This window comes from Hesperophylax consimilis, chromosome 27 (assembly GCF_061612785.1).
Source record: "Hesperophylax consimilis isolate HC1 chromosome 27, BYU_Hcon_1.0, whole genome shotgun sequence".
Classification (NCBI taxonomy): Eukaryota; Metazoa; Arthropoda; class Insecta; order Trichoptera; family Limnephilidae; genus Hesperophylax; species Hesperophylax consimilis.
Window position 1 is genome coordinate 28,619,241 of NC_142862.1, and position 144,179 is coordinate 28,763,419.

General features: G+C 36.8%; 3 protein-coding genes and 1 non-coding gene across 5 annotated transcripts; 1 reads left to right on the top strand and 3 right to left on the bottom strand.

Moving 5' to 3' along the window:
• Positions 1–18,176: 18,176 nt before the first annotated feature.
• Cdk4 (Cyclin-dependent kinase 4) lies at positions 18,177–30,532 on the bottom strand. The gene is made up of 7 exons (XM_089648370.1): positions 30,227–30,532; positions 28,502–28,670; positions 28,232–28,373; positions 23,673–23,840; positions 22,694–22,854; positions 22,040–22,175; positions 18,177–21,066 (listed from the first exon to the last, which is right to left on the bottom strand). Exons 1-7 carry the CDS (start codon positions 30,345–30,347, stop codon positions 20,980–20,982), a joined length of 984 nt encoding a protein of 327 aa, XP_089504496.1. The 5' UTR covers positions 30,348–30,532; the 3' UTR covers positions 18,177–20,979.
• Positions 30,533–32,473: 1,941 nt separating this feature from the next.
• Positions 32,474–32,545, bottom strand: TRNAP-CGG (transfer RNA proline (anticodon CGG)). Its single transcript has one exon. It is a non-coding gene; the product is annotated as a tRNA-Pro (tRNA).
• A 1,762-nt stretch (positions 32,546–34,307) lies between these two features.
• Positions 34,308–87,677, top strand: Start1 (Steroidogenic acute regulatory protein-like). 2 transcript variants are annotated; one of them, XM_089648293.1, is made up of 12 exons: positions 34,308–34,518; positions 35,462–35,544; positions 36,252–36,397; positions 45,534–45,692; positions 47,722–47,775; positions 47,876–48,002; positions 48,897–49,039; positions 72,419–72,574; positions 78,682–78,786; positions 78,855–79,030; positions 79,112–79,200; positions 79,908–87,677. In XM_089648293.1, exons 2-12 carry the CDS (start codon positions 35,463–35,465, stop codon positions 80,015–80,017), a joined length of 1,347 nt encoding a protein of 448 aa, XP_089504419.1. In that variant the 5' UTR covers positions 34,308–34,518; position 35,462; the 3' UTR covers positions 80,018–87,677. The 2 variants fall into 2 exon arrangements, with proteins under 2 accessions (XP_089504419.1, XP_089504420.1); XM_089648294.1 differs by having other exon boundaries at positions 36,255–36,397.
• Positions 87,678–89,720: 2,043 nt separating this feature from the next.
• On the bottom strand, positions 89,721–96,959 carry LOC149410903 (uncharacterized). The gene is made up of 10 exons (XM_089648419.1): positions 96,741–96,959; positions 96,389–96,621; positions 95,161–95,362; positions 93,594–93,878; positions 93,239–93,511; positions 93,064–93,155; positions 92,751–92,864; positions 92,379–92,550; positions 92,039–92,287; positions 89,721–91,958 (listed from the first exon to the last, which is right to left on the bottom strand). Exons 1-10 carry the CDS (start codon positions 96,876–96,878, stop codon positions 91,803–91,805), a joined length of 1,914 nt encoding a protein of 637 aa, XP_089504545.1. The 5' UTR covers positions 96,879–96,959; the 3' UTR covers positions 89,721–91,802.
• Between the last annotated feature and the right edge of the window lie 47,220 nt (positions 96,960–144,179).

Consider the following 144,179-nt stretch of genomic DNA (forward strand, 5'->3'; position numbering starts at 1 on the left):
TCCACTTCCGAAGTTATTAATTCATCATCTAGAAAAATAAAATCTGGTACTTACCGCTAAGTCCGCTAACTTTATAGTTATACACGGGTTATAAAGTTTTAAAATCGTTGAACGTAAAATATATTAATTGCAAGGTATTGTTTTATTAATCTAAAATATAAATAACTTTCATCCCTCGTGCGGCATAATTTTATTTTTTTTAAATTCAATTATAATTTCGCCGAAATAAATTAAAATGTTAGCCTTGGGCAAAACCTCGATGAACGAGGTTGTGTCTCGCCTTAAGAATTGCTTTAGGAAAAATAGGAAGGCTGGTAATTCGCGCGGGCGCGTTAGACCGTGGTATATTTATGGTTAGACCTGTCCAGACCTGTCAAAAAACTTCCGAAAGAATAAGTTCTGTAACTTACTAAAATTACGTTAAGTGACTTTTGGTGTCGTTTACATTGGGAATTTGGCTAAACTCGCCTTCAAGAGCGATTTACAGGAAAAAAACTTACGAGTCTAACCCCAGCCTTAGAACATTAACAAATAACATTTGAGTTTAAACACACATACACTGGCATAATGAAGAAACTGATTAGATTACTTACCATTTCTTGTAATGAATTGAATTTGCAGCAACAATTTTTAAGAACACTATTACTTATATTGGAACTTATTTTTTTAAACTTAGTAAACAAATAAAAGTAAACACTTTATTAATAAAGTTTAGTCGTTCCGATTGAGGTTTGGTTTTGCTAGACGCTAGACTCTAGTCGAAACAAAGCGCGCGCAAGCGTCACACGTGGTTACACGAAATGTGTCATAATAATATGAAAGGTGGCGGCCGAAGCGCGCGCCGGTGGCGGTGCGCGGTGACGCGGTAACATTCGAATTTTCGATGCGTTCGTTCCCGAATAATGCGTTTGCCGTCAAACAAAGTATTATATTAAATTAATTAAATATTGAAAGTACTTAAATAAAATTTATATTGTGACAAAAAATATATAAAAACATTATGTTTAACAATTTTAATTAGTGGTCCACCTAGGTCCTGGATGGGCCCAGGACCTAGGTAGTCATGACCCCCCCTGGGCTGGGGCCCAGGGGGGGGGTCATGACCACCGTGACCCCCCCCCTGGATCCGCCACTGCCTGTATGTATATATATGTCCAGTTTCCAGAAATGTTGATAATGCGTAACTATTATATTATCAAAGACAAAGGCAAAATGAATAATTATTGCGTTTGGAACCATGTTACAGCCTGTGATCGGAAAAATTACTTTAGAAAGGAGGAAGACAATTTTATATTCACTTTCAACGATGAAGTCCATCCTTTTTATTTGCAAGCTCACTGGTTTTTTTTACTATTGAATTTTTTTGGATACATACGTGGATAGTTACATAAAATATTGAAAACTGTATGAAAAATGTTGTAATAAATGTAACCCACCAAGCCGAAGCCTGAGTGTGGGTATTATATGTATTTTTATCTTATTTCTATGGTTTAAGTGGAGATACAATATCAAATATAAATTTATTTTAAAAGAGTTACCGTACAGATGCAATACAAAAAACTAAAGCATGAAATATGTGAGAGTTTTAAAATAACACAAAATATAAGGTAACTACTAGTTTTTAAAGAAGACATCTTAAAAAGTAAATATATCTGCTGTTGTTACAAATGTATGTGAAATAATAAAAAATAATCTGTCTATGGATATGAATGTAATAGATGGCTTTGCTAAAACTTATAAGAAAAAATATCTAGTTCAGTGTTTTTTAGCCAAGATTTGATGTGGTTTTTAAAAAATTGAAGGTTTACACACTTGACCCTTTTAAAGGTTGTACATAAAAAATTATACATTTTTGGAGCAATAAAACTAATATGCCTTTGGGCCAACCTATATTCACAAGCGCCATGTGAATATAGGCTGGCACGATTTGAATTTTTAATATATGTATATAGGTATGTCTGCTGCTATATACACATGTGTGCTTGCATGCACACATATTAAAAATTATATATATAATTATGTACATTTTTACAATCTAATGCTAATTTACTTATTTCTCCTTTCTAATTTCTATCTTCTACTTTTTATTACAATTTTTCCAAAATTTTAGCTTCATCTACAGTTACTTATTTCATATGTTTACACTAGATTTCATATTTCATACAAAGTAATTACACTCAATTGGTCACCATGAAACAGGCAGCCGCCTAGTATGGTGATTCATTATATCTACTTTATGTAAATTTCGAAACAATGTAACATGTATTAAATAAATAAATAAAAATAATGTTTTTTGGTCGCGTGAAAATAAATTTCAGACATTAACCACTATAGGTCTGCTTAAGGTGCAAAATTTCAGTTTCTTGGAACAATTGTTTAGAGGGATAGGTTTTAGTTTTTTGGTACATTATCTTAATAATTGATTTTTGGGCAATTTCTAGTGGTTTTACATGATTGTTGAAAGTTCCGCCCCGGCCAATTATTCCATAGGAAAGAGATAAATGAACTAGTGAGTCATAAACTAGTTTCATGGTTTTTTATATTTACTATATTACTCATTCTTTTAAAAGTATATTTTAGGTATCTCAAATTGTTAACAGTTTTTTTTCTATAGGCTGGTCCATTTAAGTTGACAATATATAGTTTTTTTTTTTTTTTTTTTTAGTTTTTTTTTTATTAGTAAAAAAAGATACACGAATTACATAATATAACAATTACATAATATAATTACACAATATAGTAGGTTATTAATTACATAATATAAGTATTCGATGTACCCCCATAAATAAGCAGGGCCTAAATACTTAATAAGTTTTCCAGATTTCATCTCCTCACAGCTACAGAATGTGTTTGGGTTACAATTTACGTTATTAAACTTCAAATTAAGATTAGTTTTAGGAGCCGACTTCTGTGAGTTATAGAAAGAAATACAAATAATTTAGGGTAAGTAGGTTTCTATCTAGCCACTCGTTGACAATAGTAATACATTTGTTACTTTTATTAGTAGTATATTCCCATGATTATCCTCGGGTTGTTATTGCAGTATCGTCAGCAAATGAGAAAATTTTACCCGGTATATTAAAATTACACAAGTCATTTACAAATATAAGAAAGAGTAGCAGCCACAATACAGTTCCTTGTGGTACACTATGTTTTACTGAATCAAAATTGCTCAAATATGTTCCAATTTTTGTGCATTGTTGTTGATTCAATACATAATTTTGTACATTTATGTTTAATTCCAATGTTGGATATTTTCCATGGTTGACTGTGTCAGAGGTTTTCTTTAAATCTAAAAAAAAGGTTAGAGTTTTTGTAACGGACGTAGTTGACCACATTATTTAATTTCATAAAATTTGTTTTACTTTTATAAAATGTGCCTACCCCACGCCACTGGCAAAATCACCACTCCCCGCCACTGGCCATTTTGTTCCCGGCCATTTCATTCATTTTCATTTTCTAGATTCTTATATTCCATGAAGTGGTGAATCATTTAAATTTACTGAATTTAAAGTTAATGTTCTTTATACAAATAGAACGGCGTCATATGCGCCTCACAATTTTTACCTCATATGGGTTTATTCAAATATTACCTGGCTTTTATAGACTTAGAGGCCTTGTATTTTCTCGGTAGGGAAAAAATTTGTTACCTAAAAACCCTACTAAAATTGCATGTATCATCATCCAGCATCAGCACCAGCAGCGACCTACAGCGGCCATATACTACATACGTGTCTGTTTGTGTTGTGTTGGGAATAGGGGGAGGAAATTTTGGCTGCGCCCTTTTGTTGGAATCCTTCCGCATTTGCCGTTGGGAGTAAGGAAAATCGCAGAAAACCTTACCCAGGAAGGAGCGGCCGAACGTCAACTTGAAACGTTTGCGGCCTTCAGTAACATCGGTATATGATGTCCTGCATTTTTGAGATGTGTGTGTGTGTGTCTGTTTTTATGTTAATATATACTTATGGGAAGATAGAAAATAAACATACATATACATACAAATTATAAAATATTATATAAATATATAAATAGATATATAAACATTATATATTTGGGAAGAAGTTCGGGAGTTTAGGAAATACCTACTGCTCGCTATTCGTCCGCGTCTAGTTCTGGTATGTGCCATATGTGGTCATGGTCCATGAGGATGTGTTTAGGTAGTCTATGTGTGTATCTGAATGTCAGGTCGCTCGGAGCATTGTATTGTCCTATGTCTCGTATTAGTTGATTTTTACTAAGTGTGAGTGATTTGTAAAAGCGTTCAGTCAGTCTGTGTGTGAATTCGTATAGAGTTGGAATTTGTTCTCGTTCGTGTAATCTCTTCAAGTTTGTTCTGAGTCTCGTGTTGTATGTGATTTTAATGCAGAGATTTTGAAGTGTCTGTAGATTCTTGTGGTCAGTGTGTGAGATGCTGCTCCATACGGGAATCGCATAAGAGAGTACTGGACGGATGAGCGAGTAGTAGACGAGGAGTTTGGTTTTGGGAAGTAGCGGACTCCGTCTATTGAAAATTGGCTTCATCATGCCGATCGCTTGTCGCGTGCGCGTGTGTATCTTCGCTTGGTGAGATTTCCAGTTGAGGCGGGAGTCCATGGTCAGGCCCAGATATGTCACTTCATCTTTCCATTCTATGCTGTGTCCTCCCATTTCGATGTTAAAGTCAGGTGTTCTGTTTACACGTTTTCTCGTGAACATGATGGCTTCAGTTTTCGCCTCGTTCAGTTTCAGGCGCCATTTTTTGTAGTATTCTACGAGCGCGTCGAGCGCCCTCTGTAGGTAAATAGCGGCCATATTCGCTTTCAGCGAGGAAACGTATAGTTTGACGTCATCAGCGTAGATAGACAGATTGCATCTCTCGTCTCGGGGGATGTCGAAGGTAAACAGAATGAAGAGAAATGGTCCAAGTAAGCTTCCTTGCGGCACGCCTTTTGGAATCTCACGCATTGAAGATAGCACGTTCCTTATGAACACTCTGAACGATCTATTCTTTAGGTATTCCTGTATCAGTCTCGTTAGGTATATGGGCGTGTTAGTGCGGTGCAGTTTATGCACGAGCCCGTCTATCCATACGGTGTCGAATGCCTTCTCTAGGTCGATGAGCGCAGCGGCGGTGAAGCGATGTTCGTTAAATTTTCTTGCGATGTATTCCGCTACTCTGGTGAGTTGATGGGTCGTGGAGTGCCTCTTTCTGAAGCCGAACTGCTCGTCTGGCAACGTTTTGTTGTCGTCGTGGTGCGGTACAAGCCTGTTGAGTATAATTTGTTCAAATACCTTGCTCAGCGTAGATAATAGGCTAATCGGCCGGTAACTTGTCGGCTGCGTTCTATCTTTATTCGGCTTTGCGAAAGGCAGCACGGTCGCCGATTTCCAAATCTGGGGGAAATGCCCGGTCATGAGGCAGGCATTGAACAATTTTGTTGTGTAGATGATGGCTTTTTGGGGGAGATGTTTGAGTAAAATGTTGTGAATTTGATCGCTTCCCGGCGCCTTGTTTGTTCTCAATCGCCTGATTGTGACAGCAATCTCGCTTGGCGTAGCAAAGTGAATATCTTCAGCGTTTGTCTGCTCCGCTTCCCTCAAGTCTCGTAGAGAGTCAGCTACGATCCGGTCCGTAGCCGGGTCGGAAAGGACGTCTGTAGCGGCGTAGGCTCTCTCGAATCCGTCGGCGAGTGTTTCAGCTTTTTCTTGTAGCGAAAGCGCCGTCCCGGGGCCGTTCAATTTCTGTAGCGGGGGGATTGTGAAGTCTTTATGTCGCAGCGCGCTTGCCATTTTCCATAGGGAATTATCCTTCGGCGTGAGTGATGCGACTTTTTTGTCCCAAAGTTTGCGCTTGAGTTCTGCGATTTCGGTCTTGATTTCCCTCTGCAGGCAGTTATACGCTGTCTTGAAATATTCGTCGCGTGTGCGGTGAAACATGCGTCGCAGGCGATTTTTCTCCTTGATGAGCGATAAAACGTACTCGGGAAGCTTGATCGTGTATGGGTGTATTTCTTTGAGAGGAATGTGTGTATCTTGTGCTGTTTGAAGAATCTCTGTGAGAGTGCTTGTAGCTGCGTCGATTTCTTGTGGCGAGCGCAGAGTTCCCGAAGTGAGATGAATTCGTTCGTTGATTTCTTTTTTGAATCCTTCCCAGTTCGCATCCTTGTAATTGCGCTGTTTTCTGGGGGTCCTTGAAGTTGTGCCGCCTATAGTAAAGCTCACGGGCAGGTGGTCCGAAGACAGTTCGTCTAGTGTGCGCAGTGGAGATATTGTCTTGACATTTTTCTCGAGTACTATGTCCAGTGTACTCGGATATCTAGATCGTTGCGAGTAGTACGTAGGTCTGTCGGGCGCCATTATCGAATAGGTATTTGTCTGCATGTGTGTAAAGAGCGTATTTCCGTTCGCATTTCCTCTGTAGTTATTCCAATAGTTGTGTTTGGCGTTCAAATCGCCTCCCATCACAACAATCGGTCCCAGATTGAGCAATTTATTGAGATCTTCTCTCACTAGGTTACGTTGGGTGCAGTATACGGAGATGATGGTGTGCGCTCTACCCTCTATGGTGACTTCGATAATCGTGGCTTCGGCGTACTTCAACTTCGGAGTGGGGATTCTTGTGGACGTCATAGATTGCCGAACGAATATTGCGGTTCCTCCGCCTGATCTTCCTTGTCGGTCGTCACGATAAATCTCGAAACCTTGCACTCTCAGCGGTACGCTTGGATTCAAGTGAGATTCTGATAGGAGAATAATGTCGGTGTGTAATTCGTTTGCCAAAGCGAGCAGTTCGTCTGTCTTGTTGCGCACGCTAAATGCGTTCCATACGAGGACTTTCACCGTCTCGGTATTAGGCATCGAGGGTGTCTAGGAGCTCAATCAGGATGACGAGCTTGTCTGCTCTTGTTGCGCAGCGGGCGAGCTGTGATCGCATCCTCAGGAGGCCTTGGAGCAGGGCCATCAAGTCCAGGTTGTCTTCTGAAGAGGTGGACGCGCGCGCGGGCTCCTGCTGCGGGCGGGGCTGGGGGCGTGGCTGTGGGGGCGGTGCGGTCTCGCGCTGCTCTTGGGCGGGGGCGGTGCCTCTGGCTACGTTGGCCCATGTGCGTCCATCCGTCCTCGGCTGAGGAGGTGGCCTGCTCGGGTTCTGTTCTGCCGGCGGTCGTTGGGCCCTTCTGGCAGGTCGCTGCTGTATTGAGGCGACGTACGCTACCCGCTTGGGGCAGCCTCTGTAGTTGGCGGGATGCGGGCCTGAGCAGTTGCAGCATGCGGCGGGCTCATCTCTTGTCTTCTTGGGGCATTCTGCTGAAGCATGCTCCAGTAAGCATTTTACGCACCTTGCTGTGTGCGAGCAGTTTCGGGACCCATGCCCGAAGTCTTGGCACCTGTAGCACTGGGTGCCGTGCTGTAAATGGTTGCTCCTGTGCTTCTGGAGGCGAATGCGGCAGTGGCACAGATATTTGACGGCCGCACGCAGCTGTCCCATGTTGACTTCCTTATTGAAGTGCGCTAAGTATAGGGGATACTCAATTGAGGCGGTCATCTTGACCACCTTCACTGCTGGGAATCCTTGTGATTCCAGATCTGCCTTTATTTCTTCCACTTCGACGAGCGGCAGGCCCTTGATGACGGCCTTTTTCATCTTTTCCGCTTCGGCCGTGAACGTGTGGAAGCCGCGAGCCTCCGCTCGCAGCCCGTTGGTAAGGGCGCGGTGGTCCTCCATCGTGCGCACGAAGATGTTAGCCGTGCCGCCCCTGTTGTACCTGAAAGTGAAGAGCTTACCAGCCCCCAGATGTCCTTGCACCGCAGCTGTGATCTGCGCGTGTGTCATGTTCCCCAGGGTCATCACAACCGGGGGAACGCGGTCTCTCCTGCCGGTACCTGCGGGAGAGAAAGATGTATTAGTATTGGCACGCTTTATACGCGGCGCGCCAGCGCCTTCGCTTACCTCGGGCAACTCTTCAAAACGGTTGCCACACTGGAGCGGTTGTGGTCCCCGTGGGGACATGGGCCTCTTCACGGGGTTGGACGGCCTCGTCCAGCCTCCATCCTGGGGGGCAGCCGTCTCCATCGGCTGCTGCGGTCTCGGGGGCGCCACGTAGGCCGAAGCTGGGCCTATCGGGGGGCGCGTGGGGGCAGAACTGGGTCCTGCTGCCCAAGAGGGGCCTGCTGCGGGCTCCGTCATCTCGGTGGCGTCGGGCGTCGTGGGAGCCGTGGTGGTGGATGGTCTCCGGGTCCTTGGGTCCTCGGGGCGGGGTTGTGGTGCGGGGACCGTAAGGCGCACGGTCCCGGTCTTGGTGCGATGCGTAATTTGGTGAGCGCCGGGCGGTACCACGACCGGGGAGTCCTCGTGGTCAGCGGGGAGCATCCTCGTCGGGAACATCTTGACTTGTGGAAGTCGGTGCCTCCTCTTAAAAAGGGAGCACTTCTCGGGTGCTTGCGGGCGGTTTGTGGGGGCCAGCGTAAATCTGCGTAGTATTGAGTGTTTGCGCTAAAAAAGCTTTGCCTTAAAAAAGGCAGTTGGGGGCGCGAGCGCCTGCTCAGGGGGCCGGCGGGATTCCTCCGGCCGGCAAAAGTAGCGGGGCCTGGCTGAGTACACAAGCCAGACAAAAACGCTTCTGTGGTTGTATCACAAACCACAAAAACGTCAAATCTCCTATCTATCTATCTATATCTCTATCAATCAATCTCAATCTATCAATCTTGTTCCCGGCCGCTTGAAAAACTTTGTCTACGAACGGCATCGATACCGCGTCGCCGGCTTACCTGCCGCGTGGATCGATGTCCAGCATTTTTTCTATGTAAAATTTACTAGGAAAAATCAATTTTTAAATATTGCAAATGTTTATATTTTACTTGTTCATCCCCTCGGCGGTAGTCAAATAAACACTATTTTCGATATACTACCGCTGAGGAGATATTAAAAAAGCTGTTTTTCACACATATGTATAACCAATTTTGAACAATATTTTTTTACCTTTTTTGCGTGTACAAAAATCCAGGAACCTCGTAGCATAGTGAATCTTATCTCTTTCTGAGCGCTATGTTACGGGGGACCTGGGAAAAATACTAACTTAACATGTTTTACAAATTTGATCGCATTGAGAATCTTTTTACACATTTATTTACAAACATTTCTTATTTTTTGTCGTATCTTGACAAACAAAAAATCTAGTTGTCAAGATACACATTCCTATAACTACTATGCATTTAAACTATGTAATTGTTATTCATGTAAGCGTTCAAAATCTTTTCTAACTCGCAAATTTAAGCGACTACTATCACCAGTGCTGCCGACAAAATGAATATGCAACATTTTGTCGGAGCCTATAAACTCATTGTTGGCGCGGGTACAACCCCCCACCACTTTTGGGCTCCTAGCCCAATGTCGGACGCGAGTCAGGCTAATTAAATATAAGCAGCCACATAATTAAAAATAAATCAGTTCATCTTTACCACCGAAACCAAGCGTTTTATTATCTACAAGTGACTCCTGCCCAACATCTGCCTCACCTCGCCAAGTCTTCTGCTCCAAGATCTTCTGGTGTTACCTCTTCAAGACAAGCCGGCCCTCCTCTGGAAAACCGCCAACACCAGAAGCGAGCAGAGACGACAGCACACCCAGTGCCCACTATTCACCAAGCCTGGGTGCGGGAGGCAGATTTCATCAAATATACTACTATCATCATCATCATCGGCCGTAAAGGAGCATTCTCATCGGTTGAAGACACGGTTTGGACCCGGCGCCTAAATCTACAGTCTTGTGCGGACTCCCGTCCAGTACAGTTTTAATATTTGAGTCTAGGTTAGAATAAATGCTTTTGGTTAAATTAAATATAGCATCATCAGTACCTAGTTTAATTCTAAAGCCATATTGGTTAGGTGATAGGAGTGAGTTTGATTTCAGAAAATCGACGATACGTTTTTTTTATTTATTTTTTATTTAATATTAGAAAAAATATTTTTTACACAGATAAATACAGGATATTAACAAGATATAAAACAATAGAAATTATAGCCTTTCCTCACCATAAAGAGACAATGCTAATGAGACGTTTTTTTATGCATTTTTCTAATATCTTAGACAATTGAGAAGTTAATGTGATTGGTCTGTGGTTGTCTGTTTTATATCGAGGTCCTGATTTGTGTATTGGGATGATGTTAGCCAGTTTGAATTTATTCAGAAAAATACTATCTCTGATGCATGCGTTAAATATATGGTGTCATGTTTTGATTATATGTTTTTTTATAGATTTAATTGTACGGTTACTTAAGTAGTCAGGGCCATTTGCAGATTGAGAGTTTAGATTGTCAATGTGGTTCTCGATTTCAAGTTCAGTTATTTCAGTAAATTCGGAGGTAGAATTTTTAGTCTTCAGACAATTTATTATTGACAATTGAAACTGTGTCACCCACTTTATTTTATTATATTGGGTACTAGTAGATAAAAACCGTTGATAGCCTTCGTCTAATTTAGTGGAGTTCCCTGATCGTAGACTTTTGTCCCTTTGTACTTCGTTCATTTGAAATTCACTTGACGAATGAAAACTTATTTCTACGGACCACTCGCTTACCCCACATTTTAACAAAATAGGGATTCAAAGAAACAATAAATTTCATTCATATTCAAAAATTTCTTAACCAATCGCCAAATCCAGGTAAAAATGTCATATCAGACAAAATAAGAACAATAAACCAGGAGTTCCACAGGGGTCAATTTTAGGATCAACACTGCATATATTATCTCTTATGAAAATAACGTTTTCCTTTGTGCTATGTATTTGGTGACTTGTCTATTTCCCATAAAAAAATATTTAATAAGAATTTATTACTTTTAGTTTTTCAATCTGATGTAGACAGTAAATTTCTTCTTATTTTGAATGTCAAATGTTCAAAATTTCACCAAGAACTAACAACGTCCTTCTTTAAGGGGTGGGGAAAGGGGAGGGGGTTATTTTCAAAATCTTACGTAGACATTGACCTTCCTCAAGTGTCAAGTGTGCAAAATATCATCAAATCTCGAAATAAAACTAGATTTGTATTCAAAATCAAACTCACGTCGCCCGTCCGCCACAAAAACTCTTCTTTATATAAATAGATAGAATTATAGATTTATTGGTATTCTTATTATTGCGCTGCTATCTGATGACTGTTTAATATAATATGGTTGAATTACGCTCCTGCCGACAAGCTACTTACATTCGGGTACAAATTCTCAGTGTCGAAAATAATGTTGTTTGAAATAAAAAAAAACTCAATCAGAACTCAAAAAAACTGTGTATTTTGACATAAAATTTGAGTTTCTCCCCCCATTTTTGACGGATTGAGAGCTCTAAAATTTCAAAATTACCATTTACTATTTACAAAATATTTACATGGGCACGTTTCGATTCCAAAAATAGCTGGTTCGTTGGAAAAATAATATCAGGCAATCCAGAGATCTAGTAGTTCTGATTAGTATAGTAACCTTGCCGTCTGAAAGGTGGGGTACCTTGCGTTAGATTTAGTAGTTCTGATTAGTATAGTAACCTTGTCGCCTGAAAGGGGGAGTACCTTACGTCAAATCTTTTAGTTTTGATTAGTACAGAAACCTTGTCGCCGGAAAGGGGGGGTACCTTGAGTCAGATCTAGTAGTTCTGATTAGTGCAGTAACCTTGCCGTCTGAAAGGTGGGGTACCTTGCGTTAGATCTAGTAGTTCTGATTAGTATAGTAACCTTGTCGCCTGAAAGGGGGAGTACCTTACGTCAAATCTTTTAGTTTTGATTAGTACAGAAACCTTGTCGCCGGAAAGGGGGGGTACCTTGCGTCAGATCTAGTAGTTCTGATTAGTACATTAACCTTGTTTACTGAAAGTGGGGGGTACCTTGGGTCAGATCTAGTAGTTCTGATTAGTACAGTAACCTTGTCGCCTGAAAGGGGGGATACCTTGCGTCTGATATAGTAGTTCTGATTAGTACAGTAACCTTGCCGGCTGAAAGGTGGGGTACCTTGCGATAGATCTAGTAGTTCTGATTAGTACAGTAACCTTGTCGCCTGAAAGTGGGGGTACCTTGCGTCAGATCTTGTAGTTCTGATTAGTACAGTAACCTTGCCGGCTGAAAGGTGGGGTACCTTGCGTCAGATCTAGCAGTTCTGATTAGTACAGTAACCTTGTCGCCTAAAAGTGGGGGGTACCTTGCGTCAGCTCTAGTAGTTCTGATTAGTACAGTAACCTTGTTTCCTTAAAGTGGGGGGTACCTTGCATCAGATCTTGTAGATCTGATTAGTACAGTAACCTTGTCGCCTGAAAGTGGGGGGTACCTTGCGTCAGCTCTAGTAGTTCTGATTAGTACAGTAACCTTGTTTCCTTAAAGTGGGGGGTACCTTGCATCAGATCTTGTAGATCTGATTAGTACAGTAACCTTGTCGCCTGAAAGTGGGGGGTACCTTGCGTCAGCTCTAGTAGTTCTGATTAGTACAGTAACCTTGTTTCCTTAAAGTGGGGGGTACCTTGCGTCAGATCTGATAGTTCTGATTAGTACAGTAACCTTGTCGCCTGAAAGGTGGGGTACCTTGCGTCAGATCTAGTACAGTAACCTTGCCGGCTGAAAGGTGGGGTACCTTGCGTTAGATCTAGTAGTTCTGATTAGTACAGTAACCTTGCCGGCTGAAAGGTGGGGTACCTTGCGTCAGATCTAGTCGTTCTGATTAGTACAGTAACCTTGTTTCCTGAAAGTTGGGGGTACCTTGCGTCAGATCTAGTAGTTCTGATTAGTACAGTAACCTTGCCGGCTGAAAGGTGGGGTACCTTGCGTTAGATCTAGTAGTTCTGATTTGTACAGTAACCTTGTCGCCTGAAAATGGGGGTACCTTGCGTCAGATCTTGTAGTTCTGATTAGTACAGTAACCTTGCCGGCTGAAAGGTGGGGTACCTTGCGTCAGATCTAGCAGTTCTGATTAGTACAGTAACCTTGTCGCCTAAAAGTGGGGGGTACCTTGCGTCAGCTCTAGTAGTTCTGATTAGTACAGTAACCTTGTTTCCTTAAAGTGGGGGGTACCTTGCATCAGATCTTGTAGATCTGATTAGTACAGTAACCTTGTCGCCTGAAAGTGGGGGGTACCTTGCGTCAGCTCTAGTAGTTCTGATTAGTACAGTAACCTTGTTTCCTTAAAGTGGGGGGTACCTTGCATCAGATCTTGTAGATCTGATTAGTACAGTAACCTTGTCGCCTGAAAGTGGGGGGTACCTTGCGTCAGCTCTAGTAGTTCTGATTAGTACAGTAACCTTGTTTCCTTAAAGTGGGGGGTACCTTGCGTCAGATCTAATAGTTCTGATTAGTACAGTAACCTTGTCGCCTGAAAGGTGGGGTACCTTGCGTCAGATCTAGTACAGTAACCTTGCCGGCTGAAAGGTGGGGTACCTTGCGTTAGATCTAGTAGTTCTGATTAGTACAGTAACCTTGCCGGCTGAAAGGTGGGGTACCTTGCGTCAGATCTAGTCGTTCTGATTAGTACAGTAACCTTGTTTCCTGAAAGTTGGGGGTACCTTGCGTCAGATCTAGTAGTTCTGATTAGTACAGTAACCTTGCCGGCTGAAAGGTGGGGTACCTTGCGTTAGATCTAGTAGTTCTGATTAGTACAGTAACCTTGTTTCCTTAAAGTGGGGGGTACCTTGCATCAGATCTTGTAGATCTGATTAGTACAGTAACCTTGTCGCCTGAAAGTGGGGGGTACCTTGCGTCAGCTCTAGTAGTTCTGATTAGTACAGTAACCTTGTTTCCTTAAAGTGGGGGGTACCTTGCGTCAGATCTAATAGTTCTGATTAGTACAGTAACCTTGTCGCCTGAAAGGTGGGGTACCTTGCGTCAGATCTAGTACAGTAACCTTGCCGGCTGAAAGGTGGGGTACCTTGCGTTAGATCTAGTAGTTCTGATTAGTACAGTAACCTTGCCGGCTGAAAGGTGGGGTACCTTGCGTCAGATCTAGTAGTTCTGATTAGTACAGTAACCTTGTTTCCTGAAAGTTGGGGGTACCTTGCGTCAGATCTAGTAGTTCTGATTAGTACAGTAACCTTGTCGCCTGAAAGGTGGGGTACCTTGCGTCAGATCTAGTACAGTAACCTTGCCGGCTGAAAGGTGGGGTACCTTGCGTTAGATCTAGTAGTTCTGATTAGTACAGTAACCTTGCCGGCTGAAAGGTGGGGTACCTTGCGTCAGATCTAGTAGTTCTGATTAGTACAGTAACCTTGTTTCCTGAAAGTTGGGGGTACCTTGCGTCAGATCTAGTAGTTCTGATTAGTACAGTAACCTTGTCGCCTGAAAGGTGGAGTACCTTGCGTCAGATCTAGTAGTTCTGATTAGTACAGTAACCTTGTCGCTTGAAAGGGGGAGTACCTTACGTCAAATCTTCTAGTTCTGATTAGTACAGTAACCTTGTCGCTTGAAAGGGGGAGTACCTTACGTCAAATCTTCTAGATCTGATTAGTACAGTAACCTTGTCGCCTGAAAGTGGGGGGTACCTTGCGTCAGCTCTAGTAGTTCTGATTAGTACAGTAACCTTGTTTCCTTAAAGTGGGGGGTACCTTGCGTCAGATCTAATAGTTCTGATTAGTACAGTAACCTTGTCGCCTGAAAGGTGGGGTACCTTGCGTCAGATCTAGTACAGTAACCTTGCCGGCTGAAAGGTGGGGTACCTTGCGTTAGATCTAGTAGTTCTGATTAGTACAGTAACCTTGCCGGCTGAAAGGTGGGGTACCTTGCGTCAGATCTAGTAGTTCTGATTAGTACAGTAACCTTGTTTCCTGAAAGTTGGGGGTACCTTGCGTCAGATCTAGTAGTTCTGATTAGTACAGTAACCTTGTCGCCTGAAAGGTGGAGTACCTTGCGTCAGATCTAGTAGTTCTGATTAGTACAGTAACCTTGTCGCTTGAAAGGGGGAGTACCTTACGTCAAATCTTCTAGTTCTGATTAGTACAGTAACCTTGTCGCTTGAAAGGGGGAGTACCTTACGTCAAATCTTCTAGATCTGATTAGTACAGTAACCTTGTCGCCTGAAAGGAGGAGGGTAACTTGCATATCAGATTCGTGTATTTCCTTGGTGGCGACAATTAACATTTATTTTATTGTATAGGTTAACCCAAAATATTGTTTTAAATCGTTTTTTTTTGCTAAATATAAAGAAGAATATTATTACTGTCTTCGTCGCTTGACATAATATTAATTCAATGGCTGCACAGAAAGTCAGCTTTAAAAAGTAGCTTATCTACTCGTGGGTAGCGTAGCGTGGAAGCTAGTAGAAGCCTACAAAGCAAATATAACAGAAGCACATTAGTCCAGTAACCATTTACAACAGACTTTGCGTCAGATCTGCTAGTTCTGATTTTTTGGTGAGTTGTTTATGATGTTAGCCCAATAATTAATACAAGTTTCCGACCTCGAGCGCAGATTGCAACATTATCAAAAATCAAAAAACTACGAAATTTTCTACCTTTCTTCAATTAGATTTTAAGGTCTGATGTACATGGTTACTGGACTATATGTGAAGTTTGTAAATTTTCCATAGTGGGAAATTTTTATTATTCTGAAAAAAATTCTTTTATTGATAAATTTTTGCTCTTGAGGTTGGTTGGAAATTGTCTTTCAAACTGAGAATTTCCAAATTTGAAACATCTCACCAGGGATGCTTTTTGAAAAATTCAACATTTCTTTTTGAAGACACCAGCGCGGGTGCCACTTTGGTTTATCTATCAATTCCGTTTATTCCGTCAGTCCTAATCTGTGCAGTCATTAAGTTAATAATCGGATCATTCATTGTTGGTGTTCGGAAACTAGTGCTACAAGAGGTAAACTGGTGAATCTACATTACATTTGGAGTCCATTTCGTAGTTTCTATGGCATCGCGTTCGGGTCTCACCCGGTGACCCAGTAGCCGTGAGTTCAATTCCTCTGCTGGGCTGGCTAAGTCCTCCATCATGACACAACCTACATTTTCCGCTTACTGTTATGGCAGTAAGACATTTTCAAATATTGTCAGATTATTCGTAACGGTTTTGTCTTTCCTTAAAAAAAATAATAAAATCACCTACAGTTGAAAAAACTCTTTCCCAGCTCTTTGTAAATTACTATCTAATTTATTAATGTTTTTTATTAACTTACATTGACATTGTTCAGTGAAATGAAACCTGTAATTTTAATTAACAATTTATTGTGTAATTTGTGAAAAAAAAATGTAATGATACCTTTTTAAGCTAAATAACCTAACCTGTTAACCTAGTTTATTACAACAGCAGTTGTGAAATAAACATGTTGCTTATGCATAAACTCCATTCTCTAAATATTGGGTCTACAGTGCTACTATGTTTACACATAAATGGATGCATTAAATTAGTGATCCCAATAATGGGGGCGATATCGCCCCATGGGGCATTGGTGGTGTCCTCGAGGGCAAATGGGAGGCGGTGAAAGAAATCCTTAAAATAATGTTTAAGGGTCATTCCCCCGAGCTGGTTAAAAAGTTTTTTTATGTTAAATATGTATATACTATATTATTAGCACGGGTAGTTTTAAGAGGAAGCTACAAGCCAAAAATGTGTATATTCTTGGTATACCTTAAATTGTAGGTAATAGGCAATAAAATCGCTTGACAAACGGAGTCTAGAAACGTTCGATTTCAAGCACAAAACAGGTTTTTATTTATTTTGTAAATAATTTTTTAAGAAAGCAAAAAAGTTAATCAAGTGAAACTGTCACAGATAATCTTAGCTATAATACTGTATTTTTTTTAAAGTTATTTCCTTTACACATTCATACATTTCTATTGAAAACAATTTTTTTTTAGTGGTTTACATTTATATTTTTTATTGAGTAATTTATTTTTTTATTATTGTATTCTACTCAAGCGAAACAATACGAAAACCTTCAATTTATCTAAAGCATATTTTTTGGTATTCATAATGTGCACCAATTCGTTATAAAGATTAATCAAAATAGTGATTTATCATTAAGCTTCGCCTTAAATTATTAAAGAATTAACCAAGTTTCATTTGAAAATATTTAAAACTTTCCCAAAATAATCAATATTTTGTGGTCCATATTTTGTTGTGTCAATATGTACTGATTATTTGGGAAAGTTGTAGTAAAGATTTTCAAATGAAACTTTAAAATTAGTTAGTTCTTCAGCAATGCCACAACTTAAAGCCACTTGTGATAGTAATATACTAAATATTTAACATGAAAATCAAGCAAACACTTTTTGACCTGCTCGGGGGAGTGACCCATACCTAGAGAAAAGGGTTTTTTTTTTAATTTAGAAATATAGCATTTCCGGGTCACAAACCTCAAAATATTGAAAATCCACCCACTTCTATCATACAAGCGGAAAATGTGTTTGTGCAATGATGTATAAATATGAATATGAGTAATTTGCCTGTGTTACAACTGACTGTCTTTGTATTTTATTATTTTGTATTGTAGTAAGTTAAAAGTTATTCTATTGTTTCTTTTTTACATATGGCTCTGTTTTGTGGTTATTTAAGTTCTTATTTAAATTCTTCTGTATCTATTTTAAATATTGTGATTTCTCGCTATTTATATGCTTTGGTAATATATTATGTTAAACTGACCTGCTGACAAACTGCTTGGGCAGTTTAGCGGGTATAAATAATAATAATAATAACAAAAAAATAAAAATGGAGGACTAAACTAGTAGAGGGTCAAAACGTGGGCAGCAAGTCAGATAAGATTGGGAACCTCTGGAATAAATAATACACTACATCCCAGGATGGAATTTAGCTTCCTCCACAAATGCTATCCACTGGCTGCTGTCCATCGTTGCGGCCATCGGCCTCGTCGTCAATCTGTCCGCCTCTTCCTCGATCCAACTCTGGCAACTCATGTGGCATTATTTCAACATGTCCGGCCCTTTGAGACCTACAGAATCTTATCTTAATTGTACTGTCTTACCAGGTAATGTGTTCCCCAGGACAGCCAAATGATATTCAGAGAAATGATATTTTCTCTGATGAAAATATTATTGAATTATATTTTACATAAAGCTAAATAAGTGATTTTGACAATAACTGAGGGCGAGTTGAAGAATGCCACAAAGTAGTAACTTTGATATTATTATTAAATGGCTGCTGATTTAGTACTTGAAAAGCGTGAACTCACAGCTAAAAGTCAGGTGTTAGGTCGCGGGAGCTCGGTGTTCCAAAGGTCAATTAATTTTCGAGGCCATGGTTCATTTTAATTTAATAAAAAATCGTTATTATCGATCATACAACGCAACAATCACAAATATATATCAGTGGAGTGCACAACCATTTATTTACAAATACACACGATACAAATAATGACGTTCAGACATTAGAGCAATTGGGTGTAAAATTATATACATACACAACATATACATACACAATTGGCTGTTGGTTTGAGTGTGTACAGTTCAACAGTTTTAGGATTGGACAGAACCATTACATCCAATATCCCTCCAGTATTAATGCACATTTTGTAATAAGATAACTTTTATACATACTATGGATTGTATTATTAATTATTACATTTTATTTGTAGCATATTATTTACATGGCGTGTTGGCAAACCACCGATAGATTCATTGAAACCTCTCTCTCCGTCTTCCTCATTAACAAAGCATGTGACAGAAAGAGAGGATACAATGGAGTTTTCAGTAGCAGGACTATTTATGTCTTACATTACACCACATTCCAATATACAGGATGTAACAAAACTTACCCAAAAGACTTTAACCAGCGATTCCTGAGCTTATTACATATTTGGAGTCAAAGTTTAGATGCTATTTTGTTCACCGGTAACATTATTTTATTTTTAACTTAAAAATATTTTTTTTAAACCAGTAGAATGAGCGGTTTCTCTGCTGAGTAATAATAGCAATAAATTACTTCATTTTAACCCACCGATAAACAATACAATTAAAGCTTGGAAACTTGTAATAAATAGGAAAATAAAAATTAGTAACTTTATTCAAAAATACTTGAGAAAAGCAAGAAAATTTTAAACATCAACAAATTTTTTTATAACACTCTCGTAACCATAAAATACATGATTATTATTAGTACGGTGGCACCAACTTTTTGGTGCCACTGAATTCTTGGCACTCAGAAGGTTTTAAAAAAATACTGGAGATCAAAATACCATCCACATTTACTACAAGTAAACTCAGGAATTACTGCTTAAATATGTTCTTGTTACACCTGTATATTAACCTCAGAGGTATCTCAAAATTCACAAGAAATTAACATTTTACCTGCGACAGACAGTCATTTGATGATTAGACTGGTATAATATTACATGTAAATATTTAAAAGTTCATCAAATTTTAGCAATTAGTTAACTAAGTAATAATTGTTTGTAACCTTTTTTACAATTCATCCCACATTCGGTTTTACTCTCTTCTGTCATTACAGAGAACACAATCTCAGTTGTGGGCAATTCTTCAACAAAAACCACTAAGCACTTAGCACTGAACATTGTAGCAGCAGACTGGGAAATGGTCACAAAAGATGATAAATTAATACATAAATTACAATACGTTGTTCAAACAGTATTAAAAATAACTCCACAAATTCAATAATATTTCATTATTATCAAACAATTACGAATATTTCATACAAAACACTACAAGCATGGTAAAAAATACTTATAGAAAATAACACAAATCATTATCATTATGTACATACAAATTATTGCCACGCCATTGTTTCTATGCCAGACATAATAATTAAAAGAAGCGCTACAACGATATACGTATATATTCCACAATGTGACAAATAAATTATATATACTTACATATATAATAATACATTCACAGAGAAATCACTCTCATAAGCTCAGAACATCGTATCCATACTTAATCAATATTACCATCTAAATTCATTCCAAATAAATACACTAGAATCTAACTCATTACAAACATTGCAAGGAATAACCAAACCATTTATCTATTTGAATTTCTCCTACTCGCATCATTATACAGTAGAACTCTGTTAAATTGAAATGAACGGGACAACAAAAACCAAATATTCATTTTAGGAAAAAGATTAAAATTGCCGAAAATCGAGTTCCTGGGTCGCCCCTTCAAATTCCCATAGGTATTCAAGGTGAATTCGTAAAAAAAGGCTTTTTACCATAATACATCTATTTTTAAATGTCTTTTTAGTTTTACCGAGGATTATTCTTTCCTATCCAAGAACTGGAGTGGACAACTCGGGTGGACTGACATTTATTTCATTTGTTAACTGCTGTAATGTCATCCGTTTAGGAGAAATACATGTATATCCGTGTGTGTGTAAGTGATTGCCACTAAATTTTACAGAATGCATTGTCATCGACAACGAGTCTATCTGCGGAAGTTGTTTAAAAATATGACATTTCCCCGCATAAATCAAAATGTAACAGCTGATTTCAGTCATAGACGGCCCTTCAAAATCAGATATTTAAGTTAATTTGTAAATATAGGATGTATTTCCACTTAAATCAAAATCAAAAAAAAATTGTGCGTAACCAAAATAAATTTCTAATAAAAAAAAGATTTTTTTAGACTTCTTTTGGAAATTTTATAAAATTAAGAGTTTTTTTACATTAAAAGGGTTCTACTGTAATGGGAAAATGTTGCCAGCACAACGGATGGAGGAGTCGGCTAGCATTGGCAACCTGATGCTTCAGATCCCTTATTATTTACCAGGAGATTCTGCTGTATTTGTTTGAAATCATTGAAAAGGACATCGGTTTAATTGAATTTAGATGACAGCACTTACAACCTTTTGATGGTTTATACTTGAGATAATTACATACATATTGTTAATCAGAGAACACGGAGATAGAGAACACGGAGACACTTCCATACTGAGCGAGCCTGCCAACCACCCGCCAACTAGCCGTATAAGCTCACGTGCTTTGGGAGGTTCGCTTCCCGTACTGCCGGGACATCTGTCTCCGTTTAGATCATTTCTCACTGATATTGGGAAACGGGGACGTGTCTCCAGTCTCCTATGAAACCAGTTCCTCGGTGAAGTAGGGATGCTGCAGACACATGAGGGCAGAGGGACGCTGGGCGGGGTCGAACGAAAGCATCTCCTAAACAAACAGAGAAGTAGAATCCTAAATGAGAACATATAAAAGCGAGTGTTGCAATCAACAGAGTCCTAAGTATCCAGTAGCCAGTGGGACTATGGCATCCACTATCTTACGGGAGTACCCGGTTGGTGTGTTCTGCTCAGAAATTTGGTATTCAATGACCTGTTGAAATCAGTGGCATGTGTTGTCATGCTATTAGAAATGTTACATATTCTATTTTGTAATATGTCATATTATGTAACATAACTATGTAGTTCGTAATAATATATTATTATTAAAGTCATAATTTAATACATAGCTGTATTGTAGAGTGTCAAGCAGTGTAGCATGTAGCAAATTCTAGTTCTTACAGATGTATCCACGAATAATATAACCAATGGCTTTGATAAAACCAGTTTTGTGAAGCAATGAGACAATAATGATTGATTGGTACGAATTTATGGAATGTAAAGTGGGTTAGTTAATTTTTAACATTTGAATGGTCAGCCAACAAGCAAAACAACATCTTTAATGTTGTGCTTGAAAGCAGACATTTTCATCAAAAGCCGTTCGAGAATTGGGGTTAATGAGTGGTGTTCGATCAAATCATGATCGATCAAGTATGCAATTTTATAGCTGTTGTAAAATGATAAAATCCAAAACACTGAAAAGTGTGAGTACAAATGGAAACTACATGTTGCTCCAAAACTAACAAAAAACAAAGAAAGAGGCCTCTTGCAGCTAGCTCTTAAAAGGTTGATATTTGTCCATCTCTAACATTGACGAGAAATGTAAAAAGGTTGGAAATATATGACACTACATATTTAGATAAACACATTTTTTATTTATGAATGTTTCAACCTGTTGAACGTCTGAGATGGGGAAGTCTTTCCTTTCTGTTTACCAGACAATGTACCTAATTATATATCATGTTTATATCGTAATACATTTCCACAAAATAGCTAGCGTATAGGAGTGAGTGAGGCTTTCTTACGGTGATGAGGTCCTGTGCTTGCGAGGAGATGCGCGGACAGATGTGTGAGAGAGCACGCGGCTGGTGCGGGGGGAAGTTCTCCGATACGATGGAGGAGTTCTCGGGCCACGCTGATGCGACGGGCCGCCCTATCACTCTGGAATTGAAGTTGCAACGTAAGTTGTTAGTCCTTTTCACCTACAATATGAACGTACCACCCAGTCAGGAGCACTTCTGTCTCGGTGCAACCGGTATACCGAGTTTTAAGAATCGGCCGTGCTAAAACTGTGGGTTTGGTACAAACATTGGATAACAACTTTAATGATTTTTATGAATTTATAAAACCTGAAAATATTAAATTACTGGTGAAAAATAGGAGGATTCATTGGTTCTAAACCTCAGTAAGCAGTTTATATGATTCCATATTAATATTCGCAGGAAGATATTTGAAATCTAAAACTGGAAATGTCACACGGAGCAATTTCGTCACTGCTACGTTGCCGCGGCAAGTGATCGCCATTAGTTAAACTAAATTAAAGTAAACTGCGAAGGTAATAAAAGGAAATAGTAGTTCAATTGAATTGCCTACGTTTAAGAGCTCATAATCAAGTTACTGGCAGCTAATACAAAGTGATTTCATTGCTACTACTCGATCGAGCCTTAAATAGTACCTACCTAAATATCCTATCCAGCTGATCCCCCTCCGAGTGGCCGGGGAAGAGGGGGCGCAGGGCGTGCAGTTCATACAGCACGGCGGCCGCACTCCAGATGTCCACGGCCGAGTGGTAGGCGCGGCCCAGCAGCACCTCGGGTGGCCGGTACCATAATGTTACCACCTGGTCACCACAAACAAACAAACCTCATCATTACTTATATTCATTTTTACCCCTCTAATGTGTCGATAGGTGTGCTTTAGGAGACATTATTATTAATGTAGTATTCTGCTGATACGTTCAAATCTATGTTGTGGAAGTTTGTTCCATTTTTCCACTACTCTACTATTTGCAAGGAAGTGTTTCCTAGGATTGGATGCAAAAGGTGTTTTGTTCAGTTTTTTGGAGTGCCCACTGAGATTAATATTTGCGTTAGTGAAGATTTCTTGAATGCCAGGGCACTACAATGAACAGACATAATTTTTCAGTCTCAATCAAGTCACCCCTTCCTCTTCTTTCTTTAATGGTAACGTTAGTTCCTCGAGTATATCTTTAAATTGAATTGACTCTGTACCTCTATTAGATCTGTGTATATCCTTGGTTACATTATTATGTTTGGTAATTGTGATGTATGGTAATAAGGTTGAGTATTTAAGCAATAGATGGCGTCATAAAGCTTACTCCAGAGTCCGTCAGATGTCGCTAGAGTGTAACTAGTACTTGTGAGATGATATTGACAAGGAACAAGCTTCTCGATCCAGAGAATTACCAACCCTCGGGTAATGAACAGTGTAACGTAAATAAACACAATTATAAGTAGAACCTTTTACTTTTTACAAAGAGTTCCCAATACCGAAATCTGCAAAGTAAGGCAGATATAACAGTAATAATGTTTTATATCAGAGTTTCAATCCCATTAACAGTTGTCATCTAATATCCAAAACTAACACAAGAGCCATCTTTAGAATGAAGCCAATGGAAGGTATCTTCTGGTAACTCACCACGCTGGTCAGCTTCATCTCGAAGTCGTAGGTCTTGGCCAGTCCGAAGTCGGCCAGCTTGATGTGACCGCTTGAAGTGACCAAGAGGTTCTGTGGCTTCAGGTCCCGGTGCACCACTCGGTGCGAGTGGAGGAAGTCGATCCCCGACAGGATCTCTAGAGACATGTCCTGGAAACAATGATTAAATACATATATAAAGTTTTTTATTTTTATTAATGCTTATTATGTATTAAAGTGGATGCGGGAGGTTATGCGGTTGCCCTCAGGGCTTACTACATAGTTTAGTTTTATTTAAGAATTGCATATGACTAGCGCAGACCGCTTATGTTAGTCAAACTATTTAGTAGGTAAATAACGCTTTCTTAAAAATGACACTTGAAAAATCATTAATATGACTTTACTTGTCAAAATTGACACTAGGAAATTTAAACAAAATGAATACTTATACCAAATATAGAATTAAAATCATTTTCTGGTAAAAATATACTATATTATAGGTAGAATTCTTGACACATCAGTTCCAATTTTAAAAATGATAATAAAAATAATTTTTTGAAAATATTATATATGTATTGGTACTTTATCGCTTGTCTAAATTCTTGACACATCAGTTCCAATTTTGAAAATTAAAATAATATTCTGAAAATATTTAATTGGTATACTTTATAGCTTCGTCTGAATAATTGACAAAACCACTTCCAATTTTGAAAGTGACACTAAAATTCAAAACAAATCCGAGTTCATTGAACCAGAATTACATTCACTCACAGACTGACCCGATAACTGAATAAATAATTTAATTTTTTTAAAAGAAAAACAAACATTCCCAGGTTACGAATAACCTGACAATATTTGAAAATCTACTACTACCGCTACAGTAATTGGAAAATGTTGCTTGTGTTGTGATGGAGGACTTAGCCAACTGAGGAATTGAACACACTACGCCTGTATGCACACAGCCACCGACCGGTCAAATATGTTATATAAGAATGTTTGATAAGGTTACAAAGATTTAGAAAAATATTCAGGCACTGGAGAAGATTGCGTCAATGAGTAGATTCAATAGAATTTCCCTTTTTAATTTCTCTCCTCACCTACGCTAAATCTGTGCATATCCGAAGAGAAGCATCATCTTGGGGATGCAGTGTGGAGACTTATTAAGGCGAAGTTTCGAGCACAGCGACAGTAGCGTCAATGATGCTGCGTCTGTATCGTCGCGACAGAGTGACAATACGACACGCCATAGAAATGTAGTATGGGAGCATACTCGAACATTCCCATATACACTCCAATACGCTCCCATTAGTATGGGTATATTTCTAATATGTGTCATACTGTCGTGTTGATACTGATGCTACTGTTTCTATGCTTCCGTTCCGAAACTCCACCTTAAGGGAAAGCAAGAATTAAATATTGTAGGAAGGAGGAAACATGAAGCCGGTCAATTACTCCACAGCTGAGCACACAACAACACAGTCAACCATGTACGAATGTAAGACTTGCATTTGGAGTGTCTTCTGGATGTGTGCCGGTGACAGCACAGAGTGTGTTAAGCGCTTCCAGAGGATTAATGCGTTATCCATTAGTGGATTGGATACGAAGCGTGTTTAGCATTGAAACAAGAGATACAAGTTGTGCTGAGTGCTGATCACATCACATCAACATGAATACGATAGCAATAGACAGAGATGTGCTGGGCGCTTCCAGAGGATTAATGCATTATTATTAATGCTGTAGTAATAATTAATGTTGCCACACGATATCGGCGTCCTGGCGACCACTTTCGGAATCAACGGCCCATGCCACTTGCGGCTCGGCGGTTTGCCTCAGCTCACCCCTTCGTAATCCTGCATTCAGCCCAACAACACGTACCCCGAGCGCGTCTCGTGCGGTCCTCAGAAGTTAAAACCAAATTCAAAAGAATGTCCCGACTAACATCTGGATATTCACCCTAAAATCATTACTTTTCGACAAGGAATATTAGTATAAACTCCTGACTGGATTTCTAAGCGAACTTAATCATGCTGATTCTTGTTCCAATATGCTCCCAGCACGTGGCAAAATGGCGGCCTCGCCTTGCATCACCGATAGAAGAAATCCATGTAAGCTTGATCCTTTTTACCCCTTTTCATGTGCTATGGAAAATTCGGTGCCGATTTCGTAATATAAATTCAGAGAGAGAGAGATCGCAATTGGGTAGGAGTATACCATGTACCCGTGGTGTTTACCATGCCCCGTTCGTATAAGTTAATACTATAAGTATAAGTAATACTCTGTGTTGTTCTTCTTTGTGTATTGTTGTATGAAGCCCTGCCATAATATATCGTTGTAAACTATCACTCTTCTGTCATTATTGAACACCTGTCCCGCTCAGAATGAAGTAGCAGAAAATGATAGTCGACCTCCCGGCTTAAGCGAACGAGCTAGCCCGAGGTAGATGTCGGTTGACTGGTATTCAAACCCCGCATCTCGTATTATAATGCAATGCCACCTGTCGTGTACTGCACGAACACGGGGGCCCACTTATAATGTAGCACTATCGCCCAACGCTACTTTCCCAATCATACAGCAATATCTAGATTTAGCTCAAGCCTTTAATTCGATCTGCCACAAAATCATATTAAAAAAATTAGAAAATATGGGTATCAAAGGCAAGGAACTCCGAATAATGAAAAGTTATACGAGTAACAGAACTCAGCAAGCCAAAATTAATCACCATACTAACAAGCCACTGCCGATTACACATGGAGTTCCACAAGGAAGCATACTAGGGCCCGTTTTATTCACTATTTACATAAATGATCTATGCAACATGAAAATAGACAGAGACATTGTTAGTTATGCAGACTGTATCATACGTATCCAGATATCCAGGATTTTTCAAGGAAATTCATATTTACGTAAAACTGCAAGAACACTCAAACCCCGAAACCGCTTGATACCGTGTCGCCGACACAATTAAAAATCTTTACATCACAATTACTCTATCAAATGATATGCTATATGTGATTAATCAAGATAATTACATAGCGATATAGCAGCAGAACCTGAAACACATCTGAAAATAACCATCCACCACCTCACTCGGAGCCACCAATCCACGAAATGACCATCGCTAAGGAACCGACTCAGTATTTACGTTGATCCCCCTCCACTACTAACCAGAGGGAATTCCATGATGGCCGCCGTCTTCAACCAATCACAGCACAGCATATTCCATTGAGATTTTAATCAAACAATGATTACAAATTCAAATGTGACTATTTGTGATAACATCAGACTCAATTTACGGGAAAATGATTGAAAATATAACCAGGGAATAAATATCAACATCAAGAAATGATTATATGCTAACATAATAACATGAAAAATCACACCTAAATATATTTGTTACTCTTTGGTAAATATTCAAACCAAAATATTTAAATATTGAAGACAATATTAGTGATTTCTAAACGAAAATCTGAAACAGAAAAATCAGAAAAGGAAACGGTCACATCTGGGACTCGAACCCAGAAAATGTGCGGTGAAAAAATGAAGACAATGTTAGTAGTTCTTATTAGAAGTATGATACAGTTAAAAATGACCGAGGGGAATAGGGTCCCATTAGCTCAGTTGGTAGAGCACTGTCACGGAAAGACAAGGGTCCTAGGTTCGAGTCCCAGATGTGACCGATTCCTTTTCTGATTTTTCTGTTTCAGATTTTCGTTTAGAAATCACTAATATTGTCTTCAATATTTAAATATTACAATTTGAGGTTTTACTCAATAAAGTCATTCCGAAAAATAAATAAAAATATTTAACTTCACTTCTTCTAACTCAGCAAACTTATTTTGTGGCACCATTTTAATTGAAATTAATAAAATACTTCGTTTTTACCACTTTTATTGTTTATTACCAACATGTTTCATGAGCAACGCTCACTTCTTCAGGGTTTTTAATAAAAGTTTTATTTGATTTGTATAGCACCGCTTTTGTGAGATATCACCTCAGGGGCGCTTTACAGTTGATGCAGGTATTACAAAAAGTATGGTGTACATTTTACTTGAAAAGTTGTTATAAAAACATAATATTGTTCATTTAAATATTAGATTTATTTTTTTGGTAATCATAAGTTTTTATAAATAAATATTATTTCACAATGTTCCAAAATAAAACCGGTGACCGATTTTCGAATTTCAAAGATGGAATAATTCCGCCAATTTGTAATCATGCACTTTGTCATTATCTAGGATTTTTTCCTTTGAATCAAGTATAAATATTCCAAAGGCAATATAAGGAACATCATTTCGTTTACTTTCAGACATAAAAAAATGTTTGGGACCAAATTCAGTTTCCTAATAATTAACGGGTTAATTATGTACATAGTACACGTATCATACACAACCGAACTAATAATTACATACATATTGCTTAGTTTTTATAACTACCTTAATTATTTTATTTATTTACTTTATTTTATTTCTTAATATTGATTTTATAAGTCACATATAATTGTAACTCAGCATGGGAAACCACCCAGTGAGGCTCACAGTAACAAAACCAATAAAAAGTGTTACCCGTATCCTGGTCTGCGGCAGGCCTGATGCGGGGGCCTTGTCCAGGAAGGAGGCGAGGTCCTGCTCCACATGCTCAAACACCAGGAACAACACCAGCTGGCGGCCGCGCTCGCAGCGCTGCCCATGGCACACATCCAGCAATCTGCGACCAAACAACAAACAAACAAACTGGTCACTTACAGGTTACCAGGTACTTCTAATACTCGTGAATGCTGGCTACTGCCTCAGTTGAAGGTGTATGTTAATATGTTGGTTGCATCAGATACACACCTGACTACGTTGGGATGCTGGAAGGTCTGCAGCCGCTTGAGCAGGGTGACCTCGCGCAGGGTGGACAGGGGAACCCCGTCCTCGTTGAGGGCCACTCGCACCTTCTTCAGTGCCACCACCTGTCCGGGGTTCATCAGGTCATTAGCCTTGTACACCGTCCCATAGGCACCTGGAACGCACATTACTGATATTTACTTTGTGTACATTATAAATACATATTACGGAGCAATGACGTGGATTGCGACAGTTTTGGCAAGCTGCAACTTCAAGGAGCTGATTATTATCTTTTGTTAAATTATCCAATTACAGTATAAGATTTCTTATTTTAACATTCTTCACATTTGGGAATACAGTACACAGGTTAAAGAGTCAAATCCGGAGACATCACGTTGGATAACAGCAGACTGAAAGAAATCTGCTTCTCCAATCCTCAAGTCCAGTCCTCTTCCAATACTTATTTCCTTCACTTCTTAATAACAGGCTTGTCTCAAAGTCAGGGTTGATCGATAATAGAGATAAAGACGGAATGGTGGGTCATTTTCCCCGCTTTTCACAGCGATTCGTTAAAACGTATCATCCTTCAGTGAAACAATGATTTTATTCAGGAAGCTTTCCGATTCCGTTCTGCCACTTTCGATCAGCCATACTATAATTAGCTTTTTGAGAGGGTCTGTTTTATGCTTCCTGTATTGCTGATTTGTATCCATTATACACCTAGGAGCTAGGAAGATATGATATATGAAGTATGTGTTATCCAAACGATGTATTCACTCTTAGTTTTGATCTCAGTCTTGTTGTGCAGCTGTGATCTACAAAACTGTGAAGCTTGGAGTTCTTTGTATAGTTAATTCATGTTTTATTCCTTGAATAAGGGTGTCGATAAATACATATAAGGTTTTTACCCATCATTTTTACTACAGCTTTTGGCGCCTTAGCTAACGGATCTAGAATGGTTTTGTGTTGGTTGTAAGAAATAGGATGTACCAATAAGCTGTACGCTTTGTACTTTGTAAATAAAGGTTTTTTAATTTGAATTTGAACATCTGCTCTGCCGTGTGGTATCTTGAACAAGTTGTGGTAACGACTACAGCTAAAGTTTTCCGGCACATATCTAATTATAAATTATAAGACTACATCATCATGAAAAATCCCAAACGTCTCAGATTTACAAAAAAATGATTAACCTGTCAATCGACTCAGTTGGTTCTAGTTACGGCAAATTGACTTATTTTGAAAAGGTATTTTTTTGTAAGTCCACATAACATCAGGTTACCAACTAAACACTAACACTAACCAAAAATGAATAGTTTATTTATCATTTTAATATGAATTTTATTTTTCATCCTTTATGGGACTGCACGTCACTGCTACGGATAATACGTGTAGGTACATCACTAATCATCTAATATAATACTATGAATAACATCAGGGTTGGTATCAGCACTCCATTGTGACTAGCTTCGCTTCTTTGGACAACTTCTAATAAGCGACTACCGCGTTCACTTTATTAAGGAGTTCCCTTAATTCAATTGAAACTTCATCATTATATTAAAATTGAAACTAGGCTTGTATTTTTTATTTATTTATAAGGTTTTATTTTTTTTAAACTAACCGCAGAATTTAGCGATGTAAAAGTTTGACACTTCTTGTTTTAAACTTTTGTTAGGGTTTAAAGTTTTGGTTTGTTTGAAACTTTCAGTTTATGATGGAGGTGAGAGGACTTACCGGTTCCAATGACGTTGATTTCCTGGTAATTCTTTGACTTGGAGATGTTTGTGAAGTCGACATCGTTGCGGGCCGAAATGAAGTCTTGTTCGCGAGCAGCACCGGAGCAACCCTCGGACATTTTATCCAAAACTATTAATCACTTTATTATTAATCTTTTGAATTATCAATTTGTAACTACGCGTTGTAAACTGTTGAAGTTTTCTGACACAAAGGACAAAAATATAGAATATTATTATACCGTATAATATAATATATATCCTCTGAAATTTTACCACTTACCACGATAAAACAACAAACTTTCAAAGAAACAGCCGGCAGTGCTGCCACAACAGAATATCTCATTCGCGGTAATTCCAGTATTGCCAGCATTGCCAGTATGGACAGAACTTTTCCCTAGATGAGCCCTGATCTTGGCAACATTATTTTTGTAACATTTAGGTTGGTTGTAACGTTCAGGTGGTCAAGGATACAAAAAATTTACTATATAAATTTTTTATTTTGGAGGCGCGTTTGGATAACGCCGTGCTGGGAACCATTTATTGAATAACCAACACCTCTGCCATAGGTCACCAAGTGGTTCGCTACGTTTGGTGATTTAGTCCGGGTTCATCGGGTGAGATGTATTCAGGATGTGCCTGCCCACCAGCTGCGTGGCTGCCAGATCTGGAGGGGCTGGTTAGGAGAACCCATTGACCTCTCCAACTGGTTACTCTACCTATCGCCTTACGCCCAAGTGGAAGGAATATATTCATACTTCCGTCACTCCTGGCCCACTGATCCCTAGATTCCTACCCACCCCTCATACCTTTTCCTTTTAAGAACTTCCTCTCCTTCCTTTCTTTAAGTAAAAACCCTCCACACAGCATCCCCAAATATGACAAAGTATAGTTAATAATTTCCCTCGGGGCCTCCTGTGTGGGGTTAATGTAAAAAAAATCTCTAAATAATATTAAACTAACTAACCGTTCACTCCGTTTCCCCGCAGGGGTAGGCAGAGAGGAGGTACCGTCAAACAACTCGGTCTTGGCACACACTCATTGCCTCATTCACATTCACACATCGTTTCATACATACTCTTCTATTATTCTGACTCTTAACATAGTTCGACTCAAGTATCTGATTCACTTGATCTACCTACCATTCACATTTGTGTCATGAATAATATTGATAGCGTAATCGCAAGTACTGAACAAAGTGCAAAGATTGGCTTGTTTGAATTATTAGTTCTAAATGTTGGAAATTATATTTTTGAATTGTTGCGTAATGTAATATCAACAGTAAAGGAGGATAAAATAACAACTGTAAAATCGTACAATTTAAAGTGTTTAAAATTGGAAAGAGCCCAGGAAGTCATATTAATTTTTACAGCGCTCTTGAAGTGATTTTTTTAACGAAAATGGTTATTTAAATCCAGTAACGAAGTAGACAAGAAAGAAAGCATTGGCAACTCATATCTCATCAAGTACGAGCAGACGTACCTTTCATCGAACAGTGTGATTTCATGTGATGATTCAAACAAAGTCGTGATTGTTAGCTAGTTAATTAGATCGTAATATATTCGTTTAAAAATAAATTAATTATCATCAGCAACGTATTTCATATTTTTATGCAATTTTCCCTAATATAGGGATTTTTTCATATGACAGCACCAAAATTTTGTATGAACACCTGTTCACCATCTGCTTCGTAGTTTTTGTACTATAATAACACCGCCATCTTTATTTTAACCTCATGAATGGCACTGGTGATGCTTAAGATCGCACAGATGTCGGTAGTGTATAATATTTAATTAGTTGTAATGTAGCAAAAAAGTAAACGTTCTCAAACGTTGAATATATTATTATTTATTTATTATGCGAGACAACCTCCATCAACTTGTAAAATATTATTTTAATAATGGAAGTAGTGAGAAGTTTGGTACGAAAGGCTCCGACAACGCTACTAAGAAATTACACAGATGTCGGTAGTGTGTATTATTTAATTATTAAAAATAGTAAACGTAAAATAAAGTATAATGTATTATTTTGTTATTGATTTCTCCATAAAATGGGCATTCCTGTAAAATCATTCAAGATCTAGAAGTGGGAGGCTTTTGTTTTGCAGTGATGTTGAAAGGCATCGGATGTTGGTTGGCAATAAAGTTCCATCAAATACTACAATATTATAAAACATAAGAAGCAATGCAGCTTTTAGATGGAAATCGTAAATAATAAATAAATAAAAAACAAAAAAATAATTCCAGGCGGGCTTGTCCGGGATTTGAACCCGGGACCTCTCGCACCCGAAGCGAGAATCATACCCCTAGACCAACAAGCCATATGCCAAGGTTGACAACTTTTTACAATAAATACCTAAACAAATTTTTGGAAAAGAATAATAATAAATAACATACAATTATTTAGGTATAAATTATTAATAAATAATAATCCTAAAAAAATGATGAGTCGAGCGACCGTTCGACGTGATCGGACGTGGTAGAAAAATTATAAAATTTCGTATTTAATAATTATTTTGTTTTCATAAAGATTTATAAATTGCGTTATCTCGTGGGATGTATCTTTTAAATTTTAAAGTAGTGATAACTAATACAATAATATTTTTTTAAATTTACACAATCTTTAATTATATTATCTTACATTTATAGGTTGGTATATAGTTTGGTTAATAGGCATTTATTTTTACTCGTTATATTTTCAATTTGTAGATATTTCAGGCGAGTAATTATTGCTTATAATAATTTGGTAGTAGACAAGTTTAAAAAGGTACTGTGTATTTTCTAATAAGGAATACAGAGTGATCACGACGAGCGGATATTTAACTGCCATCGGTCAACGAAATTAAAGTACTAAAGTAGAAGAAAACTTTTATATAGGTTAAAAATATGTCTATAGGACAAAGTTAGAATTTTCTTAAAATAAATAATTACTTTAATGGCAAGATATCACAGAACTAATGTAAAATAATTATACATTTTAAAGATCGGATTGTCGGCACTTTTTTTTGTTTTGAATTCTCATTGCGTATTTCTAGAAAACAAGATATTATTTATTTTAACGGCAATACAGGTGACTCATTTTACGGGGCGTGGCTATCAAGTAGAATGGTTGTACTCACGGAGGAAAGAAGAGAGTCTCTCTTCCTTCCTCCGTGGTTGTACTGCTAGAGCATCCAACAACCATTTAACTATCTAACCACCAACAAAGTTGAATCGTCTGTAGCGTGGTTGGGCGGTTGAATCAACTATTTAGGCGTCTGCCATACCTACCGAAATTTTGGTAGACCTAAAGATTTCGGAAAAAATCTACCGATATTCGCGGAAAATCTACCGAAATATGTGAAAATCAACCGAAATTTTCCGAAAATCTACCGAAATTTTTGAAAATCTACCGAATTCTTGAAAATCCTCCGAAATTTTTGAAAACTGAATCGAAGTCAGCGAAAAGATTCTGTTTTTTTTTTTTTTTGAAAATCATAAAGTGGGGAATTATGTCTTTCGAAATTCCCTAGCCACCCCCCAATAGATTTTTAAATATTGTGGGGAATAATTTTTTCCCGGTATTCTCTAGCCACTCCCTCCCGACGGATTTTAAAAAGTATTGTGGAGAATCATACGTCGGCATTCTATTTGGAAAATTTGTGGGGAATTATTTTTTTCAGAAATTCTGCGACGAAGTGATGGCATCACTTTGTCGTAGGTTGTGCGTAGTTGTTTGTAAGCGCATATTTAATGAATAAAAATAAATAAAATGACTAGTACTACTGGACTACTATAGCGAATACAATATACTGTATATATGTTCTATTATAAACCATCGCGTCGTCTGTTTGTCTGTACGCAACACTCAACGCTAGACATTCTTCGACATTTGAACCTATTAATAAACCACTCAGGTTGAACCTGGTTGAACCATAAATCAACTGGTTGAACCAATGGAATTGAGTTGGAATGGAATGGGGTTACAAGTAAAAATTATGTCGGGCGTTCCAGTGACAGCAAAGTCACCGGGACAGGAAAATCGAATATCGACCATCTCTATCTCTAAATTGTATTTCTGCGGACACCATGGACACCATTGTTTACTTGTCAGCAGCCATTGTCAGCTGTGCCAATATTATTATATTCCTCCTTCAACAATTATTTTAGTTATGAATATAATATTATCCTTCTTCAATATTTGACATAATCAAATTTTGATCCTGCGAGGGTGACAGTGTCATAAAGAGATGTATCACAAATAACAAACTGTCCATCGTCTCTTCTGCTTCTGCCTCCTTCGGCAATCTTCAAGGTAGGTCTTCGTATGGGTCATTGTTTTTATTATCAATTATTATTATTAATTTTTATCAATTCAGTTAATTATTTCTTAATAACTAATATGCCCTGAATTACCACAATTATGGCTGTAAATATTTAATTTCAAGTCTCCTATATTATAATTAATTCACATTATAAGACATATTTGACATCTGTCAAAAAGCTAGGTTATGAAAATGTCTTTGTGCTAAGGCTGTATTTTTCTTGCCCACTGTATTATTATTTTTTTCTGTACCGTAAATAATTTCCGAAGTCGAGTGAACATTCGTTTCTAAATGAATCATTTGCTGTTGTCAATATTTGATTTGAAAGCTATTTACTTATTCCCAATGCAATGTTGATACAACCGATTGGCAGTAGCAGTGACGATCGACTTGATGCCTGGTTTATGCAGGCATCTTTATCACTTTCACTATAATCGATGAATTCTCCATTCAATTGAAACACCCATTGTGATATTGTTGAATTCTTTACGAATGGTACGGTGAACTTGTGACCCCTGAAAATAAGTTGATTTTCTGGATTTTCTAAATATATTATATCCTTTGTTTCTTCTACATGGAGCGATGTTAATTTGTTATTTATCACAAAATGTTCATCTTAATTATTTAAAAAAGTCAATATAGGCTTGGTTGTGTCCACGGTGTTGGTAAGGCTAAGGTGTTTAATCTACGATATTGCACTAATATGTTAATCTTAATTCTTAAATTTATAACTTTAAATCTGCAGTTTGTAATGTTTAAACTATGTTCCAAATTCGTCATTCAGAAGCAGTGACATCTCTCGGTTCAAATGGCCAACATTCTATATGTGGCTGATAAACAAAAATATGTGATGGAGTTTGACCGTTGTGTGTTGTTGTCTGAATAAGCGATATAGTCATATAGAAAGGTGTTGTTGTTGTGTTGTTGTTGAAGGATGGAGCAGCAGAGAGATTACTATCGCGAGGTGGCTGAGTCTCTGCTGGCGAGCAACTCCTCCTATTCCCGCCACATGCTCAGTAAGTATCACCTCATCACTTACATGCGTACACACATACTACGCACATAATGTGATGTGTAGTGAATTATCGTATTTATTTAAATTGTTATATTGTATGAAACTGTTTTTCAATAAATGCCGCTTTTGAGATTTTGTGTTGCAATGTTTTGATGATTTTTAGTGGCACACTTCAGTAGCCCACTTCTAGAAGTGACACCCATCATCAAAAAGTCTTTCAAAAGACCACAATGTTATTGATTCATGATTTTAGTTGATTTACGTAATGCATATAATATATATGTACCTAATGATAATATAACACTTGTATAGTACAGTTTTGTGCCATTTCATTTGAAGTGCGTTGAGAGAGGGTAAATAAAATTAATTTATCTTGTTTACCTAATTTTTATGTAGTTTTATCGTCATTTTTAAATAAACAGAGAAACAGCAACAAATTGGTGTTCTGAATAAATGATAAATTTAGAAGTTAGCGCATTTAATACATTATTCACCGTACGATGACAGCGAGAATGACATAGGAGTTCCATATCTCAGTTTGATTAAATTATACAAGTGTAGCTAATGAACACAGTGAAACCTTTGTCTATCGTTATCTTATGTACTTGAAGAAATAAATGACAAATGCGGGAAAACAATTGTTCGAGGGATGATCGGTTGAGATTTGATGTATTGTAACTATTTAGTAATAAATATATATATTGTCAGCAGGCCAGTCTCGGGCTAATTTGCTGGAGGATGCGGCGGGTGGGTATCGCAGGGACGGCCGCATGTCCTCCGTGCGTCGCTTCTTCTGCCTCTTCTGCACCTTCGACCTCCTCTTCACTGCTCTCCTCTGGCTCATCTCCGTCATGGTGAGCCCCGACTGCTTCCCTCTAGCACATTATGATGATCAGTCGGCACTCACTAGCACGACCGCCAATTACATTTGATAGTTTATCGAGCCGGTTCGTTCCGTAGATAAAGTTGTCTACAAATCGATAAACAATAAAAATCAAATTTATTGACTGCTTTTTAATGAAATGAGACTGATTTAAACCAGGGGAAATGGAGTTTCATATTTTACTACCAGGATATTGAAAAGTAATCGCCTTTCCTAAACAATTAACACTTACATAAAACCCTACCCAAAACATGAAGCTGTACCATAGAAGTCACTGAAAACCCTCAATCCAAAACCTATTTCCCCTCAGCAGTCTAAGCACAGCATCTTAATTAATGTACTATCAATCGGGTTCTTATTATACAAGTTCAATTTTAATCTAGTATGTAGTACAGCAATTGTGCGTGGTCTCAGAACAATAACAAATGAAATAATAATATCAGTGCTAATATTTTAATAATACACCGAAGTGACCGTGTTTTCATTATCTACCCACTAACAATATTAACAAAATGTCAATCGAGCAGCTGAACGAAAAATTTACTATTACAATGAGCGATTTCGAAAAGAGACTGAACACGGCATTAAATAAACCCGGCAACTCGCAAACTGACTTTAAAAAGATCCATGATGATTTTGCGGCCTTCAAGGTTAAGATTACTGCTGATTTGTGCGCCCTTCAGGAGGATGTGACCAGACTGGAGCTTCGTGTGGATGCAATTGACGCAGCTTCCAGGAACCATGTTCTTCTCCTGCACGGTGTTAAAGAATCACCATCTGAAGACACCCGCTCCCTGATGAGCAATGTGTTGACCGGTCTAGGATGCCCCGACGACGCCATCAAGGGCATCGAGTGCGCCAAGAGACTGGGTCGTGCCTTGCCCAATAAGAGCAGGCCCATCCTGCTTCAGTTCCTGCGCCAGTCCGATCGTCGATCCGTGTGGGAAAGAAAAAAGGGTCTGAAAAACTCTGCTCTCCTCTTAACAGAGTCGCTCACTCCCATACGGCAGAAGTTATTCTCCAAGGTCCGTTCGGTCTTTACACCATTCAAATGCTGGACCAGTGATGGAACCATCGTCATTCTCCTTCCGGATGGCGGCAAGCGCGCCATCAACTCCCAAAAGCAGCTGGATATCGTGACCGCCCTCTTGACGAGGGCCAAGGCTCTTAACCCAGCAGCTCCTCCAGTTAACAAGTCCACCGGCGCCGTGCCCGATTCCGATTCCATTGCTGGTTCTGTTAATGATGACTCCAGACCGATCGGTCTGCGTTCCAGAACCAATAAACATAAATAATAATCTCTTCAAACTTAGCATAAATACCTTGTGGCATCATTATCGGTATTTTTAAAAGTAGGTTACTAAAAATAATAATAAAAAGTGATTTGTTTTTGATAATATAAATAATAATCTCTAAAACTACGTTATTAAAAACATATTTTGCTCGAATGGTGAATAGTTTGAATTATCAACAAGTACGTAGGTACATATATAATATACTTAACTTACATTATCGCATTATAACTTATCCTACATATTATAACTTTATTATTAATCTGCCCACAAACCATAATAACAAACATCTTATGAATACCTATGTAGTACCCGCTCGCCATACAATTAAGTAATTATTATTATTCAATTCAGCCTGCTAAAATATTATACACATTTAGAAACGCCCGTATTATAATACTCGTGCAGGCAAATTATCGCAATACCGCGCATCTTACAGTTGTCGATACCTACTTACAATTAGGCTACTGGCAGCGTGTGTACTTCACGACATTTATTTACAATTTCGACGATATTGTGTGCCTTTATCTCATTGTATACCTATATCTCATGTACCTATGCTCAAAATGCAGTGATACTATTATTACTGTTTATTATTCATGTTTATCTTATGTTTTCCATGTATATCATGTTATTAATACTATAACATTGTATATCTCTCATGTACATATCTATCTACAATGCTACTAAAAGATATTGTCTATATTTCAAGAATGCCTACTAACAATAATCCTGATACTATTGATACGGTCTCTACATTATTTTATTCGTATATTTACAAGCTATAATCAAGCTGTTCATATTATTTCCTGTATTTATAAACATATTTTAAGATCATTCACACGATCTGCATTTTTCTTTTAATTTTAACTTACCGTTGTATATCATGTTAATAATACTATAACGTTGTATATCTTTCATGTACATATCTATCTATAATGCTACTAATAGACATTGTCTATATTTCAAGAATGCCTACTAACAATAATCCTGATACCGTCGATACGGTCTCTACTTTATTTTATTCGTATACTTACAAGCTATAAGCAAGCTGTTCATATTATTTCCTCTATTTATAACCATATTTTAAGATCATTCGCACGATCTGCATTTTTCTTTTAATTTTAACTTACCATTGAATAATGTTATTATTTTTATTTTTATTTTTATCTCTATTTTTATTTTTTTTAAACTTCCGATTTAGTTGTCCGGGTTAAGTCTTCCCCAAAGGAAAAACTTAACCCTTCCACTCACTTTTCCACAAATGATCAGCCAGTCAATCAACACTATGTAAGTGCATTATATAAGTAAAATAAATACAAAACAATACAAGAACAACAACACGTCAAATCACCAGATATCAAATGGGAAAAAAAAATTCACCGTCTCCAGATATTTTCATATCAGAGGGTTCGGCTCGGTAGAACTTCTAACAGGGCCTATAAATCCTACTGATCCCTCAACATAAATATTTAAAAAATCTTTTGTTATCCTACATGTATTCAAAATGACCGACTTTTGCATCTTTATATATAAATTTTTTGATAGATCTAATACGCCTAAATTTTTAATTAGAGAGCTAGGTATAATGCCAGTAGCCGAAATAACGAATGGTAATATTTTTATAGTCTGAGAATGCCAAATTCTTTTTATTTCATTTCCTAAATCTGTGTATTTTCTTATTTTTTCACTAACAGATTTTTGAATATTACAGGAATTTGGAATAGCAACATCAATGATATAAGTTATTTTTTTAATTTTGTCATGTAAAACTATATCGGGTCTATTATGACTAATCGCTCGGTCTGTTAGTATAGTTTTATCATAATATATTTTATAAAATTCGTTTTCTAAAAATGAATTTGGTTCGTATTCATAATATGGTACTACATTACGGCAGTCAATCAAGTTATGTTTAATTACCAAATTTTGGTGAATTATTTTTAAAACTTGATTGTGCCTAAATGTATACTCGGACGGTGCTAATATAGAACATCCCGATATAATATGTTCTATAGTTTCCGGAAAAGCCAAACATTTTCTACACAAATCATCAATTTGATTTGTATCTTTGATTATATGCTTTCTATAATTTTTAGTATTAATGACTCTATCCTGAATTGCAAGCATAAATCCTTCTATTTCTGCGCTCAACTCTCCAATACTCAACCATTTGTTTGACTTAATTTTGTCAACATACGTTTGGTTGAGATAATTGAAGTGTTTTGCGTGTAAAATTTTATTTGACCAGGAATCTAATAATTCCTGGTTGGGATTTATAAAAATGTTGGCATTCTCATCGTATAAATTTAAAGGTGTAATATTTCTATCTGCCTTGCAAATTATTTTGTGCATTTCTGAGCTATGAGCTTTCCTATGGAAAAAAGTTCTTAGCATTTCTACCTGATTATGTTTCAAAGAAGTTATTTTGACTATACCTCTACCTCCTAAATTTCTAGGTAAATTAACTCGTTCTATAGCTGAATTTGGATGATGGCAATTAAACTTTGTTAGCGTAGTTCTAATTAATCTTTCTAAGTTATCTAAATCTGTATTAGACCATTTAATTATGCCAAATGAGTACGTTAATAGAGGTATTGCCCAAGTATTTATTGCTTTTACTAAATTTTTAGCAGATAGATTGCATTTTAAAATTTTCCTTATCCTAGTTTGAAATTTAATCCTAATATCATTTTTAATACTACTATGGTCTAATCTATTTGATTGTGGGTATCCTAAATACTTATAAACCTCATCCCTTTTCATACTAGTAATTTGGAAATTTCTAAATATACTCTCGTCCCCATCTACAATTTTGCCTTTTTCTATATGGATCGTTCTATTATTATTTTTATTTTTATTCTTATTTTTATTTCCTATTTCGTTTATACCTAGTTATCTTATAAATTTTGCTAAAATAGTCTGTTCTGTTTTCAATATTAATTTTTGTATATTTACAATAAGGAATGTATATACTACCCAATATAGAAGATACACTCCTACATTCTCCTTACCCATCTTTATCTCGCTATCCCCCCTCCTCCTGTACTTGATGCTCACTTTTGTACATTATTCTATCAATTTAATATCGTACATGTCATTCATAATACACTACTCTTCAGTTATACTCATATATTATAACCAAATTATACCCAACTATTACTCAACTAAATTAAAATGTTAAATATTATATACCAGAACTGTAGAGGACTACGTACTAAAACTGAGATTTTTCACAATAATATTCTTTTGAATGACGATTGCTTCATTTTCGGTATATCTGAGTCTTGGCTTATTGATTCTATTTTAGATCCGGAACTGGCACCAACTGAATTTTACAGTATTTTTAGACGGGATAGGACAAATAACATTACAATTAATAGCATTAATACCCAATCAGATTCTCGTCGAGGCGGTGGAGTCATGATCATAACTCATAACAATCTTAACGCATACCCTCGCGAAGACTTGGTCTGTAATGCTGAATGCATTTGGGTAACTATTCCCCCGTCTAACTATACTTCAAAACGTACCATTCATGTTTCTTGTCTATACTTACCACAGGGACATGGATATGAAAATGCTCTCAGTTCATTCCTTTGTTTGCTTGCTAACGTCAAAGATCAAAACCCAGATGATATTATTTTCGTAATTGGAGACTTTAATATGCCCACCATAACATGGAAACCACAAGATAAAAATTCACACTTAACACCTGAAAATTTAAATTCAATTACTTCCTTACTTACTGACACAATCCATTACTCTGAACTGAACCAATACAATTCCATCAAAAATGCCAATAAACGTATACTAGATTTAGTTATCTGTAATGAGGAATGCCTTGTATCTCAAGCATACAACCCTCTTGTCAAAGAGGATTTACACCATCCATCGCTCAAAATCATACTACAATTAGACACACTTCCAACTATCAATGCTCCACCAAAAGAAATTTGTCGGTATGATAAAGCTGATTATGATTTAATAAACCAACACCTGTCTAAAACAGACTGGTCTTTTACTCACGATAATGCTGACGTTGACGAAGCAATTTATACTTTTTATGACATTTTAAATAACACCATTAACCAGTTTGTCCCCAAACGTTTCATCAAAAAGAAAAAATTTCCCAACTGGTACTCACCTCTCCTAATCAAAATCATAAATGAGAAACAAAGACTACACAAAAAATGGAAATCAAATAATAATCCAGTTGATTACATAGAGTTCTCTATCAAATGAATACAACAAAAACACTTACAGAAACATTGTTACACCCAATATATAAATTCAGTTGAGTCTAGTATTCCAACTAACAATAAAAGTCTCTGGAATTACGCTAAGAACAAAAATAGGACAAATGGCATACCACAAATCATGAACCTAAAAGACGAGTCAGGCACCGGTGCTCATCAAGTGTGCCAACTGTTCTGTAAACACTTCCAATCTACTTACGTAAGCGATGAGGGCACGGATGATCCCAGTAATATAGATAATTCTACCTGCGTTAATAATGATAACCCGATCGGGGACGTACAAATAAGCAACTCATTGGTCAATAAATACTTGAATGAATTGGATGTTACAAAGGGTGCGGGTAGTGATGGTATCTCGCCATTTTTTATCTCAAAATGTGCCAAAAATCTTGCATTTCCTTTAACTAACTTATTTAACATGTCTTTAAAAAAAGGAATATTTCCTACAAAATTCAAAGAAGCCATTATAATCCCCATCCATAAAACTGGTTCAAAAAGTAACATTGCAAACTATCGCCCAATCTCAATACTCACAGTATTTAGTAAACTCTTTGAGCGTATTGTGTACGATCAAATTTATATAACTATTGTCCGCAGCATACAAAATCAACAACATGGTTTTTTACAAAAAAGGTCAGTAATAACAAACTTAGTCAACTTTACCGAATACTTAACAAGCAATATGGATAATGGACACCAAGTAGATGTTATCTACACAGATTACTCGAAAGCTTTCGATAAAGTTAACCACTCTATCCTCATTAAAAAATTACACCAATTAGGAATCCATGGCGACTTACTTAGATGGCTAACTTCATATCTGCAGAAAAGACTACAGTGCGTATCAGTTGAGGGAACTAAGTCTAGTTTCTTAACTGTGCCCTCTGGTGTACCGCAGGGTTCCCATCTGGGACCATTACTGTTTAATGTATATATATTTGATATTTATAAATGTTTTTTACATGCTAACTACCTTGCATATGCAGATGACAAAAAAATATACTTAGTAATCAAATCTATCAATGACTGCATAAAACTTCAAGAAGACCTAAATCGTCTTTTTGCATTCTGTAAATTAAACAAATTAATCATAAACATTTCTAAGTGCAACAAATTATCTTTTACGCGCAACAAAAATAAAATTTATTTTAATTATAACTTTCATGATACACATATCAATGAAATAGAATCAATCCGTGACCTTGGGGTAGTACTGGATGTAAAACTAAATTTTATCAAACACATTAACGAAGTAATCAACAAAGCCAATAAAATGTTGGGATTTATAATTCGTATATCTAAACCTTTTCGCAATATTAAAACCATGTATTCCCTTTACACCACGTATATCCGCCCCCACTTAGAATACTGCACACTAATTTGGGCACCGTTCTACCAATGCCATATTGACAGAATCGAAAGTGTGCAAAACAAATTTTTTAAACACATAAATTATAAATTTAAATTACTCTTTGCAAATAACACCGAATCCTTAAAATTTCACAACTTTACTCCACTTCAAACACGTAGATTAATATCTGATCAAATATTTTTATACAAAATTCTGAATAACGGCCTGGACTCTCCTGAACTCGTAAATTATTTAAGAATTCACATACCTACAAGGCCAACCAGACAAAACCATTTTTTTCATTTGCCCGCGTGCAGAACCAACCTTAGAAAAAATTCTCCAATCCCCCGTATATGCGCGCAATATAACACGCAATTTAATAATATCGATATTCTTAATAATACTCTTGTGAAATACCGAAACGAAGTCAAGCGCACGACCACAAATATTAATTAAATTAATGCACAGTTATAGAAAAGGTACAACATGAGCGTCTCCTGTCCCCATCCCATCTTCCTCTGCCTCTTGCCCTTTCCTATTCCTTCTTCCTTCTAATATATTTAAATGATTTTTATTTTTTTTGTTAATTTCATTTTCATTTTCAGTTAATGGTTATAACCAATTAAAATCTTGTATTATATCACATTAACCAACATTAGCATAAGAAACTATTTTGGCTTACCTCATATGTAACCTCTTGTATAACTAATCCTGTAAAAAAATGCTGTTTGTTTCTTACAATAAATAAATAAATAAATCTTCCAGTGAGAAGGTCTAAGATAAGAAAAACATTCTACACCACTTGTTCTAATGAATGTCCGTTCCATTAATTTCCCAGTGGGATTGATGGTGTCCACGTCTGACGCCTGAGGACCTACAATGACTCGCAGACCTCCCCAGACAGATATCCCCTTCTGACTCCATCATAGGAAACAAAGAATATAATGATAAAATATTATTCAATAGTGTTGAGTCATTTGTTTTTGTAAAATGCAGTCTTGTAATTTATGAATACTCTTTAAACAATGTAAATTCGTCAGCAGTCGCTCTCGTCAACAGGGAGGGACTTGGGTGTTATATTTGAGGAAAAGTTTATTTTTATTCTGCATGTAAATGAAATAACAAACAAAGGTTTTAAAATTGCTTGGTTTTATATGCAGAACTGCTTGTGACTTCAAGTTTCTAAAATGTTTGAAATACTGTGCACTTCTTTAGTAAGAAGTCAGGTAGGTAGAGTATAATTCGCCTCTAGAGTATAGTCCTCATTATATTAAGTACATTTAACTTTATACTGAATATTCCAATGCAAAGTATTGTGGAAATAGTGGAAGTCAGGCATGGAACTGGCAGAGAAAGGATGAAAGTAGAATGAATGCTGTTGAAATGAAATCCCTGAGGCGTATGTGTGGTAAAACCATGTATGATCGTGTGAGAAATGTGGAGATCCGCTTATGATGCGAATGTGAATGGTAGCAGAAGTCGGGGACGCCCGAGGAAGACATGGCAAGATCAAGTGAATCAGATACTCGAGTCGGGCCATGTCAAGAGTCAGAATAATAGAAGAGTATGTATGAGTCGATGTATGAATGTGAATGAGGCAAGGAGTGTTAGCCAAGACCGAGTTGTTTGGCGGTCTGTCCTCTCTGCCTACCCCTGCAGATAAACGGCGGGATGATTATTTAGTTAGTTAAGTATTAACTATAAACTACTAAATTTGATCACGCTGACGGCTAGGCGGATTATCTCTGACCTTGTTCTATTAAATAAAATTATTAACGATGATATTGACAGCCCTGAAATACTAACCTACCAGAAATACGAGACGAAATCCTACCTTTTTCTGCGACAATTTTAACACAGATTATCAGGATCTCACTCCTGTAAATCAACTGCATAGTTTTGGCAATAGCTTTTGGAATTTTGTAGACTTGTTTAAAAATTCTGTATTAGTGATGAAACGAAATCTTCATAATTACTTTTAATTTAATTTGTTAATCTTACTAATTTCTCAATTTTAATAAGTGAGTTTTTCATATTTTTTCACTTAACTCATGCGTCATGTTTTGTAACTTTGCTTATTTTATAAATCAGTTCTATGCACTTGCTTTTCCATTGTTACTAGGTACAACAAATAATTAACAAACTCACGGGTGCTGGTTGTGGTCTCTCTATAATAAATAATATGTAGTTGTAAATAATGTTTAGCTGACTGGCGAGTCCATCTACGACCTGTGGAGCCACGACGTATTGGGCTACAAGGTGGGCACGTCGCTGCTGGACGTGGTGGGGGTGGCGGGCCTGCGCTTCTCCCTGCTGCTGCTGGCGTACGCCGCCTGCCACGTGGACCACTGGGCTGTAGTGGCGGTAATTACTCTTACTCTCTCTGGTGTCACTAATGCCTCTCAATATCTTGTTATCCAACCATCTGTTCCTATCAACTGTTAACTGTTGTTACGGCAAAAAGTCCACACTCATACGCGGCTGTATCAACAGTTGATACGGAAACTTTGAATGCCGATATTCCAGCGGTCTTTCGACATAAATTTATTTCCCGCTAGCTTGAACATTCGTAGAACTATCACGATGCTGACATCTACAAGAATTTCTCGAAAATAAAATTGTATTTCATTAAAAAACATCGATAATCAAGTGAGCCTCTTTGCGCCTTCGAGTGCTATAGTTTACAATTTTGTCAACGGATGGCGTTAGTCCAATTTTGTTATTATATTATGTGACATAAAATTTAAGTGTTCAGTTTTAGAAAAAGTTTTCATAACTAAAAATGATAAGTGCTCATGGTGTCCCACTTGTGTCTATCAACGCAGTGGCCTAAGTACACACACGCCGAATGAATGGGAACGGGACCACATTCAAAAGATACGGTACGTCTTTGTATGAAATTTTATGTTTTTGTTTTTATAAACATCTAAGAGTGTTGACACACGAGGATTTGTTATCATATTGTGGAGAATAATCGGTTCTGTCTATATAGTCCAATAAATCATGCCAGAATAATTTAATTTGACATTTAATTGCGTGCATAGATATTTGAAAATATGTACCGCGTACGGGTATAGATAAAACGGAGCAAATTAACGTGGTTAAAAGGTTAATAAAACAGAGTAAGTACTTCTGTGTTACACCACTACTTATTTATATAATTTGCTTTGATTAACCCTTGGAATACCATCCTCCTGTGACCTAATACATACTCCTTGATGCGCCGGCTGACACTATTTTCGTAATAACTTGTTTGTTTTTTGCAAAATTATGTTTTTGTAAATTTTACCATATTACCAGATAATGTGTTTATCTTATCTACTTTCCCCGGGATAGCTACTTATATTCAGAGAATTTTTTTGTCTCAATGTTAAAAAAAAGATACATAAATACATGCATATACACATTCAAATTAATAGACCAGCCAATCAGGGAAAGGGGAATAAACCAAGTTGAACCGAGCAAGGGAGGCGATATGTCCGTCCCCCTTTTTGTGTTTTGTCAATAAATAAATCTGACAGCATACAGGCAACTCGCATTGTGAAATCAGCTTTCACCTTTCGAAAAGAAAATTTGCTTACAAATAAGTAATCCTTTTTATAATGGCACGCAAATTGTTGGCTTCTATTATACATACGTACCAAATAACACATTGGTTGACTTTTTTTATATTTTTCAGTTAAATGAGTGTTCTTCAAGATAAAAATTAGTCATACTTTGAGGCTTCCTCGTAAATAAATACTAAAAATTAAATATGTCTTTTGAAAATCGGAATTATGACATTTGACATGGAATTTTGCAACATGCTTTTTCCACATCAGATAAAATAAATATATTTGCAGGTAAAGAAACGATAAACTACAATAGTATTAAGATACTGTAGCAAACTAAAATTAAATATAAAATATGGCATACTAAAATATACAAGCAATTTTTAAGGTTCAAAATACCATAAAGTACGGTGAACTAAATCTATACTCAAATTCATATTCAGATGTGGAATGTAAATTGGACTTATTTTTTGAAAGCCCAGGCAATGCTGGGTGCTTCAACTAGTTCTTTAAGTCGCTACAGTGACATAATGCCAAAAACTTTGCAAATGCAATGGTAAAGGTATCAAAAAATAAGTCGAATTTACGGGTCTCTGTATTCAGAGAACGGGTTGCTCTTCCCACGAGCGAATTCGAGTACAGATTTGTAGAACTAACTTTAATATGTGCTCGAGCTGAGACTCCAACACAACGAGATGCTCAGAGTTCTCTGTATCGGGTTCCAGCTTGTACTACAATATTATGTACTAGTTGGCTATTCACTAGTGACAATGTGTATGTACACGTATTGAATATTAGATGTATGTCTGTAATGTTATAGTATATTATATCTGTTGTTTCAGTTGACCACCAGCGGGACATGTACATTCCTGATAGCCAAGGTGTTCATATTTGATGTGAGTATTTCTCTACCGTAGTAATGGACTCTTTACAGTTGTGTAGATGAACATGCTAGCTGTTTGAAGGAAGTTAATTGGTTTGTTTGTTTGTTTGCAGTGGACCAAGTCTCCGCAGCCGGTGTTCCAGGTGCTTCTGGTGTTGCTCTCCTTCTCGCTGTGTTGGGGCGAGGCCTGGTTCCTGGACTGCAAGGTCCTGCCGCAGGAACACCTCTATTCGGGTCCAGGTCAGTCTACGACCTCACCAGTTCACACCCACAACTCTGTTTGTTCTTAAGGCTAGATGAGAGAACTGTACAAACATTTTGGCTATGATTAGAAGGAAGAACTGTATGCGCATTTAAAAGTTTACCATAAACACTTGCGAACAAAATTGAAATAATTCGATTTTATTTTATTTATTGCATCTCACTATGTATACATAAAACACATTTATTTTCACACAAAAATCAACCTCACCAGGACTAAGCCTGTATCAAGGTTAACAATTTACATTTGAGTGAAGCAAACATAAGAGTAATCACAAACATAAAGTAAATCTACATACAAACACAAAATATTTCAAAATTAAAGAAAAAATATGTATTAGATGTGTTACCAGATGGGTAATTTGACAGTATATTGTAACAATATTTGAACTATAACTAATCATTATTCAAAAGAAGAAACAAAGTAGATAATAAAGACAGATAGGGTGACATTCAGCAAATGCGACTTATATATTTATTTATTTATTTTATTTATTTAGTACAGGTGATGATACAATGACACATGTAGATAAAAAATACTTTGACTGCCCAACTAGGAGGAATTCCCGTTTTAGGACAGTATATGAAACAACATTTAGTATTTGAAAAATATTTGTCAATATTTTCGAATTTTCAATATATAAATATCTTTATACATATATAAACTGCAAATGTATCTGTAATCGAATTTGTGTATTGTGAGAATATTTCCCATGCAACCTGAATTCTGAATAATTACAAAATATAGAGGTTCTAGGGGTTGAATTAGGAGAAGCACATTCCCAAGGTAGCATACAGCACAGGAATGGCAGGTCAGATGACTTTGGGTTCAGGTCAGTAGATTCGTGTAGATAAAGTTGGGTATGTGTTTAGGCCCTGGTGCGCCCCCGTTCCTGTTCCCCGTGGTGCCCGGCGGCCTGGGTCCTAGCGACGTGACCAGCATCGGGGACTTCTACAGCCCCACCGAGTCCCCCGAGGGGAGCCCCCGCCTCGACAGAAGGGGGCACAACAAAAAGGTAGGCTTGGCTACTTACTTATTACCCTTATTCACTTGGGAAACATTCCTTGTCCCCTTGAAAACCAGCAAAAGGTTAAATGAATTTCTTTTGTAAGGAATCCTGCATCTTAACACTATATCTCCACAACTTCTTACACTTTTTTTTTGCCTTAAGTGGGGTCCCCCAAGGTTCCCACCTAGGACCAATTCTTTTCCTACTATTTATTAATGACATTTCACTAATTTTCGATAATATTCACTTTCTTCTATTCGCCGACGATCTAAAGATGTTTAAATCGATCGGTAATTCTTCTGATTGTTTAACTCTACAAATGAACTTAAATAAACTTTATGAATGGTGCATCGTAAACAAATTACATCTTAATATCAACAAATGCCAAACGATCAGTTTCCATAGATCTAAAACCCCTTTATTATTCAATTAACAATGCCAATCTAAAAAGAGTTTTTGAATTCAATGACCTTGGAGTTATCTTTGACTCCAAATTACGCTTCTTGAATCACATTAATAGCATTACCAGTAAGGGATTACAAATGCTTGGATTTATTCTCAGAATCGCTAAAGACTTTAATAACATAAAAACTATAAAATTACTATACACGTCTCTGGTTAGAAGTCAGGTTGAATACAATGCAACCATTTGGTGTCCTCATTTCAACTCTCATTGTTTACAAATTGAAAAAATTCAAAATAAATTTTTACGTTTTATTAATTTCAAAATTGGTATTCCTTTTTATTGAAATCAATTATGTCAATTTACGCAGTAAACTTAACTTATCGAAATTATCTGAAAGGCGAAAAATATTTGATCTCCTTTTATTATATAAAATTGTTCATTCAAGGTTAGACTGCCCTGACACTATAAACTTGCTATTTTTACATATACCTTCAAAATATACTAGACGGAATATTTTATTCTACAACAATAACTTCGCTACGAATTCTGTTTTAGAAAGAATACATAGGTTGGGCAATGAACTAAGTGATGTCGCTGACATATTTAATTTAAACTTCAATACAATGTATGAGAAATCATTATATTTTATTTCAATTTTCTATTCTTTGTTTTATACTGTTGTCAAAAATGAAATTTGTAATTTTTATGTACTTAAAAGCCCAATAGGGCGTCAATAAATAAATTAATAAATTAATTAATAATTAATATTCTTCATCAAACGTCAGTAAGAATATATAAATAATTTGCACATGCAACCCTTCGTTCATACTAGTCTTCAGTTCTTAAATTGTTCTGTTCAATTAAACATTGCTTTGAAGCGTCCATTCCTAAGGCTGTTTCTTACCTAAATCTTCATGCAGGGTTCTCGTTGCTCTCATTCAGCTGATATGTTTAAGGCCTCAGCAATCTCATGCACATGCACTCTGCGATCTTCCAAAATATTTTTCATTTTTATCCGGATTGGAAGATACTCTCAGTATCGCCCTGGTGTGAGACCACCATTCAGAATTGAAAGTTGTCTTGTCCGTGTTTGGTGACCAGATCTAAAAAGTATGCCAAACAGCTTTTAGGGCATACTTGGGGTCAAGGTCAGTTCCGTTTGAAATTAGGTGTGAATAAACTTAAACAGACATCATTTGTTCCCAGTTAGTCTTCACGACAGGTTGCTCGATTTTTTTTCTTAATTTTTTTGAGTGAAAGATGGTTTTATGTTCGAACAAAAGCGATGAAACATCTAAATCGAATAACTGTTTTACATATCACAAGTGAGTATTTGTACTATAGTTTCAGCACGGGCAAGTACCCCACTGGGTTACTAGGCCCATGTTATCACATAATGTTTGAAAATACATTATATAATTATCGAAGAAAGCAAACACTTTGTGGCTTGACATTATACAAAATGAAACAAACACTTAGTTTTAAACCACTTTATTTCGAGTTATATTCGTCTATAGACGACAATATAACTCGAAATAAAGTGGTTTAAAACTAAGTGTTTGTTTCATTTTGTATTTTTTTACATTATATAATGTCAATAAAAAAATGTATTTAATCATTATTACTAGATTATGTTTATTTATTCAAAAAACAGTTTTTAGCATAAAAAAAACATACTCTGCACATCTCACTAGGGCATTCCTGTATCAAGATGTGCAGCTTTACAATTACATCATTTAAAAAAATACATATATGTAAACTTAATATAATAATAACATTAAATTTAAACCCAAAAAAGAAAAGTTAATGACACGGTTGTTTCGAGACCGGTAGACAAAAATAAACAAAAATTTAGTAACAAATGTACGAAAAATAAAACAAAAATGTCAACAAAAGAAGCATTGGGCAGTACGTTTATAGTAAGTTGGCAACAATAATATTCTTCTGTTAACTAAAGTACAAGGTACCTGTGCTGGCTTATCATACACAAGCATAGGGTAACCATACTAACAATTACAACATGGATAGTATGAATAATAAATTATAAGAAAAAATAAAATAACTAGGTAAATAATAACCGATAGGTAAGTATTGAAGGCCTCAGCACGGGCAAGCCACCCAGTGAGGCCAACATTACTGGAAAACTTTGAAATGTAAAAAAATATTGTACCAAATAAAAAAAAATAAAAATAATATTAACACATTGTAGTCGGGCGCTTCAAACAATAGACTCTAGCCTATAGCGTGTGTTTTTCGCGATTAGCGCAAAAATATATCGCTTTCTTAAAATTGATACAATTTCTAAACCAAATAATATTTTCGATTGAAATTTTCAAAGAAATCATATATGACATTTGATCATCAAAAATAAATTATAATTGCTTTGATTACATCATAATTTCACCACATTTCAGAGCTGAATATAAAAACCTGATATTAATTCAGTAAATTAAAAATTAAAAATTCTTGAAAAAATCGTTTACGACCAACTTTACCCGACTATCGCTACAGCAATTACACACAACCAACACGGATTCATGAAAAACCGGTCTATTACATCTAACCTGGTCCTATTTGTCAACTATTTGCACAGCAATATGGACGAAAGGGTACAGGTCGATGCTATGTACACCGATTTTTCAAAGGCGTTCGACCGCGTTATTCACTCAATTCTTTTAAATAAACTTACTCGTCTTGGAATACACGGTGACTTATTTAGATGGATTAAGTCATACATTAGTAATCGAAGTCAAGTTATCTCAATAAATGGTGTCTTACCCAAAATAATCAACGCAACCTCGGGCGTTCCTCAGGGTTCCCATCTTGGTCCGCTTTTCTTTAATATATACTTAAACGACATAGGCTCATGTTTCCAACACTCAAAATTTTTAATGTTTGCAGATGATATGAAAATTTATAAAACGGTCATCTCTCTATCGGACTGTAGAGAGCTACAAAGTGACTTAGATAGGCTCTGCAACTATTGCACAGCTAATTATTTGGACCTCAATGTTTCAAAATGCCACACCATGTCCTTCACCAGAAACAAGCATATAATTAACTTTCCCTATTCACTCCGCGATGAACCCGTGATCTCAAAAAGCGAATGTAAGGACCTTGGAGTCTACGTAGATAGTAAACTTATATTTAATACGCACATTTCTTCAATCACTGCTAGATCTTACAAAATGTTAGGTTTCATACTGCGTCTGAGTAAATTATTTAAAAATCCACGTACGCTAGTAATGCTTTATTCCTCACTAGTCAGAAGTACACTGGAATATGCATCGCCTGTCTGGAATCCCAAATACACTTACTATGTCAATAATACAGGGTGTCCGGAAACTCGTAGTACAAGCGGGAAACTGGTGAATCTACATCACATTTGGAGTCGATTTTGTAGTATATTTTTTTTTTATTTGAGCTTTCGTTATCGAGTAAATCGAGTTTGAAGTTGATTTTTTTTTTTTTTTTTTTAATCAAATTCTTATAAATTATTACTGAAGATCAAAGTACCCAACTAATTAAAACTATTTGAAAGTAAAACAAATGAAGAAACTCGGATTTTAAGCATTATTTTGAAATCACCCTTCATTTAACCCGGTGTAATCATAAAATATTTCTGCTCTGCAGGGTTAAAACATCTGTTATTCAACCCTAAACACCAGAAAAAACTTTAACCCTAAAATAGCCGAAAAATATTTTTTTTTGGTTTTTTTTTTTTTTTTTTGAAAATGCTCAAATCAAAAAACTTTATGTTTTTTTGGGTTCCCCATGTGGTGTAGATTCTCCAGTTTCCCGCTTGTACTACGAGTTTCCGGACACCGTGTATAGAGTGCATACAAAATAAATTTATTAAGTACCGGTCAGTGGTTGAGTGGGCATAGCGCTTGGGTCTCACCCGAGCGTCGCGTGTTCGATTCCTCGGCTGGCTAAGTCCTCCATCACAACACAAGCAACATTTTCGGCTTTCTGTGGTGGTAGTAGGAGATTTTCAAACATTGTTGGGTTATTCGTAACCCGGGAATGTTTGTCTTTCTTTTAAAAAAAAAAAAAAAAAAAAAAAAAAAAAAAAACCTAGGTTATAAATACAACAATAATTATATCTGCACTCTCCAATCCCTGAAATCCAGGCGAGCGGTAGCTGACATGACATTTCTCCATAAAATAATACACAACGAAATAGACTGCTCAGAACTTCTATCCCAAATAAATTTTAACACCCCACCTAAAAGAACTCGACACACCAACCTTTTTTACACAACTAGTAATAATACAAACGCTGCAGCCAATTCCCCTATTTCTAGTGTTGCGCACTTGTTGACATCTTTTGGCAGTAATAGTGTGTATTATATACAACTGCGCCTTATTGTCATAATTTTGCTTTCACTATATAATAACTTTTTTTTTTTTTTTTTCCTTAGGTTTGTCAACAGTGATTCATATCAAAGCTCTCGAAATACAATTACATTAATTAAACTTGGTTGATACTATCACTAATTACAGACAAACACAACATTGATGAATAACTTTGATGGATACATAAAATTTCTCGTATACATTATTTCTAAAACTAATTTTTGCGCAACATTCAAAGGATCTAGGGTAGTCTTGTTACAAGAACCCCAACAGACAACATTATATGAAAGCATTGATTGAACAAGAGCATAATATACAGTTTTTAGTGTAACTTTATCCAATATGTTTCTTAGATTTTTGAAAATGTAGGCTAGCCTTCTTATTTTGTTTCTTAACCTTTCCTCATCTGTGGTGTGTATTTACCACACATTGGTTCTAATAACTTTCATAACTCTATAAATATAATTAATTCTGGGTTCAGATTTAAGGTATTCCTCCGTTATACATTTATGCACTGAATTAAAAAATAATATATTACATATTTTTCAAATTCAATTAAAAATCAGAGTTTTTTTGTTAAACATCGGGAACAAATACACCGATACAATCAACCGTGTGATACTAAATACGCGAAGAGTGTGCGAGGAAATGACACGCTATTGATGTCCCGCTTTAATTCGCTATGCGGGAACATGAGACATCCACACTTCTGCAGTTGTATTTTTGATTTAGACCATCGATACCTACGACCGCACAGCTGTGTCTGTGCCAGCCACCAGCCGCGCCGCTAGGCAGTTGGCAGCGAACCGTCGTTAGATGTGGACCTCTCGCACGTTTCTTTCGCATCTGCCGATGGTTTTTTCATGTTTTCAGCAATTAAATTACAATTATTATCACTTCTGATATAAAATATAATAAACATAATCGATTAGCTATGAATATTCATATTTTTCCGATATTAAATCGCTTATTTTGAGATGTGTATTGACTACACAGCACCGTAACGCGTGTATTTTTTTAGCACAGTAAGGGAAAGGTTAATATAGTAATGTGATTGTTCCATTTTATGCCAATATTTTTGATCGATTTCGCTAACATCGTAAGAGCCAAAAGTACTTGAATTTGAGACAATCATCATGTTTTCATTAAATCTTATTTTACTTAACTAAATAATAATAATATTTGGATGATTTATATAATGCCGCTTTTGTGCAAAATCACCTCACGGGCGCTGTGCAAATATATAATACACTTTTACAATGATCTACTAACTATACCTACATATATGGAGATAATAGAATTTTTAATCCTTTTTTGGTAACTGAATTTATGTGTGAAAGGAAGTTAAATTTGAATAAAAAATCACGCAAAGATCATTAATTTCACTGACAGAGGTGAGGGGAACATTATTGATTTTATATTGGTAGTAAAAAGTTTGAGTTATTCTGAAAAATCTTATTATGTGACATTTATAAACATTATGATAAAGTTTGTTAAGTTTGCACCAATCTTGTAATTTGTTTAAATTTATTTGAATGTGAATACAGTCAATTATTGTTTTTATATTTTTAAATCATCGGCGAAAAGCAACACTTCAACATTATTATCGAAAAAAGTGACAATATTGTTTATAAAAAGTAAAAAAAGTATTGGGCCTAAATGCGACCCTTGGGGTACACCGCTAGTAGCCATGAATTTGTGTGATAAGTTACAGTTGTTTTTTACTTGTAGAATTCTATTAGTTAAGTAGCTCTTTATCGTCTATGAAATGTTGACATTTGTTATATATGTATATAATACATATATACATAAATATTATACATAAGTTTTTAATATAAAATTAATTTACTAAACACAACCTTAGATATTCATAAAAAAAACCTCCTGTAATTTAAGCTCTTTATCTCCTCCGCTATTTTAAACTTAGGAGTTATCTTATGCCGTATTATGGCTCCCAAACCATCTGTCTGACTTTTGTTTATCAATGAGAAATCAGAGTTGGTCACAATGGTACTGGTAATATGTACTTGTAAACAGCTCTAGATAATAATCAATTAGTGTATAAGACTGTATTTCGGTGAATTATGGTCTTATCAGGTAGATGACTAAGTACCTAAGTAACCCGGCAAAGAGGTGAGAACACAACATGACTCGGTGAAGTATTTTTTTTTCTACATTTGCTCCACACAGGAGGCATCTTTGGGGATGCTGTGTGGAGGGTCTTTTTAGGGAAAGTAAGAAGAGGAAGTTCTGGTAAGGAAAAAGGTATGAGGGATGGGTAGGAATCTGACGTGAATCTGAGTGACGTACGTATGAAAACATCATCCACCATAAGGGGCGTGGAGGGGGGGGGGGGGTGAGAAGAAGGTTAATGTTTCAAGCTGGAACTAACCATACACATTCTCAAAATTTCATTGAAATCGGTTTTGCGGTTTCGGAGATTAGCGTGTACAAACAAAGTGACATGTGTTCAATAATAATAATAAGTTTTCGATTTATACAAAATGTCTTATTTTATAAAAAAAATGCCATATACATAAATGTCTTCTTTAAAAAAATTGACTTCATAAATCTAATAATTATTTTTTTTATGATCATTTAATTTATTTTATTTTATAAAATAATAACTATTACCATTCATTATAATATTTTTATCTATATACAGGGTGTATCGGCACTAACCCGATAAACTTTAACCAGCTATTCCTTAGCACATTTGGAGTAAAAAATGTTATGGGCACCTTGCTGTCCGGTAGCATTTTTTTTTCAATTAAAAACAAAAAAATTAAAAATTTCCACACTCCGTCACTGGCATTGCCATTGTTTCTCGTGTTCAACAGCTGTTATAAGCAAGTATGTAGAAAAGTGTCTTCGCTCTTTCGCACACACTAAATAAGAATAGTTAAAAATGAGACGAATGGTGCCGTGCCATTTCGTTGTGATTGTAAAAGCGCGCCAATATAGGTACACACGTACATTATTCAACGGAATTCGAATAAAATATTGCCAGATGGGTTTTCAAACTTTGACAAAGGATAAAACAGTGGTGACATGTGGTGAAAATATTAATAATAAATTTTTTATTAAAAAAAAAAGTTACCGGACAGCAAAATGCACATAAGATTTTTTACTCCAAATATGCTAAGGAATAGCTGGTTAAAGTTTGTCGGGTACGTGCCGATACACCCTGTATACTTATTTTTCTATACTACTTATCTATTTTTAAATTCGTTAATTTACATGATCCTGACGAAGAAGCCATTGACTTTGAAACATTTAGATTATTATTGATTAAAAAGTTGTGTAAACAAACATTTACATACAATCAAAATGACGTCAAAATGCGTAATTTAATTATGTAGTTTAGATTTATATTTTAGAAGACAATTGTTTCCAAGGTTAAGAAGTTAAGTCTGAGTATTGACACAATGAAATCTACTAAATCCAGACAATCAATTAATGAGTTGAACATTTACAAAATAATAATTCACCAATAATCCTTCTGTCACTTGAAATAATTAATCCCATTGTTGTCAGCGACAAATCATAACTAATGAGTTCTGATAGCAAGCATTGTCTAAAATATATGTGTATCAGAAATTAACTCTTTCAATGGCCATGTAATATGCAGGCCTGGACTTACCCATATAATACCTACACATCTATCACGTCTTATATCAATAAAAAAGGTTTTGTTAAATAATGAAAATTCCATCTATTTATCTTACATTATTATTTTTTTGATTTATTTAGTTATAATACATTACAAAATAATAAGAATAATTAATTATTCTTGTTTAAAAAAACTCATTTCGGGAAAGACAACATTGATTAACATTCATAAAATAAAAGGAACTTATTTTTACATAAGAGCACGAACTTAAAAGAGAGTTCAATGAACAGTGTACATAGATTTTAAAACAGATTAGACAGAGTTAACACAGTTAGAATGGAAAATATTTCATAAATACATTAAAGGAAGTAAACACAGAAGTTAGAGAGTTCCAAATAACAAATACATACGAGTATGTCTCCGATTAATAAAACTGCTGAGGAAATAGCTTTTAAGAGCTTTTACCAATGTTTTTTTGGTTACTAGGTAATGCGTTGTATTGCTTATATGCGATGTATTGTAAATATTTAATTTCAATTTTAGTTGTGCAAGTAGATGACAATAAGTTTATTTGATTTTATGATTGTGTTTTGTGCTGGTGTATGTCGCAATTAAAGATTAGTTTAGTGTTGGTGTGTGAGGAGTGTTGAATTTTTTGTAGAATGGCTTTGTGTCTGTGATTATATATATATTTTTTTTTATTTTTTATTATTTTAATATAGATCACAGTTACATTAATACATACATATTTTGCAATATATCATATTTAGGTACATAGTTGGGCATGTATACCTTATCAGAAAAGAGGAGCTCTTGTGCCTGATAAGGGAGCCACGATTCTTACTTAGATTCAATGTTATGTGTAAAATATAAATAAAATATATATATATATATATCTTTGACATGTGTATCACATGGTAGATGGTTATCCAAACTTGTATTTCGGATGTTTGTTTTTTTGGTAATGGTGCCCCAGATACTAACTAGATAACTCAGGTGTGAACGGATCGTATCATGATATGTGACACGCAGAAGAGATAAGATGTTGGGAGCACACCTAGAGTACACCGGTTATCGGAGAAATTTTGTATTTTACATACTCAACATAGGAGTTCCACAAGAGGTTAAAATAAATGAGTAATCCCAAATATTTCGTTACTATGTTGGAGATTTTCATTTCCAAGAATGATATTCATGGACATGTTATCTTTTACCCCGAAAGTAAGAAAAATGTTTTTTTTTTAACATTTAGGCTTAATTTGTTAAATCGCAGCCATTTAGCAAACTTTGCGAGATCTTTATTCATTAGAACTTCAAGTTCCCTCAGATTTTTACAATGAAAGTAAATCACAGTATCATCAGAGTAATGTTGAAGTTTTCCTGAGATGCCACATTTAGTTAAATCATTGATGTATAGTAAGAAAAATAGAGGTCCAAGAATCGAGCCCTGTGGCACTCCACATGTGATTTTTCCAAAGCCGCTTAGGTTCCCTAGGTATAACTTGGGAGCAGATTTAAAGATTTCCCGACTATGCCCAAATGTTCCATTTTCTATTTCATGATCTATCGTATCAAAGGCTTTTTTTTTAAATTTACCTCTCAAAATTGGTCAGAAAATTTTTACAAAAATATTTATCTTTTCGATTTTATTATGTGAAGTTTGGAAATTTTTTTAATGTTAGAAATTTTTTGATCTAGGAAAAATCAATCAGAAAAATTGGAACATGGGAGAAAAATCGTGTTAAAAAGGGTTAGGAAATTGTGTAAAAGTAACGGAAAAAAATGACTTCGCGAATTCCCCATATTTCTGTTTAAAATTTGGATGTTTTAACACGTGCACTGGTTAACCAATACTGGGTCCAGACAATAGTGTGACACACTCACACTCAGATATTAAAAAAGGCTTACCGCGAATGCCGCACATTAGTCCCGATTCCTCAATATGCTGAAGAGTCTGCGGAACTATGACATCCCCAACAAGTGACGATATCAAAGGGATATAACAACTCGGAAAGACACGAATGCGAAGTTCTTTCCATTGTATCCACAATTGGGGTACAAGTGGTGTGGGTGAAGGGAGTAAAATATGAATTATTATTTTCACAAAGAACCGAAAAAGCGCCACAAGTCAAAAATTGTCTAGGTCGGAGAGCATACCAATAAAAAATGCTTTTGATTTTTATTTTTCGGAAAGTCAGTATCAACAATATAAAGATGGAAATCTAGTGTGTAACAATATGGTTTACATATCCTCCGCAATTTGCTCAGAATTATATTTAAATATATTGTTGCATATTTACCTTCTCGTATGTTCTGCCTTCTCACCAATTCGGACCGCTTGGGTGGGAAAAAGGGAGGTGAGTTTAATTATAAAACATCTTATTATTTATGATTCTCGATTTTAATTGGGTTTGTCAAGTTTTAATACTTAATCTAAATTATAATTAGATCTACTTACATCTATAACTTCACTAGTTGTCATATGGTTCGGGTTGCTTCTTCATTATTCACATCGTCATTGTTCACTGTAACTACTACACTGTCGTCACTGAGTTGGTTCTGTGCGTTGGCCTTAGTAAGGCCGAAGTTCTAGGTGGCGGCTTCTGCAGTTCTGCAGCTCAGGCCTCCCGGCCGCGTCTGGTCACGGCGCTTTCTTCACCTCACGGCTTCTTCACCTCACGCCCAGCATTACGTCGCCGGGCGGAGGTTAACATATCTTGAAAATCACTTTCTCTAACTCGACTGTAACTTCTTCATCCGCCGCCCAGCATCACGCCGCTGGGCGGGGAGCGCGTACTTCACCACCATTCCTGTCTCGGTCTCCTCTCTCTCCCGCCTCGATCTTGACTGTCTTCCGTCCTGAGCTCGTAGGACCTGACTCTCTTCCCCGCACTTCTCACTTCTTTCCTTACAACCCACGTCTGTCAACACTTTCTTTGTCTTGGGCGCACATTACAATGGAAGATGCTCTGAGGAACTAGCGTCATTGATCCCTTCGGCACTGGTGCGTAGTCGGGATACACGCCAAACGCGTGCCCATCATTTGTACACGGTTGGCATTTGTCACATGAGAACGGGTCGCTTCTACGATTCGTTCTTAAGTTCAACAGCTCGGCTGTGGAACGAACTGCCGGCCTCTGTGTTTCCTCCCTCCTACAACATGGGACTCATAAAGACCCATGTTCACTCCTTCCTCTCCACAAAAAGACCCTCCACACAGCATCCCCAAAGATGACATAGGCCCTGAGGGAAATTATCTTCTTGTTCTGGCCTCCTGTGTGGAGTTAATATATAATAAAAAAAACACTGCGGGACATACTCAGTTTAACGTTGAAATTTATTTGTGATGAAATTTGATTCGTCACAAGTGGAAACCTTTAAAACAATTCAGCTTATCCGGCTGGTGGCCGAGTGTATAAATGCTTCAGATTACCACCCAGGCGTCGGGAGTTTTAAGCGTTTATGGCGAACATTTTCCGTTTATCTAAAAATTGGAAATATATTTTTTTCCTAGACCTGTGTCCTCAATGTGTATCATTTTGGCAAATAGCTGGGACCCCTCCGAGGTTGGGGCCATATGGAAAATTTGACATAGAGTCCTGTGTCCTCAATTCGTACAATTTTCGCAGCATTCCCAAAGATGACACATTTTGCCCTAAGGAACTTATCTTGTATCAGGGCCACTTGCGTGGAGTTAATGTTAAAAACAAATTTAAAAGAACGTTCCCTGACCGTCCCCCCCCAGTTTGGGTTTGTTGAAATATTTCTTTCCAAGTCTCGTGTCTTTAGTGTGTATAATTTTGGCACCTAGCCGGGCCCACGTCAAATCGCGGACCTTAGAAAAAGTGTTGAAATATTATATAGCGGAAGTCCGGCCCTAGGTACGGGCAAAAGAGACAATAATGGGGTGATCGAATCGACAAATTGTGTTCATTCTGCCTTTTGGCACATTCAAGTTTTAATAATTTATTATTTAAAATATGTAGGCGCTCTTAGAACCTAGCATCTTAATCGTGGTTTTTTTCTTTATGATTCAAGCTAGACGCTTTTAAACTATATGATGTGTCGTCAGTGACGAGGTCATCTGCGAAATGAGTACTTTTCAGAACATTGACAATATTATTTAAAAATAAAATAAATAATTGGTTATTATTTTTTTGGTAAACTAATGTTTAAGACAAGATTTTTTATGCATAGCACAAAGGGTAACAATTATTTTACAAGCAATAATTATTCGCCTGAAACACTCATCCACATTGAAAATCAGTTTTATCAGGAGATTTTTCAATGTGGATGAGTGTTTCAGGCGAATAATTATTACTTGTAAAATAATTGGTATTGGTCTCAGACGCCACCCATGGGGCACACCACACGGAGTTATCTATCTTCAGCGGCCAGGGTCAGGAACTAAAGAAAGTCATTGAACTGCCCCTGTATGTGTCTGTACAGTGTAATGACAAGGTATAATGACTATATCGCCACCCGGTTGGGCAGTGTTTTGACATAAATAGTATTGGTCCTAAACCCCACCCTTGGGGCACACCACACTTCGGCGGTCAGGGGTCAGGTCAGGAAATAAGGAACGTCATTGAACTGCGTTTCTAGTGCTTCTATCGCAGGGCTGAACGATAAATTTTATTTTACATATAAATATTTTGTTTAGCTCCATACATCGTCTTTGGGAAGAATTTGGGAAGGAAGAAAGGATTAAACTTGTTGTAGGAGGGAGGTAACTCAGAAATCGAAAATTCATTCCGAAATAATGTTATTGGCGTTACGGGCTAAGGATATATCTCACTTTTATTAGTCTCGGGTCTCTCTATAATATAATGTTGTTATGCACCGGAAATGTTTTCGGAAAAAACGAGCGGCGAGTAACTTGCCGCTTGCCACGAACCTATCATTCAATTTTTTTTTTTATAAATTAAATTTAGATTAAATTTGATAATATTATTATTAAGTTCTGCAAGTGTTTTAGTTTTTTATTATTGTGACCCTTGTTGTTAAGTGGGGTATGATTATTCACCAAGAGATGTTCTGCGAATTTTGAGGATGTGTTTTCGCAGAACATCTCTTGGTGAATAATCATACCCCACTTAACAACAAGGGTCCTAAACCATTGCATATAGAAAAAAAGGGCATTAGATTAAATTTACTTGAACAATTAGAAATCAATAAACGAACGAATGACCCAAATTTAACACTAATTAATAAAGTACGGAAAATAATTTACTCACCACTTCTCAGTATTTTCACAAAACCCAAGCAGTATAATGCACCCAAATAATTCATAGCAATAAAGTCATTAGTAAATAATTAAGAACTCATTACCATTTACTGAGGGGAAAACGTAGATTGGTTTAACCAACAATAGATCATGTCATCGGTTTAACCAGTAATAAATCAATGTATGCACCTTCAAAATTTACATTTGAAATAGTATAAATACGTCGTCTCAATGTGGACTAACCACAGTTTGAAAATGGCCTTGTAAGCCGAAACAGCTGTCACAATAATAAAAAACTAAAACACTTGCAGAACTTAATAATAATATTATCAAATTTAATCTAAATTTAATTTATAAAAAAAAATGAAATGGAGTTCTACGAATTAAACACAAAAACAATAAATAACCTATCATTCGTTCAGTTAAAAAACATGTTTTTTGGAGAAATACATAATTTTAAAGGCTGTCACAGTGGCATCATTGGCAGTGGCATCATCATCTCCGCGTAAATCATAACGCGGTCAGGAGTAAGGCAAGGAGGGTGTATGTCTCCCATCCTGTTTAATGTATACATGGACGAGTTGTCAAATCGCCTGGATATCAGAGCGGGCTGTCCTATTAACAATGTATGCATACGCATACACCACATAAGCTACGCAGACGACATAATCCTCCTAGCTCCGTCAATCAAGGGAACGAGATTATTGCTGTGAAGGATATGGAAAAAAGCACAATATGATGTACAATCCCAAGAAGACGGGATTGATTTCGTTCCAGTATCCAGATACGAGTAAGATGCTCCCCGTACACCTTAACGAGGCAAGAATAAATACATGTACGAACGTAAAATACTTGGGGCACATTATTAATCAAGACCTATCGGACGATGGCGATATCGAACGACAAAGGAGAAGCCTAAGCATAGTGTCTAATATGATTGCCCGCAGATTATGCAAATGCAGCAATACTGTTAAAAAAAACACCGTTCAACGCGTTCTGTACCGGTCTCTATACGTGTGAGAGATGGTGTCACTACCTTACTTGCTCGATGGAACGACTCCGAATCCAATATAATGACGCCTGTAGAATCATATTTGGATACAGAAGATACAGCAGCCCATCGACAATGTTCACAGAATTAGGTCTAAATGGATTTGCCGGCCTGATGAGACACCGGGTCACTGGAGCCAGGATGCGGCTAATGGCCTCCGCCAGCACGGTGATGACCGCAGCCTACCAGCACCAAGCGCCACTCCGGGGCCCAAGCTCACTCAAGACCACGCCGTATATATTTGTCCTTAATTGCAATTTTTTAATATTTTTTTATCTATATGGAACGTGTGGGATTGCACTAACCTCCCACATCCTGGAATATTTAAAAATATATATAATTGCCCCTTTTCCAGCAATGAAAAACTGGCCCCGATTCTACGCAAACGTGGGGCATTTGAGATGTGCGGTGAAACTGTTTTCGATGTAGTAAAATTCCCTTCCCTTGAAAAAATTCCATTTTGATACTGCCGATGTATGTTTATTGTCAGATTGTATTAAGAGGAAGCTACAATCCAAAAATGTGTATATTCTTGGTATACCTTATATTGTAGGTAATAGGCGTTAAAATCGCTTGACAAACGGAGTCTAGAAATGTTCGATTTCAAGCACAAAACTGGTTTTTATTTATTTTGTAAATAATTTTATAAGAAAGCAAAAAAGTTTATCAAGTAAAACTGTCACACATAATCTTAGCTATAATACTGTATTTTTAAAAAGTTGTTTCCTTTATGCGTTCATACATTTCTATTAGCATATTTTTTGGTATTCATAATGTACACCAATTCGCTATAAAGATTTATCAAAATAGTGATTTGGCACTAAGCTTCGCCTTAAGGAATGACTTAGGCGCTGATGCGGCAAACGCACTAGCCGTTGAGCCGAACTAATACAAAAATTAAATTCGAACACGGTGCTCGAAATCAATCACAGTATGTTTTGTTTTTACAACTTGTGTAGTAGGTAATAAATTATTTAAATATTTTTATTTTATTTTTAGCAGCCCTGTCAGCATTCGCTCTCGCACATCTTATTCCTACATAATTCATGTTCAGTAATGTATAATGTCGGAGTCAGTTTGTCAGTATCTCGTGACCATTCGTACGGTGCATGACTCGACCGTTATCTGCCGGACAGTATTTAGTTCGTTCTTCCGTGTTTTGTACTACCTACCTACTTACGTTTGTTTGTAACTGTAAATCAACATATTTCATTTTCTCATAATACAAGTTAGATAATGATTATTGTTTGAAAAGCCAATACAGTTTACAGGTCAATAAAGTTATTTAGTCAGAGTGTTCATATCGCTTTCCGTCGGTTTTTACAATTATTATACATATATGTTTTGTGGAACGAATTTATGAGATCGAGAGAGCTGGAAATCTAGCCAATAATACTGTATTGCTTAAAATAGCTTATTTTCTAACTGCCATCATTTTTGCTGAGTTCAATTTCTTTTAACTGTAGTGTACGTACGTACCTGCTATGACTTGCTACACTTGACTATTTGGAGGCTGCGGGTTCGATTACCGATGCAGTGCAAATAAAAATCAACCCGTACAAAACAAAGTTTAAAAAAATATTTAATACGTCTATTTTAAAATATCTTTAATAAATATATTTTTTGTTTGAATAAGGATTGAACCTTTCTCTACCCATTAAGTCGAGTCGACAACTCTACAAACCTCGCCAAATGCCGATCCAGTAGGACCGACATTTATTTCGTATATTAACTGCTTTAATGTCATCTGATTTCAAAGAAATGAATATATGTCCGTCACCAAAAGATGATAGAATGACAACGATTCTATCTGCCGAGTTTGAGCTCTATCGGATGTCGGGAGGTGGGTTAATTTCCGCTTCCAAGATTTGCATATTTTGGTTTTTCGCGAAGCCGGCCTTTAACATTCATTCTTTACCGAAAACAAAAGTGAAATTTAAATGGATGAATTTAATAAAAATGTGGATTTTGATGGAGGAATTGTCTGGCACCTTTATTTGTTGGTATTTCAGTATGTAAGCTGAACCACAACTTCTGGGAAAGGAACGAAACAACTGCAAATAGTAATTCGTGGGTCAGCTTGCGCGTTTTTTCTCATGTATACGCAGCATAAGAGTTTATTTTCGTACGTATTAAGACATTTTTTTTTTTATTTTTTATAGTGAATACCTCACAAGAGTCCCAACTGCTCCCATCTGGAGCCAGTGAGACTATGGCATCCCCAATTGGGGGATGTTGTGAGGCTGAAGGTAAGTGGGGAAGGGAAAGAGGAAGGTGGGGAAGTACCTGGCTATTCAGATCTAGTCACTAAACACGGCTAAAGCCATTTGGAGCAACGTTTCAATTCTGAATGGTGGTCTTACACCAGGGCGATACTGCTAGTATCTGCGACTCTGGAACGTGCCGCAAATATACTATATATTATTTTAATTAATTAATTGTGAAATAACACAAATTAATCAAATTAAATTTATTTGCACACGCCGGGTTCGAACCCGCGACCTTCGGAATGGCAGTCCAATGCGTTACCACGGGACTATGCCGGCCGTCAAACATAACATGTAGGTACAGTTAATCAGAAGAAAACCCGTGTAACAATCATTATTATCATCTATCTTTTATCTATTGCTGTCTATACTCTAGACTTCTAGCCACTCTAGACTCGCCAGAGGTAGTGTAGTTAGTTAGGTACCGCCTTCTGCGTGGGAACATCGACAATAGTCATTTCGGTTGTGGCTCCTTTGTACAGACTTTATAATAATAATAATAATAACATAGCATTTATATAGCGCAGTTTTGTGTTGTTTCACTTCAAGTGCGCTTAACTATAATAAACTTAAAAATAAAATTTCCTATTGTGTTTTTCCTTAAAAAAAATTAATAACATCATATGAAATAAAGAATAAACAGTTTACACAAAAGCAGAGAATAAAATTTAACAATAACAGTGCTATTTTAGTAGAGGACAACAATAAAAGACAATAACAGTGCACGAAAAATAAGAACTTTAAAATTAAAATATTATATAAAACAGGAAAACATTAAAATATTATATAATAGGTGGACATTAAACATAAAAGTACAATAAGGAGGAAACCGAAACCAAACAATTTCCGGAAACTTCAAAACCTGGCTTATTATAGTATATTGAAAAGAAGCTTAGATTCATGAGAATATCAATGATATGATTTTTTGAATAATTTTGTTTTTAAAACCCGTTTAAATTCAGCCAAATTTAGTATATTGGTAAGGGCTGTGGGAAGTTTATTCCAAATGAGTGGGCCAGCTACACGAAAAGAGCGATCATAGTAAACAGCTCGATTTGACTTAGTATTTCCATTGTTCTTTAACTCTGTCAACAGAATTGACAAATGTACTCTGATTTGTTTTGAATTAAATTGCCAATGGTAAAAATTGTAACCGAATGTGTCAAGAATTCAGACAAGCGATAAATTACCTACCTATAATAAACTATTTTTTTTACCAGAAAATTATTTAAATTCTATATTTGGGAGGCGGGTTTCCCTCCCCGGGAACCATTTATTGGATAATAAGTGGGTGGCTGCGTTTAGTGATTTAACAGGGGTGCCCGGGTCCAGCTGGTTTGGGTAGATCCTTTGACCTCTCTACCTGGTCTCTCCGTCCGTCACTCCTGTACACACCGACCCCTACATTCCTAACCACCCCTCTTTACCTTTTAAATCCCAAATCTTCCTCGCCTTCCTTTCCTTAAAGGGACCCTCACCACAGCATCCCCACACATGACATAGGCCCCGAGGGAAATTATTTTTCTGTCTCCTGTGTGGGGTTTTGTTGTTTAAATATCTTGACAATTAAAGTCATATTTCGTGATGTATTGGCAGCGACAGCGAAACTGAATGGCTTTGGTACTAGGTAAGCTGGACCATCGATGCATATTATTATAATCTTTGCCCCAGACTGAAATACTGGTAGTATTTGAATATTAATACAGGCGTTGGGTGTTGTGTTGTGAAGGCAATGGAAAATTCATTAAAAGATTGAATTATTCATATTACAATTTATTAACTATTATAATACTATAATTTACTGATTATTAAATTATAATTTGCTAACTATTAGTAAATTGTGTTTTGTTTTATTGGTTTATAATAATGTAGCTTATGGCATATATCAACCGGTCAAATTATAAAATATTATGCATATTTAGATGTTTTTAAACTTTGATTGCGTTTTTTAATTGATTGACAATTTATTATATTTCCAATTATTCTTATATGCAAAGCCCGCGCTTGTAAAACAATGATAATGGCTAGCTACTAAAAGTACCTACTTACCTATTTAAATCATTTCATATCTAAATACTTACGGGATGATAAATAAACTGTGAAACGCCACTGCACTGACTTCGTTTTTACATTTATAATATGTAAAGAAGAGTGTTTATGGCGGCCTGGCTTTGTTTTTTTATGCAAATCTACAGTTTTATTCCAAACTTGATAAAACTTTGCACATTCGTCCTTTAAAACAAGAGGAAGGACACTCTCTACGTGAGATTTCGAAAAACCACTCCTATCTCCTTTTCCCCTTTTGATACTTGATGAAATTTTGCCACGGGCAGCATTTAGTCGCCAACTACGATTCCCTCAGTAATTCCTAGTAGATGATGAAATGATAAGTAACATGAATTCGCCGATGCCCTAGTTTCCTAGTTACTAGAAAATTAATATTTTCTCGCTGATGAAATGCTTACGCGTAATATGTACACGACATACCCCTGATATTTCCCCTGTAACAAGTTTTCTCGCTGATGAAATGTTTACGCGTAATATGTACACGACATACCCCTAATATTTCTGCTGTAACAAGTTTTCTCGCCGATGAAATGCTTACGCGTAATATGTACACGACATACCCCTTATAGTTCTGCTCTTACAAGCATGTACATAACATACCCCTGATAGTTCTGCTGTAACAAGTTTTATCCCCTATTCTCTAAATCAAAACTAAAAAGTAAACAATCTCTGATGCAAAAAAGTAGACAAATATTACGTAAAAAAACAATTGAAATAATATTTTCTGTAAAAGTTTTTCTTGATAACATTTTTATGTCTACTGTTGTTATTCCGCGAGTGCTGAATATGGTGATAAATTGAAATTGTGTATCCCTTCGCCAAGTGTTCCGCTAAGGGTGAAGTTTTATTTATCTTTCTTCAATTCGCTCTGTATTTGTTGCGATTTGAATGCGATCGTCAAAGCTTGTTAATCTGTGAGAAATAGTTAGGATGCAAGCGAGTTCTACAATTTAAGTTTTTTACTGTCTGTATCTGTATTTTCTCCAATATAAAAAAGCGAGTAAAATCTTCCACATCTGCTCTGAAATCCGCTGCAATAGTTTGAAAATATATCGTTTCGAATATCTGCGAAATTAGCTACTTTTTTAAAACCAGAAAAGTGATCCTTTTTAAGTCCCCGTAGTAAGCGTTCAAAGATGGTTTGAAAGGGAGATACGTAAATACGAATGTTAGAGGGAGAGCGCGTTAATGAAAAAAACGGTAATAATTAAGCGAAAATATTTAATAAAAGACGACTCGTTTGAAATAGAGCAAATGTCTCTCGACAAAAGCTTTAGTTGCATTTAAAGATACACTGCGCATTGTTTCATGCCTATAACATATTAAATAACAAAACAAAACGTGTTTTTAATAATTTTCGGAACTTACTTTGCGATTTTTTTTCTATCGAGGGAATTTCACAGAATTAACATTTCGGCATGACAAATGTAGGAAGTTAAAAAGTTGTTTAGTTAACGAGAAACTTGTTATAAATCGGTAGAAATTGGCTTATTTGTTGTCCCAGCTTTCAGTAAACTGTCCAATGACACTAAAATGATATTATGATTTTAATCAACAGTACCTAACAGGGTTTCAAGATGGTAGAGATGAATAAAATAAGAGGAAAGCTACAAACCAAAAATGTGTATATTCTTGGTATACCTTATATTGTAGGTAATAGGCATTAAAATCGCTTGACAAACGGAGTCTAGAAACGTTCGATTTCAAGCACAAAACTGGTTTTTATTTATTTTGTAAATAATTTTATAAGAAAGCAAAAAACTTAATCAAGTGAAACTGTCACAGATAATCTTAGCTATAATACTGTATTTTTGTAAGTTGTTTCCTTTATGAGTTCATACATTTCCATTGAAAAGTTTTTTTTTTTTAGTAGTTTACATTTATATTTTTTATTGAGTAATTTATTATTTAATTATTTTATTTGTATTCTACTCAAGCGAAACGATAGGAAAACCTTCAATTTATCTAAAGCGTATTTTTTGGTATTCATAATATACACCAATTCGTTATAAAGATTAATCAAAATAGTGATTTGGCATTAAGCTTCGCCTTAAAGATTAGTGAACAATATCGTAAGAGCTAAACCCTAATTTAATTGCCGGCTATATTATGTCGATTTTGAAAGGCACACCCTGTGTTTAATAATAATACAACCAGTTTGGTGTTTTGCATGTGATGTAAATACCGCATATCTGCTCCAAACCATCTCCAGCCAGGGGGAGTGGGGGGGGGGGGGGGGGGAGGAGGGGAAGTACCTGCCTATTCAGATCTGGTCACTAAACACGGCTGAAGCCACTTCAAGCACCGTTTCAATTCTGAATGGTTGTACTATTGAGAGTGTCTTCCACTCTGGAGAGCTCAGCAAATCAGCTCATTTCATAAGTAATATAGTGGCGTAACGAGCTAAACAACAACAGTAGATATGTATGTATTTTAGCACTTTCTTTCACACCAAAAGTAGCTTTCCCTCCACACAGCATCTCCAAAGATGACATAAGCACTGAAGGGAATTATATCCCTGAGGGTCTCGTGTGTAGATTTGATGTTATTAAAAAGCGTATTTCTGTATTTATTTAGCCAGTTAAAAAAGGCGTGCAGGTGGCTCTTTGGAAAAGATAAAATATTTTGATAACAGATTGGGAAATTTTTTGCTTTGTTCAATAAATTATGAATCCACACTTTTATGACACCAGGATACACTTATCATGATTAATTATTACCACAAACAATGTACCAGACTTTAATAAAGAAATATGACATATGTAGCAATAAATACGACACCTAATAGGTTATCATTTTTTTAATTACTAGCAAATACCTGTGAAAAATCACGGGATATTACGACTTGAAATAATTTTTTACTAAAATATTATATTATTGGTAGGTACCTACTTCATAGCTTGTCTGAATTATTCTTCACACAAGCAGTTCGAATTTTGAAAATGACACTTAAATTCAAAGCAAATTTGAGTTTATCTTTTCTATTTTTGACATGATTCGACAACCCACCCAAGTATTTGAATAATTTGATGGTGCTACTTCTTCCCGGAGTATCCCCGATTTCTTCCCGTGCGTTCCTTTATTTGTCTTCTGAGACTTTAAGCCAGCGTTTTAGACAAGATTTCGGCTTTGTCAATCTCTAATTTAATTATTGAAGATTTATATAGAAGTTACTAGGTAAATAGTAAAATGTCGGACGAAGCGCAGATAGCCGCAGTAACCAAGACGTTCGAGGAGGGCGACTTGACCTTCACGGAGGAGCAGCACCACTCCATTATCAAGGAGCGCATCCAGAAGGAGAAGGGCTCCAAGTTCACGCGCTGGTTGCGGGGCATCCTGCACTGGGGTGACCCGGAACCCTTTGACCCCGAACCTGTCTCCGTGAGTATAACCTACTGGTTACTGCCAGCCATAGGACATCTAACGGGCGCCAACAGAATATTGGTTTGTTCTTTAGGACGTTTTAACAATGAAACGAAACGAGCATTACATGTTCACTTATGCGGTGTTCTATATCCACATTTTCCACTTCTGTGGACTTAGAACAAACCGACACTATTATTTTTTTGAGCCAGGACGAGTACTGCTTTGTTCTTCATCCACAATGTTCCAGGCGAATGATTCAATGCCATTGGTTAAAAAGGATGTGGAACAAACCAATACGAAAGAAAAAGGGAGTGGCGAATTATTAGTAGTGTTTTGTTTTACATACGGATGACGTATATCGGATATGGATATACAGGGTGTCCGGAAACTCGTAGTACAAGCGGGAAACTGGTGAATCTACATCACATTTGGAGTCGATTTTGTAGTATATTTTTTTTTGATTTGAGCTTTCGTTATCGAGTAAATCGAGTTAGAAGTTGATTTTTTTTTTTTTTTTTTTTTAATCAAATTCTTATAAATTATTACTGAAGATCAAAGTACCCAACTAATTAAAACTATTTGAAAGTAAAACAAATGAAGAAACTCGGATTTGAAGCATTATTTTGAAATCACCCTTCATTTAATCCGGTGTAATCATAAAATATTTCTGCTCTGCAGGGTTAAAACATCTGTTGTTCAACCCTAAACACCAGAAAAAACTTTAACCCTAAAGTAGCCGAAAAATATTTTTTTTTGGTTTTTTTTTTTTTTTTTGTGAAAATGCTCAAATCAAAAAACTTTATGTTTATTTGGGTTCCCCATGTGGTGTAGATTCTCCAGTTTCCCGCTTGTAGTACGAGTTTCCGGACACTGTGTATAATAAAGCAATACTAAACATTCGTTTTATAGGAAGAAGTCCATTTTGTTAAAAATGATCTGTAGAATAAACCAATATTGGACTAACGAGGGGGGCAAGAAGTGGTGGTTGGCATAATCTGTCACTGACTGACTGTGTGTTGTTTTGTGCAGGACGAGGAAATGGTGCGACTGGGCCGGGAGTGCGAGCAGGAGAGCCTACGCCTGCTAGCCGACCCGGGCTGGAAGAAGGAAAAGGACGGAGTACTGCCTGGAGACTTGGTGGAGGCGCTGCAGCACGCTAAGTACGGAAAGATCTTCAAGCTCACGGTAAGTTGAGTACTGACATACTTGTTAGCCGATCACAATTAGTTTAAAGTATTGGGTTCTCTCCCAGCTAGCTTCCTCCATCATGAAGAGATCACGTTTCTTGGGCAAGATTAACCTTATTAACCTCTGTGCCAGTCGAATGGCCAATTATAATTATGCATGAATGGCCGTCCACCAGTCAGTGGCGTGTCGTCCGTAGAGGTTGAAAAGTTGTGCCTACCTTATGGAAAAAGAACCAAATAAAAAAATTCGATTTTTTTCTTTGAATTTGGCAAGAAACTTATAATAATAATGATAATAATATTTGGCCAATTTATATAGCGCCGTTTTCGTGAGAAATCACCTCAAGAGCGCTGTACAAATATATTTCTTAAATAGTTAATACTAGAACTACTGACTTATCTCTAAGTGGGTATTTCACTATCTCTGATTATGTTCTGACTAAGCACTATTCCGCGGATTAGTCATTTTTTCGTTTTCACTATATCTGAATAACGCTAACGCTCGGGTTAAAGTTCGATTTGACTGATCAGTGCTTGAACCTCACGTTAGGCGCTATTCCTCGAATCAAAGATGGCGTCAAAACATTTCGAGTTTGACAGCGGAGAAGCGAGTCGAATTTCGTTGCGAATTATTATGGATTCCGAGGTTTTCGATTTGCAGAAGCAGGTGAAGGGGCGGCGATGCGAAGGCCGCGAGTTTTAAGAGCTCGAATGAATTTGAATGCTTGTATGATCCATCCTGAATTATTTGATTGTGTTCAAAATAAGAAACAATGTATTAATTCGACACGAATCTATCTAAAATGACCTGATAATCAACATAACATAACCAAAAAAATGCACACTTTGCGGTGTGCGGACTGTGGCGGGAAACTGGATGACGGCGTTGACCACAGATCAATTGGCGTTGACGCTAGCATCCATAGACATTGCGGCAAAACATGACATGACATGAGGCGTGGCAGTAGATGGGGTAACTGCAAACATTTTGCGATGTTGCCAGACTATTTCGAGTTATCTATCCGGAAGCTCGGCAACAATGGTGAAACTGTCGCCGTTGAATAACGAAGTTATTCTGATCTTTAAAGCCAGCCAACGGCTAGCTAGTCAGATATTTAGCCCGACATAGTGAAATACCCCCTAAGACTTATATCTAGTGACTTACGACTAAGGCCTATAACTACTATCTTAACGACATATATACGAGTATTTACATATTTAGCAACTTACAACTAAAATTAATATTAACAATCTAATCTTACTAACGCCAGAAGAAGAAGGAAGTTCTATTATATTAGGGTGTTTTTATTGTTAGCTGGATATATATAAAAAATATTATTATACTGGGTGATTTTAACCTACATAATAAACCTGAGGACGTGTTAAACGACTTTAAATATTTTTGTGGTTCAAATGGATTAACTCAGCACAGTGAAGTATTAAACAGTTATGACAATATCCTGGACCTCGTCCTAAGTAACTTGTCCCTGTGTGAAGTGACTAGAAGCGAAGAGCCGCTAGTCAAGGAAGACCATCATCATCCAACACTGGCCGTCGCGGCGCGTCTAACGCGGGCCGCACCATCACATAGCAACGGCCACAAACATCACCGCGCCCGCGCCCGGCCCGCCTCGTCTACACACAATATCAACTGCTACTCGCAATATAACTTTAAACGTGCTAATATAGAACTGTGTCAAAACATTCTGTCACATTTTGACTGGAAATTTCTTAAAAGTATACATTCTGTTGATGTTGCGGTAGAGTATTTTTATAATGTTTTAACAAGTGTTTTTGATTTATGTGTTCCAATTAAGAAGTCAATAAATGTGAGTGCAACCTACCCGGTATGGTTCACAAAATCAATTATTGACAAAATAAAAATCAAGGAAGCGCATCGCAGAAAATATAGAGTACACAAAAAGCAATCAGACTACTTATTGTTTTCTGCGATGCGATCCGAGCTCAAAAAAGATATTGTCATAACTAAACGACAATATTTAAACAGAATTCAGGACGGGATTAAAGACAATGTCAAATGCTTCTGGGATTTTATAAAATCACAGAAAGCTAACTCCAGGTCACATAACGGCCTGAATAGTGGAGACAAATTTATAACGGACTCAGAATCTATCTGTCAGAAATTTGCAGACTACTTTCAATCTGTGTATGATAGTGAAACCCCTAATCTTAGTACAGATTTTACGCGAACAGAGGTCCCATGGAACGTAGGTAACATTTCCCTAAGATTAACGAGCCCGACAGAGGTAGAAGCTTATATCCGTAAACTGAAGACTGACAAGGCTACAGGGCCGGATGGAATCCCTTCCAGTACTATCATTAGCATAGCGCCAATGATAAGTGAAGCTCTTTGTCATATATTTAATACCAGTATTTTGACTTCTACTTTCCCCCAGATATGGAAACTGACCCGAGTCAGTCCCATTTTCAAGGCTGGTGACAAGACAGACGTCAAAAACTACAGACCGGTAGCCGTATTATCAGTGCTACCAAAACTATTTGAAAAAATGATTTGTGACAAATTAAGTCTCCAGATTATGCCATTCATTGGAGAAAATCAACACGGTTTCCTTCCAAAAAAATCAACAGTCACAAATCTGCTTACTTTCTCGAGATTGGTAGCCACCGGTTTAGACTCAAGGCACCAAACAGATGTAGTTTACACCGACTTTGCCAAAGCATTTGACCGTGTTAACCATGATATCTTACTGAGGAAAATGTTTAAACTAGGCTTCGACCTACCAACACTAAACTTTTTCTCATCATATTTAAAATCCAGAAAACAATTTGTTTCGGTAAATGGACATAATTCAAAAAAATTCTCAGCGAAATCTGGAATTCCTCAAGGGTCTAACCTCGGACCGCTGTTGTTTCTAATACTAATAAATGACATCCAAAACTATGTTAAGAATAGTAAATGTCTACTGTTTGCAGATGACCTTAAAATTCTAATGGAAATAAGCTCCCAACAAGACTGTCTTAAAATGCAAGCTGATCTGGATGCACTATCTGAATGGTCGTTGATAAACAAATTAGATTTCAATACAAAAAAATGTGTCACTATGTCTTACACTCGCTCTTTAAACACTATACTTTACGATTATAAGATAAAGGGCGAAACACTATCACGTGTAAATTCCGTAAAGGATCTCGGTGTCGTCTTTGATCCCGAACTGAAATTCTCTGGCCATATATCGCAGCTCACTCAGTCTTGCTACAAACTTCTTGGGTTCGTCATTAGGACATGCAAGCAGTTCAATAACCAAGATGCTATGTTAGCATTGTTCGATGGCATACTGAGAAGCAAGCTGGAGTATGCGAGCGATGTTTGGGCACCGTATCACCAGAAGTACATTGAAATGATAGAGCAAATCCAGAAGAAATTCCTCAGGTATGTCTATATGCGGACGCATGGAACCTATCCCAGATTCATGCACCATATCGACTTACTTGAGGAAACCAATTCTGTGAGTCTGGAAACTAGGCGGAAAGCAAGCCTAGCCACTATATCTTTCAAAATTTGGAACAATTTTATTGATAGCCCATTCCTCTTGGGATGCTATGATTTATATGTACCAGACCACTACAGCCGAAGTCGATACCATGACTTATTTAGAGTACCAAAAGGCAAAACCGACGTCCTGGCAAAGCATAGCATGACGAGGGGAGTGGTGCTGTTGAACGAACTAGCAAAGAATTTGGATGTAAATGACTGTTCTTTAAACGACCTAAAACAATTATTGAAGAGTCACTTACCCAAATGCTGATATGATGTAAAATTATACTGTTTGTAAAATTGTACTGTAACTGGAACGAATGTTCTGTTGTACAATTAAAAAAAAAAAAAAAAATATGTTAAATGAATGAAATTAATGAATAAAATCAATCGTCAATCTTAAACGCATTTAGATGATTCATCTGCCAACAATTAAACCGATTGTTGGTACTCATTTGTTCAGTTGGATGAGGTTGTCTTCTACAACGAAATTTCTTAATATTTACAAATGTATTATAACAGTTAGAGCTTGTCGAGGACAGTACTTTTAGAATTTTTGAAAAATTTGAAATAGTACCGAAGTTAAAAAGCGTCAAAAAGTTAACACGGTACATTCGCATCAATACTGTCACTCGAATTATGAATTGTACTGAACGTCACGAGACACAGTTGCATACATTTTACCAAAGTTCACTTCGAAAGCTCATTTTTGGAGATGTCGTGAAACAAATTTTCGCTACACTGTCGTAATTAACTCTTTAAATATAACATATTTTGTAATACTCTTAGGTGATCAATGTACTGGTATTTATTGAGGAACTGATTGTAACAAAAGAAACACAATCCTAGTAGGCATCGCCTTTTATAGCATCTCGCAATCATGCTATCTCGCTTGCACTTACACACATTTATACAGACATCACAGAGATGAACCCAAGACGCCTTGTCGGGGCGCTGCTCTACCAACCGAGCTAATTTCCTTTGGTCATATATAACTACCAACATTATCCTAGATGTTTTAGATGCGACCGTATCTTTTTCTGATTTTTCTGTTTCAAATTTTCTTTTAAAATTCGCTAATATTGTCTTCAATAATTCAATATTTTACATGGTGTTTTTTTAGTGCAGTTGAGTGGTTTCAGTTTCAGTCTGTATTTGCTGTCAGTGTATTTTCTATGCGCTGATCTCCCCATGTTTTGTATCCAGCTTTTTATTTGAGATCTAAATGTTAACACATTTCTGGCAGGTATTTTTTGCGCTGGCGCTACGCTAACTCTGGGCGAAAAGGTCCCACGCGATTTTCTTTAATTTGTTTTAAATTGCTATATCTTCGAAAATATATTAATAAAAATTCTATGTAATAACTCAGCATACCCAAGCTATAAAAGTACTAAAAGATAATCGAATATTATTTGAAATGCAACTCAATTCACCTTGTAGTATGTTTATTACGGTCTGCCTATCGGTATTTGCCCAAACCTGCTTTCTTTAAATACGCCCGCTTTCACATAGGAGTTGAGTGGGTGCGGAACAGAGATAGAGATTCGAATCGGGTTTCACAGTCATAAAAACCCTTTTTCCAGGAATTTAATTATTACAATAACAAATCCTTTTGTTGAAATACTGATGTAAACGAAAGGCACGAACGGGTAGAACTACATTTCCCGGCCGGAAGGGTGTTAATAATATTTTTGTAAGTTTTGAATGAGAGTGGGATTTTGTTGTCGAATTTAATACAATGCACACCACTGCCTTCAGTCTATGGCATATTTAATCATAGCTAGTTGAATTATCATTATTTAATGAGCCGTCAGCGTTCTGCTGTTGATCACATATCTAATTTCACATAAGTCAATCCTTTCTTCTCTCCAAAAGAGAATCCAATCAAGATTCAAATTGATGTTGTGGAAGTTTGTACTGTATTTCCACTGCTCTATTTGCAAGGAGTGATATAACTATGTCATGATAACATTTTGAAAATCTCAATCTGGTCTGGAAGAGAACTTTTATCTTTTAATGTTGGTAATTTTAGTTCCCTGAGTCTATCTGCATATAGCTGTATTGTCAAATACGATTTGAGAATTGAATCGTCATTTATCAAACGGAACAATCATCATCACAACGCCCACATGAGAATTAACGCTCAGGATCAGGCATCGCCGGCTGAAGGTTCGCCACCGCTGCTTTAGAGGCGCCATTATTTTGTAAGCGAAAGTTCAAACTCAAACCAAATCACCACTAGAAAATACCACTTTATGAATATTACGAAATATTTTCATAATGATTTTAACTGAAATTCCATATTTGAAATACGAACTGCTGGTGATAGATAGTAAACCATACTAAAAGGCAAGTCCCGTAAGCCATAATATATACCGAATTCAAATCCGTTGTGTAACTTTGCGACCTATGAAGCCTTTTTCACACAAGCCAGTTTTTAGTACAATCTGCTAGTACATATTATAGGTCGTAAGCAGATGTGAAATTTCATCACCTTGAAACCCTAATAATGTTTTTCAAAGAAAGATTAACATTACCAGATGACAATGTTTGAATGGGTTTTGTTTAACCTGCATCGTTATTTGCAGGGCGTGGTGGAAGTGCCGGCGGAGTACTTGTACAAGGAGATGACGGACGGGCTGGAGCAGATGAGTTCATGGAACCCCACCATCCTGGAGTGCCGGGTCCTCAAGGTGAGTCCCATCACGCCGTTACTTATTGTTCACACTGATTGCTATTTGTAACTGTTTTGTGTTTCCAGGACGTAGACGCACAAACATCCCTGACGTACCAAGTGACGACGGGGGGCCCCAAGAACGCCGTGAAGCCGCGCGACTTTGTGAGCGTGCGGCGCTGCTCTCGCACCCAGGGCCGCCTGCTCAGCAGCGCCGTCAGTGTGGAGCACCCTGACCATCCGCCGCACCACCAGTACATACGGTGAGGCTGATGTGATGCTCGTTGCTCAGTGCATTCCGACCAACCAACCCCAGCCACTTGTTCTAAACGCTCTTGTTTCAGGGGACACAACCACGTGGGATGCTGGAGTATAGAGGTGCTGAACGAGCGTAGCACTCGCTTCCAGTGGCTTATGGCCTGCGATCTCAAGGGTGAGAGTCTTCACACTACTTCAACACTTTCTTACAAACAAATCAAAAGTAGAATCCCGTTAATTCGATATTTGCTCTTTGAAGTTCTGTGATTTTCAACCAAACTTCCAACAAATTCTCATGTAATTCATTGAAATCTTTGAAATCGAGTTCTTTGGCCGCTGTGTCAAATTCAGGATAGGTGTTTGAAGTAAATTTGCAATAAGACAATGTATTCCCGTGAAAAACTAAATTAGCTTAGCCGGGCCGTAAAATTAGGTATTCAAAGTAACAAAGTAAAACAAGTGGAAAATAAGTATTTATAATGGAATTCCACCACGAAATAACAGTTACAAGTAAATTTGTAATATATTATTGTAATAATGTAATATATTATTGTAATAATGTAATATATTATTGTAATAATGTAATATATTATTGTAATAATGTAATATATTATTGTAATAATGTAATATATTATTGTAATAATGTAATATATTATTGTAATAATGTAATATATTATTGTAATAATGTAATCCGTGTAAATCGAAATATCTCAACCGATTACCAGCCGCGGCCTGTCCTCAAAATTTGGGAATTTGAAGTGAATTTGTAAAAATACAGTATTTTTCCCATGTATTTCGAAATTTCTTACAAAGATTTGCTGTTTTGCGGAGTACCCGTTGTGAATTCCTCGTCCATTTTAAGTATTTAATTATTGTTTAAAGGTTGGCTGCCTCAGTACGTGTTGGACATTGCCTTCTCCACGGCTCAGTTGGATTTCCTCGCTCACCTGAGGAAGTATGCGGCTAAGAAACAGGCGGAGGGGGCATTTTAGGATTGGGGACAATGGCTGGTGGCCCCCTCCCACTGATGAGGCTGCCGTACACAGGATTGACCTGACCCCACTAATGGGGATGTAGTACAAATACTGTTGCACATTGACCTACAGATGTTGTTTTGCCAGTGTTTTGTGAAAAGGACACAAATAAAAGTGACTCAGTGTAAATATAATGCATACTGATTAGAATAAGTACCTAAACAAATAAATCTATTATTATGAACTGAAATTAAATAAAAAAAAACATTATAATTGATTGTATCTGTATCTCAGAAGAGAAAGGTCGGATGTAAAATAATCAATATTGACTCCCACTCCGTGCTTAAATTTATGTATTTTTCAACAAGACAAAAACATTGTTGGTTTTCCACAGTACAAATTCAAAGCTTCAAGTTAAAATGTTGTTTGTATTGATTTCTGAATATTAAGAGAACATCTAATTTTTAGCATTGTTTTTCTGAATCGATATACATCTATAAGAGTGAGGGTAAAGTGTAAAAAATATGGAATACACCAATATTACACAATAGCTAATGTGTTGAACGTTGTCGTGGGATAACTGTCTTTATACTTCTGTGTAAAGGTCTCATTTTCCTAAAAAAGTGGACAACCGACCATCGACTTCTGAGGTACAGACATATCTGTATGTTTTCCAACATTATATACAGTAAAAGTCTAGGCCAGAAAACAGAACATGGTGTTAAGAGTGTTACATAAGCATTACATGATTACATATACATACAGGATTAAGATAGGTATAGTTAACAACGGGTTTTACATACATAATAATTGACTATTTTTGTGAAATATCTCCTCCATAGATATATTAGTCCTGGGTTGATCGATCTTATAGACAAATTTCCATAGATGGATCGATGCGCCACCACTGACTGTAGACTGGGTGTCTCAAGTCTTGCTCTTGCGACACAGAAATAGAGATGGTTAATCTGAAATGGCCGGTCACTGCGGTTCCAGTTACAGGAGACTGATACATGGAACTTATTATCTTTGTACAGTTGTTCTCCGATTTGGATACTAGGTACAAACTCACCGTCTCTATTCCTCTGTCGCGAGAATGAGATTCGAGGCGCCCGGTCTACAAAATTTATAAATCTATGATTACTCGCCACATTCATCACAGTTGCTGACTGTGCTGATAGCTTATCGATCGTTGGTGACCAGGTTAAAATGATTAGGTACTTCACAATCCACCCAGGAGTAATAGATATTGCTTTATTTTGATAATAATAGTTTATATAAATACTCTAGTCAGAGCCAGAAATCAAAATAGAAATGAGATAAAGAAAACAGATACAAAGCTATACGGATATGAGAGTGAAATTAGATAAACGTAATATATTCATATTTGGTGAGAGTACATTAATTAAGTACACTTAATTAAGTATTTACGGCCGCTGTTCCCAATTATACTTGGCAATTATTGTTGAGCCAAAATTTTGTGTAAACCATAACCATGCTTAACCTCTCGGAGAGTGAGCTTTTTTGTAGCAAACTGTATCCCAGGAGTGAGCATTTTTGAAGTATACGAATTAAAAAAAATTAAATGCAAAACCATAGTTTTCTCAATATCTAGCAATGTAAAAATATAAAAAAAAAATAATACTTGTACACACAAGTTACAGACAAAACTAATATAGCCTATTGAAGGGATCGTAAACCATTGGAGGTGAACCTACCATAACATGATTACAACGTATATATATATATATATATCAACACCTACTAAAAAATATTACTCACCACAGGATGTCGGGAGAAGATTGAAGTAAATTGTATCCACGTTTGTTGTTTTTGTTTTTTTTTTAACATGGGGCATTATACCCGATTTTCTGCCATCGAAATCGTGCAAAATTGGAGTAAATTCTCCCTGATCCCACACTCGGCAATCGCCTTTTTTACGTTTAGGAGCTGATGCTGATGTAGTATCTTCCTCAATTACTTGATCCTCAGAATCATCATCAAATTCATCCGAAAAATTCAAAAAGTCTGCTATGTCTTGATCATTCAGGAAATTAGGTTTAGACATTTTTAGAAAAAATAACGGTATCGAACACAAATGTTATAGTTGAAAATAAAACGACCAAATCAAAATATAAACAAACAAGAAAAATAACACACGTGGTATTATAAACACGTGTCACTATCACTTCACAATATTTAGTCAAACACTCTATAAATTATTGAACAGAACGATATTATTACATAATGTAACAATCAACAATACGCAAAACCTCGTAGTAATACGTAAAATTCCGATTCGTAGCGAAAATAACGAGAAAACCGCATAAAAACAATGTTGAAACTTAGCAAACTCGCACGCTCTCAAATCTTAGCAAACTCGCACGCTCTCAAATGTTAGCAAACTCGCACGCTCTCAAATCTTAGCAAACTCGCACGCTCTCAAATGTTAGCAAACTCGCACGCTCTCAAATCTTAGCAAACTCGCACGCTCTCAAATCTTAGCAAACTCGCACGCTCTCAAATGTTAGCAAACTCGCACGCTCTCAAATGTTAGCAAACTCGCACGCTCTCAAATCAAATGTTGTCAACTGAAGATAGTAGAGCAATGGCGGTTGATGACGCACGTATTTTTTAAAATTTCAAATAATAACGTCGGTAAATGAGACAACTGTTCAAAATGTTTGACACATTATTGTAAACTGTCCATAGATGGCAGTACACTTTACATTTCATGAATAAATCGCATATGGGTTGAGTTATACACGCGGCCGTAATAGTACGGCCATACTCCTTGGAGAGTTTTTTGTTCTGGCCGTACTTGTACGGCCATACTCGCCGAGAGGTTAAATGCACAATTACGCATCTTCCCAATGCATTTCTACTTAACTTATACCGACCTGGGAACGTTAAGAAATGCAAACAGCATGATTAAAGTCTGCTGATGTAATATAATTTAGGAGCAACGGTGAATGAAGGCGGAATCACTTAAGTTAATCGCAAACTTGGGAACAGGCAAATAGACATTGGATGTATTTTTCACTTAGCTGAGCATTGGCTAAAAGTTAGGAAAAGCGACCTTTAGACTTGCAGTCCTCAACAAATGACATTGTCAATCTAGTACAGGATTACGTTCTTTCTTTCGGTTCCTTAAAGCAGAAAAGGTTGTAAATTGTGACATTTTTGACAGTAAGTTGTCGTATATGTATAAAGGAATAATATTGTAGGCACGGTATATTGAATATGTATTGGTGTATTTCATATCTATTGATAATACACACTATAAATGCCTTTCGTGTAGATTTGAATGGAAACCAATGTTATGACTGTCTACCTTTTGAATCATTGAAGATAATATTAGCGATTCTACAAATGAAAATTTGAAAGAGAAAACCAGAAAAATATTCAGTTGAATCTCATTTTTATTTTAATGTGCGACATCTATTTGGATAAGGTCAGATGAAACATGGCATTTCTTGTTTTCTTATTGTCTTCTGTGTTTGTGGGTATCCAAGGAAATGCTTGAGAAAATAAAGTCAGAGTACTGTAGCTAATTTAAATGTCTACAAGTGGTGTCTGACAAGTGGGCCATAGTCCCATATACCTTCAGTGGTTGGAAGAACAAGTAAAAAGCTATTGAAATTTTCTGAATCTGGGTTCTGGTTGAATGCATACTTATTACAGTGAAACCTCTGTCTATCGTTTTTGAAGGGTCCTGAAAAAAAGCTACATTCATTCTTAAATGTTTAACATTCTAAAAACTGTATGTCATATTTCACATATACATCAATTTAAATAAATGCCGCGATTTCTAGACACTTGGTGTAGTAACTTGTAGTATACTTAGATTTGGATTGCAGGAAATAACTAGTCTTTTAGTATAATCCAGCCAGTGTATTGAGACTTTACTGCAGGGAGTACAACACCAGAATGAATCTATATTAAGCCATAGACGGTGGCCGCTTGCCGCCCATCTGTCAGGGAAGTAGGTATCGCTACCACATTCCCCCCCACTTGAAAGGAGAAATCCCTTCGGGTTTCATACAACTTAACCCGTGCTTAATTACAGAGAAACAACATTATAATAATAATATAATACACTTCAATTAACCTAAGTGTTCCTCGGTGGCAGCCTTCCAGCCTAAAGAGACTGCTGCGATGGTTCTTGAAACAAAGGAGACGACCCATTAGACCCTTTCTGAAAATAGATGGAAAGGTCTAGGTCTGATACTCGCGTATCAGAGTCTAGCTCCTCACAAGACTCATTCTCTCGCTCCGGAGGATTCCACCTTACTACACTCTTAGGTGTCAATTGGTCCCGATGCCTTTTCCACAATTGACATATTGACAAATTAAATAAGTATTTAATTAATGACTCCTGCTTCCCAATCTTTCTTTTCTCTAAAATCCTTCACCATAACTTTCTTTCCCACTTTATAATTTTCCAAATTTCTCTTTCTCGATTTATAAGAATTTCTTTGGTGTTCTCTTCTGACAAGCATTCTTTCTTTCCTTTATCAGGCATTCACTTCTCCCCGTTTCATTCAGAAATAGTTGGAGAAATAAAATCAAAAACCGACCTTAACCGTCGTCCTAACATGGCTACTACAGCTGGCTCTAATCACTAGGTAACCTACCATTATTTAAAAATTTTCTTTAAAAAATTCTTACAGGTTTTAACCCCGTTCTCAGCCAAACCGTTGCTTTGAGGGGATTTACTGGAGATTTTGTGTGTTAAAATCTCCAGAGCAGAATACTGAACCATTATCAGAAACAATAGTTTCTACAATTCCAAACTGTGCGAACATCCTCTTTAATTCCCTTATCGTATTACAAGCATTAGCATGTTTTATATTAATACATTTTATCCATTTGGCACTTGCGTCGACTATAATTAAAAAATTAGTTTTGGCCAATGAACTGAAAAAATCTATATGGATCGTAGTCCATGGTTTTTCTTCAATTGGCCAATTTTGTAAAGGTGATTCCGGTGGATTACCTTGATTTTCCAAACACTCTTTACAAGACCTAATCAAATTTTCTATTTCAATGGCCACTAAAAATATCATCTCGCTAATCCTTTAGTTTTATCTATCCCAAGATGTGCACAATGTCAGATTTAATCATTTTACTCTCGTACTTTTCGGAATAATTGCTTTCTGCCCCCAAAAAATACATCCATCAACTAACGACAACTCTTCTCTAATTTTCCAATAAGCCCACAAATCACTGTCTTTTGGAATTTTCCTTGGCCAACCTTACCGTAAATATTGTTTTGCCAATATGTACTAAAACCTCATCTTGATTTGTAGTCTCCTTTAAATTATCTACACTTAATGGTACCTGAGAATTATCACTGACAAAACATAATAAATCTCTTTCAACATCAAGACAACCAATCGAACTCAGTTTTTCTATATACAAATCCTCCCGATTTCTCTGTTACCTCTATTGGTAATCTTTATCTGATGCTATGTAATCAATTCCATAGTTGAATCCCGCTAAAATTAAGCTATAATGTTGTAACTATTTGCGCTCAAAACAGGAATGCCTTTCTTTTCTGGCAACATTCTGAATAACGCCCGATTGTCACATTCCAATTTGCATTTTCTTCCATACAAATATACAAAAAAAACTTTAAGCCAAATATTATAGCCGTAACTTTGAGATCCAATATTTTTTTTTTTTTTTTTTTTACAGTGAATACCTCACAAGAGTCCCAACTGCTCCCGTCTGGAGCCAGTGAGACTATGGCATCCCCAATTGGGGGATGTTGTGAGGCTGAAGGGAAAGAGGAAGGTGGGGAAGTACCTGGCTATTCAGATCTAGTCACTAAACACGGCTAAAGCCATTTGGAGCAACGTTTCAATTCTGAATGGTGGTCTTACACCAGGGCGATACTGGTAGTATCTTCCACTCTGGAACGTGCCGCAAATATACTATATATTATTTTAATTAATTAATTGTGAAATAACACAAATTAATCAAATAAAATTTATTTGCGCACGCCGGGTTCGAACCCGCGACCTTCGGAATGGCAGTCCAATGCGTTACCACTGGACTATGCCGGCCGTCAATATGCTGTATTTACTCTCGGTATCTGTTAATTTCCTAGATGCAAAAGCTATAGGCCTGTTACTACTGTTGTTTTGTCGTCCCCAAACCCTCTAAGGATGCATCTATCAACAAGTTTACTGGTACCTACTCTAGGATCAAAATGCACTAACACGCAATCTGAAGAAATTTTCTTTTTAAGTTTTAAAACTGCACTTTCACAATCCTCAGACCAAATCGACTAAAAATAGTCGCTATCCGTGTCTGTCTGTTTCTGCGATTAGTTGTTCTAAAGTACGCAACGAATTTTGATAGGGTTTTACTGTCCTTTAGAGAATTTCTTCCGGAAGGTTTGTATATATAATTAATGTAAATTATATTTATAGAAAGTAGAGAAAATTCAATGAGTAAAAAATTCAAGATGTAAAAAAATATTATTGGGCGCTTACATTGCTAACGCTAGCTAAAACTTATAAGATACATCAATTTACTACAGAATTATATATCTTGAACAGGCCTACAGAAAAGTCTGTGATGGTAAATGTCGATCTTTTAATGATAACCCCCAGCAACACCGGGTACATGTCAGCTAGTATATAGATAAATTAGGAATAAAATTCCTGTAATAGTTCACTAAACCTAAAAAACTTCTCAACTGATTAATATTACCAGGGTCATTAGCTTCCATGATTGCTTTAACTTTATTTTCTAGTACTTTTCTTTAGTTTAAAACCTTCATCCGAAATAAAGTACAACAAATATTCAATATTTGGTTTGAAACATTCACATTTATCATTTATCTTAATTTACCGTGAGACCACAAAGTTTTAATCTATTCAGAACTGCTACTACATTTCTATTATTATTATTATTTATTTTTTATTTTTGAAATACATGCATATGACAGATTTGCAGAAGAAAAAAATATGGTTCTAAAAACTAATTACAATAAAATGTTTTCTTTTTAATTATGCTCATCTATTGATTTCCCCGTAATCAAAATCAATTTATATTATAAAAGTAAGTGTACAATGTGCATGCCGCTAAAACTCAGAAACGAGTCAAGGTACAATCAAGTGTTACATGGTGTGGTATCGATAGGTATTCGTTGAAGTTTCCATTGTTGAGAGGTATGTTGTCGTAAATGTGGATTAAAAATCCTTATCTTTTTCACGACGTGAAACGATCATTGAAGTAATCAGCTTTCAGAAGAATTAATGATTGAATCTCTTGTTACGTAACGGGCAGCCTTCAGGCCCTCTAACCCATTATCGAGTTATGTAACCCACATGTATAGTGAGTACATGTGAGGTATTTGTTTATAATAATTCTTTAAAGTAAACAAATCACAGCTGTTCTGTTACCAGCTGTAAAGCGCGGGAAGGGGGGGTAGCGGGTGTTAGTTCTAGAATCGGCCGGTCTATTTGAAATGATCCAAAAGCAATAATAATGCAGTACCCACACACCGGCGCAATTTTTCGTTTGTAGCTTAAAAGTACATTGAAAAGTTGAAAATCCAAAAGTTATTTATGGTAAGTTTTTAGATTTTCACGGCCAAAAGCATTTTTGTTGTATGTTTTTGGGGTGTTATGCCGTGTTGCGCTAACTCCTTCTTTAGCCGACGTTTCGGACATCGTTGCAGTGTCCATCATCAGGGCAGATCCGGTAGGACACATCTTCGGATCTACCGGATCTGCCCTGATGATGGACACTGCAACGATGTCCGAAACGTCGGCTAAAGAAGGAGTTAGCGCAACACGGCATAACACCCCAAAAACATACAACAAAAAAGTTATTTATCTTTTTTACTTCTACCATCATGTAGAATCACCTCCTGAAGTTACTGCACTTTCACCCCGCACACCCTGTATGTTTCTTTTCAGCAGTAATTTTCTCATCACACAATATAAAATAATGATCTAATCTTGTTTGGAACACACAAAAACAATCTGTCTTATTACTGAAAGTCTGTAACGGCTTTATATGTGCAGTGGTGAAAAGCAAAATTACCACAAAAAATGAAATAACGTAACCACGAATGTGAAGATGTACTCAAGTGACTGACCTGATTGGCCCTTGGCACCTTCTCTGCTCATCTCAGATCCAGGATCAGCTTCCCGCCGCTCCTTCCTAGATGATCTCGACAGAATCCTCTCCCCGCGTCTCATAATTACTCAGGATGTCTCTTGACAGGCTCAGCTCCCCGCTTCACCTTATTATTCCGGATGATTCTTGGTGTACTTCCACTATGGATCTCAGCTTCGGACCTAGTTGGATTCAGCTTCCTGCTGTTTAAGTCTCTTCCAATGATTGTAGAAACATCTAGAACCGCCCGTAACACAATTAAATTTGCCTTCAACAAAATTCTCACAGAATCTTTGATATTTTCTCGTCGCCACTGTAGTATACTTAGATTTGGGTTGCAGGAAATAAGTAGTTTTTTGTATAACCCAGCCAGTTTATTAAGATTGTGGAGTATAATTCCAGAATGAACCTATATAAAGCAATAGACGGTGGCCGCTCGCCGCCCATCTATGTCAGTGAGGTAGGTACCGCTACCACACTTGTCTACAACATATTTTCCACTTATTAAACCATTTTTAATCTTTCTTGAAGAAGATGCACTTTTTTCACCGTACGGTTAATTTTTAAGGTTGAAACATTTTACAAAGAAACCCATAAAAATCGTTGTCATAATTAATTGTTTATTTATACAATCATTAAAAGAAACTAGAACTCAACTCAAAAACTAGAGAGTGAAAATATAATGGCAGCGTGTACCGCATTTGAATGTCTAACTATGTACAAGTAATGTCAGGAGCGGCTGCCGGCAGCCATTGATCCTGTAAAATAGTACAGAAACTGCTTCAAACGATTCATCTATTTTTGCAAGTTTTGTATGATATTAATTGGGGACTGAAGAAATAAGTGACAGCCGGAAAATTATTATTCGAGGAACTATCGATGGAGATTTCACTGTATAAAATTACTAAGCTGGTATTTTATTATGTGGCTGAGCTACTGAACTTCTTTATTCTTCTTATAGCATTGTTCTTGCTGCTACCTGCTCAACCTTTTACCATTTCGTTTTACTTTACAAACACATTTATATTCAGAGGTGAGAGCAAACAAACCCATTTGTAATACATTACATATAGTAATATAATATAAGGATAAGATGTATATTTTTACTTCTAAAAATGATAAATAAGCCCTTTTAAAAAATATTTTATTTATTTTAGCCTTCCACACTAGCCACCTAATACAGTTCAAGATCTTTAAGTTGAAAATGCAGCCGTACTAGCCACCATGGTCATAACAACAACATAAATCCTTCTTTCTATCGATTTCCAATTGGCTACATACCTTATACATAGTACATATAGTGATTACGTTTTTAGCACACTTAGGTATGACAAAAATAATATATAGACCTACATGACCGCAAGATCCACCTTCAGGTTGTTAGCTAAATGAGGAGCAGGGAACAAGGAGATGCCAAAATGTTAAATAAATATAGATGAAATATGATTTAAGATTTTCACGGCCAAAAGTATTTTTGTTATTGTTTGTTTTTGGGGTGTTATGCCGTGTTGCGCTAACTCCTTCTTTAGCCAACGTTTGCAGCGACACAGCATTGCAGTGTCCATCATCATGTCCATCCATCAACACATCTGCCCTGATGATGGACACTGCAATGCTGTCCGAAACGTTGGCTAAAGAAGGAGTTAGCGCAACACGGCATAACACCCCAAAAACAAATAACAAAAATAAATATAGATGGTTCGTGGGGTTGGATTTCTAAAAAAATTAACTATAATTATTCAAATTATATCTCAGTTGTGAAGCTCTGTAGGCGGCTGGAATACTTAGGACGGGTTGTTTCGGAAAATCTGAACAATTCTTCATATTTCAAAGTTAATTATCAAGTTCTGTGAAAGATTTTTTCAAGTTCTGTTAGTATTTCAGTTCTGTCAAGCAACTAGCCTATAATAATATAATCACAGAATTTGATTAGGACGTTCACAGAATCCGATAATGAACGTTGAAATTTGATGAATTGTTCAAATTCTCCGAAACAACCCGTCCTTAGTGTGTGCGGAGTTATTAAATTATACAAGGAAAACTAAGAAGTTTATCTATTTAGCACATACTTAATATTAACCTCTGATCTGAAGCTGTATGATATTGAATTTACTGGGCATTAATAATTTTTTTTTAAGTTTCTTTATTCATTGAATTGTTTGTTACATGCATTGAGGATTTTTCGACCACCATGCTAGGCACATGCCCGTGTTATGGTGGTCGGAATGGAGCGGTAGTACCAGGAACATAGTTTTGTGTAACTGGTGAGTTGATCCATCATGTAGAAATGGGTTGCCTTCGAAGGTGCTGCAATGGCATACAGCTCCCTTTGTTGCTGACGGGTGCTGAAACGGCGGGCTGAGCAGTTGCCCGGGCTCCAGCCTCGCGGTTCCTGGTGATGTCCAAATCCAGTCCCAGGGCGGTGTTAGCCAACCGACTACATCTACTGCGGTCATAGCCATCAGGTCTCGCGCAGCGCTTCTGCGAACATCTCTAGCTCTAGGTGTAGTCGGAAGGTCTTCAGAACGTGCAGGGGAACAGAGGAACAGATCCGTGTATCTCAGAAATACTAGTCCAATGTTAAAGTCCAGGGTTTTGATATCACAAATAATAATCTTCAGCCCCTGATGGACGCAGATTTCAATGATCACACGATGAAGTAAAATGAAGATGGCAAAGTGGTGCGTCGACCAGTCACAGTATGGTCACAGGCACGAAGGTCGGAGTCACCAGTGGTTCGTCAAAGAATGCGAGCTCCAGGGCAACATCTTGTCTTTCTGACCCCTCTCCACAGTTGGTCGGCATAACCAACTGTGCAGGGAAAAATATGTGTGCATACCCTCGGTTAAGTAAAACTTGTTTGTATGTTTCATAAATAAAAGGTCCTTATTCAGATCAATTATCAAATTTTACTTCAATAAATAATAATACATTGTGCTTTATCGAAATTTCTTATTTTATGTATAAATGGTACAAAACGCTTTGTTCAGTTTTATGGCGAAATTTAATTTTTATCTTTAAAAACTTGTACAAAATGCTTACATTATAATAGTCTATTTATACTTAATAATATTGTTAAGAATTACAACCCTTTTCTTTCATTAATATAATAATTACATGTTATGGAGACGATTCAATTGATTTATTGCATTCAGGAACTAAAGTAGTCCTAGAGAGAAGTCGTATGTGATGTCATTGTTCTAGTATTTTCTGATTTTTTCATTTTCATACAAGATGTGTGAGAAGGAAGAGAATGATGCACTTATGAGCTCCCCCTGGGACTACTATATGTACATTTTATGTTATGATTGGCTCAGACCGGTTAGGGAAATATTTATAGGAAATTCATACATTTTCTATGAAATGAATGCACGAATATGTGCACGTAGCGCTGAGGGCACGGTTTATTCACACACATATATGGCGAAGAGGTTAATTAAATTATTGGCTATGGCTTCCTATGAAAACCTTACAAGCGAGTTTTGCAGTAATTCCGTTGTGGTAAAATTCATTTACAGTATTAATTAGTTGTGGAGGTGATAATTTTGTTTTTATCATAATCGTCTCACTTATTTTATTTAGGGCTATTGGAAATATGTTACGTTAGAATACACAGTAAATGAGGTAACAGTACAAGTAGTTTCAGTCTTGGAGTGTGTGGTGCTCACTGGGAGTGCTTGGTGCGCTGCAGCTTGAGGTGTACGAGACGCACATGCGTGTTGAGGGTGGAGTCCTGAGCAAACTTCTTGCCACAGTCGGGGCAGCTGAAGGGTCTCTCCCCCGTGTGGACGCGCAGGTGCTTCACCAGCACCGCCTTGGCCTGAAACAAGAAGAATGCTCATTAGCCGGGCGCACCTATCTGTTATTAAAACTAAGTAAACACCAAGCCACAGTACTGACCCTGAAGGCCTTGTTGCAGAAGTGACATAGGTGTGAGCGCTCGGGACGGATGCCATCGTGTATCTTCCTTTGGTGCGAGCGCAGGCCATCGCGCGTGCCAAACTGCTTCTGGCACAGCGGGCACTCGTGCTCGCGCAATCCCAGGTGTACCCACGCCACGTGCGCCTTCAGCTGCTTCTCCCCCGCGTAGCGCCGCGCACACTGATCGCACGCAAACTCCATCTTGGACGAGTCCGCGTGGGCCTTGGTCTAACAACAGACAACAATAGTCAATCAGTTAATAGTTAGTTGTATCAGTTAATAGTTAGTTGTAATGAGATAACACCGTGACAGAGCCAACCTTGCGCAGGTGTAGGCGGAGGTTGGAGGCCGTCTTGAAGCGCAGGTCGCACTCCACGCAGTAGAAGTCCTGGCTGGTGAGGTGCGTCACCTTGTGCGAGTAGAGCAGCGAGGCGTAGCGGAAGGCCTTGGGGCACTGTGAGCACGGGTAGCGCGCCACATCAGCGTGTCTCCTGATCCAACATATGCGCACATTAGTACACTGTCACAGGCAGGTAGCAGCCACTACATTCATTATATTCAAGGCAATATACTTACAAGCCAGATTGGTCCTCGTGATGACTAGATTGAAACAGTAGATAATAAAACACGTTAATGAATGAAACTCTCTACAGATAAGGACAATGTGGACAGAGAGGTATACAGAACTCACAGCATATGCGCGCGCAACGTCTCGATGGTCTTGAAGAGCTTGCCGCACTTGTCACAGGTCACCTTGCTGCTGGGGAAGTGCACGCGCATGTGCTTCTGGAACATGGTTCGCTTCCTGCAACACAAATGCATTTCTCTATTAGTAGAGGCAAATGCATATGGTAAACTCAAATGGCCCGTGCTACAAGCTGGGTGATGTAATAGGGCAAGCTCACTGACGTTGTGCCCAGTTGTTAGGCGCTGTCTGGTAATATATTAAATGTATTGTGTGACAGTGTTTTCCACGGTTAGCAGTAAGATAGAAATATACTCACGTGAGGGTTTTGTTGCAAACGTTGCAGACATAGGTGCGCGGGCAGGAGGTGTGCTGCAACGCAAAGTGCTCCAACAGGTCCTGGCGCGAAGCCTGCAACACGCACCCACACACAACACGGTTACAGCTTGATGATTACAATGATGGGTGTTGTTCCAACAAGGACCTAGTATTACCTTGATAAACCCGCACTGTTTGCACTTGTACTTAGTGGTGTGTGACTTGAGGTGGCCGCGCAGGGACACAGCGCTGGGTAGGAACTGGTGGCACAGCGGGCACTCCAACGCGAAGGGGGCGGGGCGGTGGCGCAGGGAGTGGGCGGCCAGCACGTCGGGGTAGTTGAAGGCCTTGGCGCATGGCTCGCAGCGGTGCGGCGCAGACAAGAAGCGGGGGGAAGCCAGCGTGGCCTGGCGTGCCGCTTCTACCTCCGCCATGTCCAGCTTTATCACCTGCAATACGCACGCACGCATTATCGCAATGGTATTTACACCAAAACAACAAGACTGCAGTAGTACAACAGAAGTGACTAACGGTATATTCGTCAGTCTCCAGCACCATGCGCGAGGCTCCCTTCTTCTTGCCCTCCTTCCCGCCCTTGTCCGGTGTTCTGCTTTTCCCCTTAATCTTGTGTCGGCGCTCCATTCTCTTGGTGCCGCCGCAATCGGCCTTGAGTTTGCCCTCAGTCTTCCGTCTCCGTTCCTTGTTCTTGCGGTGCTTGCGCTTTTGGTCCCACTGTGCCGCCTCCAGAGCCAGGGGGAGGTCATCCAGCGGGAGGTCAGCCAGCGGGAGGTCATCTAGCGAATCAAACTCTTCCTTCTGCAATACAAGAGAAATGGGGGAAATATTATTATTTGAATACCGCATACGGTCCCAACTGCTCCCAAGAAGGGGATTAAGGGAGGATACGGGGGCTGAGGGGTTGGTGTGGTGGTAGGAGGGGGTGGTGATAGGGGGGAAGGGGGGTAGGTCGGGATTTTCTTTTTATTTAATATGTGAATACCGCAAAAGAGTACCAACTGCTACCAACCGCTGGAGCCAGTTGAGGGACTCTGCACTACTCATACAACAGTAATACATGCATTCGTATGACGTGTTTGAAGCTTAACATGTTTTTCTCTGACCCGAATGAATGATTAATTCTGACCAATGACGTGACTACTTTAATATCGACGAATACTGACCAATGATGTGATGGCTGTGGTTTAGAATAATTTTTTACAGAATCGATTCCTTGTCCGATGACATTTCAAAACAATCGTCTCAGACTTTGGTTTCAAATAATTTTTGACAGAAACGATTTCTTGTTCGATGATGTTTCAAAACAATCATCTGAGGTTTTGGTTTCAAATGATTTTTGACAGAAACGATTCCTTGTTCGATGATGTTTCAAAACGATATTCTCAGACCATTAAAATTACCAGCAGTGCATTTCACTTTTAAAATATGCCTAGTATTTCATGAGGGCTATTAGCAAATTAATGAATGTGGGTACGGCAATTCATTCATTAAGTTACATTTGTAAAATAAGGGAATAAATAATACTGCTCCCTCAGCATTCGCAAAATTATCTCGAGATTAAAAGACACGCAATCCATCGCTGAAAATCTCACAAAATCATTTAAATTCATCGCCCGCGAGTGGCAATGTGTGAATGTTGTAGCGCTAACATTGTAAGTAAGTATTCCTAAAAGAATCCATTTGAACGATTACGCATGAATAAAGTGGTGCACAATTCTCTTGCCTTCAAGGCGCTTCGCTCAAGCATCAATAGTGCGTGGGATGAGTTATATATCTGCACTGCTCTAACACATGATTTGCCAATGTGAGCGTAATCTGTGTCACCATTTCGGCAGGCCGAGCTGTCTCGATACCGCCCGATGCTGTCCCCGTAGAATGAAAGATAGTTCTTGTAATAACCTGGCGGGAATTATGACCAGATAGTACTTTATATGGTTGACTGGGGTACAGATGTGGCTGTAAGTTATGTGAAGACTAAAGACAAGCAGTGCAATGCACAAAAACCGCCTGCGGAACAAATCGTAACTAAGAAAGTAGTCCCTAATATCAACAAATCAGTGAAATTCGGCTAGTGAATTACCTTAACATGGCCAGTCACATCTTCCTCTTTGATCTCAAACTTGACATCAGCCGTTCCACCCGGCCCCTGCGTGTCCTCTAACCCCGGTGGCTGGTGTAGTTCCGGTGGCTGGTCTAGCCCCAGGGTCCCCTCAGGTCCGTCTGGCTCGTATGACCCGTCCGGGCCGTCTGGGTCCATTTTCTCATCGTACAATGCATCGGACCTGAAACAGGGGAAATGGATACCATTCATTTTCCTGAGATACTTCAAACATTTAACTCTAAATATAAAGATACGAGCTGAAGTTCCCCGGGCTTTACACAGACATTTTGGAAATCAGATGTAGACAGCAATTTTTCTCGTCAAGTGTTCAAACTTTTATTAAGAAGTATCAAAATTCTGCTATAAGAGGTGGGGATGGTCTATCGAATTCTTGTTCCTCAAGTGTGCACTATTTCATCAATCTCAGAATAAAACTGTAGATTTGTAAAACAAATCACAAACCCTATACAAGCTGAAGTACCCGGCGTTGCCTGGGTTTTAACTGTTTGGGTGCCAATCGTCGATTTTCGTCGATTCGTGTTTTAACGAAGATTGCCGATCGTCGATTTCCGTCGATTGCGTCAGTCGTGTTCTGATTCGCGCGTACGTCTGTACGTAAAATTCTCATTTTTTCGAAACGCCTGGACTTCGGGATCCTCCTCTGCGTGATTCTAAACCAATATTCTTTAATAAAACACCGAATAAATCATTGAAATCCTTGAAAATTCAAAGAATTTATGGGGTTTTAAAAAAATATATAGTTTCATAAAAAATAATGTTTTTTTGGTGGCATTTTACAAGCAACTGTATGAATTAGACAGTGACCTTCCTCTTGTTTTGTAGGTCAAATGTGCAAAATTTCATTTCGCGGAATAAAATTACAAAAAAACTATGAAATCCATTCGCCACAGCCACTCTTCTTTATATAAATAGATAGATTACAGATGGAATTTAAAATATTATTTATTTTTAAGGCATTAACAAATTATTAACGTTATTATACATCATACCCAACTAATAATTGAAAGTTGTGAAGATTGTCACGGCGACGGTCTTGCGCACCACTTCAGGCTGCGCGTACCGGTACTGTCTAATATAATATTTCAATATCTGAAAAGATTTTATTCAGTAACAATGAATCTCACATTTAAGATTTGGGTATTTAAAACACTTGATGACCAGCGCCATTTAGACTAACGGTACTCACTCAAATAGGATGAACAATCCTATGTTGGGGCCAGGCGGCACTACTTCACGGTCCCTTGAGTTGAGCAGCACGGGGCCCGAGCACCCCAGGCCGGGCCAGGGGGGCTCTAGGGGATGGAGATGGGGTAGCAGCAGACTGCGGGCTCGTAGGGCGCTGGCCCGCAGCCGCACAGAGCCCCGCAGCGCTCCCAGGCAGCCACGGCACATCACACACGCAGCGCCATAGCTCTCCTCCTGGACACACGGGAATTACTAAAACTTACAATAATGTAGTTCACGTCCGAGCCAGCTTGTATATCTCTATGATAATATTAATGATTACTCAGAGTAGCAACATAAAGCGGGTTGGATACCTCGGCCAGGGTCTGCAGTTCTACCAGCCGGTAGAAGTGCCGGAGCAGCGCGCCGTCCAGCGGGAATAGCGGGCCGGTGCTCTGCAGACACGCCCGGCACGCGCGCAAAGTACTCATCGCAGTCACCGGTATACACATTCACTAACTATAGTGATTGTTGTTGGGCCGCAGCCGGTTAAATCTGGCGTCTGACAGTAAAGTGACAGCAGTGACAGTAGATCGCCGCCATTTTTGTTTGTAATCAACTCGGCTCGGGGTGGCCCTATTACTAAATTATTTCATTTCGGTAGGTACCCGTACCAATGAACCTACGGCGATATAATATATCGATAATATTATTATAGAGAGGAACTGGTTATTTCTGGAACCGGTTCCTACGGGAAAAAGTCGAAAAAATTTCCGGCCACCCCCATCCACATGACAAAATAAATATAATGGTACAGTGGTATGACTACATGTTCGTACTTGGACAGGGGTTGTTTAAAAAAAACACATTTTTTTCATTACTAGCAATGATTTGTTTATTATTATTTTTTTCATTAGCACCACACTGGAGGCCTGGAAGAAAATATCTTTTGGGTTGCTGTGTGAAGGGTTTTTAAGGAAAGGAAGGAATTAAAGATCTGGGAAGGATAAAGGTACGAGAGGTGGGTAGGAATCTGGAAGTTAATATGGCCGGAGAGGTAAAAAGGTCTCAACCAGTCTCTACAACAGAGTAGGCGGGCAGTCGCATCCGCCGCTAAGATCTACACAATCCTCAATCACCAAACGCAGCTTGCCACTTGGACTGATCTATGGAAGAGGTGTTGGTTATTCAATAAATAGTTCCCGGGGCGGCGGTACATATACCCTTCTCCCAAATTGAGGCATATATTTTAATTTATTGTACCAGCAACATTGCAACATATTATCATTTATTTATTCGTAATTGATTTCACAAGGATACGGATGATTCAAAGCGGTTAAAGCCATTTGTTTTTTTACCAATACTACCCATCTTAGTTGAGACATTTATTCTCGGATGGAGAGTACTACATTTTAAATTTGAGTCTACACGGAGATAAATAACTATTACTTAATATTATAAATTTATTCAGAATCTCTTCATGTTATTCGGAATCCTGATATTTAAGAATATAATTTAATTTTTAGGAATATTGATATTTTTTATTTCCGAATTACTTATATATATATATTTTAATTTAATTTCAATTTAAAAATGAAATCATTTCGGTGGTATGGGAGAGGAAACATTGTTCTCATTGACGATATTTATGTTGGGGTGAAGGGTGTTCCTCGCAAAACTTTCATACAATGAACTAAGTCAGTGGTCCTGCGGGTTCGATGTCCAGACGCTGCTCCAACTGGTGGAAGACGAGAACAAAGGAATTAGCACCTATATAAACGGAGGAGAACCTAAGTACACCATCATTCCACTCGAGAAGTCCGACTCAGTGTAACGGAGGAGTCGGCCGTTATGACCGGTTCCCCCCGCGTCACGCCTCGCTCTTCTTTCACCTCATCGCTACAGGACCTACTCATCTACACCCGGTTTTGCACGGAATACAACCATGGACTCCTTGGGATTCACCTCAGCGCCCTGGCCCCGGTTATCATTCCTGGCCAGCGCTGACCTAGACCCTGCGACCCCGCGTCTAGACCCTGCGACCACTTCGCCAGTCGGCGGCCTGCATCTCCCGCTCATCTGCCGATCAGGTCCATCGCACCTTCGGCTACTTCGTTCACACTGGAGTTCCCGGAAGACCCCACGTCTTCATCAGTGCTGGATACATCCACGAGTCCGGTCTCCACCAACGTGGCGTCGACTCATTGACCCGCGCCTCAACCACATCATCGCCGTCTACACCTGGTGTCATCATCAGTCCAGAGCCATCTCCCAACTGCGCAATTATACTGACTCAAAATAAACGCTGTTACACACACAAAATCATCTTTCATTGTCTCACTACCAGATCCACATATATCTACCAATTGATCTTAATATATACCTATTAAATGTAACTGTTGTTGGTAAAATGGGCGAAGCCCAACCAAGTGCCGCCCGCAGTATATCAATAACTCATTCCGCATCTTCGTATTTTTCAAATAATTTCACTTAAATTTTTGATATATTTCAATGCTTCATATTGATAGAATCGTTTAAAAAGCTGTTTCCAAAACATTTTTAATAAATATTAAAAAAAAGATAATTAGTACAGTGAGCTTCGCTACCCGTTTGACTTCTGAAATAAGAGAACATTTTTTTAAGAAAGGTGGAGCAGTAACGATGTTGATTTTTATCCATAAAATAATTCGTGGGCTATTCTTAATATTAAAGACATATTATTCCGTATTTGCTCTTTTTAACAGTATTGAAAATAGGTATCCTACTTATATCCCGAGTGAGAGACCACCATTAGAATCGAAATGTGGTTTATGCCGGGTTTAGTAAAGAATCTAACTAGGACTGCACTTACTAAACTCCCCGTGAACCATCTCAGCCAGATATAATTTCTCTAGATGGGATTCCATCGTCCCATCTCAGGGCATTTGAGGTTATCCACCGCTTACGCGCTCTGGTATAAGTAACAGATGGTTACTCCTTCAGGGTTCTCAAAAGGACTTTTTTTTGGTTAAACGACCCTACATTTATTATAAAAATAATAGTAATAAATTTTTTAAATAATTATAATACCCCATCTCAGGGCAGTTGGGGGTCTTTTGCTGTTTTCACAAAAAATGCCCGACATATTGGTGTCCGGTTCTGATTAAAGTGTGTGTGTCCTTCAATGAAGCTGACTTTAATGTGTACATAATTACTCTGTCATAAGTATTCATGGTAAATTGTTTGTTATTTGTTAATTCGGTAACTTCCTCCAAACCTGACTGTCGATCGATTGAAGGAATATTTTCGAACTTCCAAACAGTCAATTAATTGCGGGATTCCTTATCCGGACTTTGAAGATCCGTCGGTAATCCACTGCTAATGCGGAGCAAGAAAAATCCCAGGGAATTGTTACCAAAAAAGATACATTGAAATGACAAAAAAAGATGCAGGGGTTGCGGTCAGTATACTGGACCCTTTCTCCAATCTACAACGTCGTTAGATTATTCGGATTGTCGCCCTATTCAATGGCGGTGAAAAACAACCGCGCTCTCTGGTCAGTCAGCAGATCCTCCCTGCTCTATAATATCTTGTTCATAGTCATCGTGTTGTTCTGTTTGCTGCCGCTCATTGAATACATTCAAGTCACGGTACATCTTGGGAAACTTGATAAATTGGCCATGTATTCGGAATTCTTCAGGAGGGTCAGTGGATTTCTGATTGCCATAATGTGCGTAACTCTCTCTCTATTGAATCGACACAGGACCTGCAGATTAATGAAGAACATGGATGATTTTGACGTTGACCTTACGATTTATGGAATAAAGATAGATTATGAACAAACGCGACTTATCAATAGAATCATGGTGGTGGCAGTGTACTCTTCGCTCTTCGCTCTTCGTGTGTATGGTTGTGGACTCTATTGTAAGGATTCATTTGATTGGAGAGAAGAGCACGCAGTACTGGTTTGCGAGTCTTTTATTATTCTTGGTTTATTATTCAACGGTCTTGCAGTTCGCTGGTTTAGTGATGGTGTTGCGAAAAAGGTAAGGTCATCTATCATCATCTTCTACCATATAAATAAAAGGCAATGTCCGTATGTGTGTGTCCTATATACTCGTGGATACTGGACTGATTTGATCACGAGAGTGGTTTGATTGGAATACATCGGGGACGCCTGAGGAATTTAATGCATTATATCTATCTACAAGGGGATGAGATACGGAGAGTTTTTTTTTTAATAACTTTTCTTATTTTTTGTCGTATCTTGGCAAACTAAAAATCTAGTTGTCAAGATACACATTCTTATAACTACTATGCATTTAAACTATGTAATTGTTATTCATGTAAGCCTTCAAAATCTTTTCAAACTCGCAAATTCAAGCGTCTACCTTCGGCTATGCTACCGGCAAAATTAATATGCGACATTTTGCCGGGGCATATAAACACATTACTGGCGCGGATAGAATCCCCCACCGCTTTTTGACTCACAGCCCAATGTCGGGTGCGAGTCATGCTTATTGCATATAAGCAGCCACACAAAAAATAAAAATTAGTTCATCTTTACCACCGAAACCAAGCGTTTTATTATCTACAAGTGACTCCTGCCCACCATCTGCCTCACCTCGCCAAGTCTTCTGCTCCAAACCTTCTGTTGTTACCTCTTCAAGATCAGCCGGCCCTACTCTGGAAAACCGCCAACGCCAGGAGCGAGCAGAGACGAAAGCACACCCAGTGCCCAACATTCACCAAGCACTGGGTGCGGGAGGCAGATTTTTATCATAAAATCGTCAACTATCATCATCATCGGCCGTAAAGGAGCATTCTCATCGGTTGAAGACACGGTTTGGAACCGGCGCCCAAATCTACAGTCTTGTGCGGACTCCTGTCCAGTACATTAACTATATACTCATCGTTATCATACATAAAAAAAACGAAGCATTGTCTATTACATATAGCTCTACGTCTTCACTCTCCATTGTTCAAACAATAATGTTAAGATCAAAAACAGCAATATGAATATAAATAATTAAGTTAACATAAAATAACAATATCCAGTGACTGAAAAAATTATAAAATATTGGATACCCGAGTGTGTAAACGAACACAATATACCAAATACGTGTACCGACCAGCTACTGCGGCGAGACCAACTCACACACAAGCTCTGTGTGTGGCGTGTATTCCCAAGGAGAGATATCTGTGAGATACGTGTTACAAAAACAGCAAATAAATTATAAATCCCGGAGTCAGGTAAAAACCTTTTTAATCAGCAATGGAAGTTATAAATCAAGATGAAATTCACGCCGAATTCTCCGGACTGCAAATGTAGCCAGCCGGAAGGTTAGGTTAGATTTGGTCGGAAATTTTGTGCGTTAAAGTTACCCGAGTCTGTTGATATTAACGGTCATACCAAAAAAACTTAATAAAACACATATTATTATGAAGCAGAGACGGTTTACGGATACTTGCCGTGAGCACACAGGCCATAGGTCAATTGGCTATTGTGCTAATTCCCATTTTACCTCATTCCATTAGCAGTAACTCGCTCCGGGCTTGTCATAGGATATGTGACTATGTCTCCTGGTTCAACAATGTATTATATTTATAATAGGTATTTGAACCTTCTTCCCATCAGGTCGCGACATTGGCACCATGGGTGAATTGGAGTCTCTTCATACTCTTCACATTTCCTACATCTATTAGTGTTTCCCACTCCTAATGACTGCATATGTCACCTGAGATGGAGTGTCCGTTAGTAGTCCTGTCAGTTCCCTCAGTGAGTTTATGGCCTTATTGAATAGTTTAATAATAACAATGGTTTTTTTCAGATAGAGACATTCTCCCTACAAACTCAGCACCAGAAGCTGGACTTCACGGCCGGTGGATTCTTCTCGGTGAACTTGTGCAGCCTCCGCACCATCATCGCCACCGTCACCACCTACCTTGTGTTCTTCATACAGTTCGAGATGGCTGCCAGGAACGGTAGCACTGAAAAAGCCCCGCCGTGCAATCTTCACGCTATTCACGAGCACAAATAAGTACCTATAATGTCGCAAAAGTCAAAAGTTGTAAAGGATACTAATAAACGATTATTTCTCTAATGATGATCGTCTCATTAAAAATGTTCCTAAATAATAATTATTATCGATTTAAAGACGCTCCAAAATCGCTTTTTCCAAACGGTCCGAATTTGTCTATGACGTGAACCGTCACTGATCGCGAACACAACTACTATCGTAGGGACCCAGGAATTATAACCAAAGCCGACTACACGACTAAAATGCAGGCATTGGAGCGCGAAGGATTTTGAAGCTTCACTTCGATTATTGTTGATGCTCGTTTTTTCCATTATTTCTGGCTTTCACGCTCAAGGGTGTTCTTGGCCAACATTTTAAATTATTGAGAAATGAAAGGTGAATTTAAATATTAATTTTATTTAAATAGGCAAATTTCAAAATTATAATGATTGATTGATTGATTCTTTATCAGACTTAGAAGAGATGAGATGTTGAATGGAGGGGAGGCAATTTTAGATAAGGCTTGATAGAAGAGAGGATATTTGTTTAGAGAGGGACAGCCAAAAAATATGTGATCTAAAGTTCCCACTTCTAGACCACAGAATGTACAATCTGGGGAGTCAAGGATGTGATTTTAAAAAGGTGGGAAGGAACGGAACAATGTCCGATCCGTATTCGAATGAGTGAAGAAATTTAATTTTTGGAAAAATGAGGGAATTGCTGAAACCACGGTTTTGATGGAATAGTCCTTTGTATTGAGGTATAGTCATTGTAATTGTCCCTCATTAGAAAACGTTGACCATATAACGTATCTAGGTCTAAAAAATAGATGGAAATTTGAAAAGGACCAATCACATTAGCTATTTAGATAATAAAATTAAAAAACTAAGTTATTTTTTCAAAACTATCAGGAATGTGCTCATTAAAAAAGACTTAATCAAAATCTACATGGCTCTCTGCCAATCACTGTTAGAATACGGTATCATTGGATGGGGCAGTGCAAATAAAAACATACTAAATCCACTTATTAAATCTCAAAAAGCCATAATGAAAATTATACTGAATGTTCCTGTAAGAACTAGCACTAACAAAATCTTCACCAATCTTAACATCATGTCACTTAAACAACTATATTCTAAAACTATACTCATTTACATTCATAAGCACAAAACACAAGAAATAACAACACACACGTACAATAGAAACACTAGATCTCATGATCAAAAACTAATCCAACAAATAATTACTGATACAACTTTTGGGCAAAAAAGCTTCTTATATCATAGTATTAAACTCTACAACAAATAGTTGTCATGTCCCGAGTTATCGATGTTTTTTTAAAATTATTTTTCTGTTTGGTGACTTATCTTGAGTGTGCCAATACTTACCGAGCTTATTTACTAAAGTTATTGTGACAAATTTAATTTGTTTACGTCAAACAAATTAATGGAAAAAAATTGAAAAAAAAACACCTGTTACAGACAGACCCCGAGATGATTCCGTTCCGTATTGCCGAGTTGGATATGGAACACAAAAATTAATTAAAATATTTTTTGATAACTTTTGAAGGTTGTACTCAACATAATATTATCCCTTTATACTTTTTTAAAGATACAACTACCGAACCAAAAAAAACTTTTATATTTGACTAAATATATTGTTCTAGATTTAAAAAAAAATAAATTATATTTTACAAGAAAATGTGTGATGGTAAGTACATACACCACTGATCGTTTGATGGAATGCTGGTACAGCGTATGTTCAGTGGTACATGCATCTACCACATGTTGTTGAATCGATTATGTTATTATAATATCATATTATACAAATGAATATTGAAATCTATGTATAAGAGGCACCATATTGTTTATTGTGCTACATATTAGGTACATACACATAACTAGTTTAGTTTTTATTTAAATTTTTTAATACGTTATATTATTACAGAAAAATGCACTTTTGGGAATACCTCCTACATCACTTGACATTTTCAATCTTCTTCAATGATCTAATATTTTTTGTTTTTAAACGCTTTATTGTAAAAAAAATTACTGTTTAACATCTACACAATGAAATTAAAACAATTTATGGTCCAGACCTTTCCCTCGCCGGTAAATTTCTTGGTATGCGACCGTCAATTATTTCTGGTAAAAGGCATTGGTGGTAGAAATTTTCTAACAGTGGAACGATTTTTTGCCAGATTTCATCGTCCCTCTCAATTTTTTCATACAGCAAACCTTTTGGACTCCACACAACAAAATAACAATAATTACGACGAGTAATATGTAACTGGCCTTGTACTTGGTAGAAGTAATTATGATTCCGTTTTAATGTTAAAGAATGGTCTTCCAATTTACAGTAATCAATTATCTTTTGTGCAATTCCCTCTTCTGGTGACATATTTGCAATACTATAAGGGCATTTAATTTCAATTATAGAATCCTCACCGATAAGGCAATCCGGACTTGCCGCTAAAAAGTTTTTGGTTTTATCGAGAAATAGCCCACAAGCGGATACCTGCAAATTTGTTTTTTTTTTTTAAATTGCTCTATTGCTAGGCTTTCATTTTATTTTCCATAATTTGTGGCCATAGTTCTGTAGCGTCGTGAAAAATCTAAATTAAATAATTAATAATAAACCGCTCGACCTACTTACTTAGTATCTACTCCCAAATTATGTACCTGCAGTCCAAACCGCAACGTAAACAACCTACGTACTACAAGACCTACTTGCCTACTCGCGACAATACTATCGCGCACTCAGTCTGAGATACTACGAGAACTCGCCAGAAGGTTCGAGTCTTCCGCCTATGCATAATTGCCACGCTGTCGAAGGTTCCCGAAACACACAGTCTGTGCGAGTGCCTAGAATTTAGTTGCCATCCATCTACCTACTGCTACCGTCGGCCACCAGTATAAATAAGCCCGACGCAGCGAGTCAGTCAGTCAGTCAGTTATCTACCAGCCGTCAGTCTACGAGGCTCAACGAGTGATCAACCGCGCTCTTCTTACTAGCGCAAAGGACGTATACCGGCTTCGCCCGTACCACCATGGACTCTATCGGGACATCATCTTAGCGCCTTGTCCACATCGCCGTTCCTGGCAAGCGCTGCTCAGATTACAAGCGCCCTGGTTCCAGTGTCTCTGACCAGCGCTTCTTCCACGCTACCATGACCACCACGAGGACACGCTGCATCCTCACTGGTCACGCCGTTCCCGTTCAACCGCCTACAAGGTCCGTCGCACCTTCGGCCGTCTCGTCAGCACTGGAGTGCCTGAAGACCTACGTTCTTCGCCAGTGCCTGACCTCCATCGAGTCCCGGTCACCAGCGCCCGGCGTCGACTCACTGACCCGCGCTTGACCTGCCATCATCAGCCAGCATCCGGTGTATTCTTCTGTCTAGCGTCAACTCTCGTCACGGCTACCTGACTCATCAATAAAACACATGTGACCTTCAACACCTTCTTTCATTTCGTGCTTCTCTCCCGATCCCCAAAGTGGTGACCCCGACGTGATTCTGCAGCCCTGCAGCCCGACGTGATCTGCAGCCTGACGTAATTCTGCAGCTCGACGTGATTGTGTTACCCCGACTCACCGGTAACCCCGTCTTAAAATGGGTGATCAGTTAAGGCACCACGGAGCAGCATGCACCAGACCATCTCCGCACAAGCGCGGATAATAGTGCCACCTGTGTTATGAACATGTGTTTTGCAATTTTTTTTTTTTTATTAAGTGTCACACTTAAAAGACGTTCGTCTCCAAGCTATTTCTTCAATCGCAGCCCTCAGCAAAGCTGCTGGGAAGGGGGTGTTTGTAGCGTCGTGAAAAATCTAAATTGAATAATTAATAATAAACCGCTCGACCTACTTACTTAGTATCTACTCCCGAATTATGTACCTGCAGTCCAAACCGCAACGTAAACAACCTACGTACTACAAGACCTACTTGCCTACTCGCGACAATACTATCGCGCACTCAGTCTGAGATACTACGAGAACTCGCCAGAAGGTTCGAGTCTTCCGCCTATGCATAATTGCCACGCTGTCGAAGGTTCCCGAAAGTGCGAGTGCCTAGAATTTAGTTGCCATCCATCTACCTAGCGCCCTGGTTCCAGTGTCTCTGACCAGCGCTTCTTCCACGCAACCATGACCACCACGAGGACACGCAGCATCCTCACTGGTCACACCGTTCCCGCTCAACCGCCTACAAGGTCCGCCGCACCTTCGGCCGTCTCGTCAGCACTGGAGTGCCTGAAGACCTACGTTCTTCGCCAGTGCCTGACCTCCATCGAGTCCCGGTCACCAGCGCCCGGCGTCGACTCACTGACCCGCGCCTGACCAGCACATCATCAGCCAGCATCCGGTGTATACATCTGTCCTATATCATCTCCTCGTCACGGCTACTGACTCACCAATAAACACATGTGACCTTCACAACTTTCTTTCATTTCGTGCCTTCTCACCTGATCCCCAAAGTTCCTTTGAATTGTGAGTACAGTAAAGAGTTTAATACTCCCGTAACTGAAGTTTTTTGCCGAAGCTTATATATTTTTCCAAAGTTAGACGCCGTTATCCGCTTACGTCTTTCAATTGCCCACAGATTGTTATTGCTTTGGCCTACCGTATTCCGTTCGAGCTCTTCCTTATTTGTTGAAGATAATTCTTTGAGAAATTCCTCTTTTTTCGTTTCAAATATTTCAGGTGGCATATCTGGTTCTAATTCCAATTGACCATAATTTTCATCGGGCCCTGTAACTTTTTTTCTTTTTTCTGTCGTATTTTCATTATACTTTAGTTTTTTTGTTCGACACATTTGTGTATTCTCCTTCGAACGTCGTTTTCTCTCTATAAAGTGCTTCGTGTATTTGCCGGGACTGTGGCCTTGGATTTTCTTTTGTATTCTTGAATGGGTTGCCAATTCACTATTCCACGAAGCTACTGCTCCAAAACATCTTGCTTGGTAAGATCCTCTTGTAGTGAAATTTACCCTTTTTCCACCTATAAATTTGGCCATAACGTTGTTGAATTGCTCCACAGTGTTATTTGTCACGTCAATAATAAGACTTTCTGCATTTGCTATTAGAGACAATAAGAATTGTTGGATATCAGTCCATATTCCACAATCTCGAAGATCGCTTACTAAATTTGGATCATCAGTATACTTCTCCGGCTTGCAATAGTACGATGCACAATTTTTATGATCACCAAACACATGATTTGCGGTATTTTTTATGTCCATTTTCAAATTTTTTATTTTATCACTTTGTACTGTGTTTTCTTGCTCTTTCCTGTAATTTACTGCTCCAACTACAGCTCTTCTCATGCGTAAAACGTTTGCTTCAACCTTTTTCCTTATATGAACTGGTACAAAGCCTTTAGCGTTGTTGGTTTTTTTTCCAAGTGCTTTCATTTTTTTGCAAAAATTGCGGAGTAAGTGATTTTTGCACTCCATATTTTGTACTATAAGGTTAGGACCATATGGCATTTGTTGCATTATTTTTTTTATGATGCTGGAGTCGCCATCACCAACTAGTTTGTTAAATTTCAATCCATGCATTTCCATGCTTCTCGAGAACCCTTCTGCTATAATGTGGGCTTCCATGGCATTAGCACTGTCACGCCAGTTTATGAAGCACCTGTGCTCAGAAGCAACTATGTGTAGTTTAGTAGCTCTAGCACATATGCAGCAGTATGAGTTTCGCACTCCCAGAAATAAAACCTTTTTAGTTCGTAGTCCAACTATGCACCCTGCGCCAGATGAGGAGCTAAATCCACTTTTGTACGACCTCTTTGCCCAGGAGCCATCTGCAACCACCGTTACCAAAGGATAGCCACCCTCGTCTACGTCACCGTTTAAAATGGCTAGCCTTTTTTCTTCTTCACCAGCTGCGATCATTTCTTCTAAGGCACATTCTTAAATTGTTGGCGCTAAACATTGTTCTATGTTCGTGTAAGACTTACAATCCATATTTGGCATATTTAAAACCCCACAAATTTCATTCCATTGTGAATACCCATTTCCTGTACACATCACTCCTTCGACGACAGCAGTATTTATAGACATTTTCCGTTTCGGGTCTTCGGAGTGTACGTATTCTATTTTCTTGCACATTTTGCACTCGAAAACATACTGGCTTAGAAGACCATTTCGTCGTTCCTTCACAAATTTTAAATCGGAAAATGTGCAGTTGGTGTGTTCGTGCTTTATATTTGATATCTCCGAAAACAAATATTTTATATCCACAATTCTGCGACCTTCGAAATTATGGGTTTCATCAATATGGTCTGGTTCTATCACCAAATCATCAAGCGTTGTTGATGATGATGAACTTGCGTTTTCGTCTATATTTGGAGCAAATGATTCATCCATGGAAGTTTCATGCATTAGTGAAGATGTATTTAAGTTTCCAAAAGTAGTATCGATGACATCCATATCCCTGTAAATGCAAATGATTTATTTATTTAAATTTGTCCATCCCATTTTCCCGTTATACATGCTACATAATACACGGCTCTCATAGCATAAATCTTTAGGTTTTTCTCTTAAGTCGCTCACGTAAGAGAGTTATGGCAAAATTATCAATGTAAACGATACCCATTGGTAATTTTGCCATAACTCTCTTATGTGAGCAACTTACGGGAAAAAAAACTTTACGTACGTAAAGGTAACCTTAGGAAGGTTCAGTAGTAAGAGTAACAGGAAAGCGATATTTCGACTTACCTAGATGTCAAACGTGGTGCAACATGAATCTGTCGTTTGATACTAATAATCGTTTTTTTTCGTCTAGTAGATAAAAACAAACGCGCTTTGTTTCCATTTCTTTTACCCATTATTTATCTGTAAGAAAAAATTTTTTGAGTTGAAGGTAGGTAATATAGTAGTCGATTTTATGTAACTCAATTTCTAAATACACATATATTATGCTACATATATATTTGCGAATAGTGGCGTGCACAGAATTTGAAAATTGATATTTCGGAAAAAAAATAATTATCAACTACGACAACATCATTAATGTCGTATTTTAAATCTTAGGATTCTAGCCCACTGAAAAATCAGTGCACGCCACTCTTTGCGGACAGAGACGCGAGTCGAACCACGAATTATGGTAAAGGTACGAAGCAACCGCAAGCGGCGCAGCGTTTCGGGCAGTTTGCTTTTGCTTCGTTCCTTTCCCATAATCCGTTGTTCGGCTGGCGTGTGTATACGCAGCCTAAGACGTAGAATAATATTTATTATAGGTTACTAGATATGTTAACAAATGTACCGACTTGCACTAATGCACTTTATGCATACAGTCAAAACTGATGAATTTGCGTTATTCAGGGAGAGCCAAAAAACAACAACATTTTTAGCGATATTTATATGTTTAATTAAAAAAGGACCTACTGCGCCTATGCTGCCGTTTTATAAAAAAAGATGGTATGAATCTCCCGATATTACTAAACCAAAACAGCGTGCATCTTACTTTACTAATAGTAACAAGATGAATGAACTATGAGCGCAGAAGATATCTATTATATAGGAATACGCACGCTCAAGTCGCGACGCGTATTGACTTATCTGTTGCAGCAGGCAGCAACCTGTATACACGCACGCACAAGTCTCATTGACTTGTGCGTGTGCAGAAGATGAGCTCGGAGCAGGCAGTCACATGTATATACCTACGCACAAGTTGCGATGTGACTGAGATGATGAGTCAACAGCAGGCGCTCTAGTTGCGAGTTGCGACATGACTTTTTTATGTGAATACCGCACAAGAGTCCGAACTGCTCCCGTCTGGAGCCAGTGAGACTGTGGATTCCCCAATTGGCGACTTAATTGGACTAGTATTACAAAACCCTGTAAGCTGATAGCTGATTTGGCCGTAACTAAGACGCCGCGTGTATCATTATTTCTCCAGACAATTATTTTATATTATATTTAATTAATATTGTTTTTAATGAATATTATTTTTAATGTTGTGAAACAACATAAATTAATTAAAATCAATTTACTTGCGCACGCCGTGATTTGAATCCGAGACCTCCGGACTCGAAGTCGTGAGCCTTACCCCTCAACCACGGAGGCAAAATAAATGTATCTACGTACATATTTGTAGTAAGTAATAATAATAATAAAGTTAAGTACAATATAATATTAAATAATGTAGACCTCGCTATTTTATTACGAATATGTACCTAGGCACCTTATTAATTTTTGAAATGAATAACAGTAAATGAAATAGTAAGAACTGATCGCGATAATATGACGCGAAGTCGCTATCGGGCGCGCGCGACGATTCGTGCTTCCAACACCTGCAGCCACGCACACACACGCATTGGGGTTCACCAATACACCGATAGCGCTTTTGCTGTCCCCGCTGAGATGAACGAAATAGAAATAATTTTTAAAAATACCTATCGTTAAAATTTCTCGGCGCTCCTGCGCGCCCTTAACATAGGAAGATCTGAAATAGAAAATTTACTAAAATCAAACACAGACTAAAACAGAATCAACTGAACTATACCAAAAGACACTTCATATATATATATATATATTGTCCTCTTCCCGTAGTATGTTGATCCAGTAAGAAGTTGTTAGACTAAGTTGATCCACCTTTAACACCATATAACTTGGCTATTATGGAATACATCTGTATGATTTGGCAACAGTGGTACAATAATTATCAATGTTGCCAGTTTGCCAGAAAAACCATTTGATATACTGTTAATAAAATTTTCAAAATTTGTATGGAAATCGGATGCATAATTTATGTTGATCTACCCAAATTGGCATACTTATGTTGATCTCATATATATTGATCTATTCCCGTAGTATGTTGATCCAGGTAAGAAGTTATTAGACAAAGTTGATCTGTGTCCCTATATATGGTTTTACTAAATGAACCAATCAAGGGGCAATCGGTGGACTGTTCATCACAAGGTTTTATGTGATTCCGTAATCTTTTGTGATATTGAACTCAAAGTATTAGTCTCTAGAGTCGAATATCGCATGAAATGACTGTGAAATGGTACCGTTTCAAATCAAAATGACGTGTGTTGCTTGAATTGTTTATAAGAAATGTATGCGTATTTAGATTGAAACGAAAATTTCGCAAAAACAAATCCATAAAAAAATCATAACTTAGCAGGGGTACACGGGTTCATAGGGTGAGGTTTGTCTAGGTCCTGGCGGCGGATGCGTTTTCCCATCTACTGCGTGGCGGGCCGGATCGAAATAAACTGGTTGAGGGATACCTTTCGACAACAAAAATCCAAAATGGCGGCAAAAGGAATAATGTTATGTAGGAAATTTTGAACCTGTATCTTTTACCATCTCTCCTGATTACGCTTCGTGACTTAGTAGGGGAGGCCGGGTTCATGGTTATAATGGGTAATTAATGGATGATTGGACGCGATTGGAGCTAACTAAAAACTGTCCAAAGAAGCGAAGCTAGCAGTCCACAATGGAGTGCTGGTACCTACCCTAATATATGGAAATGAGGCATGGAATTGGCAGAAGAAGGCTGAAAGTAGACAGAATACTGTAGAAATGAGATCCCTGAGGCATATGTGCGGTAAAATCATGTATGACGAAATGTGCGTATGCTGTATCTATTCTACAGGTATTTTATTAGAGCCTGTTAAAAGGAGAAGCAGCATTGATCCCCGGTGCACCGTACACGTGCTTGATACCCGACGGACACGAGCGGAACACAGGTTCACAGTAAAGTTGATGTTATCTATATATGAACGGGTCGTTTCTCCGACTCGTTTTACCGTAAGTCGGCTCGCATGTGGAACGAGCTGTCAGCATCTGTTTTTCTTCCTCCATATAATTCTCGCGTCTCTTTAAGACCAGCATTAATAAATTCATTCCTACAGCCCCTACCTTAACCCGCCTCATAACGCTGCCCAACAATGATAATTTTGTATGTCTTTATATTCAAATTCGCAAATATGATTTTTTTATGTGACACCTATCACAAGAGCGCCCCTGTCTTTACACTCTAAATACAGAGAAACTATGTCGCCACCCAGTTGGGCAGCGTTATAAGGCGGGTTAAGGTAGGGGCTGTAGGGATGAATTTATTAATGCGGATCTGAAAGAGGCGCGAATTATATGGAGGAGTAAAAACAGATGCTGACAGCTCGTTCCACATGCGAGCCGACTTACGGTAAAACGAGTCGGAGAAACGACCCGTTCATATATAGATAACATCAACTTTACTGTGAACCTGTGTTCCGCTCGTGTCCGCCAAGTATCAAGCAGGTGCACGGTATTATATGGAGGAAAAAACACACACACGAGCGGACTTACGCAAAAACGAGTTGGAAAAACGACCCGTTCTCATAAAGACAACATCAACTTTATTGTGAACGTGCGTTCCGCTCGTGACCGTCGAGTATCACGCACGTGCACCGGGGATCAATGCTGCTAGCTCCTTTTAACAGGCTCTAATAAAATACCTGTAGAATAGATTTCGTCATACATGATTTTACCGCACATATGCCTCAGGGATCTCATTTCTACAGTATTCAGTGTACTTTCAGCCTTCTTCTGCCAGTTCCATGCCTCACTTCCATATATTAGGGTAGGTACCAGCACTCCATTGTGGACTGCTAGCTTCTTTGGACAGTTTTTTGCTATCTCCAACCGCGTTCAATCATCCATTGATTACCCATTTTAAATAATTACCCATTATAATCAAGAACCCGGCCACCCCTACTAAGTCACGAAGCGTAATCAGGAGAGGTGGTAAGAAGTTCAAAATATACCATATAACATTATTCCTTTTACCGCCATTTTAGATTTTTATGGCCAAAAGGTATCCCTCAACCAGTCTCTTTCGATCCGGCAAGTCCACAATGGAGTGCTGGTACCTACCCTAATATGTGGAAGTGAGCATGAAACTGGCAGAAGAAGGCTGAAAGTAGACTGAATACTGTAGAAATGAGATCCCTGAGGCATATGTGCGGTAAAATCATGTATGACGAAATGTGCGTATGCTGTGTCTATTCTAGGGGTATTTTATTAGAGCCTGTTTATATATGAACGGGTCGTTTCTCCAACTCGTTTTATCGTAAGTCGGCTCGCATGTGGAACGAGCTATCGGCATCTGTTTTTCCTCCTCCATATAATCCGGGCCTCTTTAAGACCCGCATTAATAAATTCATTCCTACAGACCCTACCTTAACCCGCCCCATAACGCTGCCCAACTGGGTGGCGACATAGTTTCTCTGTATTTAACGTGTAAAGACAGGGGCGCTCTAGTGAGATGTGTCACATAAAAAAGTCATACCTCCGAATTTGAATATGGAGACATACAAAATGATCTATATTATAAGTTATAACCAATGAATTCACACAATTTTTATCGATTATCACTTTTTATTAGGATTTAAAAAAAATCGTAAACTTTATAATCACATAACTCTTGAAAAGAAAGTCCCAATGATTGGCATAAATCATTCAAATCGAATAAACATTATTTTTTAAATATTAATATTCTGTTTAAATTATTGTCACATCTTACCGGAAATCGTTATATTTTAAAGTTCTCTAAATAAAATTAAATCTTCTTATTTAAAAGAATTATCTCACATTTAATATTATTTAAACAATATGACCGGAAGTCGGCATCTTTCAGTGAAATATACTAAAAAAACACCACAAGGTGGTTACAAATGCAATTATATTTAATCAATTTTTTCGATTATATTTTATGTGAAGAATTTTTCACAGAGGCCCAATGAATATTAATGAAATACAATGAAATCACTTGCTTCATCGGTAGAGGAGACCAAAGCCAATTGAACCAATTTGACTTTAACATTTTCTACGTCTTGCATATAAAGTTTAAGAAAAAAATACTTATAATCAACGTCAGACAATTTAACTGCCCACCAAATTCGTATATGATTTTTTTTCAATCTCATATAAATTAAGCTATATTCTCATAAACCAATTGAGTGAAATGCTGCAATGACCCCGACCCCGGGGTTAGTATTAGTTTCATTTAGTTAGGATTAGTTTAAACTTACTCTTCAAAATTTCAATTATTTTTAACGTAATACACTATATATCCTCAAGAAAATCTGTTTAATCACGAACCGTAACTACTTGATGTAATAAAAAAAGAAAAACAAATATATGTTAATATCATAGTTTGCTTTAATCTCGATAAAAACAGAAGAAGAAAAAGTTTTTTTTTATGAATGAGATAAAACTTTACCCCAAACAACGTGTAAATATATTAATTAAAATCAAAATATAAACTTCACATTAGGAAAGAGGACAACGAACAAATAATTACATTGACTAAGTGTTACGGACGGACATGCACTTGAGCAAGACTTGGGAGCTGTACTCACAGAAACTTTAAAAAAACTTGGGTTTATTTGTAGTACGGGGTCAATTATTATTATTATGTAATGAGCAGGCAGCATTCTGCTGATGCGCTCATGTCTGATTTTACAATAAGTTTGACAGTAATTGAGTTGTACTGGTATAATTATCCCCCGAAAACATTAAAACGGAAACAATATAAACTACTTTTTTAAAAGAAAGACATACATTCCCGGGTTTCGAATAACCTGGCAATATTTGAAAATCTCCTACTACCACCACAGTCAGCTGAAAATGTTGCTTGTGTTGTGATGGAGGACTTAGCCAGCCCAGGAATTGAACACACTACGCCGCGCCTGGGTGGGACCCAAACGCGATGTCAACTCGGCCACCGACCGGTCTAAAATATGACAGAGATCGCTCCAGTGGATAAGTAATAAAACGTAGTTTATAGGCAGTTTATAAAAAAAAAATTGTCTAAAGAAACAGATACATTTTTAAAACAGTAATAAATAAAGTACATTCTGGAATCGTTAATAAGTCGTTTTGAAATATTTAGCCGTGTTAAGTAATCAATAGTATCCGGAAACGCGGTGGCAAAACGTGGAATTCCATAGCCGTTTTTAATTTATTAAAAATATTTATAAAATTAAAGACAAAACAATTAAATGTATTCTAATCAGGGTGTCGTTATAACAAAAGAACGCCGGCATGGATATATCCCGGCCGGACGCAACGCAGCTGCATTATCTTAACAACGAAGTTAGGTCTGGTCAAATTCACAATAAAGTATTATTTTTTAACGAAATTAGTTTTAATACAGAGAATATCCAAATAAACCTTTTTTGTGTATAAAAACATATCGGCTTCTTTGTCTGGATGTGGTGTGATTTGATTTGTATTTTTTTATGAAACATTATTATGAAGCATCGAAGAATTATCAATATTTAAATAAAAAAATATTGAAGTGTTTTACGCTCTCCTCTAGCTGGTATTAGTATAACATGCACGTGTTCGGTTCTAGACAAACTGTGAAAAAAATCAGCTTCTCATTGGGTGGTCATGTAAAATGAATGTTATTCATTGATGTATTAATGTCTAAAATTAGTCTACAATAATAATATTGCTATTGTTACAATAATATTGAAATTTTGCCATTTTGCCGTGCTAAAAACACTTTATTCAACTTCTCGAAATTAGCTGTAGATTTGTAGTTTTGAATACCACACCAGAGTCCCAACTGCTCCCGTCTGGAGCCAGTGAGACTATGGCATCCTCAATTGGGGTTGTTGTGAGACTGAAGATATTGTGAACCTCGAAGGAGATGAGGAAGTTGGGAGAGTACTTGGCTCTTCAGATCTGGTTGCCAAACACTAATTGTAAAATAGTACAAATTAATTTTAGTAAAATTTATTTGAGCCCGCGACCTTCGGATTGCTAGTCGATAGCCTTACCCCTCGATAACGGAGGCCGTCATTTAGGAACGTTTTAAATTATGTTTTACATTTGAAAGTAGACGTTTATTACAATTTGGGAGGAGGGTATGTGCACCGCCGCCCCGGGAACCATTTATTGGATAACCTACACTTCTGCCATAGGTCTCCCCAAGTTGTTGGATATGTTTGGTGACTTATCAGGTGTGCCCGAGTTTATGGGGTGAGGTATGTGAGGGGCTTGGCGGCGGATGCGCCTGCCTAATAACTGCGTGGTGGGCCGGATCGATTAGTCCTCTTTCAACGCATCGCCTTGCAACGCAGTAGGAGAGTTGGATTCTTATGTATATCACTCAATCACACTGAACCCCAGATTACTACCCACCCATCATACCTATTTACTTCACAGAACCCACTCTCCTTCCTTTCCTTCAAAATTCCCCCAACACAGCATTCACAAAGATGACATAGGCCCTGAGGGTTACGATTTTCTTCAGGGCCTCCTGAGTGGATATGTTGTAAAAAATATAAGAAATAAACAACAATCTCGCTAAACGTTGACGGTGACCTATGGTAGGGGTGTTGGTTATCTAATAAATGGTTCCCGGGGCGGCGGTACACATAATTGTAATAGTTCTCGAGGGCTCTGATGTACAGACATTATGGCTCCTGTTGATTGACGAATATATACTAAGACATCGTTGGTTGGAATTGTAGCTTGAAATGACTTTAGCCATGTTTAGTAATAAACAAATTAGAATAGATTTTTTAGCAATCATTTATACTTAATCTCAGGGTCGTGGGTTTGGGCCCCACGTTGGGCGCCATTTGTAACATTAATGCCAATGGATGGGTGATCAAAAGATTAATTGTATAAATTAATGATGGATCTAACGATTGTGACATTAATTGGTAATTACCAAATACAATAATCTAGTCATCTACGCACACGCACTGAACGCAATGTATGTAGGTAGTGATGAGATCTGATAAGGAAGTTAAATAATAGAATGTTTTAAATATCAACAGACGCTAATTTATTAAATAACAATTATTAAAATACTTGATCAATAAAAATAAGCATGAGACTCTAACAAACATCTTATCTCCGGGCGTGTCAAGAATGTACGTAAGTTTAACGCCATCTTGATAAAATTATGACTAACGAGCAGGTAACATTATTAAATTAAAACATTTAAAATCTTGTAAGGAATGTCTGAGCGGGCGCCAGTGTGTTATAAAATAACAACGCAAGAAGTTAAATAAGTAATCCCTATTAGAATGATAAGTTACATGATTAAAAAGTTAAAAGTGAAAAAGACCTTTCGTGACTTGCAAAGTAGTCCCTCATTGTTCCAGTGTCGCACGAACACACCGTAGTCCCCTGAGTCCAGCCAGCAACTCAGCTCGACGAAGTGCGCTCCGGATTGAGAGCTCGCAACAGTAATGCCAATCGGAGAAAATTGACCAATGTTTATTCTAATCGGGTAGGAACTGCGCCGCCCAGAAGTACGCACTGCTACATACTGATAGTGAGAAGTTTGAATGAATATCTTGTTGCATCTTGTATACAAACGTACCCACTGGGCGCAGGCGTGTGACAATTTTTTTTACAACGATATCCTTAGTAAAAATGTATCATTTCATAACGCGCCAGTTCGCTCGATTACAGAGGGCGGTCGGACCTTTTTAGGTCGGGACGTCAATTTACCGTCTACTGTAATCCATCTTACAAAAATGTCCACCCGCGCAGGGTGATTTTTAGTTCTGAGTGCTACGTGGCATCGCTGTAAATGAACTAAATGTTGCCAAATCTAGCGTTTTGCTTCACCAAGGGCTCAAACAATACATAAAAATGTACAAATTCACAAACGGCGATGGGGACGCAATACTATCGACGTAATGCGTGGACGCAGCACGGCCGTCGTTATGTATACAAAATAATATCTACTCGTGATCGGTTACGAGGATACAATACCATCGACGCAGCACTTCCGTCGTTACGTATTTAATATAATAATATATGTTTTTATATTTAACTTAATTAGTTCAACCTCAAATTGTAATATTTCAATTAATGAGCTAAACTTATTATTATCATTATGTTTAAAATAAAAATATTTTTATTTATATTTCTTAACATCTTTAGTGTTACAATATTTACAACATAATATTTCAATCACTTTTCTGATAAATCAGATGCTTGTAAAAACTATTAACCTTACAAGAAAATACAATAAAAGTAATAAAAACAGGTTATTTATAAATAATACCTAAGAATGATAAGCAGAAACATAATATGTGGAGTTTATTAAACATAATTGAAAAGTACCTACACGGCACACACGCTCATGTAATCTATTTAAAGAAAAACACAGTAAAACCATTTTAAATAAAAATTCTTGTCTTAGAAGAATATATTCAACATATGTATAATAACATTCTCTCTGATTCTATCTTCAATGTCACCAAAATAAATATAAAAACTCAATTAAAAATGTATTAAACGTGTACCAAACTGCATAAAATGTAATGACATATATTAATAATCTCCTGTTATAATAATCTCCCTCTTGAATAACGTTATATTTTTTACGAAAAAGCAAACAATACTTCTTTTTAAACCACTTTATATTTATTTAACACAATATTTGGGTTCAATCCAAACCGATCGACGAAATATAAATTAAAATTATGTGGTTTAAAACAAAGTATTTGTTTCATTTGTATAATGTCAAGCCACATAATAATGTATGGCTCCGAATGCTGGACTATGTACAACTCCTACTCTAGGCAACTCGAATCAGCAGAAATGCGAATGCTTAGATGGACGGCAGGAGTATCATTAAAAGATAAAATTAAAAGCTCACGCATTCGTGGTAGCCTGGGTGTCACTGACATAAACAGAGCGCTAGAGGAACGACAGTTAAGATGGTATGGGCACATAAGACGGAGACCACCAGACCACAAAGTGAAGCAGGCAATGTCTATAGAGCTTCAAAGACAGTCATCCAGAGGTAGACCAAAGAACTCCTGGATGACCCAATGCTCCAAAATCCTACAAAGAAACGGCCTAGATGAAAGCGACACTCAGAACCGAAGAAGCTATAACCTGAGAACGAGAAGAGCCGACCCCAACAGCCTACCTAGGCAATGAGTTGGGATAGTGCTAGGAAGAAGAAGAAGAAGAATGTCAAGCCACAAAGTGTTTGCTTTCTTCGATAAATTTAATATTTTTTAGATAAATTTAAGTATAGTGTTTAAATTTTTAGATACATTATAGAATAGTATATTGAGGAAATCTGTAATTGATTTTTCAGTTAGGTAAATTACACATGTATAAATGAACCACATTGTAAACTGTTGATTTCCCTGAAATAAAATAAATAAATAAATAATATCAAACAATAAGAAAAGTTATGAGGTGGTATTAGAGAATTTTAAATTGATTTTTTTTTTAACTGTTGTAATTTTTCTCTGATATATCTAGGAGTAATTTATAAAAAAAATTTATACCGTTAAATAGTGATGTTGTGCTGTTGTAGTTCAAACTAGTGGTACGGTTAGTCCTCCAATATAAATAATTATTTTGCTTAAAATTTATTGTGGAATATTATTTTTATCAAAGAAATCTTTATGTAATTGAAGTACTTAATGTACGAGTATTTTTCATAAATTTTTGTGAGAGGGGAAACCTTGGAAAACATGTATTGTTGGATAGTAATATGGCTTGTTTGAGATAATTTTTATTAATATTTTTTGAATTGTCACAAATGGAGGTAGGCATGATTTATATGCACCCTCCCCCCCACCACAAGCCACGATTCCCTTTATTGTAGTAGTGTAGAATGTGCAAGTGCAAAATAAATATCTTTATGTATTTTTTATGATACAGAATTTCTAAGGCGAAAAAATAGAAAGATGAGTTTTCTCATTCTTTCTACTGTGAAGTTTATTTGACTTTTCCATTTGATGTTATTATCGATAATTATTCCAAGATGTTCCCACCCTAAGCACCCTGATCAAGTTTCTGAAGGAATCGCTTAGGTACCTGCTCACGCATTTAGTTCGAGTTGAATCCTGCAATCATACATAAAGATAGCAGCCAATAAAAATATGCGTTAAGAAAATTAAGATTATGTTTTATTTTTATATTGAATTCCTCACAAGAGTCCCAACTGCTCCAGTCTGGAGCCAGTGAGACTATAGCATCCCCAATTGGGGTATATTGTGAGGCTGTAGGAAAGTGGGGAAGGGGAAGCGATGGGGAAGAGAAAGGTGGGGAAGAAAAAGGTGGGAAAGTACCTGACTATTCAGATATAGTCACTAAACACGGCTAAAGCCACAAAGTTTCAATTCTGAATGGTGGTCTTACACCCGGGTGATACTGGGAGTAACTTTCACTCTGTTGATAATTCTCAGTCGAAGTATATTACAATAAATATGACCGAATCGGATAGGGACACATTATCTCAGTTGGTTGAGTCACGGCCTGGAAAACCAAAGGTCCTGGGTTCGAGTCCCAAATGTGACAGTGCCTTTTTCAGATTTTTCCGTTTCAGATGTTCGATTGAGTTTCGCTAATATTGTCTTCATTAATTAAAAATAATACCTAATCTAGATCGGCCACGGGTTCGCAATACTATCGATGTAATGCGTGGATACAGCACTACCATCGATATGTATTAAAAATAATATCTATTCGTGAACGGACGCAATACTACCAACGTAATGCGTACACCCAGCACGATCGTCGTTATGCATTAAAAACCACGCAGGATGCTTCTTAGTTCTGAGTGTCAAGCGGCACCGTTGTAAATTAACCCAATGTTGCCAAATCTGATGATTTACTCAACCAAACGCTCAAATAATACATAACAATGCACTCGTGAATGGCCACGAGGACGCAGTACTATCGAAGTAATGCGTGGACGCAGCAAAACCGTCGTTATGTATTCATAATAATATTTCAGCGTTATCGGCCATGGGGACGCAATACTATCAAAGTAATGCGTGGATGCAGCACGACCATCGTTATGTATATTAAATAATATCTACTCGTAATCGGTCTCGAGGGCGCAATACTATCGACGTAATGCGTAGATGCAGTACGATCGTCGTTATGTATCGAAAATTATATCGACCGTCGTCGTATATTCAAAATAATATCTACTCGAGATCGTTCACTGGGACGCAATACTATCGACGTGATGCATGGAAGCAGCAAGATTGTCATTATGTGTTAAAAATAGTATATTCTCATGAGCGGCTACGGGGACGCAGTACTATCGACGTAATGCGTGGACGCAGCACGACCGTCGTTATGTATATAAAATAATATCTACTCGTAATCCGTCTCGAGGACGCAATACTATCGACGTAATGCGTAGACGCAGCACGATCGTCGTTATGTATCGAAAATTATATTACTTCGTGGACGCGGCAAGATCGTAGAAATGAATGAAAACATACACTGCTCAATATATACATCGTGTAGTGAACCTGTCGGCAAAATGTCAAACGTTCAATATTCGTTTCCAGACATTCTGAGAGATTTTTTGCTTCCACAAAAATTTTTGCCATACGATTCTACAAGGGGTAAGCATCGTTCTGGCCAATTTTGAGCTCAAAACATTGTAGCGTCCGTATATCGGACGCTGTAAGTCGGTGGACGCTGCAATGCTATGGAGTTTTTAGGGGTCGGACGCAACAAATGTAGCGGGACATATATATATATATTTAATTATATATAATATATATATAATTAAATTAAACATAATATGTAAATGAAATCCTCAGCACGGGAGATCCCAGTGAGGATATCATTATATCTATTTGTTACACAAAAAAGATAATAAAACACTTATTATTATTATTATTATAGCAGGCTCCCTTGGATTGACTAACAATGTGCCAATACTGTGCCCAAACATTGCGGGATCTATCTTTGATGATGGAAAAATGTCAGATAGGGGAATGTGGTTTAAGAGAGTAACAACAGGGTTGGACGCTCCTTGTTTTGCCAAGGCATCCGCAATATCATTACCCATGATACCAACATGTCCAGGAATCCAAATCAGAGTTACAGTTTTACCAGAGCTTTGAATGGAGGCTATCATCACTCGAATAAGGTATACAAAGTGATCATCAGGATGAAGAAGAGGACTGGATTTAAGTTTTTGGAGGGAACTGAGAGAGTCAGAGAGAACGAGGGAATGTTCAAAATTATTTTTGATTATATATTTGAGAGATTCTATTATTGCAATGCACTCGGCTGAAAATATTGAAAATTGATTTGAAATTGAATGAAATATTCTGTCATTAGAATTATTGTGGTAAACGTTAATATTGACAGTTAGGGCCGGGAGATTGGAATGAATTTTAAGGATTCCGATCCCTTCTAATCATAGACATTTGAATATTAGTAGACCTGCCCTAAGTGATTAAAAGCGTATTATCCCCACTCCCCATACCGGTTCCATTGGAGCCGGCTGTGCTCGCGTATAGCCTCAAGTGAAATTTGAAAACGTGACGTCATCATTCTTGTGCGAACTATGGTCGAGGCATCATCGGTTCATTTTACGAAATAACATGGCAAAATGTTGACTTGTACTATGAAAACTTGTAAAAATAGATGTGAAAAAGAGAATAAACCCAATTGTCGTATTACATTTCATATATAAGCATTATTTTACTTTATTTTAAGCATATTCACATCGTATAATATAGATCAGTTTTAGAAACATATACTATCACATCGAGAAACGTCTGGACGCGAAACACAAAGCTGGTTGGTTGCTGGGAAGTAAATTATGAACATTTATAAAAGTGTCTTAACTAAATACTTAAACGAAATATTCGACTCTGAAAATAGAACCGAATTTTTTTGCCGAATTTGGACTTCGGAAATTTGTTCATAACGTGGCGAGTAATTTGCGCTCCCATGTAAAAATGTCTATTCATTCAAAAGCAGATTTTACTTTTAAGAAGTAAATGGTGATATTATAATGCGAGATGCCTATTTACTGTCAGATTGATTTATTGACGAATCACAGTCAGCTTTACTCCCTTCGTTCTTCAACAGTTGATTTTACCCCTCGCCATTATCTTCTCGTCTATTAATTCCTATGTCTGTGCTTCTAATATTGTTGGGGATAGGGTGACATGACTATATTTTAATTTGTATAAGGGAAGTAGATCATTTTGGATGATGTGGAGCTCTGAGGGAGACTTGAAATTTTTACAGATGTCAGGAAGAGGTTTAGTTGAAGCTCTGATTGTAGATGAATGGGTTAAGTCAATGAACAATGAGACGCTGGGGATAAGCTGATGACATTTAGAATTTAAACATTTATTTATTTTTTTATTATAAGAACTTGTTGAACATTTATACATATTTGTGATAATTCATCCGCCATGCTAGGGATGTCCCTGTGTTATGGCGGGTGATGTTTACAGATTGGATTTATAAAATAAGTTAATTATAAGTTATAAAGTTATGCAAATTAGATTAAAATATAAGTGAATTAGATTATACAATTAAATAAAATAATAAGTAAGTAATAAAACTATACAAATTAAATTAAATTAAAAGTTATTAAATTATACAAATTTAATTGCATTACAAATATTAAAATCATGGTTTCTAAATGTATTTATAGTAATAAAAATGGTATTAAAACAGATGTATATAAAAATAAAAATGGAACAATTTAAATTCATCGAAAAATAAAAGACAATGAGATAATGAAAATAGTTAAAACAGATATTTATAAAGATAAAAATGGAACAATTTAAATTCATCGAAAAATAAGAGACATATAGATAATCTAAATTTTTAAAACAGATAGGTATTTGTAAAAATAAAAATGGATAATTTAAATTCATCAAAAAATATGAGACATTGAGATAATCAAAATAGTTAAAAGAAATGTATATACAAATTAAGATGGAATAATTTAAGTGCATCGACAAATAAGAGACATTGAGATAATCAAAAAAATTAAAATAGATGGTTATAAAAATAAAAATGGAACAATGGTTTAACCAATTACCTCTTAACTTAAGATTGGAAATGAATTATAAAAAAATCAAAAGCTCAATAAAAGCACTATATCAATAGCATATTAAAATCGTTTATACTTAAAAAGACAATATAATTTCTCAATTATTATTATATTGAAATCCTTTTCTCTTATTTCTTATTCTTATCTCTTTCTTTCTTTTACATCCTTTTCTCTTTTCTATTTGATAAAATTTTGATACGTATAAAATTTTTATTTTGTTATATTAAAAAATAAAAATTCTTTTCATTATCATTACACTCTCTGAAAAAATATGTTAAATTACTATTTACACGCGTTTCTCCGCCTTTTTAACACGAGCATTTGCTCTAAAAAAGGTGTATCACGATGTACTGTAATAAAAAGAAAATAAACTTAATGTAATGTAATAACATGTAATTGTAAATTTAATATTAAATAAAAATTAAATATTATAAAAAAAAAAAAATTTAAATTCAATGAAAAATGAGAGATATTGAGATAATTGAAAAAATTAAAACAGGTATATATAAAAATAAAATTGGTATAATTTAAATTCATCGAAAAATAAGAGACATTGAGATAAACAAAATAATCAAAACAGATGTGTATAAAAATAAAAATGGAACAATTTAAATTCATCGAAAAATAAGAGACACAATAATCAAAATAGTTAAAACAGATATCACGATTTAAAATAATAATACATAGGAAATGGTTGAAACAATTGTTATAATTATAGTTCATGCGACAGTTAAGAGAATTATAGAAGACTTTAGTTATTTGGAGAAGTAGAGTTATTAAAATTAATTGTATAATAATTACCAAGGGATGTAAGAAAATTAATAAATATACCAAATTTAAGAGAATTAGCAAAATTAAAATTATTAAGAAAAGTGAAAAAAGTGCAAGAATAAAAACAATCACTAGGATAGGCGGAATCAAGTGGTTTGAAATTTTGAAATTAATAAGAATAGTTGTATCCAATTTTTGAATAGCATTATTAAGAGAAGTTAAGTGAGGTAATTGATTTAAGTAAGATAATTTTATTTGATGATATGATAGGATAAAGATTATCATGGGAATATAAGGAGTTAATTTAGTTGAAATTATTTTATAATGTAAAACAATTGAATGTATCACATGTATCATACGACATAAAATAATTAAGAAATTAAATATATTTAAGTAAATTAAGTTTGGTATAGTAATTCGATAAATTAACATAGTGGAAATAAATGGATGAATTGGAATAGTTGTAGAATAGAATATAGAATAGAAAATAGAATATATATAGAAAATAATATTTCAGTGATTTAAAATGATCAGATAAAGGGGAATTATGGAGCAAGTTACGATAAATATTTGAAGCAAGTTGATAAGTTTAGTAAGATTATTAATAATTATAAATAGATTTGTGATGTGAGCAAAGTTGACTGAGAAAAGAAAATAAATAAAAATGATTAAATTATTACAGATAAGCAGATTAGTTAATGGATTTTTTTTGTTGACTTTTTTAATTTTTTTTAAAATTTTTTTATTAAGGATAAAAAACAGATACAGATATCAATTGACAAAAATATATACGAAACATCAACTAAAGAATTCACCTGCATCCAAACTATTTCTCACGAATTAACTTAAATAGCAGTTAAAAACATTTACAAATATTTTCACTAATAAATATGGGAAAAATATATACATAAGAATATTATTTTACAAATAGAGATATGAAAGAAATGCGCAATATCCTTTTAAGAATTTACAAATTATTTTTGAAAAAATTTAGAGGGTAAAACAAAAAAAAATATATATATAAATAGATAAACAATGTTAAACAGAAATTAAAAAAATATAAATATATTTAAACGAAGTATGTCTAAGTTGTTTACTTTGAACTTTGTAGGAAAACAGTCTTCATTTTTCTACTAAAGTAGTGCGTGTATCAAAAAATAAGTCAGAGTCCTTGAGGTTTTGATTGTGATTAAGTGATTCGCACATTCTTCTGATTGGTTCCTTGACACCAGCATTTGTACGCGTCCTGCTAATGTGGAATAAGTCGTTAAGCCATGTTACTCTGGGTGGTACTTTGAAGTTTATCAATTTCAGTAAGTCGGGACAGTCAATAACGTTGTTACAGATTTTATACAGAGTCATGAGATCAAGGTATGTTCGCCGGTTAGATAGAGTGGAGACGTTATAACTCGAGAGCATATTTATGTACCTGCGTTTGGGTGCGCTCATTCTGTAATTGAGGCATCGCAGAAATTTCTTTTGAATACTTTCAATATTTTCTTTATAGATATCGTAAAGTGGATTCCATATGGAGGTGCAGTATTCAAATTGAGAACGGACCAGAGTGTGGTAAAGAAGAAGATATGTTTCAGGTTTTCGAAATTCACGGCTGTTTCTGATGACAAATCCTAGCATGCTGTAAGCTTTATTCACAATATTATCTATGTGCGCATCGAAGTGGAGTTTGGAATCAAAAAGTACGCCTAGATCTCTTATACAGTAAACGCGCTCGAGTAAATAATTACCAATACAATAATTGTGTTTGATAGCGTTGTGATTTTTAGTAAAACTTATTTGTTTACATTTATTGTAACTTAGGTAAATTTTGTTTTCATTGCAAAACGTTTCGAACCTTACTAAGTCGCTTTGTATGAGAAGACAATCGTTTAAATTCCGAACAATGGCAAACATTTTTATGTCGTCAGCGTACAAAAGATATAAACAATTCACGAAACATTTAGTAACAGTGTTAATAAAAAGAATAAACAACAGCGGACCCAGGATTGACCCCTGTGGCACGCCAAAAGTAACTGGTTCCCATGTAGAAGTCTGTCCTCGTAATGATACGGCTTGTTTTCTTTTTGTTATATATGAGATAAACCAACGTAATAAATTTCCTCTAATTCCGTTGTACATAATTTTTTTAATAAGAATAAGGTGGTCAACCTTGTCGAAAGCTTTTTTGAAATCGCAATATATTGCATCTACCTGGTGAAAATGTGACTTCCAGTCACATTTTTTTTAATGTCCGATTCATACGAGATTCTAAGGATTTTAGAGTTATTTAAGAACAAATTTGTCAGCAAATAGTTGACGCCTTAAATAAAGAGGAGGATCAGAACATTCTACTTGAAGGGAATTGATGGGTGACGATTGCATCGCTCCAATTATTATTCGCAAATATTTAGATTGAATTTTGTCTAATTTATCAAGTACATTTTTTGAGGCAGTACTAAAAAGTGGGTAGGCATAGTCGAGATGGCTTCGAATAAGTGCGTTGTAAAGCAACTTAATGCAAGTAGGGTGAGCTCCCCACCAAACTCCAGATAATGATCTGATGATATTTAATTTTTTTTCGCATTTAGTAACTAAATTATTAATATGGGAAAACCATTTAAGTTTCCTGTCAAATATTACTCCCAAAATTTTTACTTCGGAAGCGTTGGAGATTGGAGAGTTTTTAAATAAAATTTGAACGGGGGGGTTTTTATGGCGGTTTGAGAAGGTGACACACTGAGTCTTTTGATAAGAAGAAAGTCACCTGCGAACTCAATAACTTTTATTTGTGGGGGAATAGTGACATGCATATCATATGTGTATATATTATAAAGTAAGGGGGACAATACATCGCCTTGTGGTAAACCCTTCCAAATAGACCTACTTTGAGGAGAAATATCTGGAAGTTCAATGAAAATTTTTCTATCTAGAAATAGATTAATAATAGATTGGACAAACATGGGGGGAAGGCCAAGGCCTAGAAGTTTTTTTTCAGGATTGGGATGGAAACATTGTCAAAGGCGCCTTCGATATCTATAAAGATGCCAAGACAAACTTCCTGTTTAGAAATTGATAAATAATTATCATTGCTGATGATGGCAAGGTTATCCTGAGTGGATTTTTTTTTCTAAATCCAAATTGAGATGGAGGGAGAAGCTGTTTACTCTCGACAAAAAATTCTAATCGGTTTTTAATTAATTTTTCATAAAGTTTACTGAGGGTGGATAAAAGAGCGATTGGCCTGTAGTTGGATCCAGAATTTGGTGATTTGTTTGTTTTTAAAATAGAGATGATTATTTGAGAACTCCAGTCATCAGGCATTATACCAGTCTGGAAGATTTTATTTAAGATGCTTAAGAAGTGGTTTAGAACATTATCATTACTATTTTTGATTATGCTGTAAGGTATACCATCTCTGCCTGGAGATGAGTCCTTGACTGTTGATAAACAATTTTTTAGCTCAATTAAGGTGAATGAAGAGTCTAGCCAATGATTAGACAAAGGAGTATTATAGATGAACGTTATTTCGTCTAAGGTAGGTACAGAAGGGGGGGCAATTTTGTCCAAGAATTCATCTATCCATTTAGAATGAGACGCTCGAGGAGATGGTGAACTGAAGGAGGAACGAAATCTTCGGATCATAGACCAAATTTCCGAAATTGGAGTGTTCGGAGATACTGAACTGCAGAAGTTGTACCACCCAGATCTTTTTTTTGACCTCAATACCCTTTTGGCATTGGATTCAGCGTTTTTGTATTTAAGATAGTTCTCCATAGTCATATTGTAACAATAGGAAAGAGATTTAGCTTTCCGAATTCTTACTACTTTGGAACATTCCAAATCCCACCAGGGAGTCGGAGAAATTTTTTTGAGAGATTTAGTTTAAGGGGGAGGATATGATTTTTTGTTACAGTTACGAGCATTGATTTGAAGTTATTATAGTCATCTTTGACGGAAAATATATCGGTGGTGGGTAAATTTAGTAGGAACTTGTCCATATGAGAGTTAAATTCATCCCATTTGGTGTGTTTCGTTTTAATCTTTGTCGAAATATGAGACTTGTCTGATTGGAAAGAAAGTTGATAAGTAATGGTGATCGGAAAATGATCACTGGAGCAAGGGTCGGGGGACACCACCCATGAGGAGAGAGAAGCCAGACTAGTAGAGCATATCGAGAGATCCACTGCACTGGGGTTTGTGCTGGGGCGTGAGATCCTAGTAGGAGATCCGTCATTCAAAAGGAAAAGGTTAGATTGATCTAGGAAATCCATTGCACTTCGACCATCTCGGTCGGAGAAAGCAGAACCCCAGACGGGGGAATGGGCATTAAAATCGCCTAATATAAAGAAAAGAGGGCTTAGTTGACTTACAATTTGCAACCAAATTTGTTTATTGAAGTGGGCTGTTGGGGGAAGATAGACTGAAATAAAGGATGTATCCTTTATTTTAGCTGCAACCATTTGGAAGTCAGCATTGGGGGGTTTGATATTATTTATTGGGGAAAATGATATTGATTTTTTAATAAAAAGGGCAGCACCTCCGCCCGAACCTTCCGGGCGGTTGTCGCGGAGACAGGAATACCCTCCCACATTAAAGTGGGTGGATGGAGTAAACCAAGTCTCCGAGATAGCAGCCAAAGAAATAAAGTTGGAATTTAATAGGTTACGGAGATCAGATATGTTAGAAATAGCACTTCGGCTATTCCATTGAAGTATTCTGACATCCTGAAGAGTCATTTTGAATAAATAATTTTAATGTGGAAATAATAGTAGCAGCGTTGGATGGTAGATTAGTTTGAGAAGAAATAAGGTTAATTAGAAGCATAATAAGAGTTTAGATAAATGAAGAATTTTCTTGGGAAAGTTTTTCAGAAAGTTTATGAGAGTTCATTGAGGAGTTCATTTGTGGCATTTGAAAGAGATGAACCATTGGGATTTAAGAGCAGTGAGTTGTGTTGTTGCTGATCGTATCCAGGAGCCGGATTATAGATAGCGTTTTTGTATGTGAATTTAGTTGAACGAGAAGAAGTTGTTGTAGTGGAGGGAAGAGGGTTGGATGAGGAGTTGCTGGATAAAGCCTCAGAAAATGATTTTTTGACAAACGGGAATAGTTTAGAAGCCTGCAGAAAAGACAAGTTCTGAGAGGCCATAGAAATTTTAATATTTTTTTGGCGAGATTGTTCTGGGCAAGAAGTGTTGATAGCTGTATGTGAGCCTGAGCAGTTAAAACATTTAGATGAAGAGGAAGAAGGACATTGGTCAGCTGCGTGGTTTTCTCCACATTTAAAACATCTGGGTTAAGAGCTGCATGCAGCTTTGGTATGACCAAAACGGCAGCTATTGAAACATTGAGTGGTGAGATAAGTATGCATTTCAACTGGTAATGAGTTGAAGAATAAATATATATGTGAGGGAAGAGATTGACCTTCAAAGGTGATAACGACAGATTGGGAGGGCTTCCAAGAAATTATACCCTCAGAGGAGTCCTTGTAATGTAGCCTCCTGGCTTTTATGGGATTGCCAATGTGTTGGGGGGTTGAAAGTGAAGACAGAATTTCTTCGATGGACAGATCGGTCGAGATACCTCTGACAAGGCCCATGCGATTGACATTGAAAGTAGGGATATATGCCTTGAACTTTGAATTAGATGAAATGAAGATATTTTTGATGAAACTGTTGGCAGCTGACCCTGAGAGGAATTCTACGGAGATTCGGAAGCGACCCTCGGCTTTTACACCTCCAGGCTTGACTGAACGGTTCTTGCTATTTGATAGGAATTTGCCAAATTCAAGAGGGTGGATGGTTTCCTTGCTCAGTGTTTTGGGCTTATACTATAAACGGGCCACGGAAATGAGGAAAATAAAAGTTTGTTGGAGAAAGTTGAGAAAGTGCTGGTGGAGACTGTGAAGTCGAAGGCGAGTCAAGTTTTATTGGGGAAGAAGGAGTACATTTCCTTTTTTTGGTAGAAGTCAAAATGACAGAATCGCTGTAAGAAATTTAAACATTTTCCCCGTCTGGGGGGTCCGGAGAGGGATCTGGGGGCTTTGTAGGGGGTCCAGGAGGGAAATCTTCCTCCATTATTCACAACAGTAAACTACTACAACAATAGTATGGAAAATGACAGAAGTAAAAAAGTTTATAAATATCTGGAAATCAGCAGCGAAAAGTGACTCCTGGAAGATCAGGAGGAAGAAGAAACCTCAAGGCACAACACACTACACTTTTTTTTGCCAGAAAGCAAAAAAGAATGGTATAAAATTATTTTTAGATAGAGCAAAACAAAACAACTGATGACAGCCAAATGTTATTGTTCGTTGATGGTCGTTGTTACTGCTGATTTGTGTGTCATTTAACCGCAAGCATATTAAATAAACAGAGTGATTTACTATTTTAAACAGGGAAGTTTACGAAGCCAAAGAGCTGACTTCGTAATTTCGTCGCGTGGCTTGGCCTGGCCTGTACTCTAGCCGGCCTTGCGTAAAATTGTCATTTTATTAGCATTTTTAACTTTTGCGTAGCCGTCTGACGTTAATTCACAGACAGATGCGCAAGTCAGCGCATAATCAGCGTATGTAGATTTGCATTACCAACATTGGCTGCTTTAAAGTTCATAATCTCCTACTTACGAACCCATTTTCGGTTATGGTTTTATTGTATAATGTGGCAAATTAAGTTATTTATAAAATGATCGGAAAACATTTAAATATTTATGCTTGAACATCCACAAAATAAAATAAAAGGCACTTTTTGGCCATGTTTTTTTCTTGCATAAATCAAAACAGGTGATAAGTGGGAATTTAAGCCTTATCGCCATCTACGTAAGGTGTGTTATTGATAGCGGCTCGATTCAAAATATAACACGACGTAGTGCATCGCCTTAATGTTTTATTTTGTTTTTACTTAAATAATTTATTAAATTACAGGTGCAATAAAACTAGATAAGATATTTACTAGCTATTAACGACCTAGTGGGCTTTTCGAATTCAAAATTTGGTTACAATTTGCACGACACAACACGATGAATATACTTGTACTCATATCAAAATAGCACCTACCTAGTTACCTAGTATTAAAATGTTGTGCAAATGTTAACTAAATACTAATATGATGATTGTAAGTAAAAGCAAGTATGTTACAAACTAACAAAACAGAAAAATAAGATTATAATGCACTCTTGTGGAATATACAATTTAGCAAAAGCCAATACTTTAAATATTATATTCAGAATCAGCGGTTGTTCGTTTATTGACCTGAATACTTTTTAAAGTATAGTATTATCACTGGAGTTCTACATTATTGATCTTTAAAAACAACTTGCTTTTGGAAGTGGTAATTTGTTTGACCTAAATTTGGAACAAATGTACCAAAGAATTCAATTAAGGATAGTGCACAATACATTAAACGTACTTAACCATTGAACTACGATTTATTTTTCACAAAAGCTGCTGTTTAATATTAATTCAATAATATTTTTTATTTCATTTACAAAAAAAATTTCACTTAAAAACAAGTTTTTATGTAAGATTTTTTTTATAAATAAACCGATTTTTACACTGCTTGGTACATCTTATGTTAAATAATTACTTTATTTTCTGTAAACTATTATTATTATTATTATTTATTAATTTTTTTAAAAACATGACATATTACAGTGATCTTTGGCTGTCCAACTAGGAGATTACCTGTTTTAGGACAGTCAGAAATAGGCATATTTATAAAAAGCGATTCATGTTTAGTCTAGTGTATTGACTTTTACTTAGTTATTGCACTTTATAAATAATATGAAAAGTTTTCTTGGTTGATATAAGAAGTTGCTGACTTGTATTTTAAATAATATAAACGTAGAGAATATACTAAAAGAATATTCAAATATGATAAAACAAAAATAGCAATATAGTAAAAAATTATTGACATATGAGTTTATAAAATTGAAATTTTACTTTTTATTGAGATGAAATTAATATTTAAAATTTAAAAGAGAGTTGAGAAATTAAAAAAAGGAAAAATAAAATAAAAAGATGTAAAGAAAGGTTATAAGCAGATTTTAAATTAACAATGGTAAACACATAAATTTACTGTAATATATATAAAATAAGATACAGGGTAGTTCGAAAAAACGACATTTAAGAAAAGCAAGTTAATGACTGTTGATTAGCATATTTTCGCATTCATCTCTCCCCAAGATCAGAAGCCAATTATTTACCAGATTTCGGAGAATGTTAGCACTTTTTGATTTCCATGCATCGGGAATAAGATTAAGCAATTTAGGGCCTAAGTATGAGAATTGTCTTTGAGCTAAGGATGAAGAAGTGGTGGGAGGAACAACTGGGTTACTCTTAGCATGTCTAGTATCGTGATAATGGAGTACGGAAGTGTATTGGTGACGCGTTCTTTGGGTATGTAATATGATTTATAACATCATTTTTGTGAAAGAATATTTAAAAAAATTGTACAAAACGGCACGATACCCCAAAAATAAATGACTATAAAACTTCTGGCCGTGAAAACCTCAAATCATAATTTGAATACCGCACAAGGGTCCTAATTGTCCGAAGCCAGTAGGACTATGGTATCCTCAATAATTGGGGTATCCTCAATATTATGAGTAAAGAGCCGAAAAATGCAAAGAAAAAATTCTGGGAGGATTTTTTATGCCTTTTGTCAGGAAACATATGTTTAAAACCCAAAAAACTTCGAGGGTTATTTGTCTTTTTGAAATTGAATGCATGTTAAAGCTTATTTTTTTGTAAAACCTTCGTTCTAATTATTCTTGTTTTTTATAAAATTTTTATATGCAGTTATTTATTTATTTTATGTACTTTAATTCACTGTACCATATGGTCATTTACGATGGGAAACTGCCGTTTTTAGCGGAAAAATGTAAAAGTTTGTCACCAATCTCTCGCTAGTTAAAAGGCTGAAAGGGATTGTGACGGAAAGGTGATGGCGAAGAGACAGTACAAAGTACAGGTCCTAACCCACATGCACCTGGTTGTTCATTTCTGATCACCAAACTCAGCTATAGCAAGTCATTTCATGCAACGCTTGTTCGCCATTCGCGTCTGTGAATGCTAGTCTTTCACCAAGAGAGTGAGAGTACCTGAAAATGTCTGTGTCTGCCACTTTAAAGGAAGGCAAGGCGGGATTCGTAGGGCGCATTCAGATTAAAGATTATGCAGGGTGAATTGTTTGTCTAGCACCTCTAATTATGTCGTCGGATCTCAATAATACAGTAAATTACATCAAATATATTATCAAGAAACATCCATGACAAGTTTAACAATTCATCGGTTTTTATAAAAGGTGTTCCCAATTAATTTAAGTGATTGATAAATATTGTTGTATTCATAACCATTTAATGCGTTAATGCTTCATTAGTTGTGTCTTATTGAAAAAACAACTGGACAAACAGTCTTGTTGACAAGTCTACTATATAGTATTACCGGAACATCGAACATGAAAAGAAAAGTGCAGAAAGAATTATTATCAGTGTATTGGGTCATCTCTCCAATCTTCTGTGTTACGAAGATATTTGGATTGGCACCCTATTCACTTCAAGTCAAAAACAACCGAACTAGCTGGATAGTTAGCAGAGTTTCCTTGCTCCGTAGTGTCTTTGCTTTGGTTCTCCTGCTGCTGTGTATAATACCGGTGATACAACAAATAAAACGCAAACTCTCCCTCGGAAGACTGGATAAGATAGCGATGTATTCAGATATTTTTCGGAAGATTAGTGTTTTAGTAATTAGTATCATCTTTATGACTCTTTCCCTGGTGAATCGATATAAGACTTGCATTTTAATGAATGATTTGTACGTTTCTGATCTGCAGATGGCAAGTCTTGGCATAAAACTAAATTTTGATAAATTGAGGAAGAAAAACATGATCACTATGGTCGTTTGGTTTTTGGTGTTATTTATTTCGGTGGTTGCCGATTCCGTTAAAGAAGAGCTCGTTGAGGAAAGTACGCTCTACCGGGTTACGAGTATTTTTATGTTCATCGTGTTTTATTTAACAGTTGTGCAGTTCATTGGATTCGTACTATTATTGCACGCAAGGTAGGGAACTTATTAAACTGTTGTTGATAAAAGAGATTTGATATTCTTTACTAAAACAATATTAAAAAGCATCAAACTTTGAAATAGATACATATAAAATATAAAGAGACTCAAACTCGAGCAATCGTGGTAGAGTAGAACTTATTAGTAGAGCTAATTTATATCTTTATATATCTTTACGTATTTGTGTAAATCTTTACGGGGATTTATAAGATTTCAGGGATATCTTTTGCTATTCAAATTCAAGTATTAAGCTTATTTTCGCTTACCAGTAGATTATTTCAAAACAAGACGTGACTTGATAACATCCAATTATAAGTTTATTTAGTTGCCCAGTCAACAAATACCGTGCTCCTGCATTCCTCCACAATTTGTATAAGCTAGTTCCCATGCCTACTAGCAATCAGATACTTCTTTCGTGTCCGAATATTCCGGTTAAATCATTTTTAAATTATTACCTAACATTTAAGAAATTATTCACATAAATTTAATCTCGTAATCAGACATGACTGCATATTAAACCGTTAGTTCGTTAGGCCTCCGTGGTCGAAGGGTAAGGATCTTGGTATCCGAAGGTCGCGGATTCAAATCCCGGCGTGCTTAAGTATATTTTATTTGATGAATTTGTGTTATTTAACAATTTATTAATTTTAAATAATATATTATACTTGCAGCACGTTCCAGAGTGGAAGATATCGTATATCTCAGTATCGCCCTGGTGTAAGACCACAATTTAAAATTGTAACGTTGCGTGAAATGGCTTTAGCCATGTACTTCCCCACCTTCCTCTTTACCATCTCATTCCCCTCCACACTACCTTCAGCCTCAAAACATACTTAAATTATTGGGGATGCCGTAGTCTCACTCGCCCCAGACGGAAGCAGTTGAAACTCTTGTGCGGTATTCACATAAAAAAATTAAAAAATCACTTCTTCAAAGTCCTCCCTCCCTAACACGCCAATAATTCAATTAGTGATTATTTCAAAGAAAAATTCTTTTCAGGTTCGCCGATCTAAACGAGTACTTTTTGAGTCAAAATAGTCAAAAAGAAGAGCGTAAAACAACAAACAGATTATTCAACAACCAAAGAAGTCGGCAAACAAATATAAATATTCCAAACACACTGAACCCCCAGAGACCAATGTGCTCAGATCTTTCTATTGACATAATCAACGTGGCAAGTGTTACGAAATACAAGTTGAGCCCCGTCAGCGGTGTTAGCGATTTGCACGACAGATTATGCGAATGGGGAAACAGACTAAATTCGATGTTTTCTATTCAGATATTGTTTAGTACGGGAGTGACATCGGTTGTGCTCATCGTATGCTCATACGTGCTTTACTTGATGATCAGCAATAGTGAAAAGTATTATCTAACGTTTGAAGATGCCACAAATCTGATTATTTGGGGACTGTGGGTCTTCTCAACGGTCTTCGGAATGTCTTACGCCTGTGCGAAAACGAATAACGAGGTATTTACGAATGAGGTGGAAAAATTAAATAAGTAGCTTTTACTATTTAGCAATTATTATTTCACTGTGCTATTTTGTCACTGTACAATTATGGTTTCACAGCCCGAGTAGAATAGTCAACTAATACCATTATGATATTATTATTCTGACCAGTATTGAAGAGGGAGTTATCTGAAAGAAAAAAAGCCTTGGTAGAAGCAGCAAAATAACCATTGTTTCATCAAGCACAATTCCATAGGCCAGAAGTGAACACTGTGGGACGGGGATAGCTCGGGAGTCGCAGTTTCATTATGATATCGAATTAATCAATTAATTAATTAGAAACAGCGTTAAAAAATTATATGTATATTAAATTAATAATTAACACTGTGTCACATCTGAGTGTCTTTTGAACACTTTCAACAGTTAGAGATGCAATATACACGGCATCGTGTTCCTTCTGCATTGTTTATTTTCAAATGGTTTTATTTTCTAGGCGAACAGAATTAAGGAAATGTTGCAACATAACAAAACCGCCATGAGTGATGAAACATCTAGATCATATTATGTGAGTAACATAGTGCTTTTGAAATGGGAGATCTGTTCTGAGGGAAAACACTCTTTTAGTTCGTGAATGTGGCGTTGTTGATGTCACACGGGCCAACGTCGATAACATCCGTCTCGCCATCCAGTAGCATTTTCTACTTTTATTTTGGAACACCGACAGTTATCAAATATTTTAAAATGTTTATTAAAATATGTATAGTAATTATTCAACCAATAAAAGTTTTTCACTGATTGTGCGAAACGACCCGTGGGCTTAATTCTGCATTAGCGATCAAGAGTTATTCGTTATTCGCTAGTCGTCTCGACGAAATTTGTCGAATGATTATTTTATACGTATTCTTGAACGTCGAAGGTTTGAAGAGATAATTATATTTTTTTGTTGCATGATTCTTAGTAGAGAGAAAGTGGCGTAACTTTTAAATGCATTCATGTTTATCTTTTGTTAATTTATTGAGGGCCGAATTTTACCACGGTTCAAAGAAAATCATTCAAAGGCAGGTCCGTATTGTGCCATACAGATATTCTAGAATAAAAACAAAGCAACGTATTAACGTTGAGTTTTCAATAATCTATCCTACGCGGTAAGCTAATAGACTATCGTACGAGAAGCTGCTACGATTTGAGGCTTACCAAGTTATTTGAGGCTACTAAAAATCGAGAGCACAAAACAATATTTATTATTATAAAAGTTTTAAATGTTCAATGAACTCGGATTGATATAGTATCGCTGTCCGTTAAGAAAAACAGTTTGCTAATGGAAGTGAATCAACCGTCACATAACTACACTGTTTTCTTAATTTCTAGAACGAGATGTTCTCACTACAAATGCTGCACCAGAAAATGGATTTCACAGCCGGCGGGTTCTTCATTGTGGACTTAAGCAGCCTTCGCTCCTTTGTGGTCTTTGTCACGACTTATGTTGTCTTCTTCATTCAGTTCGAAGTGGCCGGTAGGAACAATCGGCCCGAAATACGGCCAGTGTAACACATTCCTTTAAATTTTGTTTTTGCTTTCTGCTTTTAAAGGAATACGTATTTGTTTTGAATCTTTTATTTATTTTTTAGTATAGAATGTACATATTTTTACATTAACTCCTTGAAAAAAATCCCTCAGGTCCTACGACATATTTTAAAATTTATTAATATATGTTCAATAAAATTTTAAATTTATTTGCCATAAAAGTTTAGTGGGGGAGAAGGGGAAAGGGAAAGAAATGGAGGGGAAGGTTTTGTGATAGTTGCAAAGACCTTGAATTTTGGAGATAAGTGAAAAAAATGTTGGGGAGGAATATAGGGATAAAAAGGGGGATTTGGGAAGAAGGGGAAGAGGAAAAGAAAGAGAACGTTTGAAATAGTTGAAAATACTTTGAAGTATGGAGATATACGAAAACATGGGGAAATGGGGGAAAGGAGTCGGATTCTGGGGGATTAAAGGTGAAGGGGGAAAGAAAGGGGGAAAGGTTTGAATATGTTGAAAATACTTATGGAAAAAGGGGGTGGGGAAGGTGGAAGGGGTGGAGAAGGCGGAAAGGGGTGGGGAAGGCGAAATGGGGTGGGGGGCCACTCTGTTCGTTCTAGGTTGGGTTGGGTTAAGTTTTTTTTACCCCTTTGTGTTCTTTTTATTTTTGACATTTCTTATTATGTATCAAGGTTAATTACTTAACTGTTTTCTGATGATTTTCTTTTTATTATTTATTTTTTTTATTTTTATTTTATTAATTTCAACGCCCTGGTGGGCTTTTACATAACAAGTTTTTTACATAACAAGCTTTTACATAACATAACATACAGAAACATTTTTAAATGGAAAAAGATAGACTATAAAAATAAAAATAAAAGTAAACATAATATAAAAGGTAGGTAGGTGAATAGATAAGTTAAGGTAGAGTTAATTCATTCCAATAAAAGAGAAATAAACTAGTAGGTATGTTAACAATTACAAAATTACATGTGAATGGCTAAATGTGATACATGACAAAATTTATTTATTTGTTTGTTCACGCCTTGACGGCTTTTACATGCGAGGTAAATCATACAGGAGCATTATAACAAGTATATAGCATCATAAGAAGTATAACATAGTAAATAAAATAATAAGCTGAGCACGAAAGACATAAGTAGGCACAACACAGGTAGGTATTAGTATACGATAAGTAAATTTTATATTGTATAAAGGAGTTCAACCATCAATTTCACCGTTTCACGCAATAGAGAAAAATTTCGTGCACGCAATGAGACGTGGCTAAACCAACAAATACAGTTACCATTGGGTTTAAAAGGTCTACAAGATATAACCAATCAGCCTGGACCAAGTCGTACCCGCGGAAGACCCCTCAAGCCATTCGAGGAAGCTTCACTCAAGACCAAAAAAAGGCGCGTATCGGAGCTCGTGTCTGGAAGAAAATCAGACGAGCTGCAGTTTGCTGCTGATGTGGCTAGGGGTACACCAGAAAAGGATGGGACGTCTTCACAAACTCCTCCTCAAGCACTAGCCCTGTATCTCGATCTAGATCTACCAGAAAGTAAATACAAAGTGTGAGCTGCAGTAAATGCTGTGCACCCAAACTGCTTTCCAAGTCTTTACCAGCTTAACAAAACGAAGAATGTTCTCCTGCCATCGTTAATCACAGTCACTGAAACTTCAGCTGAAGTTAATTTACAAGAACTTCTGCAACTAACTGCACGGAGTATTATCAATTTAGCTACATTGGAGGAGGGTAGCGATAACTTAAAACTTGTATGTAAATGGGGTTTCGATGGCAGTTCGGGTCACAGCCAGTATAAACAAATATTCACGGATGCTTCAAGCACTGATGAATATTTGTTTCTGATAGCATTGGTGCCATTAAAATTGATTGATCTAGATTCTGGACGAGACGTTTGGGTAAATCCAAGACCATCATTGACACTCTACTGCAGACCAGTAAAGTTTATTTTCCAAAAAGAAAACGCAGAGCTTGTGCGCAATGAGGAGGAGGAGATGAATGAGAAAATCAGTAATCTGCAAGCTTGTGACCTAGCTACCGAGAGTGGTCAAAGATATCGTGTTAACTGCGAGATGTTGTTCACTATGATGGATGGTAGTGTGAGCAACATATTATCCGGTACAAACTCCACGTCTAAGTGCCTAATCTGTGGAGCAACTCCAAAGGAGATGTATACGGAAAACGTGTTGAATCGTCCACCTAATACTGAGAACTTTCGATTCGGTTTGTTCACCCCACACTGTTGGATTCGATTTTTGTAGTGTATTTTGCACATAATACAAATAAAGGCGTGAAAATGGATGGAGAGGTTCAGAAGTACATTAAACAAGTAGACGAACCTTCCGCCACATCCAGTCTAAACCTACATCTAGATTTAGAATTTAGTAGCGACCAAGAATCTTTGGATTCAGATTAGTTTAAGATCCCATACATGAAATTATATCACACTTACCAATTATGTAATTTTCTTTCTACTTTCTCTCTGCAATGTACTTACTACAACATAATATAATACATGTAACTATCGTATTATTAATTACTCAATAACTACAATAATGTACTGTACACTCCTCTGCTAACCATAAGCTAATGCTTCCTTGGAAGAGTAGTATTAAAATATTTTAACATAGAAAACCAATGTAAATCGTATTTTATATGTAATAACTTTGTTTCTTATGTAAAAAAATTATAAATAAATAAATAAAGAAATATATCAAAGTTTACAGTAATAGTAATATTAATATTTATGAAATGTGTTAAATTGTGTATAAATATATATATTTTTAATATGCGCGAACTAACTATGATGCTAATGACTCAGATTTAGAAAACGCCATTTTTTTAATATTTTTTATTCTACGCGTAACCGGTTTTATGATTTTTGTCCTCTCCCCCATACACTTCAATACACTGTGCGCCCGTGGGAAACACTGCCATAGACGAACCAAAGATAGGGTGTGGATAATTCGCACTAAATGTAGCAGGGCTAAAGTGAACTGCTACAAGTCTAATTTGGAGTGAATAATCTTAAATAAAAAAGTTAAGTCATTTATTTTTCTTCTTTTTTCTACGGAATTTATTTTAAATGTATTTACTAAGAATGTTTTTTTTTTAATATTAACTCCACACAGGAGGCCCTGAAGAAAATAATTTCCCTCAGGGCCTATGTCATCTTTGGGGATGCTGTGTGGAGGGTCTTTTTGTGGAGAGGAAGGAGTGAACATGGGTCTTGAAGAGTCCCATGATGTAGGAGGGAGGAAACACAAAGGCCGGCAGTTCATTCCACAGCCGAGCTGTTGAACTTAAGAACGAATCGTAGAAGCGACCCGTTCTCATGTGACAAATTTCAACCGTGTACAAATTTTGGGCGCGCGTTTGGCGTGTATCCCGACTACGCACCGGTGCCGAAGGGATCAATGACGCTAGTTCCTCAGAGCATCTTCCATTGTAATACCGATAGAATAAGGACAGCATACCTACCTGACGCCTGTGCTCTAAAGATTGCAGTTCGTTTGTTAAGATTGGGGAATCTATCAATCGGACCGCCCGTTTTTGCACAGAGTCAAGGGTTTTTTTCAGGTATTTAGGGGCTCCGGACCAGAGATGGCTGCCAAATTCGACAGTAGGGCGCACTTGCGATTTGTACAGGGTCAGCAGTTGTGTACTATTAAAGTATCTGCGGGCCCTGTACAGTACGCCCAGCTTCTGAGAGGCCAGCTTTACTCTGGCTTCGATGGAGCCCCCATACCTGAGCTGGTCACTTATAGTTACACCAAGCATATCAATGGAAGGCCTGTTCGGAAGATTGCTTCCGTTGAAGAAGACTAGATTATCATTTAGATCCCTTTTAGACGTAATCAGACAGGATTGGGTCTTTGAAACATTTATTCGACGAGATTATTTTTACCCCAGGAGGAAATACTCTCGAGATAACCGTCCATTCTCTGCTTCAAAGCCCTCCGAGTCGTTGGAGTTTGTGTGCCCTTTGGGGGCTTGTCAAATAAAAAGCTATCATGAACTGTACTGTCATCCGCGTAATAATGAATCGGTGCACATGTCAAAAGGTCATTGATGTGCAACAAAAACAAAGTCGGAGACAGAACCGATCCCTGTGGGACGCCAGCATTTATGTTTTGCCAATAAATGGAAATAGTGAGATTCTTAAGTTCCTTTAATGCTCCCTTCTCACACTATCTCACAACACGGTATTTGTAGTTGAAAGATGATTCATGCTTACTATATTATTATAAATGAATAGCTACAATAGCTAAATTAAGGCGCTGCCTGTGTCAATTTGCAATTCATCGTTCACAATGTCTTTGGCATAACATAATTGCGACCGTTACAAATCGGTAATTTGACTCACTTTTAAACCGTTACAGACTGTTGTGAACTCCTGAAACTTGTAGATTTCAGAGTACCTACTCGAGCAAATAGGCAAAATATATTATTCTGCAACAACAACTTCAGTACTAACTACCACATACATGATACAACCTATTTCTCGCTTTCACACACTTGGAAACAAATTCACCTCAAACATCGACATATTTAATATAAGTTTACCTGTGTCAAGATATACCTGAACGATATTATTATGTAGAATATTTAAAGAGCCATTGCGTATATTTGTTGTTTTTTTGTAAGATATGTTGTGAACCTAAAAAAATATTATTTTTTTGTTGATGTTTTAATAATAAAAACCTTCTGTTGTCACTGAATTATGCAGTAAATAAAAACTTTCTGTTGTCACTGTATTATGCAGTAAATAAAAACCTTCTGTTGTCAATGTATTAAGAAGTAAATAAAAAAATTCTGTTGTCACTATATTATGCAGTAAATAAAAATCTTCTGTTGTTACTGTATTATGCAGTAAATAAAAACCTTCTGTTGTCACTGTATTATGCAGTAAATAAAAACCTTCTGTTGTAACTGTATTAAGAAGTAAATAAAAACATTCTGTTGTCACTATATTATGCAGTAAATAAAAATCTTCTGTTTTTACTGTATTATGCAGTAAATAAAAACCTTCTGTTGTCACTGTATTATGCAGTAAATAAAAACCTTCTGTTGTCACTGTATTAAGAAGTAAATAAAAACATTCTGTTGTCACTATATTATGCAGTAAATAAAAACCTTCTGTTGTCAATGTATTATGCAGTAAATAAAAATCTTCTGTTGTTACTGTATTATGCAGTAAATAAAAACCTTCTGTTTTCATTGTATTATGCAGTAAATAAAAACTTCTGTTGTCACTGTATTATGCAGTAAATAAAACCTGTTGCTATTGTTGTGACTTAATTATGCAGTAAATAAAAACCTTCTGTTGTCACTGTATTAAGAAGTAAATAAAAACATTCTGTTGTCACTATATTATGCAGTAAATAAAAACCTTCTGTTGTCACTGTATTATGCAGTAAATAAAAATCTTCTGTTTTCACTGTATTATGCAGTAAATAAAAACCTTCTGTTGTCACTGTATTATGCAGTAAATAAAACCTTTTGCTATTGTTGTAACTTAATTATGCAGTAAACAAAACCTTCTGTTGTCACTGTATTATACAGAAAATAAATCCTTCTGTTGTCACTGTATTATGCAGTAAATAAAACCTTCTCTTGTCACTGTATTATGCAGTACATTAAGACTTTCTGTTGTCACTGAAGGCGTTTCAATTAATAAATAAATAAATATAATTAATTATTTAATTTCATCACTAATTAACAAAAAATATATCAACATTCGAACAACAAATAGCTTATTGTCCCAATTTATTATGTACCTTCTCTTGCAATATTATCAGCTCTGCTTTATTCCAAGTATTCACTTGGAATAAAGAAATAAATAATAAGAATAACTCAAGTAATAACTTAATTCAATAACTCAATAACCTCAAGAATAACTCCATGTACTTACCACCTTCTTATTAATCGAAATGAAATAATATTATTTTTATTTTACTACATCGATATTCTTAAATTTATTTACATTTACTACGTATCTAATTTAGTGCTATATTAGTCTATGTTCATTATCTACACTTTTGTTATCATGATATATAAATTATGTTTATTTATTACTATATAAAGAAAAACTTTCTTTCTTTTCTTTACCTTATGTATACATAATATATATTTTTATTAACCTTATACTGTAATGG

Bases quoted from the DNA above. Each gene is read 5' to 3' on its own strand.
- Cdk4 (XM_089648370.1), bottom strand. From the start codon at position 30,347: ATGTCCGAGGGTTGCTCCGGTGCTGCTCGCGAACAAGACTTCATTTCG. The intron at 28,671-30,226 runs GTAAGTCCTCTC...TGTGCGTTCCAG, and splicing joins AATCAACGTCATTGGAACCG to GTGCCTATGGGACGGTGTAC. The intron at 28,374-28,501 runs GTGTGTATCTGA...GTTTGGTCGCAG, and splicing joins CAGCATCCCAACGTAGTCAG to ATTGCTGGATGTGTGCCATG.
- Start1 (XM_089648293.1), top strand. From the start codon at position 35,463: ATGGAGCAGCAGAGAGATTACTATCGCGAGGTGGCTGAGTCTCTGCTG. The intron at 35,545-36,251 runs GTAAGTATCACC...ATATATTGTCAG, and splicing joins CTATTCCCGCCACATGCTCA to CAGGCCAGTCTCGGGCTAAT. The intron at 45,693-47,721 runs GTAATTACTCTT...CTGTTGTTTCAG, and splicing joins ACCACTGGGCTGTAGTGGCG to TTGACCACCAGCGGGACATG.
- LOC149410903 (XM_089648419.1), bottom strand. From the start codon at position 96,878: ATGTGTATACCGGTGACTGCGATGAGTACTTTGCGCGCGTGCCGGGCG. The intron at 96,622-96,740 runs GTATCCAACCCG...CCGTGTGTCCAG, and splicing joins AACTGCAGACCCTGGCCGAG to GAGGAGAGCTATGGCGCTGC. The intron at 92,865-93,063 runs GTGAGTATATTT...TTTGTGTTGCAG, and splicing joins GTTTGCAACAAAACCCTCAC to GAAGCGAACCATGTTCCAGA.